Source organism: Myripristis murdjan, chromosome 12 (genome assembly GCF_902150065.1).
Source record: "Myripristis murdjan chromosome 12, fMyrMur1.1, whole genome shotgun sequence".
Classification (NCBI taxonomy): domain Eukaryota; kingdom Metazoa; phylum Chordata; class Actinopteri; order Holocentriformes; family Holocentridae; genus Myripristis; species Myripristis murdjan.
In genome coordinates this window covers 25363439-25499400 of record NC_043991.1, presented here as the reverse complement: position 1 = coordinate 25499400, position 135962 = coordinate 25363439, and the positions used below count along the sequence as shown (strand labels likewise).

At 42.7% G+C, this 135962-nt stretch overlaps 5 protein-coding genes across 10 annotated transcripts; 1 reads left to right on the top strand and 4 right to left on the bottom strand.

Moving 5' to 3' along the window:
* The first annotated feature begins 54539 nt into the window (after positions 1-54539).
* On the top strand, positions 54540-81633 carry pcsk5a (proprotein convertase subtilisin/kexin type 5a). Its single transcript, XM_030065867.1, has 38 exons — positions 54540-54770; positions 56068-56175; positions 58105-58209; positions 59307-59480; positions 59620-59763; positions 60060-60133; positions 60396-60484; positions 60595-60767; positions 61059-61271; positions 63592-63692; positions 63804-63907; positions 64311-64431; positions 64720-64908; positions 65457-65593; positions 65726-65848; positions 66058-66160; positions 66966-67156; positions 67441-67525; positions 67948-68051; positions 68233-68371; positions 68579-68694; positions 69115-69217; positions 69494-69630; positions 69780-69980; positions 70172-70240; positions 70790-70832; positions 70992-71134; positions 71370-71570; positions 73527-73610; positions 74159-74357; positions 74714-74928; positions 75827-76069; positions 77317-77553; positions 77675-77852; positions 78570-78787; positions 79465-79565; positions 79894-80098; positions 80592-81633. Exons 1-38 carry the CDS (start codon positions 54540-54542, stop codon positions 81080-81082), a joined length of 5892 nt encoding a protein of 1963 aa, XP_029921727.1. The 3' UTR covers positions 81083-81633.
* Positions 81634-81771: 138 nt separating this feature from the next.
* Positions 81772-90883, bottom strand: prune2 (prune homolog 2 with BCH domain). 2 transcript variants are annotated; one of them, XM_030065598.1, is made up of 11 exons: positions 90737-90883; positions 88923-88997; positions 88541-88741; positions 88010-88186; positions 86497-86599; positions 84478-84609; positions 84155-84241; positions 83819-83917; positions 83631-83669; positions 83103-83150; positions 81772-82982 (listed from the first exon to the last, which is right to left on the bottom strand). In XM_030065598.1, exons 2-11 carry the CDS (start codon positions 88975-88977, stop codon positions 82949-82951), a joined length of 975 nt encoding a protein of 324 aa, XP_029921458.1. In that variant the 5' UTR covers positions 88978-88997; positions 90737-90883; the 3' UTR covers positions 81772-82948. The 2 variants fall into 2 exon arrangements, with proteins under 2 accessions (XP_029921458.1, XP_029921459.1); XM_030065599.1 differs by having other exon boundaries at positions 81772-82979.
* A 1077-nt stretch (positions 90884-91960) lies between these two features.
* LOC115369085 (guanine nucleotide-binding protein subunit alpha-14-like) lies at positions 91961-97412 on the bottom strand. Its single transcript, XM_030065600.1, has 7 exons — positions 97178-97412; positions 94476-94660; positions 94100-94254; positions 93748-93876; positions 93048-93177; positions 92732-92885; positions 91961-92598 (listed from the first exon to the last, which is right to left on the bottom strand). Exons 1-7 carry the CDS (start codon positions 97296-97298, stop codon positions 92405-92407), a joined length of 1068 nt encoding a protein of 355 aa, XP_029921460.1. The 5' UTR covers positions 97299-97412; the 3' UTR covers positions 91961-92404.
* Positions 97413-98504: 1092 nt separating this feature from the next.
* On the bottom strand, positions 98505-111949 carry LOC115369083 (guanine nucleotide-binding protein G(q) subunit alpha-like). Of its 2 annotated transcripts, none has more exons than XM_030065596.1 (8): positions 111538-111949; positions 111241-111425; positions 109854-110038; positions 102680-102834; positions 102244-102372; positions 101152-101281; positions 100380-100533; positions 98505-100091 (listed from the first exon to the last, which is right to left on the bottom strand). In XM_030065596.1, the coding sequence occupies exons 2-8, from the start codon at positions 111374-111376 to the stop codon at positions 99901-99903; spliced, it is 1080 nt and encodes a 359-aa protein (XP_029921456.1). In that variant the 5' UTR covers positions 111377-111425; positions 111538-111949; the 3' UTR covers positions 98505-99900. The 2 variants fall into 2 exon arrangements, with proteins under 2 accessions (XP_029921456.1, XP_029921457.1); XM_030065597.1 differs by having other exon boundaries at positions 111690-111949.
* A 514-nt stretch (positions 111950-112463) lies between these two features.
* hnrpkl (heterogeneous nuclear ribonucleoprotein K, like) lies at positions 112464-128127 on the bottom strand. Of its 4 annotated transcripts, none has more exons than XM_030065592.1 (16): positions 127968-128127; positions 126890-126999; positions 125557-125654; positions 125394-125450; positions 124366-124409; positions 123001-123073; positions 119707-119820; positions 119242-119370; positions 118724-119034; positions 118531-118584; positions 118217-118256; positions 116643-116658; positions 116395-116427; positions 116185-116252; positions 115902-116071; positions 112464-113613 (listed from the first exon to the last, which is right to left on the bottom strand). In XM_030065592.1, the coding sequence occupies exons 2-16, from the start codon at positions 126948-126950 to the stop codon at positions 113583-113585; spliced, it is 1299 nt and encodes a 432-aa protein (XP_029921452.1). In that variant the 5' UTR covers positions 126951-126999; positions 127968-128127; the 3' UTR covers positions 112464-113582. The 4 variants fall into 4 exon arrangements, with proteins under 4 accessions (XP_029921452.1, XP_029921453.1, XP_029921454.1 ...); XM_030065593.1 differs by having other exon boundaries at positions 126890-126996; XM_030065594.1 differs by lacking the exon at positions 127968-128127 and adding an exon at positions 127840-127856.
* Positions 128128-135962: the final 7835 nt, after the last annotated feature.

Genomic DNA, 135962 nt, shown 5'->3' with positions numbered 1-135962 from the left:
TGTGGGCCCTGTAAAAGTGGGATCTGATTGGCTGTATGCACGGAGCCTTTGGATTAGCATGATAAATAATAATTATAGTTCCTGGGCTCACCCTTTGAGGATGGCTATTGACTTGTGGAGAGAAGAGAGAGAGAGAGAGAGAGAGAGAGAGAGAGAGACAGCTGCAACGTGTGTAAACAAATTTACTAAGACATCTTGTCTTGGGATCTCATGCATAAAACGTTGCATGCAATCAGCAATAATATCATTTGAACGCAAAAATGTACATAAAATGTCTTTCTGCTGTTTTCTGAAATGACAAACATGTTTCTGCTGCGATTAACAGAAACAGCGGGTCTTGCCAAAGCCTGCCACTGTTCTCCAACAGTGCCAACGCCATTATTGTATGTCATAAACCATGAAATTAACACACCATAAAAGCAGTGACATCAGTATGTGCAAGCGTGATAAGTCAATTTATTATGATAAAATAGCTCAGCTGTAAGTGTTTTACAAGGTCCAACGAGCAAAAACCATGGGGCAGCACTGTTGGCAGCAGAGTCACGACAACTATATCAGATATCCTCTGAAACTAAAACACATTAAACTTACCTAAGAATCAGGATTGGCAAGAGAATGGCAACAGGCCAAGCACACCATAAAGAGGCCTCCTGATGAACCATAACTCCTTAATAGTTTTATCTTATTTCACACAGTGATGTGCAGACGCCTCTCTGCACCTAAACGCCTCTAAAACTAAAGAACCGACTCTTGGCCCTCCCGAAATGCTTTGTCCACCTCGTCTGTGTCTTTGCCATCATCAGCGGAGAGACAATACAGATGGTGGAGGACCATCAGATATCTCGGAGTCATCTTGGACAATAAACTCGGCTCCGTTGTAAACATACCACTGCATGACACCAATAAATACTGCCAGTAGGGTTTTTCCACTTCCTGGAAACGACTGCTGCTCCTGTACAGAAGCCTCGTCGAGTCAGTCTGTCGTCCTCCACTGGCCCATCTGCTCTTTCAACGTGTTTTCCCATTTCACCGCAGTCACCAACAGGAACAAACTTTTCAAAATTACCCACAGGGCCTCAAGATCATTGGACTTTTTACTCCCAGTTTCACAGATTTCAGCACTATTACTGTCTCACACAAAGCACTCAGTATCTGTCTGTCTCTCTGTCTTGTGCAGATAAATTATGGTCAATTTGTATTATGTGACGGTTATCTAATATTTTGCTGTAAGCAGGCATAAGTATGGTGTAGAGTGTGACGCCTTGTAACATGAGATCTGCAGCGTTTCAGTCATGACAGTGAACAAGTGTTTGAGGATGATCAGCATCCTTTACTTGTGCAGCACACACGCATCCACTGTTTTGAATCAGTATGCAATCTGCCGGCCTTCCTATTCAATTCCCATTAAATTCTATGGGGACATTTGTCACCTAGTCGTTACCTTTATATTCCCTGTGCTGTTTCCATCTACCCAGAACATTCCCGGTCTTTCTGCTCACATTTTCCGATGCTGACGCCCATTACTGGGGTCTAAAAGTGTGAAAGCGGAACAACTGAGAGATGAAAAGATGCAGAGAAATGTTAGTGAATGTCTGAGACAGACAGTAGATAAGACAAGATCAGTGATCAGAGCTGATAAAATGGGATGGGAAGTCTCAGCCCTCAGGGCATTCAGGAGTATACCTTATCTCTCTGTCTCCCCTGTAGCCAGCCATTTGTCCATGGGCCAGTTACTACTAACCAGCCTCAGGTGACAACAGCTGCTACAGTGATGATGGGGCAAGTGCCCAACAACAAGAGAAAGAAAAAGGAAAAAGGAGGGGGGGGGCTGAAATCAATTTGTTGTAGTCAGCATGCCTGAGCAAAACCAGCATGCTCGCTTGGCTCTTTCATGTGAGAAATTCAAACAGAATAACACCCTGAGCATGACTAAATAATAAAACATGCACAATTTATCTAATATGGCTTGGCAACGTGCTGTTTAAATGCATGCACATGTACACGGGCACAGTTGCGAATATTCACACATGCCTGCACATGTACGCATGTTCACGGATACTCTGACACCACGTAAGCTGATTAGAGGGTATAATCAAGGCTACAATAATTTTTGTATTATTACTTAAGTAAAGTGATTGCTGAGCTTTTTTTTTCTAAAAAAAAATATAACATGGAGTTGGTTTGCAGAGGTCTAACAACAGGGAGGCTGCTAAGCTATCGCTGCTGTGTATCTGCATGGCTCGACTTCAGAGGGCCATTGTCCATGTGTCTTTATTATGCTGCTGGTCACGGTTCCCTGGCTCTGCCCCCGCTCATATGGGAGATATCTGTAGAATAATTCTACCTGTCTGTTCCCATCTCCCTCTTCCTCCCTCTTAACTGCGCCCCCCCCTCTCTATGACCTTTCTCCAGCCCTCTCCAGCTGACCTTGGTGTCCTGTCAGCTCTCTTTCCCTTTTCCCACCTCACACCACGGACCCCCTCACCCCGCTACCCCCCCACCTCCCTTCATTTCCACCCCCTGGTGACTGCTTGTTCCTTTCCTGTCCCTTGGCCCCACCCCCTGGATCACTTCACCGCTCCGATCCCCCCCCCCACCCTCTCCTCCACTCTCTCCCTCTTACTCTCTGCAGCTGTACATACTCTGCTTTTTAATTAGACAGAGACACACTAGCTCCACCTCCCCTGCCTCCTACTCTCTCTCTCTCCATCCCACACTCCTCCGCCCCCTTTTCTCCCTCCCTCGGCTTACAAGGGTATTGGAATTGCATGGCGACACAGAGGGAAAGAGAGGAGGTCACAGAGAGAGAGAGAGAGGAAGGGAGAGATGGGGGAGAGAGAGAGAGAGGAAAAAAGAGCAAGACAGTGAGAACTGAGAGGAGCATCTGAAAGGATAACCGCTTGTTTGCTCACTCTCGTCTTGCTCCCCCTCCCGTCCGTTCACTCTCACTCACAGCGCAAACGCACTCTCTCTCTCTCTCTCTCTTTCTCTCTCTCTCTCTCTTCCTCTCATGCACACACACACAGAGAGAAAGGTAGTCACAGCAGAGCTCAGAGCGGTGAGGGATAAAAAGGTTTCCCACGTGAGGAGATGAATCTGCAGAGAGGAGGGTGAGACAGAAGACACAACCCAAGGAAAAGAGGTGACGAGGAGATGTGAGCGAAAGAGAGAGAGAGAGAGAGAGAGAGCGAGAGCGAGAGAGAGAGAGAGAGAGAGAGCGAGAGCGAGCGGGGCAGATGGACTCTGCACAGAGGATAGGAAACAGTGTGAAGCTCGCCAAAGCAGCAGTGACAGAGAGGTGGGAAAGAAAGACATGAACGCCACAGGGACGGAAGAACGGGAAGAGACATCAAGGAATAGCAGAGAGGGGGGACGAGCGTATGTGTGAGAGAGAGACAACACAGGGAAAGAGGAGGAAAACAGAGATGTGGTACGTATGAAGCGGTTCCATGTCCTGAAGGAAGATAGTATAGCAATCTCTCCATCACCCTTCTCTCAATAGTGGGCTATCACCATAGAGATAAAGTGAGGACAGATTCAAAAGCATATGACAGTGGAATACATGATTCTGCTTTGCACAGCGGATGTTGGCATCTTTTATATATACTGGTTTGTTTTGGCTGTTTGCGTGTGCCATCCCCAGGGGCGTGAGTGTATACGCTTGCATTTGTGCACACACACACGTGCATGCGTGAAATTTTTGTTTTAAATGTGTTTTGTGTGCACGTCTTTCCTAGAGTGGAGGTGAGTTCATGTGCCCACTGTGTGCGCATTTGCGTGTTTGTGGCTGCGCGCCGAGTGCGAGTGTCCACGTGAGACTTGGAGTGTATGGGTGTTTTAGGATGTCGGGATTTGCTTTACAGCAGGTGTGGGAGTTATTTTCCAAGATTGGGCAGCTTTGTGAGGAGCTTTAAAGACTGAGGAGCTTAGATTGAGCTGTCAGTGATGTAGCTTTGCAGATGGTAGCAGAATGCTCTCTGTGCATACTTGTCATGAGCAAGACTGTGTGTGTGGGGGTGTACATAGAAAGTTTGAAGAGGAGAGGAGGAGGCACAGTGAGGGAATTCCATTTGTATGGATGTGTGTGTGCCCTTCTGTCTATGCAACGTGCAGCGCCTGCTGTTGTGTCTACATGTGCGCTTAATTTTTCAGTTGATATTCATTATCATGATATTATATATGATATTATAATGGCGGGTGATAGTTTAGTGTTTAGTGTGTAATTGCTATTTCTCATGCCTACAGTAGATGTAGGTATTCCTATTCGTGCATACAGATAGACATGCATGTGAGCTCTCTCTCTCTCTCTCTCTCTCTCACACACATACACACACACGCTTTTGGACAAAAAAACACTTTGCTGTAAATCCTGTCTGCTGTCCAACAATTCTTTTTCTGGTCTCTCTCTCTCTTTTCCCCCCTTATCTCATCTTATCACATCAGTGTGCGTTTTACATGGCCACTTTTGGCTCCCTGCCTGAGACGTAACTTTCCCATTTCTGCTCTATCATCCTGCCATCTATCTCTCCCCACACATAATCGGCTTCTCCCATTACTTTTAATTATTTGTTCTCCTTCTTTCCCCTCCCACTCGCCCTCCTTACTCAACCAGATTAACACATGCTCTCCTCTCCACTTATTCATTCATCCACTCCATGTTTGTGTCTCGGTTTCCCGAGACTCAGAGAATTTGTCTGTCCACCGGCCAGGTGTCTCATCCAGGTGACACGGTATGATGCGCTCTTGGGACATTGGGCCGGACAGGGACATTGCAGCATGACAGGCCGGTGGAAAGCGACCCCCAGGGAGTGGACTGTACTGTATGTGCTTAGCGTACCGATGTGCGCCAGACATGTCAGTCATGCCACCTGTTCTGTTTGTTGCCAGTCATTCAGACAGACAGAGGCTCTTGGAACACGACACAACGCTCCAATCTTCTTCTAAAACTCATGGCAGAGACGTGGAGACGGAAGCACACAGAAGCTGGAGCGTGAAAGAACAAGACACGAAGAGAATGTGGATACAAGATGAAAAACAATGTTTGTTTGTTGTCTCCTCCTTTAACAGACATCCAAATATCCAAAGAAATTTGCTCACAGTTGGCTAACTGCACTTTCCAAAGTCTACTGGCCTACATATAGACATTTCGTATTTTGGAGAGGATTTAGGTCAAGAGAGGACAGATGGAACAAATCATTTCTGACACTCGCACTCTAAAAATTTAAAAGTAATCCGGCCATCCTTCAAGGAAACTGGAACAAGAAGGGTGGCCCCCTCTGTCCTCTCCGTTAATGAGCTGGGCTATGGCTCAGCAAGCTAGTTTGTGTGTGTGTGTGTGTGTGTGTGTGTCTTTGTCCTGCTCCATCTTGTCTGTCACTGGTAACATGTCTTTGTGGCAGAGGAGGTGACACCTGTATGATCACGTGTCTTTAACTGTAGAACCTTGAAATATTTGAATGTTGTGCTGTTAGGTGGTAAGTGGGTTCATATGAAGTTTTAAAAGCATGCATGCGGGCACACACACACACACACACACACACACACACACACACACACACACACACACACACACACACACACAGAGCAGCTCTGGGATACTGAACATCAAAGGTTTGGCAAAAGTGGAATAAAGTGAAATCTGTCTTTGTAACTCAACAAAGCCTGCACTCCCATGGTATTCTGAAAGCAAAATATCAAAATACTGATCAAATACTGGATGATTAAAAATTGCATTTTTTTTGGTAAAGGACCCAATCACAGGTAGAACCCTATAATTCTGTAAGGGCTACTTGGCTGAATTGCATTGAGTCTTAGAATTTGTCAAATGTGGTGGAAGGCATGCATTCATTAAGTAAGCAAACATCCATTTACCCTGAAAGAAATCAGCCAATCATGGCTAAAGGGTGTCCATACCTTGGTGTCAGTCATGTGCACGCAGGTGTGTGTGTGTGCAGGGCTGCCAACCTCAGCTGTGCGTGGTGTGGAGCAACCTTGCTCTGAGCATTGCAGTGGAAAAAAAGGCCGTCAGACAGGAAGAAATTTCCTTTCTTTCATTGCCAAAGACAGCTTAAACACCAACACCTACACAGCGAGCAGGCAGGTTACAAAAAAATTAGACTTACTGCTTAAATTTCTGAAGGACAGGTAAAACTGGCTTTGTTATAGTTCAGCTCATTCTGCACCTCAGAATATCTGCTATCTTGTGTGTGCTTGTTGTGTTGTGGTTGTGAGTATTCTCCTCAGTCCCTAAGCTTGCCCACATCATCTCTAATAAAGCTTCAAATTCTAACTCGCTTTTAATTATTATCATGAAAAAGGGAAGTAATGTAGTCATTAACCAACAAAACATATCAATTTTCTGGCTTGTGTAGCACTGATAGCAGCCTTTTCAACTACAACCGCTACAGCCTCTGAGATTGGAAGGCAAATAGGATCTTCCATTTACTGAGAGTACCAACCGAAATCTAGTTTCTGAGATAATTAAAAAAATAGTTTTTAAATATATAACCTGACTGGGTTCTAAGAAAGGAAGAAAGAAAGAAAGAAAGAAAGAAAGAAAGAGCGCCACGCAAACATTAAGTGACATTCAAAGATTATGAATAGCCTGTAAGGATAACTCAGTCTTGATTAAAAAAAAAAAAAAAAAAAACAGCTGCACAAACTCAGACAGACCTTTATAAGTCTAAGTTCATGATTTATATGTATCAGCATTGTGTATAAATGTATGAATGTATTTCTTTATTTATTTATTCATTCATTTTTTTTTATTCTGCTGCTAGTGTAGGGTGAAATATGGCTTGGTGCGATGACTGGCTCTGCCAAATGGGATGCCAATACACAGCCATTAACAAACAAACCAGCATTTACATCTTGCTGCTGTTACACAAACGTCTCAGGGGACGTACAGTGACTGGGTCCACCATGTTTGCTTGGATATAACAAATTGAGAATGATAATTTCATTTGTGAACTGTTACACATGATCAGCCTAAAGGCTTTCTCATTGAGGTACAGCTACACAACACAATTCTCTGTGTTTCAGCAATAAGCCCTTTGAAAATAAATATTAAAAAAATACATATATTTTAAAAAAAAATTAAAATAAAAATGCACCCAGACTGGTGAGCACAGTGATTTCATTCATATTGTCCAGGCAGTGAATGCAGCTTTACGAGGTTTCCTCTACAAATACAGCTGTGTGAAGGTGTTCTCGTCTGAGTTAGGGCTGATGCTACAGCAGAAATGTCATACAGCCCCAAGATGTTTTGGAGGGAAACATATGAAAATGTTTTTTTTAATTGAAATATTTGCATTCAGTTAAGCAAAATCAGCGGTTTCTATGATAGATTGATAAACGATTAATGATACATTATGATAAATTACGTTATTATTTTCTTCTGGGATGTACATGGCAAAACTGTATGTTATGTTATATATTTGCTGTATATTTCTCTCCTCTGCTTTACGCAATTCTACACGATGGATTATTTTCCTATGCAGACATGCAATTTCTCATTGACTGGTAGGCTTCAAATTGATTGCTTTAAAATAGTGAAACAGCATACCGCCTAAAATATCAATGTGTCAAGTCGAATCATACTGATGTTAGCAAAAAATAATCTGGTCCCCATGGGCTCTCATTTGAGCGGATGCGGCCCACTGTCTAATGTGAGTCGGACACCCCTGTGCTATAGCATCCTATAGTCCTAGAAAACAGCAGGTTGGGTGGCCCTGGCTGGCGTTTGGAGACATAATCTGGCCTGACTGCTCAGCCTACCACATAATCATTTCCACACAGTCAACTTAAGGGGCTGAGAAAGATGTTTACCAGGTCGGGCATTCGTATTGGCACCGCATCTCATTCTTAAAACATGTGAGTCGCGGTGTGTTTGTCTTGTGTATCCATATGTATGCGTATATCTGTTTACCTCCGAGCTTGGGCCTATGTTTCTGCGTGTCTGCAAATTATTTATGGAAAATGCATTTTTACAATGATTGCTTGAGCAGCGGGTTACTGCATTCATTTCATAAAATATAACAAAACATTTCCCTTTGAATAGCTCCTCTAGAGCTTTAATCTATTTGAGACATTGCTGTGCTGCGCTGCACAGAATGCTCACCTAACAAAATATGCAGCCACGGGCAACTCTCAGGGAGTTTATACTGAATTTGAGGTCTCTTTGGATATGAATGGGGGGGGAAAAAAGCAAAGAATATCACAAAGGCGGTGCATTTCCTCTGTGAGCTGTCTGAATTGTAAATTCATTTGGCAGAGTGCAGGTATAACTCTTAGCCTTTCTTGTGCTCACAGGGCCAATAACTGATCATGTACCTTTTCTTAGTTCCTCTCCAGTTCCTCCTTAAATGCCCTGACACGCTGATGCTCCTGATTTACCACTTCACTGAACCCTAACCATGACATTTCCTCTGCTGCCAGGGGTTGTTCCCTCCTGCTTTGCTCCCTCTCCCCTTACCTCTGCCTGTCTGTCTCCCTCCGCCTCTTCCACATCCTACTCACACAGACTCCCACTCCTCTCAGTTTGCTATGTGTCTCATAGCATCTCTAAATATAACCAACCATGTCTACCTTCCTCTTCTATCCTCCTCCTCTCCCTGCCTCCTCTTCTTCTCAGTGCATGTACACAGTCCTGTCCGATAAATTTAAGCACGCCCAGACAATCCAATCTGACATGCTTTTACATAACAATTCAATCTGCAGCACCTTCCACCTCCCTCAGCACAGTGAGACCCAAAGGTGTGTTATTGGCATGGATGGAATTTTCAGCATCCCTGAAAGACTGAGGCGCGGGGTATTATTAGATTGGTGCAAACAGGAGACTTGGCTTCTTGTCTTTTTAAATGTATCAGATGTGTTTCTCAGTGTCAACACGACTTAGCACCGGGAGATCAGATATGGCCTTAGCATCATCACAAACACACACACGCACAGACACACGCAGGCACACAGCCATGAAGCCACACACACACACACACACACACACACACATAGGAAAGAGAAGAGGAGCCTATGCTCACGGTAAAGCCTTCCTAGAGAGGTAGGCAGCCAGCAAGAAGGCTGTAGCAGGGGCTTGTAAATCTTAAATAATAACCGCAAAGAGTTATGACCCCGGCTGACATTATTCCACTGCACACCTTCCTCCTCCCGCTTGGTGATTTATCTCTTGTCTGCCAATAAAGCTCAACATGGAAATGTCACATGTGAGGAAGGACCGGCCTCGGCCACAGCAGTGAGCCCATGCAGCATTAAGGGGGTCTGGATTCATTAAACTGTCAGTGTAAATTTTGATCTGAGGGTAGTTTGCAGACGGAGTGGGAGATGCCGCGGAGAGAGGGGGAAGAGGGACAGACAGAGGCAGCGAGAGAGAGAGAGAGACTTAGCGGGAGCAAGTGGCTGTGAAGGAAGGAGGGGGGAAAAAAGATGGGAGTGATGGGGTGAGGGAAGAGAGAGATGCCAGATGAAGGGAAAGATAGGTAGAGTGAGGAACTGGGTTGACATCCCCCAGAATGAGTTAGGGTAATGGTTGTGCAATGAGTGGATGGAACTTGGGGGGGAAATCTGTCAGGGTGAAGGTTGGTAGTCGAGTGCTCTTCTTTCCAGGGGATGGGGAGAGAGATTGTCGAGTGGCGAGAAATAGGGTGTTACTGAAAAACAGAAGGAGTAGAAACATAGCTCTGGTATGTGTTGGGGGCTGGATGGTTGCTTTCATCCGGGGAAGAACAAGCGAGTAAATTGGCATCAAGGTCAAATGAACGTTGTAGATCAAAGCGGGTCAACATTCAAAAGTATGTTCTGTGGCTACGCCGTTGCTCTTGTTTTTAGCCGCTCGAGTGCAAATTCTCCGTCTCCGTGCCTGTGAGTTTGTGGACCGTTGGCCGGCCCGAGTCGGTGTTCTCCGTGAATCATAGTTAAGCAGCTCATCCGTATACTCTGCACCGATAAGAGAGTAAAATGACTAGGAAACCCGCGGTTTGTTTCTAAATCCACTAATATATCTGAGCGTGTATGGTTGATACCCCCCCCCCCCCCCCTCCAAGCTCCGTCGGCTGTGACTTTAATCATAATTAATCCTAATAATCATGTTTTTAAAAAGGTTGACGGTGGGGGCGCGGTTGTGACAAAGATCCTCCTCCTCAGCGAGAGAGGAAGAGGAAGAGAGAGCAAAAGAGAGAGAGAGAGAGAAAACAGTGGACATAAATAAAAGTGGCAGCCCCTCGGGTATCTCTCTCCCTAAATAACCTGGGAGCTGTGAAGGAGTCACTAATTACCCCTCCCACCACGTAGGGAGAAGAAGAGAGGAGCAGAGGGCACAGTTGCCATGTCCGCTTATTATAAGCAACTTTGGGCTTTTTTTTTTTTTTTTTTTTTTACGAGTCATTTGAAAAAATAGGTAGTCGCATGTTACATTTTTTTTTATGCTTGTTCATGACTGTCCATGCTTTCTGTAGGCTTGTTTGTGCCTAAAGAAACCGGCTAAAGTAACTAATGAGCTAACTTCAACTATGTTTACAGTTACGTGGCGTTGACACGGACTCCAACACACTGGCTAGGTCTACTAGTCTAACAACATATTTTTAGTTAAAAAATGTTGATATGTCAGTGTATTTGGTGGTTGGCATGACCGTAAAATAGCAACATTTTATTCGCGTGACTGGGTTGGCGGCAAACCACCACCTCCCCTGTAACTCCCACTGCATGAGTACCAGCTGAACTTCTAGGCATCTAGCTTTGTCTTGCCCGCTATGAGGATTAAGTCAAGCGGGGTCATCCTGCTTGTTGAAAACTTGTGGGCATGTAAAACCTTTTAAGGCTGATATTGGGCTATAAATAAACCCGAACTTGAACTTGAACTGAAAGGATTTCTGAATGAATAATCTATTTCATACAAAACTACATAAACAAGTCATTTCTTTCAGTCGCCTACAACTGTAATATGTCAAATATTGCTGATAAGGATTTTTTTGGGGATGCCTGTATTTTTTAATAAATAAAATTAGATGAAATATAAATTTCCATGCAGGGAGATCACAAGCAGGTGATTTTCGATGCAATGCAATGTGGCAAGAGATAGCACCGTGCAGATGGAGGGGGGAAAAAAAGAGAGACTTCAGGTTCATGCCGCATTCAACATACCTGCTGGTGCTGCAAAACACTACTTCATCAGTGCATTTGTGGTTTGTATGATCTAATGTTCATTGCTGTTTTTAGGAAGAAAAAAAAGTCATTTGTTTTGCTTCTTTTGACAGCCAAGGTTGCTTGTTTTTCTCACAACATCTGGCAACCCTGACAGAGGGATGGTCAGTCACACTTGCGCACAGAATTAGCCCAGGCCTGTCAGTGGCTATCAGCTGGATGAAACAAGGTCATAGATTTTAGATCCATAGATCATTTAAGGCACACCACACTGGTGCAGACAGGAAGTGGAAGTGATATCAGGGCCGTAGACCGTCAAACACAGACTGCAGAATCAGAGTGACGAGAACGCTCTACAAACTACAGTATGGCGGACAGACTGTCACAACGTGACCAGATGAATCAGAAAGGATGTCACCATGGCAGATCATCAGGGACTGATCAGAGGACCACAGACTGTTAAACATGGAGGAAAGGAGGAATCTATAAGACATACGCATGTAGGCACCATGATAGCAGTCACAATGTGTGTTTCTGGGCAGGATTAACACAGAATGGTAACACTACGACTGCTGCTGCTACTACTACAAATTAGCCTGGCACTGCCAGACCAATTTGCAAATGTTAGTCTGAAAACTCTCAGCTAATTTCTGATCTCCAAGGGTTGTTATCTTAGACAGTCAATGGGTGATATCAACAGTCACAGACAAAAATGCCTCTGGACACAACTGGACAGATCTGCAACCAATCAGAGCAGTGAAATATGTGATGTAGCACTGAGTGACTGCTGAGCCTCAGTGAGGTCATCATATCAAACCTGTGATTGGCCTTTGTCACTGGCCCAATCTGGGCCTGGTTGGCTGTCTGAAAGGGACAGGGGGCAGACCAATCTACTAGAACAAATAACATGAGCTTGTAGATTTTTCTGGTTCCCAGGCTAACTCCAAAATAAAAACTAAAAGAGTGCAGATCTCCACCAGCAGTACCTCCCCTTTCCCAGACTATAGTCTACCCTATGTACTGAGCAAAACTTGGAAGAGACTCCGCAGCCAATTGTATTGTCAAACATTTTTCAAACTACAAATTAAATTACTGTATGATACAAATACAATACAGTACAGTATAGAAAATATACCAGAAAACCCCCAAAGCCTCTTGAGTTTAGCTTTGTCTTGTTCTCCTAGTAGGGGTTTTACTTTATTGCACACATTACACCAGTGCTTTGGAATCTATGGCTTACGAGCCATCTCTGGCTCTTTGCAAGAAGTCATATGGCTTTTGACAGAAACGCAGTTTCAAAAAGAATACATATTACAATTGCAAAATTCAAAATTATAGCTGAAATCTCTCTCTTTCTTTTTCTTTCTCTCTCTCCCTCTATCTCTCTTTCCCTCTCCCTCCCTCTCTCTCTTTCTCACACACACTCTACACACCTGCAAAGATTAGGTCAGCCCACTGACAGCGATGCCTTTTTTACTTGTTATTTTTTACAGTGGCTATGGAACCTATTTTAACTGCTGCTCTGACACTTTTTACAGAGATTTTTTTTTTTTTTTCCAGTGTGTCTACTCTGTGTTCTGTTGATTTTGTCAGTAGTGTGTAAACTCACCCAAAAAACACAACACACATCCTCAGAGTGAACACAGCCACAGTAGGATAAAAAAAAAGAGCAAGCTAGACTGTGAATGAAGTGATGGAGGGATGTACAGCGATCCTGGAAGAAAGAGAGAAAGAGACTGCAGTGGTGGCTGAGCGAGCCAGACAGTGAAGGAAGAGAATCCCCGGCTTTGAGTCCCCGCAACCACGAGAGGCTCTTTGTCATACAGTTTTAACTGTGTGCAAGAAAATAATTTAGGCCAGTGGGCCCAGTAGTTTCTGAGATTAGCTGTGGACACACACACACACACACACACACACACACACACACACACACACACACACACACACACAAACACACATAGACACAGGACCAAACACAATATCTCCTCTAGGCTGCCACATGGACAAGATAGTAAGAATAAGAATAACACATACATACATATGCATATGCAGTATATGCATACGTACATATACACATGCATTCATAACACAAACATTAAAAAGTGTGATCACAGACATTACAATAAAAGTAAGGTATATAGACAATTGGAAAAATATCTAATGAAGCACATGACAGTATCCCCTTCAGCCAGTGTGAATGGGCCTTAATTTCTACTTTGAATTTTCATTTGTTCTCAGTGGGTCTTTCTCTGTTGCTGCTGATATACTCATTTTTTCTCACTACTGTCTTTCTAATTCTCTTCTGCCACCCCTCCCAGCCCTTTTCATTACTTTTCTGAACTGAAAACTGTTCCTCCTCTATGAGTTGACCCTGCTCTCATGCATGTGTTTTTTTTTTTTTTTTTTTTTTTTTTTTTTTTTAAGCCTAGCCCACCTTATTACCTTCTTCATTATTATGAGGAGCAACCACATTATCTTGCACTGGAAATGCAATAATATGGAAACTAATACAGCTTCTTATTCCTCTCTCTCACACATTCCTTCCCTCTCTCTCTCTCTCTCTCTCTCTCTCTCTCTCTCTCTGTCTTTCTGCTATCCTCAGGAGCTCCCTCTGTCTTCAGCCATGAAAGTATGAATTACTGAGAGGAGGACTGGAAAAGAAAGAAGGAAAAAAAAAAGGAAGGAAAGAGAAAGAAGGAAAAAAAATAGATAGACCATTATGGGGAAGCACACAGAGCCATCCCATACCTTGGCCATCCAATCTGCTGAGGACCCAGGGGACAAAGCTGGTGGAGCAGGAGAGGCTGCCAAGTAGACAGGCCAGTGTGATGGAGACAGGAAGGATGGACAAGCTGCATTCACTCTAGCCCTGCCTATTTGCCGGTAACATCTCCGGCCCCATCAAGATTTCATCTCCTTGGATAATATTCGGGAAAAGAGAGTAAAGAGCTGAAGTTCACAAGTATACAGAAGATATGCAGCAGTTTGGACCTTTCTCACAAGATTCCCAGACTCTGTTGTTACCCCAATAGTCGTAAATTGAATGCGTTGATACATTTCTGAGTGTGAGAGCAGAGACTTAATGTTCCTGGCATTTGCACCCACCACTATGTTTTGTTCTGAATATGCTTCAGTTGCTTTACTTAAAAATACTAGACTCTGAACGCGGTGAATATGGTAATTAATATTTACCTGAGGACAGTCTGAGTTGCGAAAGGAAACTCTCAGCGTACAAATGTGACATAACTCAAACAGGATAAGGGACAGCTGCATCTGTAATCTGCTGTGTGATGGAACTAGAACTCAACAAATCAAATAAACGGGTCTCTTACTGTCACAATGAACGTCCGATAAAGCAGAGACCAGCTTCCATTTTGACTCACTAACACATCCGGGCTTTCATAACATCAAACTGCCTGCAGAGCCTGTGGATGTCGGGGGAGGGAGAGGGACAGGAGACATGGTGAGCAAAGAGCCCAACCACTTGCTCACAGGCCACACCAACGGCAAGAGCACCTTGGCGGACAAGCTGCCTGGGACTATGACTGTGCGCTCTGTGCTGCTCAACCGGGACTCCCCAGATATCGAGAGCCGCCTCAAGCGGCGCCGCAACCGCACCCACCAGGTCCGGTTTAAAGACCTTGAGGATGGCAGCAGCAGTAGTGGCAACAGTGGTACAGGAGAAGCCAATAGCCATCAGAGGGCTGCCGCTGACTGTGACAGCCCCCATCCTCTCCGCAAACACAGCAGCAGGGCCACCCATGGATGGGCAGACCAGGATCGGCCGGGGACTGAGGCTCTTCCTGGCCAGACCTCTGTAGTCGGGGCAGTACGTGGGGACATGGCAGGTACCATAGAAGTAGTGGCTGCTTTCTTAGCGAGGGCCCCTCCTCATCCATTGACCCCTGGACCTACACGTCGATGCTGGGCACCCCCTCAGACTAACTCCTTAACCTTACCAATGACACGCAGGCCCAGCACCAGCACCAGCACAGCCATCCAGACCTCCCCATGCCTGAAAAAGCCCCAGACCTTCTCTTCTAGCCACTCACGCAGCCACAGCCTGGGCGACTCGGTTGGTGTGGACGGGGATGACGAGCATGACTCTCAAGATGAGTACCTGACTCACAACCATGTGTCACTGCCAGGTTCCAGGGATGAGAACTGTTCTCCTGCACCTGGGGAGCGAACCGTGGTGGAACGGAGAGCTAAACCCTCCAGGACAGATGATACAGCTGCGGCTGTGGCAAAGAGCTCACGGCATAGCTGCCCCCCCGCCGTCCTTCACCACACCGAGCCCTGTTACTGTTCCTCCGTTTCCTGCCGGGATGGCTCCAAGCGCCAGGGGAGCACCACTCCCTCTCTCGTCAGGAGGAGGAAGCGGCTGAATAGGGCAATAAGTGACCCTGGAAAGGAGGTGTCCTACTGTACCACTCCCACACAGACGGACAGCCCCAGTCCTTCCCCGCCAATCTCAAACAGCCAACTCTGTACGACTCAAGTTCAAACCGAGAGCCCTTGTCGCTCTCCGACTCCAAATGCAAAGCCCTGCGCCACCCAAAGTCAAACTGAGAGACTACCCCCATCTCCGCCCCGCAATGAAAAACACTGCACAACCCAAATTCAAACTGAGAATTCTCACCCGTCCCTACCTCCAAGTGCTCAACATTGCACCACTGAAATACAAACGGAGCCTCCCTGCCTCTCTCCTCCAGCTTCTCAACCTTGCACTACCCAGACACAACCGTGCAGCCCCTGTGCTTCTCCACCTCCGACTCAATATCCCGGCTCATCCCAGATTCAGTGCGAGTCTCCTTGTGCATCCCCAAATCCGACTCAAGACCCTCCCATCGCCCAGATAACTACTGTGCCTTACTGTGCCTCCCCCCAACCTGCAACTTCACCGCCGCTGAGCCCTGAACATTGTGCGAAGCCACTTTGCCCTTCTCCGGTGGAGCCATCTTGCCCCTCTCCATCTCCCTCCACATCACAGTGCGCCGCCATGCCTTCCTCCACTTCTGCTCATTCTGTCACCCAGCAGTCTGTCCCGTATTATACTGTAGTGTCTCCGCCCACGACCCCCAGCGCAGCCACAGTCACCTCTAGCCCTTCCACAACTGCAGCGCCATGCCCGACCCAAAACTGCACCGCCCCCATGTCAAACCTCAGGCCATGCACCCCCCTCCCCTGTCCCATCCCTACTCCAACTACAACCCCCAACGTAACGCCCAGCAACTCCATTCCAGCTCCAGCTCCAGCTCCAGCCACTGCCCCGAATGCAAACGTGACAGAAGCCAGAACCTCAGAGCCAACTAATGCTTCAAACCCTGCACCTCCACCCTGTGCATTTGTAACCCAGACTGCGCTGTCTTGCACCTCCATATCGTACTACACCACTACACACACGATCGGACCCCCCGGCCATCACCCAGACTCTATTTCGCCCCCTTATGCTACACTCATACAAACTGTGTCTCACTGTAACATCCCGTATCAAGCTGTGCAAAATGCCTCTCCTGCCAGCACAGGGTTAGCCCCCTACTCATCCCCGGTCCCGAAACTTAAATCCTGTACCTCCCCACCTCCACTTGTACAGACTTACGCATCCACTCTTCCGAATGTGCAGTCGTGCACCACACCTACTAAAATTGTTCCCCTGTACTCCTCCACCTTTCGCGCCGCACCGCCGTACACACCCCCCTCTCAGGCCCCCTACAGCACTCAGGATAAGAGGGGCATTCGACTTCCACCACCACCCCCGCCACCTCCACCTTACACCCCACGCAAAGAGGGAAGCATCGCACCGGGCCCTGTACACCGACCTCCCATGCTCAGGGCAGACAGCAAGCCAAGTGAGAAGGAAAAAGACAGGGAGAAGGAGAAAAGGGATGATATAAAATGTACAGAGTCACCCCGACTCTGTGAAAGAGCCAGCTCTTTGAAGCACCGAGCTCCAACCCCCCCAGTTTCTGTGATGAAGGGAGAGAGGCAGTCCTCCTCCTCTCCTGCCAAGGCCTGTTCTAAACCCAGCTGTTTCAGCTCAGCCCAAGCTCAGCTCGGGGCACTACACAAAATGCTCTGCGCAGGAGCCAGCGCCAGACCCAACACCCCCAACAGCCAGCACCCTCTCCCCCCAAGCCAACAGAGTTGCTCTGGAGCCTGGGGTTGCTCTGGTTCTGGGGAGCGGTCTGCAGCTGGGCCCCTGACTGCCACCCAGGCTGATACACTGAGACAGGTGCAGGAGATACTAGGAGGGCTGGTGTCAGGGGCCAGGTGCAAACTGGACCCATCCCGGGTGACAGAAAAGCTGCTTTGTGCAAATGGACCCCTGCATGATATCCGTAGCCTGCAGAACCAGCTCCAGAGCCTGGAGGGGGTCCTGGAGACCAGCCAGAACACCATCAAGGTCCTGCTGGATGTCATTCAAGACCTAGAAAAGAAGGAGGCCGAGAGAGATGGGTGAGGAGACATTTCAGTGTGGTGGGACACTTTCATCATAACAATCCTATGAGATATCAACAGCCAACTGCTGACTACCCTGGTAATCTGTAGCCACATTTAGTTTTTAGACTTTTATTTTTATCCTTTGTTAACAAGTTTATATCAAGTAAAAATACATGAATAATGTGACACAGATGACTTACTGCTCTGTCTTTGCAATTACATATTGCTTTAAATATCACATGTGACCAGTACATTAAATTACCTGCATTTAGAGATAACCTCCTGATGAGATAGTAAAACTGACATTGATGTTCACCTTGAGTGCAGTTTGATCAGGGAATTGAGCCCCATACAACTTTTACATTCACCTTGCATAAGGACAAATGCAGTTCCACAGTTTGGTGATATTATTCCTCATGACAGTGGAGTGGCTTTGCCTGTAAGTGTATGCTTTACATACAGATATGGCTAAAATGATAACTGAACTGATAAGTGACCACAAACAGAAGGATATAGGGAACCAATGAGCTGCTCTCATGTGAAAAAAAAAAAAAAAAAAAAAAAAAAAAAAAATCAGGACAACATAAGTTATGAGAACCTGGTATTTAGGAGACCTGCCCTGCAAAAACGCAAAATCTTACCAAGATTATTTGTCTTATTTCAAGTCAAAAATGTCTTATTTCTAGTCAAAATATCTCATTAAACTTAAAATAAGACATGATCACCTCAGAAGTAACTTGTTTTTAGACAATTTTCACTGGTTTCAAGTGAAAATTCACTTGAAACCAGTGAAAATTTGCTTGTTTCATTGGCAAAATTTGCCAGTGGAAAAAGTGAAAATTCACTTGAAATAAGTGAAAATTAGCTAGAAACAAGAAACAAATTTTGCCAATGAAACAAGCAAATTTTCACTTGAAACAAGAGACAGTTGTCTAAAAGCAAGTTACTTCTGAGGTGATCATGTCTTATTTTAAGTGTAATGAGATATTTTGACTAGGAATAAGACATTTTTGACTTGAAATAAGACAAATAAAAAAGATTTTGAGTTTTTGCAGTGGTAGAGTAAATGTCACCATGTCAGCCTAAGAGCCCACCGTTTCACTCTGGGATGGTTATTTTCTCACATAAAAATCTGCTTCTGTCCAATGCAAAAACAAACGCCGGCCAGACAAAACAATGTGATGATAGCTTTGCACGAGAAGATTGTCTCCTCTCCCTTGGAACGGAGTAGAAAAGTGGATCGCGGTCGGTAGATTATTCTTCACAAGAAAGGGGAACATCGGCAGCCCAGCGGTAATAACCTTCCTGCATCATGTGTTGTGAATATTACAGATAGATGGTTGTTTTGCCCAGGCTTTGCTGTGATGCAGCTCCTCTATTTATAGCCAATCCGAGCATTGTAAAGCAGTAAATACTTTGGCAACACCGCCGCGTGGACAGAACACAATGCAAATTTGGTAAGAATGAAAAGGCAAGAGAGACGGGGTTGGGCAAAACAGCAGAATGAAATTGATGAAAAGCGCTGAGCAAGAGAGAGAGACAGACAGACAGACACAGAGAGACAGAAAAGACAGGTACGAACTTGAGTTATTTTTATGAAGACTCATGTCAATCACGCAAGTCTCCACTCTTGATATGCTAAAGAATTCCCGTCAAACCAGGGTGCCTTTCGGGACACACGTTGCACCTACTTTGCAACTCTTTCCTCATGCATACAGTGATAGAAGTAGCGATAGATATGAATCACCATTAGGCTTCGATCATGTTGATGCGGTGGGCTCAGAGGCTCCATGCCTTAGTGTAAAAGCCTTCACAATTTTCATCAGCACTTTAATTAATCTACTTCCCACGTTGTAAGCTGCTTAATAATTTCCTCCGCCTTATCACATCAAAATAGCACATGATGTGCAAAGGAGGGTGAGGAGACGGGAGGCCGAGGTATGGATAGATGTGTGTCGGCGAATCTGTGGAGCGGCTTGACGGATATCTGAGCAACATAATCCAAATCGCGCCGTTAACACACTAATGTCAACAATGCAATTTGCAGCCATTTTAACATACTACCCCGTGACCTCCCGTCAGATAAAATATGTCACTCTTATACGGCTGACAGTGCATTCCAGCATGGGGATTCGGTGATGGGTTGAAGTCTAATGCATGCAGACTTGACTTTTACCTCATAAGCATTATTTTATGCCTGGAGTGATATAGTGAGTCATGGTTTACATAACAGCCCGAGTCCGTTGGGAGGGATATCATTCATTAAAAAATGATCAGGGCAGCTCTGGAGAGAATCACGGGGGGGTGTGCCAGCAATTGGGCTCGGGTTATCTCTTCTACAGAACACACACACACACACACACACACACAAACACACACATGCATGCAGAAACATCATCCTCTGACCACTGACATATCATCTCTGTGCCTTTCCAACAGAAGACATTCCTACAGGACGGGACAGGACATAGAGAACTGTGGGACCTGCAGAGACTGCGCCTGCATCATCTACAGGTAAGAGGTTGGAGTTTGTGTGCAAATTGTCTTCGCACATTTATATTTGTGTATGAGCGCATATGAAGAGATTATGTGCAGAAGCAGATAAATGTCATTCCTGCAGGGAAAAAAAAAGAGCAGACTTTTGTATGTAATGCTTCACATAACATGTTTTGGGAGTCCCAAATTTGGTCGAAATAACCAATACATACCGTGCGTTGGCCTGATTTTATGTTTTTTATTGAGATTATCTGTGTTTCTTTGTATGTGTGTGGTGCATGCATTTCCCTATTTTTGTGTCTGGGTTTTACATATTAAACCTGAGAGCACAGTGTGTGTCATAGCGTGGAGTTGAGTGCATCACGTCACATCATCTCAAATCACATCAGTTTGGGGAATTCTTTTTTTTTTTTTTTTGGTCTTGTTTGATTATTGTTCAGCTCTGCACGAGAACAGGGCTGAATTATCGTGCGAGCAACGCCGGCGTTCTCTGGGAAATCTTTAGGTGCAAATACCGCAGAAGATTTGATCCCCGTTTTAGCGAGAATTACCACACACGCGCTCACACTCTTCCACTCAAGTTTGCACAAAGAAAACGAACAACAACACAGAGGACTTAAGTCACGCATCAGCTCTTTTTCGGTCCTCACTCCTCCTTTACTCCGCTCATTTTTCTCACACACACACACACGCGTGCATGGTGCACACACACACACACACACAGTTACTGCTTAATCACTCAGCTTTTAGAGATTTGAATTGAAATCAATCAATTAACAAACAGGATTTCACAGTTTACTGTAATGTGAATAATGGCAAGATGAAAAGCAAGGATGGTTATGAAATTGCTATGAAATCCCCGTCTCTTAGTAGTAAATGTCAGAATCACTAAAATGAGGGCTTGAACAAGAAGCAGCTCCAGCAGAGTAAGAGGAGGCAAAATAAAGCAGCGGAGGGGAGAGAGGAGAGAAGAAAGACAACGGAAGAAGACACCAACAAAGACAATGGAGGGACAGGAGAAGAAAGGTAACGGAGGAAGAGGGAAAATAGAAAAAGAAGAATAAAAAAAGACTAAGGAAGTTGGGGCCTGGCAGGTCCCTGCTGTGATCTGAGAATTAGGGACAGAGCGAGAAAGAGCACAGAGGGAGAGGAGACCCATAAAGAAAAGGATTCATCCAGAAACTGAATACAGCTTCATCCTGAAAAGATTATTACAGAAGAGGGTTGCTGCTCGAGAATGGCAGCACCAAGATGAGAAAGGGGACTGAGAGATATAGAGGACTGAACTGATAAAGAAAATGCTTCAGAGGATAAGATTACAGCAAGGTGTATTATAGGACCATGTGATCTGCTGCTGGGTGGCTGCTCTGTATATTGCCCATTATATTACACCATGCAGTCAACATCCCCTGCCATTGTTCTATGGTCAAAAAGACGGCTTGCCACATTGTTTCCCGTCAATCCTACATGCCTCTTCCACATGTGACATGGGGATTTTCCTGCATTTAAAGGGAAGCAGATCTTCTGTCTTTTACAGGCTCGAGTTGAGCACGAAGTGACAGATAAAACGGCAGTGATGGAGAACGCTGGTGTGAGGAGGGGGAAAAAAGGAGAAAATAAAGTATGAAAAAGAGTGATGGAAAAAAGAAAGAGAGGGAATTCTGAGAAGACAGATTCCTCAAATTAAAAACTGCTTCAGAGAGTCACAAGTTCACTGGAAAAAAGCGCAGGTCAGCACCACACCAAGCTATTTAAAAAGTTCTGACAGGAATTTATTTAAAAAAATATATATGCAAATCATTTCAGATTAGCCCACAAGGAGAAATATTTGCCCTCACCCAGCAAGCCACTAATAAATTCGACTTTAGTTGATTAATGCTATTACAAAGTCAGACAAACTGTGTGAGTAAAATTGCAGTGAAATTTCTGAGGACACTTCCAAAATAAAGAATTTACACGACTATTTCATCTTCACAGGCTGTGTGAATGTAGATATTCGGCATAGGCAGCGTTACATCATTCGATCAAATCAAGTTGTCATTTAATTTAATCAAGTCACCTGCCTGTCGCTGTCCCTGTGCTTGTTTGGGTTTGTTCTCCTCCTCTGTCCGCAGAGCAGACAGAACAGAAGGCGCCTTTTTGCTGCTGCTCGTGTACGTTTACAGACTTTTGCCTGTGATCTGCTCTTCCTGCAGTAATTCAGAGGTTGATGTTGCACAGCTTTGTCATGGTCACTGCCACAGTCAGCCTGCAGGTAGTCAATACTTCACTGCTTGTGAGCACTGCTCTATCCACACACACACACACACAAAGAGAAAGAGAGAGAGAGATACACACATATGCAAGCACACAATTTTCACTGCCAATTGCACTAATTAGTTAGAGCAATTAATTAGTGTGTGTGTGTGTGTGTGTGTGTGTGTGTGTGTGTGTGTGTGTGTGTGTGTGTGTGTGTGTGTGATTTCCCTTACCCTTGTAATTTGGTAATCTAGACCCTATTTCCAGATTATCTGGCTTCATCCTCAGATGTTGAGAGCATCATTTTACCAATCACTTCAGTGTTGATCCTGCATATTGCTATACGTATCCTTTCTACCCTATACGTCCTATATTTGGACATAGGATACAAGGATACAAGGATACAAGGATACAAGGAAGTTTATTCGTCATTATACAACAGGTTGTATAAAGAAATGAATTCCGCTCAGCTACAATAGCAGTCAGTGGGGTAATCGGGAATGGGTTTAAAAAAACTCAGGTAACGTTCATTTTTCGGAAAAAAATGGGAAGCTTCGTGCACATTTTCATGTATTTTCATATTTTCAATGCTCTCCTGAAAAGGGTTCGCAAACTGATCATTAAACCAACAGAACTGCTGTGTTTGGAAAAGAACAACTTTATTTCACAAACCATGCCCTGCCTTTCAACCTGTAAGCTTGTGCGCTGTAGCTAGACATCTGCCCAGCCAGCGGAGCCAGCCTACCTGGAAGCAGCCAAAACAAGTCCCAGAGGGATACAACTGTCCCGGGCCTTAACTCTGGACAAAATGCTCAGTTTGCAAGGGAACATTTTGCAGGAGCAACATTCACCAAGCTTCCCGTTTCAGAAAAGCAACATTCATTTTCTCAGTTTTTCACACCCATTTGCGATCGCCCCATTGACCGCTGGAGCCGAGCGGAAGCCTACAGCACATCGATATCAGGATCAATACTGAAATGATGGTCTCTTCCAATAATAATTTGTAAATAGGGCCTAGGTTCCAAAATAGCCAACTTGTACCTTTAACCCGTTGTCCTTAGCAAAAATGTCTTCAGTCTGAAGTGTCTAAAACAAATTGGTTGATGTACAAGAACATCAGTGTGTGTGTGTGTGTGTGTGTGTGTGTGTGTGTGTTTGGAGACAGGACGTTGCACTGTCAGCTGAAAGCCTTGTATGTCCAAAATTACAACTTTTCAGGAACCAGAGAGCGTACCACGGGGTTTCGGTTTGAGGCCAGTTGTGTAATGTGGCCATGAAAATAACCAAAAGGGGTCCCACAGTTTCACGAACCCACAGAAAAATCATGTAATGCTCAAGTTACTTAAAAATTAAAACGTGTAAATCATTAAAAAGGAGTGATGAGGTTTTCATATAACAACAAGATACATGTGTACAAATAGAATACATGTGTGATTATTATAATATTAAAAGATCAGATACTTGGAGATCATTTGTAGTTGTTTAGCCTTTAACAATAAATAAATAAATATCTATGGATTTATTCAGATATATATAAATGAAATTCAAATGTAAGTGCAACTATACTGGAATTGCACCCATAACTGAACAAAACAAAATAAAACACACATATCTGTTCTATTTATATATAATATATGCACATACTATATAATTTGGGGCAAAATATTGAAAGATAAACTGAAAATATGCTTGAATAAACTACGACATCTTTGAAAAAAAAAATGGAAGCATGGAAATCAAATCAAAATAATAATATGATAATAATAAGATGTTAAGTACAGAGCTATTATGATGGTGTGTGTGTGTGTGTGTGTGTGTATGCGTGGGTGTGTGTGTGTGCGCACATGTGTGTCACAGAGCTTTGTTCTCCACTTCCTCAGAACATCTTTTAGGGCAACGCTTATGTAAAAATGCTAATGAAACTTTAAGCATGCAAATGTAGATAGTAGTGGCTACAGAATGTAACATTTTGAACATTTTGTACCCAACCAAGACTCATAAATTGAGTGCTTCGTTTGTTTTGCTTTCCAGGGGTCTCGTATTACGGAGACAAAAACGTATCTGATGTTATTTATCCAGCACCAGTGGCACATTAACTGCATATTAATATGTGAATTCGATTGTGTAGCCGCGCAGGAGTGTTAATTAGGGGGAGCGGAGTTGTGAATCTGAGATTTTTCTCCATTATGCATTTTGCTAATGGCGTATGTGCTGTATGGAACAAAGCAGAGAAGCTCTAACAACTAAGTCTTGTGCTTAATCTCCGTGCAGCGTACGGAGACAGCGGCCTAATCAGATCTGGGCTCAGGTGCTTTATCTCTGGTGCGGCTCTGGCTATTGTTTGATCGCACACTTCACTGGAGGAGCTCGACCGGCCGCTAGTCGAGGACAGATTGATGCGATGTGGATTTCGGGCCAAAATCACTCGCTGGACCGTACATTTTAAGTTACTCTGCCCTTAAGAACCCTGTGTTTTTTTTTTTTTTAAGCCAATCCTTCATATTGCCTTCACCGAACAGCCGATAATTGAAAAAAGGTTTGCTGAAGAGGCGTTTTTCCCGCTTGCTGGCTGTTATCTGCGGCAATGCCACTCTGTGCTGTTTGATATCTATACTGTGGCCTCATTTAACACTGTCACACTGTCCTCTGTCTACCTCTCTTTTTTTGTGTCGGCGCTGACTCTTTGAACCCTCATCTGTCAGTGTCGATGAATGCCCCTTCACATCACTGAAATGCATATGTGTGTGTGCGTGCGTGTGTGTGTGTCTGGAAAGCTGAACAATACTGGGCACGGTGGCAGACGGATGGAGGATTCCTCCACTGAGTCTCTAAGACTCTTTGGAAGGATAGACTTGAAATGATCCATTGGAAAGGCTTGAGATGAACATTTTGTGACAGTGCCTAGAGTACCAACTCATCACTCCCCATTTTGTCCGCACACCCATCATGAATCAACGCTGTCTGACACACAACTCCCCTGACACAACATTGTGTGACAGGACTGGATCCTCCCACACTGTCCTTCGACTACCAGCGTACGAGGGAGTGAGAGTTGGTGGAGACCGGCGAGAAGGGAGGAGGACTGCGTCTGCATGACAATGTCTCCACCTTCCTCAGGCCGACGACGCACAGTCCAGCTTCCATGCAGCTTAATGCATGTGCTAAATTAAATGTTTTAGCGTTGCATGTCACCAAACCTGTATGGAAGATTTCAAGCGATGATGCAAACCCAGTTCATGATTTTCATCGGAGGGAACCCTGAACAAGTCAGTTGCATGCAACCAAATTGCATGAAATATGTAACCTTGGCCCGACTCTCCGTTTAGCTGCTCTATCGCTCATCCATTCACTCTCTGAATCTCCTGTCTCTCTCTCTTTTTTCCCTTTTTTTTTTCTCACAAATGCCCAACTCTGGTGTGCTGTGAAATATTCATCCGTGTTAAATATTAATCACAGCTCCTTTAAAAGATTTTAAAAGTAATAATAGTGTTAAAGGGGACCAGGTTCCATCTCTCTGGGCCCGGTGAAGCTTGGCTGACAGATAAGTTAGTCATGGTCTCTCCTGGTGGTGGAGCAGGCCTGCACGCCCTGCATGGTTAAAATGACAGTATAATGTCCTCTGATACATTACACAGAGGATGCACTGATTGCATTAAAGATGGATATTTCAAATACACATGTTACCTTGTGCAAATATAAGACAGCTTCAAGGTAAGGTTTATTTTTTCAATCCATAGAGTTCAAGCCTTTATGCTAAGCTAACACAAAATGCTACCCATACACTGCAAAAACACAAAATCTTACCAAGATTATTTGTCTTATTTCAAGTCAAAAATGTCTTATTTCTAGTCAAAATATCTCATTACACTTAAAATGAGACATGATCACCTCAGAAGTAACTTGTTTTTAGACAATTGTCTCTTGTTTCAAGTGAAAATTCACTTGAAACAAGTGAAAATTTGCTTGTTTCATTGGCAAAATTTGCCAGTGGAAAAAGGGAAAATTCACTTGAAATAAGTGAAAATTAGCTAGAAACAAGCAACAACTTTTGCCAATGAAACAAGCAAATTTTTACTTGAAACAAGAGACAATTGTCTAAAAACAAGTTACTTCTGAGGTGATCATGTCTTATTTTAAGTGCAATGAGATATTTTGACTCGGAATAAGACATTTTTTGACTTGAAATAAGACAAATAATCTTGGTAAGATTTTGAGTTTTTGCAGTGTAGGAACTGACCAAGTGGATACACAGAGGAGAAAATGGAATCAAACATCTTGTTGGAAAAGGGGTATTTTGGCCAAAATGCTGGAGTATTCCTTTAACACATTTGAATCAGCATGGAAAGACATATCATCCCCAGTTATGTTGTGCAGCAGGCTCTTCCAGTTCAAATAGTAAAGAGTTAGGGAGAGGAACAAGGAAATGTTCACTGGAAAGGGGGATGCAGCGAGGGGAGTGGGAGCGCTGCAAAGTGGAGAATCTGGTAAGAACAAAAGTATAGTGTCTTTGCTGTCACTCAAGGGTGTGTTAAGAGCTGTGGGCTTTGGTGCGTGGAGCCCTCATTCACACTACTCCTGGCCTCTATAATGTGCCTCTGCCGAGTTTCTGGTCTCTGGAGTGCCAGTCCTCAGTTTGGGCTCACGTCTCCTTTCATTGGCTTCAATTCACTCCCCTTACGTGGCTCAGAGGGGCACGGCAGCCAAACTCAAATACTCTCCACATGGCACCGAGACTCGCCCATTCCAACTGACAGCTTCACATTGTCATGGATTTATCCAGAAAAATATGCTATTTTCCAGACATCAGAGATGGCTGCCTATTCCAGTAGATTGCTTGTGTCACTTCCTCCACTTTTTTTTCCCCCCTCGGTCTTTCTGCGCTTAGAATATAAATACATTTCACACCTAAAGAGGGATGAGAAGAAGTGGTGCAAACTCGGAGCTGTGGACTGGATAGAGGAGGAGCGGGGAGGGAGGGGTGAGAAGGGCGTCGGAGAGGAGGTGAGCAGGAAAGATTGCCCAGGCAGCTTCTTACAGCTTTGCCTCCTCCCTTCAGAAACCAAATGAACCAGAAAGCGAAGTGTTTCTCTCTCTACGGTTTATTCGGGCAAACCAACACTGGCATTACACATGGAGTAAATGCAAATGAACAGCAAATTGTCCCAAATAAATCTGCGTGGTGGTACGTGCGCATTTAGCCGCTCCACAGACACACACACACACACACACACACACACACACACAGTGATGTGTGAGCGAAGTGTAGATGCACGTAATGAGAATATTTCTCAACCTGTACCCAGCCTACAGTGATTCATTAAACATTAACAATTCCATGCCATGATCATTACATGGAGTGAAAAGACCTGACTGAGGAGAATATTAAATGAATTCCTGACAAACAACTGATATAGTGTATAAGGAAAAAAAAAAAAAAAAAAAGGGAAAGTCCATAGGCATTTGGGGGGATAAAAAAGCAAAAGAAAAGAAGAAAAAGAGAACAGAGAGCATATTAAGGAGACAGAGAAACATGTATAAACGAGAGAGAGAGAAAGAGAAAGAGAGAGGATTTGAATTTTAAAAGCACATTTATATAACATGTTTCAATTACAAATACAAATCAAGATGAAAAAAAAAAAAAAAAACAAGCGAGAGAGACTTTTGATGTTCTTTAATGAAGCGTCTCACAACAAAAGAGAGGACATAAATAAAATCAACTCACCTCCCACCCCGGTACACACACACACTCACACTCACACACACACATACGCGCTACAATGCCTCGCAGCTCACACAGCAACAACAATATTTACAGTACTCCCAGCCCCTACAGGTACAATCATTTAAATACAGAGTCAGAGCCTCTCACCGCACATGTTGGATTGTGCAGCTCCCAAATATTCATGAGAGAGGAAGAGAGGAAGAGAGAGAGGGAGAGAGAGAGAGAGAGAGAGAGAGAGAGAGAAATGAGGGCTGGTCTACTTTCAGTATAACTGGATATGTTCGCTTTTGGTTTTTCTAAAGAAAGATTTGTCAGATTCTTCACTCTGACCTTTTGCTAACAACCCTGTCAGAGCTTTGAGACCTCTCTGTGTGTGTGTGTGTGTGTGTGTGTGTGCGAGAACGCTTGCGCCCACATGCACGCCCCTGCCCCCATGGATGAAGCTGATAATGGAGAAGTGGTGTGTGTGAAGTGTGTAAAGGGCAGGGCAGGCAGCTCCTCTGCAGTAATCCATCTTTACTTCAGGGCTGAGCGAGGGAGCAACAGGCGTCCCGCGGAGGAGACGAGGAAAAACGCTCCGGAGGTATCACTCTCGCTCACACGACACAGAACAGGGGACACGTTCGGCTGGCATGAGCACGCGGTTTGGCAAACAGGAGAGCACAAAATAGAGACGAAGAGCATTATTTACACGCTGAACTCTCAGTCCACATCCCCCCTCGCTCTTTTCCATTTTCTCTCTCTCACACACACATCACTGATAACAGCACATGCGACACACACACATGCAGACCGACCACATAGCATGAGACATCGTGACATACAAACCAAGGATCCATCTAGAACGTGGATTATTCCTTTGAGATGTAAAATTCAAAAGTTACGTTCCAAAATGAAATATTCATCACTTACCAAAAAAAAAAAAAAAAAAAAAAAAAAAAAAATAGAGGAGACACCCACTCTCCCATATTGACTGCTGGCAGTAAAGTTAGGCACATTATGGGCTCGTATTAAATTTAGAATTCATCTAATGACATTTGTGTATAAATAGCTTGTTTTTTTTTTTTTTTTTTTTTTTTTTTTTTTGGAGGACAGAATTCTTTATGTTTTTCAAATATGGCCTGGATTTATAGCGTTTTAGAATTAAATCTTTCATTTGCATGCGCTCATGATAGTGTGTGTGTGTGTGTGTGTGTGTGTAAAAAGCACGACAGATACAGGGCTGGGTGTGAGACAGAGAGAGAGAGACCAGACCAAGAGAAGGAGAGAGAGAGAGAGAGAGAGAGAGAGAGAGAGAGAGAGAGAGAGAAGCCTTGTTCATGCTGTTTGGCAATAATCACAGATTCTAACTCATGCCAATAGTGAGCGCCAGATGGTACCCATCACCGTTCTGCCATGTCTTTGAAACAGGGAAGAGAGAGGAAGATCAAGAGTGGCATGCGGAACAGGGAAGCACTGCCTAATGTGGATGATGTGTCACATAAATACTAATCACACTGGTATCACACCCACAGCTAAATTAGACCCCTAAAGCTCTTACATTAGCGCCGACCCTCGCTCCTCTTCCTGCTTTAGCGCCGCACTGAATATCTTCATGAGAGCTCATCCACAGAGAAACACATGAATGGAATATTGATTTGGTCAAATGCGTCGTGACAAATATTTGTGTCACTTACTACCGGTTTGTATTAGTTTTAATAAGATACACACACACAAAAAAAATACATTTACTACATGCTACATGTTTCTATTGCATTTCTTGTGCAGGGATACTTACAGATCTATGGGATAATCACGCTCGCCCCAAAGTCTAAAGAACCTTTCATTACTGATTCATTAACTGCCTCTGTTTTTTTTTTTTTTTCTTTCACACTACCAATTCATTATTAATAATCTATAAAGCCTTTATGTAGTTTACCACCATGTAAGCAGCAGCGGCATTAAGAAAAGCTATTATCTCCTCCTCCCAGTGTTACTCTGGAATTATTACTTGAATAAAAATGGGATCATTTCATCGCACTGCTCCATGATCTGTGGCTCTGCTAAGGCTGAACACGCACCTCACGAGCTGCACAGCTGAAGCAACGCAAAACAAAGAATAAACAATAAAATATCAAATACGCTACATATATATTTGATCATTCGAAACAAAGCAAACAACCTCCCCAGCAACAAAGGAAAATGGTGATGAAAGCCTCGGTACCCCGGCGATGCGTCCGGGTGAATGAAGATAGGTGGATCCTAATTGGTAGTTACTTTTTTTTTTTTTGAAGGTGCCAAAGTGCCACCCTTGATGATGTCACACCTCTCTCGCTGAGCTCTCCTCCGTAGCTGCTCGTCCGTCAGAGCCTTCCGCTCCAGCAGCTATCACTCAATACCTCAGCGGTGCTGTTAGGCCGAGGACAAACAGGCTCTGCCTCCAGCCGTCAGCCCGCGTCGGCTTTTTCATCTGATTTACAGTGAGAGACTCAGACGGATTATCTGCAACAATCATACAAGGCCTTCATCAAGAAAATACCCTGCATTGTTGTTGATTGCACACACTGAAGGCATATTGTGCAATTAAAATAGCGAAACTTTATTTTCCCTGAATAGAAATTTGACATCGGCAGCATCTACATTACAGGCCAAAACACACAAAGATGGATCTCAAGGGCTCCTGGACGAACCACAAGATTTTAAGGTCAATAAATCAAATAGATATAGAGGGAAGCCAACCATCAGATAAAATCATAAAATCAGTATCTAATCATACAAGTGAAAGTTCTGTTTTTATTAGTTAGGGGAACAAATTTCATTTGGTTCAGAGGACTTTATGTAAAGATGTTGTTTGTGATTCTTGTCCTGGGATGGGAGCTGGCATTTATCCTTTACAGTTACAGCCTTTCTCATGTGTTGGCTGACAGATGGATTTGTTTTCTGCCTGCATTTTTTTTTTTTTTTTTTTTTGGCCTTGTTAACCACTTGTACAGTGCGATTGGCAGTATATCTGTACAGTTTACGTTACCGAGCCCAACGCTAATAACGTAACAATAAGACACATGCAAGTCATCTCAACAATACTTTGATTCACCTCGACCGCAGTTTCCTTCCTTTTTTTTTTTTTGAAATACAAAAATAAAATCTGATAAGGAAGGGATCAGTACAAAACTCTTATATTTACCAACTCTCATGCGTGGAACGACCGTTTTCTTGTACTAACTGTGGATTACTTCTCAACTGTAAAGGTTACGTTCCTTCCAGTAACTCCAAGGAACACTGTCGCTGTCATCTTATGAATTAAAAGCCTCTATTTTACGTGGCAAAGCGTTAAAAATGACAAACATGTTGCAACATGGTAGTCTTCATCAGTAAATAATGACTGTGCTTCAGGAAGAAACCTGGCTTGAGTGTCAGAGGGTGGACCCCCGCTGTTACAGATGTGACTTTTAAAATCCCCAAACTCCTTTCCTCTGTACCAGCAGATTGATAATCTGTCGAATGGACAGCTGATCCGTCTGGGCTGAGGCTTGACCACGCCGGCTCAGAATTCCCTGCTCAGCGGTTCAGAAACAACATTGTACTGGCAAACTACAGACCTAAATGCATAAAAGGATTACACTAAGAGCTGTGGACAGTTTTCATGACTACCTGCCTGCTGTTCTGCCTCAGATATGAGAGGGCTTTCCCTGTTGGGCTCCATCTTGCGTATTTTCTTTCGAGCCAAAGTCACTACATGCCAGCAGCAATGTAAAGGACAATTCCAGTTTACATTCCTTTTTTTAGCCCATGTACCACGCTGCACGCACGCTTTACAGTATCACCAACCATTTACCAAAAGCACACTATGCTGTTTTAGATGTTTCATCGCTTTTTTTCTCCCTAACTCCCAGGCCTCCATCCGTTTCCACTGATTGCAGAGACTTTTAAATTTGCATGAGATTAGGTAATCTATCACAGAGAAAATCCTGCACTGATTTACATTTCTCCAGGTTACTTTATTGTCTTACACACACTGATCAGAGTCTGCGTGGTGTGTTCACATGCTGGAGGGAAGCTCCAACATTCAGGAATTAATGTCACATGTGTGAGTACATGTACATGTGCTAAAACATGACTACAAACTGGAATTAATGAACAAAGCCAGTCGCTGAATGTTTTTTTTTTTTTTTTTTTTTTTTTCAGACACCAGAAAAATATTGGGTTATGGTGACCATGGTTATACTTTCCTCTCATTAGCTGGCACAGAAAAAGTTGGCTGCAGCTGAATTTTCAGGGATATCCATCAACAGCCAATGGCTCTTTAGTATTGCCATACATCCCACCTATCACTGAAACCTCCAGTCGCTCAATTCAGTTTCAAAGCCACTGGCAGAGGCGGCGCTGATGATGGCAGCGTGAATGCACTCCCTCAGTGAGCTAATAATGAATGTGGCTAGATAGCAGCTTCCATCCAAAGGGAGAACCCTGTATTGCCAGGACTGCCAGTTTTGGATGCTGGTTCAGAGTGTGTAAGCTTGTCTCTTTTATATGCATTGTGTAGTGCATCTTCCTGTGGTACAGTGAGTCAACAAAGTAAACAAAGTTGGCCACAGTACCAGGGAAAGGCATTATGGTTCTGTGGATTTCTGATAGGACCGAAAGTTTCTGGCCAATATCTCTTTGTACCTCTCAGCCCATAGCTGTCCTAACTTGTGCTTGTTCACACAATGATAAATTTGGCATGACTTGTTCTTTTTTTTTTTCCAAAGCAATTTAAAGCATAGGATGTTTTCCTAATGGGTAAAGAACAGTTTTCTCTTTGTTCACTCTCAGTTGCTGCCAAGCACTTAAATACTTCTGCAGCCAAATGTAGTGACCTTGACAAAAGCCTAACTTCGCACCCTGGGAATATACATCTGAGTATCGTTCTATCTTATGATATATCAGGGGTGTCAGACTCATATTAGGTAGTGGGCCACATTCATTCAAGTAAGACCTTATGGGAGCCAGGTTATTTCTTGCTTTTTGAGTCAACACATCAGTATTTTAGGCCACTTTCTGCTTCATTATTTGAAATCAATCAATATGTAGCCGACCACACGATGACAAGGTACATGTCAGAATTACAAAAAGCAGAAGAGAGAAATGCAATAAATATATGCCATACACCTCCCAGAAGAAAATACTGCTATTTCCATCTTTCTTGAAAAATTCTACGTTCCCTGTGTGTTTGCTGAACTAACATAACACAGCAATGTTCAGCACAGCAACTCGCCTGCTGTTTTTTTTTTTACTCTACTTTACCGACCAATCCCACTTCTAATGGTTAGTTTGTTTTGCTAGGTCTAATTAATTTATCATAATTTATTGTTAATCTTTCATTTATCAATTTATCATAGCCTCCTGAGACCCGAGTAAAAAAAATGTCTTCCAATTTAACTTTTTTTGTGATTTCTTGTCTATTTAGAGTTAAAACAACAACTCACAATTTAGAATTTCACAAAAATATTTTTATTTTAGATTTTACAGTACGTCCACTGTAGTGGATTTTACTGTAAAAAAAACAGATAATTTTAAATTTAAATAAAAAAGCAATCAAATAACCACAGATAATCAATTACAGACAATCAATGCCATTAACAAGAAAATATATCATTTTCATAAGTAAAAAACAATAGCTAAACAATGTTTGACTTCCTGTTTCTTTTTTCACGACGTGCGTTTTTTTGCAGCTGCCATTTTGGCTCAATAGAAAGTAGGTGTCATCCCACCTTATCACATGAGATATCATTGGATATCATTGGATATCATTGGAAAGGCCTGGATGTCCTCTGTACAGTAAACCTTGATAGGGTAGTTCAAATGAGTAAAAGGAAATAGACGATCAATTGATGTCCACTACAGAGGACATAATTGAATAGGCTGGGTCTCAGGAGGATAGAAACCTCTTATTTTGCTCACTGCACATAGTTGACGAAAACTGGATGCACGTATTTCAATTTAAAAAGAATAATATTTTGATTTGTTTTTTTCCCCCTTCCCCTCCAAAACAATCCATATCTCTGACGTCTCTGTCACAGGTGATATGGATTTTTCAGCCCGTCAGTCATTGGCCAGGACAGCAGTGTATCACAGGTTGCTCTAATAATGATATAATCTTCATCCCCCACATTAGACTTTACAGCGAAGCTTCCTCCTCCCTGCTCTCTCCTACTTCATCCATGGCCGCTGTTCAGTTTGCCCAACTGCTTTGTCAAGTCTTGTGATTTCACTTTGGTGATGCAATTGCCCTACAAACAAACAGCAAGACCTCCACAATTCTGCTGCGCTTGCAGTACAGCATTCCTGTGTCTAGCTGAAGATCACAGAGGTGCCGTGGGTGTGCTGCCTCTCATAGATGTCATCCGACTGAGCTGACTGACTACAAGTATTGATCAGTGCTCTGGTGTTCTGCACTCCCTGTATCAAGCAGCTCTCTTTTTTTCCTTTCATGTATTTTAAGTCATCCTGGTACTTTATGCCAGCTCCATGAGCAGCAACAAGTGAGGCCTACACCGTGCTTCCACCTGCAGGTCATTAACACAGATCGGTTTACACATACGCTGCATGATAATACCCAGAATTACATGCGGACACAATCCAAATTGAAGCGTGTGCACGAGTCTAGTTGAGAATACTCATTATGAAAAAGCTTTCAATAACATAAAGCTGCAGATAAAGGGTGAGCTGATACAAAATCGCATGCAGCTGGACAAAATTACAGTGCCGCCGGAGAAACAGATGTCTTACATTAGATCTAAACAATGCTAGCCGGGCCTGAGTGGCACTCTGTTTACAGGACACGAGTCTGTTCGCAGCACACCGCAGAATCGGTGCGATCTGAGCGCGCGTGCAGGTATCAAAGAAGGATCTTCAAAGCCAGGCCACAGTTTGGGACACCCTCTGACAGTCAAGGAGCTGGTGGGACTGCCTCAGAATGTAAATAGGCCAAGGTACACGTAATACCTTGGGGTACATCCTGTTCTGTTCTCCTAAGTATTAATAGGAAGATGGCTGTGTATATTTGTGTGTGTGAGTGTGTGTGTGTGTGTGCATGTGTGTGTGTGTTGAGAGGAGGTGGGGGTTAGACAGTGGAGTGTTTGCATGTGTGTGCATGCATCCATGGTTATGCATCGGGATGCACATGCATTTGTGTGTGAACGAGAGTGCTACTTGTGGTAGCACAGGCACAACACCGTTCTCTACAGAGATTGACTGCTCGTAGGATTCCCACCGAAACAAAATGTTCTCTCTTCCAGCATATTCAACCTGAGATCCTTAGAGAGAAATGGAAAGGATGCTTGGGGCTGATTGCCTTTGCACTGCTACATTTCAGCTGAAAAGTCTCTCCTCCACCACGCAGCAATTTCCTGCTGCTCGCACTGTTGTATAAATCTTCAAAAGCTGAAAGGACGATAAACAGATATAGCACCACTCAACCATAATATTTAGAACAAAAATCGTATTTTTTTCAGTTCGCTGCCTTTTAAGTACTATACATTTCACTGTATTTGTGTTGTTGGGTAAAACCCCATATCTTGAACATGACTCTTCAGGAATTAAGAAAAAAAAAAAAAAAGCCTTGCTGTTGTAGCTTTGGGATCATGCATTTTAACTTTAAGGCATCTCTTTTTACTTATCTTCCAACAACCTGTTCTTGCTTCTAATTACACCTCAGATATGGAAATAACTTTCTCTCCAGTGTGTATGCTCATTCCGTTGTATGAATGTGGCTTTGCACTGGTATGTGTACACATGAATTTTGACTTCTTATGGGAATTTGTGGGCGTGGGAGTGGTTAGGCCTGGGAGAGCTTTTGTTGCGTTCTGCTTCATGTATTTTCTGTATATTTGTGTTAAGGACTCCCTTGAAAACGAGATGATTCATCTCAAGGGGTTTGTGTGTGTGTGTGTGTGTGTGTGTGTTTGAATTTCTCCACTTGGTTTTGAAAAGGTTTCATCAGCCCAGAGTTGCGGAACCCACAGAGGAGCATATGATCCCTCAAGTAACACTAAAACCTCAAAAATCAGCAAAATTGGAGTTAACAAAATTTTCAGCCAACAGCAACAATATCCAATATGTTACAAATTCATTTGCATTTACAGTAGGCATGCAACGCAGTGCAGTTAGCTGAGTCATGTCTTAACTACCTTGACAGAGAACCAGACTAATGTTAGATAATTCCTCTTACTGCTGTAGAACGTGTTAGATAAACAGCCATAGGAGATATAACCTATGAAAAAAAAAAATCTTGTTGTTACTGTTGTTGTTGTTGTTGTTGTTTTATCTAATTGCTCCAGGCAGCCGTTGTGAATAACCTTGAATTCAGGGCAAATGGTGTGATAACTGAAAATTTGCTGATTCAATTCTCTGATGGGATGCACCGGGGTAGTGCTCTTGGGCAAGGTCGCTCCCTCCAAAAACCCACACCTGAACTGCTTCAGCTTTTGCCCCGCCGTAGACGGCTGTGAGCAAAAAGATTTAAAAAGTAAATCTCTAAAGATGGAATAAAGTTTGCAAAGTAAGGTCACACAGTGGGAATGGATAGCATACTGGCAGCTTTTACAGTAGCGATATTAACATTTCCATTTGATCTGTAGTTGACTTCGGAGTCACTTTGATCCTCTGAGTCTCTGAGGTAATAGTTTCAGCCTACCACCAAGACGTAGTGGCAGCAGACAATTAGACACTTATGTGTTCGGGCGGGAGCACTTACACACAGTATTAAAATATATCAAAAGTTAGCATTAGGCCATATGACGTGGATTAGAATCAGAGTCACTGGGGCAAATTCTTGCTCCTCATGTTCCCAGGGATGAGTGTCAAAAACACATTTTTTTAAAACACCATAATGCGTGTTACAGTGTTAGCATTTGAGTTTGCCAGACTTTACCTTCCTGCACTGCCACCGCTGCAAAGATCCCCCTGTAAGCTGCAGAGTCAGGACATCTTGCCAGCATGATGGCTCTCTTCCATTCATTTCCACAGGAAAAAAAAAAGTCAATTCCCGCAAACACTTTTTCACCTCCGCATCGATTTATCTCAGGGAGTCGGTGACGTTTCGGTTACAAGAAGCTTTCTCAAGACATACCGGCGACTAAGTGACACGGTGTACAAGCCTTAAGTACAATCCATAATTGCATGCCATGTCACTGCTGTGTTGGAGGTGTGTCCATGATTACAAACAAATTAGTCAATCAAGACTCCCTCAAGTGGAAAAAGAAACCCATCTACAGCGTTAACCATTAAGTCCTTGTTAGTGATATATATATATAAGATATGGGCCAAGTCTATAGTATACAAATGCCCCATGGAGTCCTATAACGTCCATGTGCAAATACAAAAAAGAAAATATAAACCACAGCACATTTTGGGGAGAATGAGTCCACCTCCCCAAAACAGAGAGAAAGGAAAACAGAAGACAAAGGAGAAAAAAACCTCAATCAATCAGTCAAGGTGAAATCAAACAAGATGAATAAATAGAGAACAAGACCACTAAACAACAAGACGTGAAAAAGGCCTTATCTTTGTAAAATGGTTTACGCAATAATAGAAAAAAAACTTTTAAACATGCTGATTAATCATAAAAAAAATCTATGTCAGGAATAGGGCAGAAGGCTGAATCTATTTATTTATATTATGTATTTACACATTTGACAGTAAAGCCCTGTGGTCCAGGTCCTTGTTCGTTCCTAACGGTGAAGAGGTCTCTAATTCTGCCAGTCACTGCCAGAGCCTCTGTTTATCTCTACGTGAAATCATATTTTTGCATCTCAGCTGCAGCTATGACAGAAGATGTGCCAGGCAGCTTAAAGTTATGTTCAAGTTGATCAGATACTCCCATGGCACAAGACAGCTCAAAATATAAAAAAAAAAAAAAAAAAAAAAAAAAAAAGTGACAAAAATGAGTGCAGACCTTATTTATTATTAGACGTTGGTATACACTTCAATGCACCCCAAACATCTAGAAGAAACTTAAAACACTGCAAAAACGCAAAATCTTACCAAGATTATGTGTCTTATTTCAAGTCAAAAATGTCTTATTTCTAGTCAAAATATCTCATTATGCTTAAAATAAGACATGATCACCTCAGAAGTAACTTGTTTTTAGACAATGTTCACGTTATTTTTACGTTTCAAGTTAGTTCTGAGGTGATCATGTCTTATTTTAAGTGTAATGAGATATTTTGACGAGTAATAAGACATTTTTGACTTGAAATAAGACAAATAATCTTGGTAAGATTTTGAGTTTTTGCAGTGAAAGCACACAGGGTTTTCTCTCGTCTTCTAGAGTGGACTTTCATAAGATGACAGAGGGCACTAATAAATAAACAAACAGTAAAAGACAATGGCACAGTTCAATAAAGGAAAAAAAAAAAAAAACACACAACACTTCATAAAAAATGATGAGGTAGGACGGAGAGGCAGGCTATTGCAGCTCCTTGTGTAATAATCTCGTATAATTTCGGATGGGGGAGTCCATGTATCTTGCAGCCTTGCAGAAAGCGCACACCTTATTGGCTCCCAGGGAGGACATGTGGGAGGGGTAGAGGCCAGCCGAAAGGAGCAGAGAGGTGAGCGGAGGATGCAGGAGAGGAGCAGCGGGTTTGAACTGCAACCGGGTTCACAGCTTCCTGCCTGCCACAGTTTGTGGGCTCAGTGTGCAGATAATTAGGGTTGAGGGTGGACAGCTCCCTACAGCGCCTATGTGCCTTTATCACGCAGCGCTATAGACTGGGGCTATTCATTTCCACAAAGAGGGAACACAGCAGACACAAGGCGAGAGTCTCGCTGGGGAGATCTGTAGGGAGCTGAGCCGGATGGTGGCACGGACGGGGGAAGACCGCAAAGACCGAGCTCTTTATTTGCCTTATTCATTTCAGAGCGGCAGAACTGCACAGACAGACTCCATCACTTGCTTTCCCACTGACTCGTACCTCTTTTTTACGCAGCTGTGGAGGTTTGTTTCAAGCTGTGAAGCAGCCCCAGCTGCCACAAAGAGGTTTAGTTGAAGTGGCTTTTTTTTTTCCCCTACCTGCTGTAAATATTGCGGAGGGAAGAAATCCTCTCCACTGCTCTTTGTGCCCACTCACTTTTTACTGTTTACTCTGTCCATATCAGTGGCTTTCACTGTGTTCCCGTCTGGGGTCTGATTTTTCATTTGTTGTTTTTTTTTTTTTTTTTTTTTTTTTTTCGTGCATTAGAATAACAGTGAGAGGTAGGCATGCAGACTGAAGTGCTTGGACAGGGTGAGTGACTGAGGGAGTGGGAGTTATGGAAGCCAGATGGATGTGAATCCGAAGCTCCCTCTTTTCTCTTCACACATCTCATTGTACTCCAGGCCCTACTGCTGAGTTCACTCCTCCTGACTCCCTATGCAGCACTTCTCTCCTCCTATCTTCAAACCAAGGGAGTCCTCTTTATTTCCAGCATCTGTGCTCTGATGAGAAACACCACATAACTAGGCCACTGCATAATAAGCAAGAATAGCAGCAAAGTAAAACAAAAAAAAAAAAGCGGGGGGGAAAAAAGAACCGGTTCACAAGGGAAAGCGTGCCCAACATATAACTGCTGACAAAAGTAATTCAGAGTGTAAATATTGTCCTTATAGGTTATTTCTTCGGTGAAGGTGTTATTTATTAATGCTTACCTGAAGAGCTTTGTCAGGGGTGCATCAGAGTTCACATCTCATCTCAGTAGTGAGGGCCCGGAGCGTGACTGACAATGCACCTCTTTTGCTTTAGTGTATGTCAGCTGCATCCTGGGATCCCTCCTGGTGCTGCAACCTCCCTCTGTAACTGCACTTAAGCACTTAATTCACTTTGTCAACAGCTTCATTATGGTGGATGTGGCAACTGTGGGTGTCTTTCAGGCTTGTTTTTTTTTTTTCGATGTTTTTCACACTTTGCTCTGACTTGCAATTGTGGACTCCCCCTTGTAATTCTGCAACATTTCCTGTGATGTTCAAACAGACCACTTCTGAGTCTTTTCCCTTTTCTTTTTTTTTTTCCCTCTGTGTCTCGCTCTCTCTTCTCTCAGCGTGGAGCACGACTTTCGTCTGCAGGAGGGGCAGGTGGTACGCACATGGAAGGTGGGCGATCCTCCGGAGGGCTCGCCGCAGCCCGCCACTCCGCAGCCCGCGACGCCCCACCGCCAAGACTCCCCTCAGCCGGTGCGGCCCCCCGCCACCGCCAAGAAGACCAGGAAGAAATGCTTCTGGTTCCTCTGAGCGCTGGGGGCGGAGAGGACAGAGCGAGAGACATTTTGATACTGTGAAGCACTGCATATCCTCCCGGAAAGGAAAAAAAAACAACAAGCAAACAAAAAGAAACAATTGACTAGCTGAGAAATAAGTGTTAAAAGAAGTGGAATACTGACAAACGTGCATAACACCGGGAGGTTCAAGGAGCCCCAGAGGTTATGAATATGGCCGTTGCTGCTGGACTTGATGAGAGCGATGTGACTGGGGCACACGTGTCGTTACAGCTCCTAAAATGCCTCTTCAGCACTTGACAGGTTTGATTCTGGCGCAGGGAGGTAAAAGTGCTGAAGCCGAATAAAAGCAGAAGTTTAGTCCACAATATGACTCACAGTTCGAAAGCAATTAGAGGAGATAAAGTGAATATATGCCGGGGTGGGATGGGGCAAGGGGCACGGAACACGAGGCTATAGAGAGGAAATGGCATAGATATAAAAGATGAAACAAACGAGTGTATAGGGAGCAAGATGAAAAGAGAGTCGGAAGAAAGAGAGAAGAGCAACAGCAGGATTCATCCTCACTAATGGACTAATGAGGGTCAGAACACCAGCTTTTATATCCAGAGACAATTAAAAAAAAAAAAAAAAACAATTATTATGACCTGTATTTAAAACTTTTAATATAATTGATGACAAAATGCTACACATACGTCAACATGCACATACACCACACACACACACACACACACACACATAAACACAAAGAAACAAACAAGCTGAGACATTTACACAAAAAGCATAAAAAAAAAAAATGAATATGAGAACAAGAGCGAATTGAGTTCTGCACATATCAGAACTATTCTGCTTGGATGCTATATTTCAGATATGGATTACTGCTCTATAAAAGTATTTTAACACAACTGGCTGGTGTGTTGTCATTTTGGGTTCAAGGATTTTTAAAGGGATATTCCAACCCTTTCTCTGACCACTGGACGCACAGAGGTGAAAATAAGCATCAAACATCGTGTCTCAGTCTGGGTTTGTGGGAAAACGGCTGTTTTGCCCAAAATGTGGTAATGTTCCTTTAAAGTAGGAAGAGGAAGCGTGATTATAAAGTGACTGATCAGCTGTTTGCACAAAATGCGATTGTGGCCTTTAATTGGCAGAGGACTCGGCCAAACAGATGCTTGTTGACCTCTGGCAGCACAAGCCAAACATGTTATGCTTTTCTGAGATAAGTCGAACCAAAGCGAGGAGGGAAAGCAGTGCATCAAAGTCCTCAGATGGCGGCTCAGACAGCCCACTTTCCTGGACACTCCAGGGCAAGTCTCAGGAAATTAAGCCTCAGCTGTCTGATGGCTGCGAGAAGCCCCAAATATTACTACTTAGTAATTCATGACACACATAAGCTGCTTCTACGAGGATCCGAGGTCGTATGAGATTCTGGCCTAATTTGTTCCAAAGTTTGGAAAGTGTCGGCTTTTACTTTGTTTGCCGGCTTGTTTGCTTTTGTACAGCCAGTGCCAGCTTCCACTTGCCACAAACAAAGCAGTCGGAAGGAAGCACAATCTGTTTTGCTTTGTTTGGAGCGGTTATTGGAGCTGTTGCAGGGAATTGATGTTTCAGGCAGCCTCATCGGGCTGAAGCCCACACTCCCGGATGTTGCAGGGTCTGCACCTTGAACACGTTTCAAGCCTCCTAAGTGTCAATAAGTGCACTTGGCTGAACATTTAGGGGAGGCTAGAACTGCCCGGCTTTCTTGTTAGGCACTAAACACACGGGTATACAATCACACACGCACACAGTAACAGTTACCATCACTAATAGATAATAAATAGATGATAACTTGATGGTTAATTAAAATTTAGTTAATAGCTATTTTCCTGTTAACAAACAATGACATTCTTATCTTAATGTTTGTTTATTATACAAGAGTATTGATTAACAGTTTATTGTTATAACATTTGATATACATATTAAGAATTTGTTAATGATTACCTAATGATTTGTAAACCTTTAAGAAATCGTTTGTTAAACAGCTACAAACATAATTGGACCAGATATTTTATAACACTGTGTTAATGGGTAATAGTTGGTTTTTAATGTTTAGGTAATGAATATACCTGCAACTTTATAAAGGTCATCCAAATAATGTTTAAAAATGCACTACACAGTATTTATTAACTATTTACCAAGTACATAAAGTGTTAAAAAAAATAAAATAAATAAAATATCTGGTCCATCTGTCTATGTTTTACAAACAAATTCTTAAAGGTTTACATCTCATTTGGCAATCATTAACAAATACTTCATATTGTATATAAAATATTATTATATGGGCAACAATATACTGTTAATAAGTAGTTTACTATGCAATAAGTAAACATTATTAATAATCATGTCATTGTTTGTTAACTGCAAAACAACTATTAACTAATGTGTAATTATCTATTGATTATCCATTTCCTATTGATGGTTTTTATAAACACATCGTGCATCAGCCTGTCTAATTCAGTTCAACAGAGTCCCCGTGTTCACCAGATGAACTCTGCATCCTACTGTGCTCCACTGAGGTGTGTAAGTTGAAAAGCTTTTGCTGGAAGTACCACTGCTTCAAAACAAGCACACACACACACACACACACACACACACACACACACATGCACAAACACCGTCGCGTTCACGTTCGCACGAGCGCACACAGACTCACAAATGGAGCCACACATTTACACTTCACACACACAGTCACACAGCTAACATATTGTTCTCAGACCAATACAATGCATTATCTCCCCCGCAGTTGTTCCTCTCCCACACAACCAGGCACATATTCCCTCCTAGCTCTGTGTGTGCCGTGCTATGCTGAGAGGAGTGTAGAGATGTCAGTCATTAATCTGCTACAGCACAGCCTGTAATCCTGATGACAGAGCGGAGCGGGCTTACAGAGAGCAGAGAGGATCTGAGCCCAGCCTGGAGTGAGGAACAAAGGAGCCAGAGAAGACTGGCTTTGAATCCATAAAGAAAGGGTGTGTGTGTGTGTGTGTGTGTGTGTGATGGGGGCTTGGGGGAGTGGGGAGGGTGTTGAGGTAGGTAACTATTTTGTCAGCAGCACTGCAGCACTATTCAAGAATGCTGGCACACACAAAAGAGAGAAAAGCTTTACGTGGAAAGCAAACCCAGCCTTGCCAATATGACACAATAAGACACATCAGGTAGAGCGGGCCGTGGTCCGGCCTGGCCATTACAGGGCTGCTGAGTGGCAAGAGAACATGGGCTGCGGGGGGAATCCGATCCTATTTTCCAGCTTCTTCAAAGAAACATCAAGGGTCAAAGTTGCCTCACGCAATGCAATGCAACACCACTAACCGGCTCCACTGAAAATGAAGGAGAAAAAATAACTATGTCTCGAGGCATCAACAAGCATGCATAATGGGCATGTGAAAACAACTACAACTGCCCCTGCATGCTGTGAGGAAACAGCACAGCTAATACTGCATGAGTCATTGAGCGTATGCTGCTATATAGATATTATGTTTCACTGTGCCACATTACAACAAAAGAGGTCATTTCACAGTCAATCAGACAGAAAAGTCAGAGGTGCCACAGACGAATCCTGTGCTGTCGTGTGTGCGTACAGACGCCAGGCCTGAAAACCTGTGGTGAAAAGTTATTATTTTGAGGGCTAACGCAATAAATGATGCAAGATAAGCGGTGTCTTTCCTCAATGGCTTAATAATGATACTGATAAACAAACCCCAACTTTGCAATGATACTTGAAAGAATTTTCGTCTTTGAACAGAGATAGGAGCCTCATTAGTGACCAAATGAGAGAAAAATATGGATTGAATGTGGACCTGGGGATTCGGATTAACGCACCCACGCGCGCACGGACACACACACACACGCAGAGTAAGTTAGTTAACTTCCCCTCAGAGTGGAGACTAATACAATTACACATCTTCTGGCTCAGCTGTCTTGGCTAAGAGAGATTTCAAAGGCAAAGGCGTCACGCATATCCCAGTCACATCTACATGTGTAGCGCTGCGGCAATGTGTGTGTCACTGGGAAATGGTAAATAATGAATTTAAAAAAAAAAAAAAAAAAAAAAAAAAAAAAAAAAGCAGCAATTTCAAGACGACCTACCGAGGCTCTGAGTCAAGGCAGCCACAGATTGGTTTAATAAAATATGAGCTAAATTTTCCCCTGCCACCACTGTCACAAATGCAAAAAAAGGGCTGTGGCAACAATCAGGCAATGTAAACACATCCTACAGGGCAGAGAGGGATGTACTGTGACACCACTGTTCTGCAGCTCAGGAGGGGAATATGCTTATATATTCATAGCACAAGGTGAAAAGCAATAACACTCCCCATTCTAATGGAGTTGATGACATGGTTAGCTACTAGTTTACATGCCAAGATGAGCTGGATTTGTCAATAGGCTGCAATATTGCACTGTTAAAGACTGTGTTTAGATTCATTAGGATTTCCCAACTGTACGTCATTAGGTGGTTGGAAGGTGCACCTTTAAAAAGCCAGGCTCTGTGCATTTGTTTGTTAATTTGATCATTTGTATCGACACGGTATTCTGTGTTGGTGCCGCACTGCTGTGCGAGCATAAGTAAAATGCAGCGTGCGTTCACACACCAGACAGTGTGATAGGAATCAAACAAGCAGCTTGAGACCGGTTCTGCTGTGCATCCAGATACCAGGAAGGAGCTTGGTGATTTCACTGTGGTGGCAAATACACCGTGGTGGAATGAGTACCGCAGATTTCCTGTCAAGTAAAAGTTCTAACACTTTTCTGATGTTTTACTTCAGCAGAAGTCAAAGTGCTGCTGTAAAAACACTGCAGTAAAAGTGAAAAGTGTCTAATTTCAAATGTACTGGGAGTAAAGTTAATTACATTTCCCAAAACAGTAACTGTGTTAAGTGTTTCCATGCAGTTATAAAAGGATGAGAGCACATGGTTCACACAGATTCTTTTAAAGGGGCATTCCGCAAAATTGCCAAGGTTTGATTGAAGCGAGGACCGTGTAGACTCAACTGACAAATGTCCAAAGCTAATCTCGATTATTTGAAATTTGGAAATGGCAAAAGTAGATTCCTCCTCTTATCTTTGCTGATTAAGCTTTTATTGAGAAAACTCCAGTTCACCATCATCATCATCAGTTACATGTTACATTCTAAAAATAACCCGCAATAGGCGAAATCCGCGAAGTAGTCAGCTTTATTTTTTACAATTATTCTAGATGTTTTAAGGCTGTAAAACCCCTCACTACACACTTTGTACACTTTTCTCAGACAGGCATTAACATTTTCTCACTTTTCTCTCTTGTTTAAACACTCAAAGTTCAAACCTTAAATAAGTCCAGTAAAAAAAAAAAAAAAAAAAAAAAAAACATGCAAAATTGCGCTAAAAAAAATCTGCGAAACTGCGAGGCTGCGAAAGGTGAACCGCGTTATAGCGAGGGACAACTGTAATGGATACAGTATGATTTAAAATGTAGTGAAGTACAATACTCAAGAAAAAAATAAGCACACAAGTACACAAAAAAGCTACTCAATTACAGTAACATGAGTAAATGTAATTAGTTACTTCCACCTCTGCAAATACATGCTTTTCATTTTTTACAGTAAAAGAGTACCAGCTCTGGCTGATTGTAGCACTTTGAATTACAAATAAACAATGTATTCACTTGAAAATGCAAGTTTCTGTCATCACACCCTGGGAATGCACGTGACTGCAACAGCATACAATGAGAGCTCCTAAAACAACAACAACAAAAAAAAGCTATGAAGAAAACAGAAGATGAGGGTGCGTGCCAGTGTTACCTGCAGGGCAGTCAAGGTGCTCAGGAACACAGTTTCACAATTACGTTCCGGGGGAGTTTGTCGCAGTTTGAGAGGAAATTTTTTTTTAACATCAAAGTCAATCTCTCTGAGGACATGTTAGATAACTTCAAAGTCCTGTGACTGCTTTGCCGAGAGGTGCTTTTGCTTTGTTGCTCAGCATTCAGCCAGTTTGTTTTTACACTCCATGCTAAAGCAGACGATAAAGAGTATGCACATTGCATCATGAACCTTTCCTTTATAATTTACAACCCAAAGAACACAGTGGACTTTGAGCATGCCATTAATAAGCGCCAAAATGTTTTGACATGTTATGAGAAACCAAAACACTTGTAGCATTCCAGTGGTGCAGTACTGAGTCTCGTTTGTTTTTGTGCAGGTTTATTAATGGAGGTCCAAGTCATTCAAGCCAAAACTGCTTTGTTTTCGTGTTGGTTTCTTCCTCTGCTGCTGTTTCACAAATTGCTGTGAGAGAGTACATGACAGAGACATGAAATTTGGCAGAATGATAAATAGAGCTGCGCAAATGCTTCCCGGGAAATATGACCCCTGTCAGCCTGATGGGGTATTAATAATTACATCCCCGAAACGACAGGTCAGGGATATTATGGATTTGCCCTGACCACCGCCGCATCCTGGCTGTGAATGTGATTGCCTGAATATCTTCATCTGAATGTTTTTAAATTTGCTGTGCACATTCATGACTGCTGGGGGAAGACCCCTACCGAAACTGGTGACCCCGTGACCTTTCGTCCAGCACCACCATCACGGCAGACTTTCAATTTGTGAACACAATAACTAGTTTAGATTGTGCATTTTCCTCCTCTGTTTTTATTTATTTATTTAGTTCACGTGTAGGGACACAGTCACAAGGTGTCATTGCGGATCCAGGTTGTATTCAGTGGTACACCATGCTGTCGTTTGGATATGTTTTTTTTAATACATTGAATTCTATTTCGTGTTTGATATAAAAAAAAAAAAAAAATGCTGTGTGAAACTCAGAAATGTGAAGGCATGCGATGATGTGCCTGTCAGTTTTCATGCCACTTCACACAGGGGACTGTGCCTTACATTTCATAGTGAGTCATGCTAAGTGGCTTGTGCACGGTCCATGTCTGTGTGTTGTCACCGTCAAATTCAAACCTACTAGCAGACGCCGATTACCCTTGCCCTTACCAAGGAGTGTGTAGTCTATTTCACAGGTTCTGAAACCGTTTCCATCGGCAACGACACAGTTCCAGGTTAAGTTCATGGAACCTGAATTAGTCCCTGTTTGGGAAGCCTTTTTTTGTGTATTTTTTTGTCTTATTGGTTAAGGTTAAGGTTAAGATTAGACATGAGTTGGTTATTGCTTAGCCATCGAAAAAAGCCACAACTGATGCAAAACTATCATGAAAAATTTTCATTGTTACTGTTTGTGTGCCTATACAATATGCTATAATTAGTAATTCACTTGGAAATATGAAGCAAAACTAATAATGCTACAGTTTCCATATTAATACAATCATCCCTTGCATGGTGTGCAATGCTGATATATGCTGCTCTTTATGATAAACTGAGAAAGTCGTGCTAAACTTCATTCAAAATCTGGTAATTTAATGTAGTCTGGCTTATATAAAAGTGCATAGCTAGAAGTTCCTTTGCTACATCTGTAGGAGCCACATTTCCATTCGGTAGTCATCTGGTCCACCAAGAAGCTCTTATCTCAATGGAATAGCAGCTTTGAGAAGTGCCTCTCCCTGTTTGCTGCCTGTGGTGTGTTTTGGTGGCAGACTGTGGGCATAACAGGCAAACCAACTCTTAACTTGCTTACTGAAATAAGCTCTGCTTATGTGTATGACAAATTGAAGAGTGGCTCCTAAAGATTCAGTAAAAGGCTTGTTTCATATTTTATGAGGCGTGTCACTTTGCAAGGTTAAAAATCGATTGTATAGGAAAATGTTTCCCACTCTGAGCTTTATAAGTTTAATTATTTTACATAACACATTAAGGATCCCGTATACTGCTATAAGCATTGCATTGTGTTCTGTATCCTAGTTGGTTCTGTTTCAGCAAACTGGATTACGCTATTGCTTGGAATGTATAAATCATGTGGGCATGAAGTTTGCCAAAGCACACACTTTGTGTGCACGAGCACACTCTACAAAAACACGTAAGCTGCTTTGATGGGAGCTGGGTGAAGTGGCATGAAAACAGAAAGTCTCAGGCTAAGATTTATTTACTCTTTTTCAGAGGGCATTTTCCCCCTAGACCTGATTTTTGAGGCCATGTTGGTTCTTTTCAGGCATAATTATATTGCATCATGAAATAATACTGTATAATAATTTGTGTTACATTGTTTTTTGTAATTTGCATATAAGCGAATAAACACCCAGTGTTTTATTTCAAATCATAACATCACATAAACAATCAATCAATTTCCACTCCATCAGGCTGCAATTTTTTTTTTCTTTGTCTGATCGTAATTATTCCATGGTTATAAGCCAGAATCGACTGGAAAAAATTACTCATGAATCATGTATGGTGGCCTACGGGGGTAGAGTAGTCACATCCACGTGAATAAATGACAACTCAATGAATATAATGTAACAGGGTGGAGGGCAAGACGTTGCTCCTAATGATGAGGGGCATTTTTGCTGTGCCATTTTTCAACTTTAAGGTCATTTTTGTAAACTTTCAGGTGCATTTTTGCTTTGAGCTGCTGCAGCTTTCAGTTTTTAGCACCCAGGTTTCAAAATAGCCGATTGTGGTTCCATTCATTCAGTTGATCAAAGAATTTGCAGTGCGAATAAAAGTAATGGATAACTAAACTGTTCTATCTTGAAATTTAGGGAAAATGAAGAAAGAATCACCACAAGTCAGTGGCCATACAGTAACTGCCTTCTTTCAGTCCACCTCTTAAAGATGTGATATTTTGACCATCACTGTGTGTGTATATTTAGCATTTGGATGAACAGTTTGCATGATGTATCTCTTTATTTTGATACCAAGTTTAATTTCTTCCATGTCTTAGGGGTGCTTTCTTTCAAGAACAGGCGCTCCCTTACCCTCGAAATGATCAACTGTTGAGCTGATTTTAATGTATTTTACTTTCCCACTGCGTTAAATCAGAGGCTCACAGAGGCCGAGTGAGAAAAAAGATTGATACCTCTAATTCCAGTTAATTAATAGTGGATTCTATAACATCATGCAATATGCATCGTATTATTATGAACCTTATGTAACTGCCATACTCATAGTAGGTCTCAAGTGACATAATTATATCACTACTGCTGTAGCATTAACTGGAGTTACTGTGCCTCAAGAGCAATGTCAGCGTTATATATTATTACAGAAGTTGCTCCTTCACTGCGTGTTAAAATAATGAAAGGATGGCATGTGCTTGGTTTCATGTATGAAAGTAAAATCTGTCACACTTCATTAAAAAATTACAGAAGGATGGTATAATTAATTACAATGCCAAGCCATTAATTTTGAGTATTAGCCTTGTAATGAAAAAAATAGGCAGCTTTTCTACTCACATAAGATGCAGAGTTTCTGTGGGACATGGTGGGACTTGTGGCCCCATTGATCATGTATTTTGTTTTTGCTTCTTTCTCCTCCTTCCTATAACCTTATCTTCAGCCGCTGGCATGTTTCCAATACAACTTTGTTGCTCACGCATGCAACAGTAAGCTAATTTGGTACAGTGCGAGTGAGAGGTTAAGTCCTGCTTTCTGTGGAGCACGCAACCCAAGATGAAATTACTGCTCTCTAGCTTTGTAAATCACACAGAAGGAGTCATTTGATTAATCTCCTCCTCCATTTTTTGCACTTCACAACTGTTCTTTACTAAGAAATTTATGCAAATCAAGTTGTGGCATAAACATGCCCCCAAGCAAATAGTACTGTGCACCCAAATAGCTCCACTTTATCACCAGTTGAAAGTACACTGTGCAATTGCTCATAAGACTAATCCACTAAGCCTTGGTGTGTCAAACTCAAATTTTGATCAGACCTGCGTATGAATGTGGGATGACAATTCATTCTGACCCAGTTGCCACACAGAGTGTGCTATTGTGCACTACATGCTAAACAGACACAGCCCTCACTCCTTCCAAAATACCTTCAAACGCAGCCTAAGTGCGCTCTCACTGGCACCCAGCGAGCAAGCTAGGAAAATAGCTAAAAAGGGAAAGTTGATGCCAAAGGCAGACAATTTCAAGAGAGGTAGGAGACTGAGCACTTCTCCACCGAATGCAAAGAAAGCCTGTGTGTCTCACTTACCATGAAACCTATTTGTATTTAAAGATCTGCCATTTCAGATGGGAGTACGCTGCCTAGGCCAAAGGAAAACATCAGCTGTACAAGATGTATGAAAAAATAGCCAGTTTCGTGGCCAGCAAGGAAGAAGCTGATGCCGTGCTTGAGGATGAAAGATATTTCAGTGACACGACTCTTCTGTGTGATGAAACATAACATCTAAATGCCCTGAATGTGAAACTGCAGGGACGCAAACAGGTGATGATGAATATGCATGCTGGACTGAAAACATTTGAAACAAAACCAAATCGGAAATTATTTTCCCTTTCTGACCTGCCAGTCACCGGAAAATACATCCGTAACATCACCATTTGGACCTCCTGAGTGCAGAAGGTGTGCACAAACTGAAAACCAAACGTGGGGGGGACTCTGACCTCGAGCTTCACATATTCAGATTTTTTTTTCCCTTGGGTTATTTTCCATGAGAGTGGAGAGAAACAGAGATGGGAATGACGTGCAACATTGTCCTGTAACCGCAGCATCGAGGTTCACACTTGTCATAGATGTATGGTGCTCGCCTGTGTGCTCTCTGTAATGACGATCACACATCATCGCACAGGTCCCACTTGACAAACACTCCCCCTCCATTCAAAAAGTGGCCACATCTCAGCAGTGATTTCAATTCGATGACTCAGTGACAGAAAATGTGTCAAATGTCCAATTAGAGCAAGTTAGAGTATAGATACCATCTCCAAGCCTATGGCGAAACACCATGTGGACCAAAATGTATGTGTGTCTGTGCATCTCTATGTGTGTGTAGAGCAATGATTTCAGCAGTTTTTTCCATAGGTGTAGCCATGAATGTCTATTTCTTGGCCTTTGGGTGGAACGTAGCTGGCGCTCCAATGAGTTCACCGCTGTGCTCTCCAAACTGTGTAACCCATCACTTCTTGCACTGCATCAGTGACACTGGGGAATAACCTCATGAGTTCGCTCTGTTTGTCTGTTTTTTTCTGCCTGCCTTTTTGTTCTCCTTCATATACACAAAATGTATTGTTGGGTGTCTACGTCTTCTCTTGATTAGGCAGCCAGGGCCCGTCACAGCAGCATCGAGTGGTTCTGCAGCGCGTCTTTCCCCCATGCATTCAGATGCACTTTTCACAAGTGTCAAGTAAATTGGTCCTTTATGGTCCAAGTGCTGAAATGTCCTGGGTTCATGTCCTGGTTACTGTCCTTTCTGTGTGCAGTTGCATGTTCGTCTCATGTTTGCATGGGTTAGCTCAATCACTTCAAAGAAATGCAGATTAGTTGAATTGAGGACTCTAAATTGCCCATAGGCATGAATGTGAATGTGTCGGATGTGTGGTATGTATATGGTGCAGCATGGTATGAGTAATGTATTATATTTATATTGTGTTGAATATTACATGTCTATAATATTGTAGGAAATGAAAGATAGGCCTGAAACATGCTTGTGACAAAAAGCTGTTTAAATAAACTTGATAGGCTGTAGCACAGGCAGCGCTAACGTTAATACTAACAGAGGTAGGCTGCTTCTCATTGCCTGCACCATCGACGTGGTGGACTGCCAGCTGGGCAGCAGCCATCCCAAAAACGCCCTCTTTGGCTCGGCAATCTGATGTAGTGGTCGGCAGTTTTAGCCATTTGCAAATAAGCATCCTGCAACTAAGCTCACCGCTGGGATTTGTCTGCTTGGAAGAGCGCTAATAGCAAATCATGCTTAGCTAACTCGCTCACTTAGGGTGTACAGAAGTCAACATCTCTTAACCAGCTGACACTCAACTAGATGTGTCAGATTTTCCTCCTGAAGATGGCAGCAGTGAGGAGTGCAGTTTGACTAACATCACTATATGGCTTCTAGCATGTCTTAACTAGCGCATTTATGTTCTACTCAGGAGTATTTCTGCAGTTGCTGAGAAAAAAAAAAAGTCATTTAATTTTGTGATTGGCTGAAAATCCCAGCCTTTGATTTCAGAATGGTGACCTAATCTCTGATTGGCGTTTGCTCTTGTATGTCCTTGGTAAACAAAGACACGGGATCAAGTGGCCACTCAGTGACACTTCCATTTTAGCTGTTGATAATTGGAGATATCTACACAAATAATTTGGGGGAAAAAAAGACACAAACCGTTTGATTCTGAACTAAAGATTGCACTGTGGCTCAGATTGTCTTTTGGCTGTTACGTCTTGGATCCTGACACCAAAACTGCAGCAAGAAGACACCGATCTCTGCAATGTTAGCTCATGTATAGGTAACATTAGGTTATTATTAAATTAACTAGAGTCATTATGTCAAAGAATCCAAATTATCTGCGGTATTATTAACCAGTTTGTTAAATAACGTTGGGCAAAGCCACCAACCTACCAGATAAAGCTCAGCTCCTTCAAAAAGGAACATTGTGTTATTGTAGTAAAAAAAAAAAAAAGAAAATACAGGAGCGACAAGATTATTTTCAGAAATCAATCATTCAGTTCCTTCAAGGACTGCGACAACAGAGCAATGTTTTCTATTTTCCAGGCTAGCTCAATTTCACCAACATGAACAAACTGTTCTGCATACAACTGCTGCCCTGAGAGGAACCACCCGGAAATCCACCGTCTTGACATGAACCAAAGACCCATGCCAGTTCTACTTAGTTCTGTTTCTATGTCGCTAAATTAGTCGCTCATCTAAAAACGATCTGTGCCAATCAAAAGTATTCCATTCTTAATAAACCGTTGCTGTCATTCTTTTATGTTGTCGTGACGGAACAAAATAAGCTTTTTCCCCCGGGTTAAATTAATATTTCGTGATGCAAATAACCTGATGTTTTCCCCCTAATTGGTCAACATTTTAACTGAGCAGGCCTGGCCCCTTTAGGCCCTATGCATGGATACACCGAGATGGCAAGCAACGTACATCTCCCAGATTAAAAATTAATGTTGACCATTCTTTATGAGTTGGCAACATTTGAGGAGCCTAACAAGTTTTACAAGATGGCAAGTTTTAACTTCCTCCAGAGCGAGCGGACATTATGTTTGGTTGAATTTGTACATTTTCTCTGTTTGAATGAATCGCAGTCCTTTTTTGTTGGTGTATGGAGGAGCTAAATAAATGGCTGACAGCTTAATATAGCCGTAGTAGCTTACTCGCTTTATGAAGAGAGGCTCATCTAAAAGGCTCGGTCCATTATGTGTGACTCTCTTCACCCTCTGCATGCTGAGCTCCAGCTGCTGCCTTCAGGGTGAGGCTTCAGGCTTCCTAAACACAGCACCAAGAGGTATAGATTATCCTTTGTCCCATCTGATTTTGCTCTTAATATTTATTTATTGTATGATCTACCAGTGAGTGGCGTTGTGTGTACTGTATATTGTACACTGTTATCTTTATGTGAATGTTGTATTTTACTACTGGCTGTAACCCAAATTGCCCCAAGGGGACATTTAAGTTTTACCTTACCTTATTTTACCTTACCTTACCTTACCTTACCTTACATAATTAGACAGTAGGCACATGACAGGTGAGATTATAGTGTTAGCAGCAGTTGCTTTCATTTCCATGTGCGTCACATGACATAAAGAATCACCCTTCTCAAGTACATGCAGGCTCCAGAAAGAAATAGAAAAAAAAAAAAAAGGCAGACAGAGAGCTCAGTCCAGGCAGTGAGAGAGGAGAGGGGTGCAGAGTGAAGAAGTTGCACTGTGAACCGTGGCGTTGCTCTTGCAGCGCCGCTCTCTCCTCTAATTTATGCCACGCGTAAGGACAAAATCCAACCAAACAGAAGCTGTCGCGTCGTGGCTGTCAATACAGGCAGGAGAGAGACAGAGGGAGGCAGAGACCTGTGTGAGTCTGGAGCCAAACCTTTGCTCCAACTATTGCAGAAGTGACAGGCAAGCAGTTTGCGCTCAAGCTGCCGTCATGCACGTACGCCAATGTTTTCCTAAAAGCTAACAGAACAATGCAACGTGGGCTCAACCGATTCCTAGCACAAATAACGTCTTTTTGAAAGTTGTCATAAAATCAGAAGTGTGTAGCGGTACAGTCGGGGTGGCTGTTCAGCTCGTCTGATTAGCTGCTATTGTTGCTGCCAGACACAGGCATCATTACCAGCTACACACTACATAGCTGTTGTGCAAAGGAGGCAGGAGGTGGGGAGGAGGCGTTGTCAACAAAAAACAAACACAGTGGGTTAGACATGATACTGTACAGCTCCGAGTTACTTTCCATTGGAGGAGGGCAGGGTTGTCATTTACCACTCTCTCGCAGGAGGAAACACAGACAACAGCAGTACCAGCGTATGCAAACTACGCAGCTGCCGCGCTGTTGCCGTGACTCCTTCAGTCTGCGGAAGGAGGGGAAGGAAGGCAAGTGGGAGTGGATGGTGCTGGAGTCCTTCAGGGAAGCTGAGTGTATGGCAAAGCTCAGAGTGAGTCATGATGTTTTTTCCCTGTGGGTGTTAGAAATGCAATCACACTCTACAGATTGCATTTACAACTGGTCGACTCTGGCTGTGATCCGATTGCAATGCGCGCCGGGCCCACCTCGGCCCCGGTCACATTCCAAGTGCACCGCATGTTTGTTGATTGTTCATTACCTGGGGAATTCATATGTGGATGCAGATTTATTTTAATAACAAAAATGTGAATGGGGTCCAAATTATGCAGCGAGGAAGAGGTCACAGCCTCCTCTACAGCTGACATGCATCCACACCGAGATCAGAGTTTTCCTCCATCCATTAGAAGATGTTTACACTGATCTTTATTTATTTATTTTCACTATCCTCACAATCTGATTGCCCGAGACTAGAGTAGAGGCTTAAGGAGGGCCTAGACTGACATCGTTCACCCAGAAAATCCCTCACTTGGACAAATGCTGTTCATGATGGTCAGCAAATTGCATTTTTCTCCTTCTTATTGCCGCTGTAGGATCTGTGTTGTTCTGTTGTGGGCTGTGCAGCACACACCTTGCTAACCATCTGGCTAGCAGGTCTTCATCATCCCCTGTCAATGTGCCATATGCTGGGCTCTTACCTTGTCAGTTTGAAAGATGCCAAATAATTAATGAAAATGAAAATCAAATTAATATAGATGGCTGTAATTTCCACGAGGTACCCTGCTCAATAGAGGGCTTTTTAAATGGCATTTTTGTCAAATAATTCGGGATATCCTATGTATAGATTTCTAAAGCTGTTATGGGATGATTTATTTATATAAACAAATATAAACAAATTTTCGAAAAATAAAGAAAAAGGTCTTCTCTAGGCAACCACAACTGGTCTTTTCTGAAGCCCAGCATAAGTTGCAATATGTAGGCCTTCCGCAGATTAGCCTATTACTTGAGGCAAAACAATTAACAGGGAATTTTTGCCTGCAGCACCACAGGTCGGATCCTTATAAAGGATACTATAGCTGAGCCCTGGGATCCATATTGAAGTAGTAATTTGAGAGCTACTCGCTCCCAATGAAGGCGAGACTACTTCACAGCTTCAGCTGGCAAACACTGTCTCTGGCCTGCATTGGCGATGAGCATTTACTTCCAGCCCTCGTCTTTGTAAGAGTGGATTTCAGTTTTCTCTCTTCCGCTATGAGAAATAACTTTCAAAGAGGAGCAGACACCAAGGGAACCGTATGAGACACCTGGGCAGGTTCAGAGTAAGAGGAAACCTCTCCAACTCAGCAGTGATGGTGTGCTTTTTCGCGTTGTGGATGGGTATGCTCTTCCAGCTTTGTCATGCATCGATATACACCAACGACTGGGCTGTGAGAATAAACGGGGACCGTGACTCTGCAAACAGGATAGCGGAGAAATATGGATTTACAAACATGGGCCAGGTGAGTCTGATAATTCACAATAAAGAAGCCCCAAACAAAGCATTTGCACTCCTGATCTCCTGACTTTTTTTGTCAGAAATGTATCATCTTTCAGTCTGAAGAGGTTGAACTTTAGCAAAACTACCCTCAGGATTAATATATAGACTAGTGAATGTTCAAAATATTAAGGAGATCTTCCTGATATTGAACTGCAGCCCCTTTTTTCCCCAATTCACTTCTGAGTTTTCTCCACGCTGCAGAAATCCTTCTCTGACTCAGCTGCTTTTTCTTTATCTATATCTCTCTCCATATATCTATTTCTATATCTGTCCTTTGAGAGTAATATAGATTTAATATGGGTAATCAATATTGATTTCTGTCTGGGTTCACCTCAGCAGTGCAAAAGATTAGGTGTTCTGACATTTTTTTTTTTTTTTTTTTAAAGTTTAAGAAAGTTCAGGCTACTTTGTAAAAAAAAAAAAAAAAAAAAAAAAGATCATTTGTGAGCAATGTGAAATGTCATGCATGGATAGATGGACGGATGAATGGAAAAATAAGACTGATTTGGATGGTTTCGGAAATACTTTTAGCTGAATGTAAGTGCAAGGCTTGCTCACTGCTAGCCTCTTGCCAGAAAAACAAACTAAATACCTCTAATACTGCCAAATACAAACTCACAGTGCAAGGAGAAGAAACAACACTGTGGAACTACAAATAAATACAAGGGTCCCAGCAATATCTAACTTACTAATATTTAACTGTAGCAATATTTATGGGAAAAAAATGGAAAAAGGACAATAAGTTACTAAAAAGCTATACATATTTGAGATTGGCTGAACTGCCACTGTACCACTACTAAACCTGTTGTTTACTTAAAGGTTGTGAAGCTCCTCCTCACCGCTGATCTTGTCAAATCTTATTTCTTGGGTGGCCTCCTTCAGCATTTTCAGATCACAAGTCGGGAGCTGGCCATCTGCATTACAAGCATGGCCGGATGTTAGTCAGGATGATTCAAGGCTGCCTTCCCAGGCCAAATATCACATTTGTTCTGCCACCTCTCACCCCCCCCCCCCCCCCCCCCCCCCCCCCCACAACTAGCCTGATCATATAACATTTTGTAGATTACCTTGACCTTGTAAAATCAAGACTCTCTCTCTATATCTCTCTTCCTCATACAAATAAATAAATAAATAAATAGTGTGTGTGTGTGTATGTATTTATATACCAAATTACTGGTGACACAACATAATAGTGTAAAGCTAGATATATCTAGATTAGTGACTGTAGAAGTATGGGTCAAAATAAAAAGAATAAGTGAATCAGAGAGACTAATAAAATAAAAAGGGTTAGTGATTTGCAGAGCCCAGAGCTCATCAAATTAAATACTCCTGGTTCCACTGACACTGACGTAGAGCAAACAGACGCTTGGAAAGCTGCTGTGCTTCAGCGCTGAGCTCAAATATCAGGGACCAACTTTAAATTAAACGCAAGCCCATCTGGGGATAAATTAGGGTGTGGCTGTGATGTATCACTGGCACTCACTGCAAAACCATCAGCCTTTGACCCTTTTTGTTACTGATCGTGAACAAGCTCGTGCTGTTCTGAAATTTCATATTTAATCTTGCTAATGTCTCACTCATGCCATGGGATTTTAGGCATTATTTGAACACATGAACACATGCAGACTTATGGGCCCACACACACACACACACACACACACACACACACACACACACACACACACAGACCCAAAGTACAAGCAGTCTGGAGTCTTGTGGCTCAGGTTGCCCTTACCTGAAAAACTATCACCGGTGTAAGGTAGCCTCTTTAATGAATGACGCCAACACAAGCTTCATAATTTAACAGCTGTTTAGTACAGTGACACAGTGGGACGAGCAGCACACCCCCACCTGAGCACAATTTTTGATGATTTGATATTTGCTTTGCCAGATTGGAGACCTGAAAAACTATTATAGTTTTCGCCACAGCGGGACAGCGCAACAGTCCACTGTGTCCAACAAAGAGGTTACTGACCGCATCACCAAGGAGACCAAGGTACGGTAATGGGATACAACTGGAGGTGCACTGGGTGACTCTGCTAGATTATTAATCAGCTGCATGACAGCCAGCACAACCCCCCCACTTACTCCAAATACCAACATGTAAGCACACCTATATACATTTTTTGACCCCTCACACACACCACACCCGCATACCCTCACCCCGACTGGTGTATCTCAAATCGCGCACTTCTGCACTTACACTTAGTATTTTGAGTGCATAAGTGCGTTCACACTGAAAATACTAACAAATGCAGTGCACTGCAAATACCCGGATGTACACTCAAAACGGTCAAAAAGTTGAGAGTGGAACGATGGACACTTCTCACCCTAACGGCACCACTGACCGGAAGTAGCTACCTAAAAAAGCTGACTTGACTTTTCGTTTTACGACTGTTAATATGTCACTTTATTAAGGTTTAATTTTTTTTCAGGCGAGAAAGTAACTACGTAGATTCGAAATATGTGGTCAGTTTGTCCAAATAGCGTCTGTTTTGAAAATTGCTTCGACGTTTTCGGATAACTCTCAAGCTAGCGATCGTACAAAGTACAGTCACTTCCGGTTGTTTACAAAAATAAAACTCTAATACCTTAGAAGCAGTGGTGATGCTTTTATTTTGAAGATAGGATGTGTACACGTCTACTTCTGGATAACTTTACCACCGAAAACCAAAGCCGGCCGCGGCTCCGGTCGGCATCACGCGGGCCGGGCGCAGCACCGGCCGGTACCGCGCCCACCCGGTCAGCTCTGCCGGACAGGTGACAGGTGAGCGGCCGGTGCCGCAGTCGGCTCGCCTGTTGCCGACTGTGCCGATCGTCATATCCGGTAAGTGCACAAGGAAGTGCGCCAATTGAGACACCCTTCACTGTCGAAATTCGCGCACTGTGCCGGTAAATGTACTGTCAGCTAAGTGCACTTACAGACTGTGCACTAACGGAAGTGCGCGATTTGAGACACACTTTTCATTGTAGAGCACAATTATTATCCACCTGCTGCATTTAAGACAGCAAACATATAAACACAACTATGTATGCCGCGCACCATACAAATGTCTGTGCATCAGCATTAGTGACTTTTGATTTTCTCTTAAGGTGGAATGGCTCCAGCAGCAGGTCGTCCTGAGAAGAGCAAAGAGGAACCCCAGAGCCAGTCACATATACTCCATCGACATCAAGACCAAACGCACTCCCACCGCCCATCTTCAATCCAACCACACCCAGACATTGTACTTCAACGACCCACAGTGGAACAGCCTGTGGTACATTGTGAGTCAGATATTTTTTCTTTGTCAGATGCAATTCAAAAACACAGAAACATAAACCCAGACAGACAGAGCCCAAAATAGAGCCTGATTTATTCTTTATTCCCAAGGGGTAAATTGATGTTCCACTGTTTGCTCCGCAGCACTGCAGTGATGACTCCAAAGGCTGCCAGTCTCACATGAACATCGAGGGGGCTTGGAGGAGAGGGTACACTGGGAAGGGTGTGGTGGTGTCAGTCCTAGATGATGGAATTGAGAGGGAGCATCCGGATCTCAAGCCAAATTATGTAAGTGCCCTGGGATGGGACGCTCTCCTCGGGAGGGGGACATTAATCATAAGCAATTTGGCAGAGCTCTCAGTCTAAGAGTGCATAGCGGAGACAGATATTGCAGGCAGAGCTTTTGGGCCAGAGGTTTGGAAAGGTCGACTAAGAGTATTGGAATGGACATTAAAAATGTCTGATCCACTTTACTGTCTAGTTGACTGGTGAATAATGCTCTCTGCGATTTGGTTGATGAAATTGAAATTGATGGCCGCTGGCTTTGTCTTTGTGTCCTTTTACTGACTATCCATCTGTTTCAGGACCCTCTCGCCAGCTATGATGTGATTGGAAAAGACCCAGACCCGTCTCCATATGATTCCAATAATGCTAACTAGTCAGTACTTCTGATCTCTAGAGCGCTGATTGCTCTTTGCACCTGTTTTGCAGTGTCCTTTCCCCTGATATGATTTTATATAGTAACTCTAATTAATGCATCCTTTTCCTTTCCATTTTGGGCAATTGCATGCATATATGAATATGCATCGCACCCGTCTCAATTCTGTCTTCTCACTGGTTTGATGTAACGTAAATAGCCTGTCTTCTGCTCATGCATATGTATCTAACCTCATGTTCTTTTTCTCTACTCTGCTCGGAAGCCATGGGACTGAGTGTGCAGGGATGGTTGCTGCAGCTGCAAATAACTCTCAGTGCACAGTTGGAGTCTCTTTCCATGCCAGGATAGGCGGTGAGTCCATGTGACGGCATGAGGCTGTCAGACTGAAGGGCGCCTGGAGGTCAGAGCTGGTGTGTAACATATATAGGTTTTTAGATTTCCACTTCCTACTGCATCTGTAGGCATCCGTATGCTGGATGGAGACGTCACAGACATGGTAGAGGCCCAGTCGCTGAGCTTCAGACCGCAGCATATTGACATCTACGTAGCAAGCTGGGGCCCCGAGGATGATGGGACCACTCTGGAGGGACCTGGGCTTCTAGCTCGTCTTGCTTTACAGAACGGCATTCAAACAGTGAGTGAAAGAGTGAAGTGAGAAAGCAATGCAGGTAGAATTTGTATGCATTTGTGGAAGCAAGAAAAGGAGAGAGGGGCTTTACTGTGTCAGGTTTTGTTTGTATATTTCAGAAGGATTGGAAGTTGGGTGTGTGCGTGCTGGAGTGTGTGTGTTTAATAGTTGTTTCAAACTGTGTCTCTCACCTGCGGCTGTATGTTTACTTCAAGGGCTTATCTTTATCTCCTTACCGATATGTAAACATCATTAATAAATGAATCCCTTCTGTCTGCTTCCTCTATTAAATCTCAGGGCAGGCGCGGGAGGGGCTCTGTTTTTGTCTGGGCATCGGGGAACGGAGGGCGCAGAGGCGACCACTGCTCCTGTGATGGCTACACAAACAGCATCTACACTATCTCAATTAGCAGCAGCACCCGGGGTGGAAGCAAGCCAGATTACCTGGAGCAGTGCTCCTCCACCCTGGCGACAGCTTACACTGGCGGGGGGGTGGAGAGCTCCAGGATGGTGAGTAAATGCTGGTGGATACAAATGCTGTGAGTGTAACATTAGAAACAGCACTGTTACAGACATGAACTGACACTGACACTGACATCAAAAAGCAGGGGGCAGGAAACACCGGTGTCACTGATGACATTAATTAAGGTTCTATTCCATTTAACTTCAGCCTTTCCAGTAAACCAGAATATAAATAGCACCACTCAATCAACAATTGTAAGCACATTTTTTAAAGGAATACTCCAATTTTTAGGGTAAAATACCTTTTTTCCAATTTAGCCAGACTGAAACAAGATGTTTGATGCCATTTTCACCTCTGTTCGTCCAGTGGTTCAATTCCTGTGGGTAGCATTTTGTAAATGGTATCACACATCTTGCCTCAGTCTGGGGAAAGTCAGACAAAGGGTGTTCTGCCCAAACATTTGAGTATTCCTTTAAGATTAATACATTAAGATACGGCAGTCCGGTTTCTGATGTATTGTTGTTAAACAACTGCAAGGGTCGACCGACTTATCAGAGAAAACTATCGTGACATCCCAAAATAGTGAAAGTATTGGTCCACCAAATGTTTTCCCTAATTTCATGAAGGAGATGAGCCATCTGGATGCAGTGACAACACACCTAAAAATAACGCTCTTTGAACTAAAACTGAGGATGGAAAATAAAGATATTGTGAGTCAGGCATATCCATTCTACAGTATTATCCGAGGCCTAGGCTAGAGTACATTGGCAAAGCTCCCTGCGCCTGTTTGTCCTGATCACTCTATGTCTCAGGCTGTTGTCTGCAGTAGCAAAACGGAGATAATGCAATAAATGACTAAAGTGTTATGATAATTATTCTGGAACAGCTTGTTGTCACCGTCTGTACAATACTTTGCAGGCAGCAAGGCGTAAGCCAAATTTTCTAACAACACTTTCACCCATTTGTGAGCCAAACTCAGGGTATTGCTGGTGAGCCAGAGCGTTCCAGGAGGTGGTAGTCCCTAGGTGCCTCGTGGTTAATTAATGTTTGCTAAATGGCTAAAACAACTTCCAAACAGTTCTGTCACAGGGACATTTTGTGAGCTGGCTTTGACCAGTCTCATTGCGTTTATTTCCAACAGAGTGTGCACTGTCATTTTGCTTTTCAAGGTAAGCTGCGTGAGCTGAATAATAGATTGCAGAAAACTATATTTACATACTCTATCCAAATGCAAGATATGTTTGGTGCTTATATTAACAAGTGAGAGAGAGAACCAAAACTGAGGAGGCAGATTTTTCTTTAAGTTGAGTTTGCCTGGTACACTGGGTTACTACGTTATACTACGTAAACACATGCAAAGTGCAATGCGACAACAGTATTTAGTAATATTTATTTGAATAGTTGGACTTTCTAGTGGCACGCTTTAGTCACTTTACATGAAGTTGCCACGGTGTCACTCATTGTTTGCTAGGTTATTTTTAGCAGCTGCTAGGGTTTTACACCTTGGTTGGTCAGTGATGAGTAGAGGTAGAAGTAGGAGGACCTGGAGTAGTCCTATTACTATTGGTAATAGTAAGGAATTTTATTAGTACACAGTATAATAATGTTATTTCTTGTTTGTTTGTTTTTTTTCTTTGTGCCATAATCCAAGATCTTCATGTAGAGGCCCAAATTTAGTACTTCCATATTAATGAGTACCATAGAAAACATCAGGCCATGCTGTCAAATATACCATAACACAGGCACCAGCTGTCGTGGTGAAAGTAGCTAAGTCACCAGGGTTATCAAGTGGTTACCTCACTTTACTGATGTTTTATTGAATTAGACTGACAACATACTCATGAATGCTCAAAAGCATCCAAGTGTCCCAGAAACACCCCACTTTAGGCTCAACCGAAACCCTACTGTCATGTGCCCCTTTGATACCTATAATGCTACTTTACGGCCCCATTCTTGAGCCTGTACTTCCACATTAAAGGCCACATTACATTTGAGCCCTATATAACTCTGCACTCTGTAAGATTTTTTTAATTTACCTAACGGAGCGAAGGTCAGCCTGATCTGCCAGTAAATGCATGGCCGTTCACCTCCACAGGGCACATTCTGGTTTTCCAAATTGCTCGACAAAAAAAAACAGTCTGCTGTGACTCTGACCACAGCGCCACGAGTCTAGTCTTACATCTGAGCTCACTATTTTCAGCTCACTAGCTTGCTCAAGCAAGAATACTAATAAAAAAAAGTTGTCCTGCTGACTACACAAAGGTGAATGCACAGCAGAGATAGCACAAAAAATATATAATATTAGCATAACAATACAATTACGCACTCAAAAGATAGAAAGAACATCTGCTGTCCTTGCATTCACAGGCTACCTTGTCCCTGAAGCAGGGCTGTAGCAGGGATCATTCAGGGACCTCAGTCTCGTCCCCTATGGCTGCAGGGGTCATCGCTCTCACCTTGGATGCCAAGTAACCAGCTCTTCCACACCACAAAATCCATACATAGACACAATTGCAATCAATACATATGTTCATTCAGTTTTTTTTTTTTTTTTTTGTCTCTGTTTGACCTTTCCTTAGCCCCATGCTAACTTGGAGGGATGTACAGCACATTATTGTCCGAACATCAAAAGCACATCATCTCAGCGCTCCCGACTGGCACTTAAACGGGGCTGGATTCAAGGGTATTCTTTTTGTTTTTTATGCCTCCTCCATTTAAGTGTTTGTTTTTTCTCCCTCAGTATTTATCGCTGTCAAAAGTTTAAAGAATATGAGCAATTCAACCGTAGCCTTTGGATATAATGTGATCTTATGATAGACTAGAGGATCCGAGATAAAATGGGCTATACAAGCATATTTGTTAAATGTTCTCTCAGCACCTTTTTGGAAAACCATAAAACAGCGAGCATGCAAAGTAATGAGATATTCGAGAGAACAACAGTAATAAACGCCTACAAAGTCCCAGGAGTATGTGAAGTCTTTTATAAGCTACAGTGACTTTTATGTCCTATCTAATGTGTTTGTGGTGTGTGTGTCTGCGAATTTGTGTATATGTGTGTTTACTTTTGGGGGGTGGGCTGCTCTTAGTGAGCCACCTGTACGGCTTTGGCCTTCTGGATGCGGAGAGCATGGTGAAGGAGGCTGAGCAGTGGAGACCGGTCCCTACCCAGCGTGTGTGTGAGGAGGAAGCTCCCATCCAGCTGAGCAGGTTTTCCGCTAACTGTACTGTCTGCTGCCTGGCAGTTCTGAAGACATCTCCCCTTTGAATCAGGATTTCCCTTGATCCCTCTCCTTTTATCATACCTCCTCTGTTCCTCTCTTTGTTTCTCGTGTGGCTTTCTCTCGTGCTCGTGCTCACCCACTCAAATGGGAGCCATTTTTTATTGCTTTGTTCCTCTGTTCACTTTCTTTTGTGCTTCTGTCTTCAGGCTCCTCTCTTCTCTCTGCCACTCACCGGGCCTCCCCGTTCTTTCCCTCTCTCTCCGCTCTGTGACAGACCTATTCATCCAGGCTCTGCGCTGAGGTCTGTGCACGAGAGCGCCGGCTGCTCCGGTGAGCCCCTGCAGCACGTTGTTTATGTGGAGCACGTCGTCGTCCGTGTCACCATCGTGCACGGTCGTCGCGGCGACCTCTCCATCACACTCACATCACCTTCAGGCACCGTGTCTCAGCTGCTGGCCAACAGGTAACAGAAAACACTGCGATGTGTGGACACTCAGCTACGTAAGCAGTGCTACACTCCCTTGAAGCTTCTCAACATAATTTACCACCTAATCCAGACGTATTATTTCTGGTTATTTGTGGAAACCAGCCCGTGCTCCAGATAACACCATAGTTATAATTTTTTTTTTTTCCAGAAAAAAAAAAAAAATCTGGCAAACACTGCCGGTAATTTGCAGCAATGGTGCTCAAATTTGCAGAAACAAATATTTATATGCTAATTCATGGGAAGTAGTATTGGGACGCGCTTCTGGCAGTCTTTCCATCCCTGTCAATTTGCCATGACTGACAAACATTGGCTAAGTTGGGGGGCGCAAACTCTGCCATGCTAAAACATTCAACAAATTAACATGAGATAGGCCAACATTTTTCTTTTTTTTTTTTTTTTTGTTGAGCAGCGTGATACAAAACAAAAGTGGTATTATATAATAAACAGTTATTGTAAAAACAGAAGAAGTATACAGTCATTGAACCCCGGTCGTATGATGACTGAGCAGCTGTGTTTGTGTTCAGGCCTTTAGACCACTCCACTGATGGATTTCAAAACTGGGAGTTTATGACAACCCACTGCTGGGGAGAGGAGGCAGCAGGGGAATGGAGTTTGGAAATCCAGGATACTCCGTCTCAGAAGAGGAACGACACCGAACTAGGTCTGCCGTGTGTCTCTTTGCATCATCACAGTCGTATGAAAAATGCATCAAACCTCAAGTGGAGCAGCAGCTAAAATACAGGCCTCCTGGGACAAGCCTCGCTCACTTTCTACTTCTCTGTTATTTCTACAGGGACACTGGAGCGGTGGTCCCTGGTGGTTCACGGCACCTCAGAGCAGCCGTATCCCATGCATCGTGAGCAAGCCCGGTCGGCTGAGATGCCAGTGGATAGTGACCTCAATGAGGAGTACAGTGGTGAGTCACCTACCCAGAACGGCAGCAGTGCTAAACGGCTCCTTGTTCCATTTCAGACCCCAAAGACAGCAGCTAATTGCACTCCTCTGGAAGCGTTTAGTCAGTTTAGGTGGTTTTACATCTGAATAGGGAATTAAACAGGGAAGCTGCCTTCCTTCCTTTTCGTTGCCATGACGATGCGTTGACTTTGAGTGTGTTTGCCCTTGCAGGTCCCTGCGACCCAGAATGCAGCGACGATGGTTGTGAGGGACCCGGCCCCCAGCATTGTGTCACGTGTTTACATTTTTTTCTCAAGTTCAAGAACAACACAAGGTTAGAGCGATCACATACAGTTAGAGCGCTCGTTCTGCATCTGCAATCCAGATACTAGATAGATGGCTCATGCAGATGTCCAACGGAAAATAACAATTGCTTATATAGGCATTGCACTGGCTTGCATTAATAAACAGTTTAAGAAAAAGAAAGTATAGCTTTTGTATCATTGTTCAATCCTTTTTACTTGAACTTTTATTGTTTTTCAGCAAAAAGATAATATGAGATATCATACATGAATGATATACCAAAACATATCTATTTGAAATAACAGCAGAAAATTAAATAAATAATAATAAAAATAACTAACTAAATAAATAAAGTAAAGTAAAATAAAATAAAATAAAATAAAGTATGATAAATAATATTAATAATAATAATAAATAAATAACACCATTAAACAAAATATCCATATATGTAAATTAGTGAGGTGAGGGTCTAGGGAATAGACTAAATAAACATTCAACAATGCAGCAAACAAAATCAAGCATGAGCCATTTATGTTGCCATAAGATTATGTCTCAAGATTCTGGGAAAGGTAGGTATTTTCCGAATGAAGTCCATTATATTTTTCCATAATTGTTGTTCGTCATTATAAACATCAGAAAAGTTTGAAGCCACAGCCCCTCTTTTAACTGTTCTGCCTCCTTCCAGTTCATTGCTATCAGTCTTTCAGCTGCCATGCATCCAGTTGTTACAATTTGTTGTATCATTGTTCAGTCCATGTTTCCTCCACTCCCACATCATTCAAGATAAAGTCCTGCCTCTTATAACATATATTCTCTGGTCTCTGTTTATCCAATAGGATGTGTGTATCAGAATGTCCAGAGGGTTTCTGGGGGGACCGACGACGTTGTAAAAGGTGCTATTCTTCCTGTGAGAGCTGCACCGGTAGTCGAAGCAACCAGTGCACTTCCTGTCAGCCTGGTTATCACCTGACTGAGGGGGCCAACACCTGCACAACCAGCTGCGGGGAGAACTACTTCCTCGACTACGGTTGGATTTCTGGCCTTGGGATTACCGTTATGCATTTCTATATTACATCACTCTCCCATAAGCCGTCAAAATCTTTTTTGCGATCACACTTAATTAATTAGATTCAGAAGCACTTTTCTCAGGTCAGCCTTCAAGGATCCATGCCTGTGCTTAGAGAAATGCTGCCTGAATATGGCCCCGCTAATGAATAGTCTGTTTATGTAACTGCAGCTGAAGTGCGCGTGAGTGAGATTGATTAATCGCTCTGATGTGTATGCTGTGTGTATTGTTTGATTTCCCCACAGATGCAAATGCGTGCAGAAAGTGCAGTGAAAACTGCTTGAAGTGCACCTCGTACAGCATCTGCACAGAATGCAGACCGGGCACAAGGTGAACCGAATTCTTGAATTAACTGCTTGGTAAACGCTGCTCCTTCGCATTCCAGCCACTGATGATACTGATAGCTGCTCTGCAATCAGAAAAAGCTGCAATAATTATCCATATCACAATAATAGCGTGGTAATTTCTTACTTCCTGTCCCACACAGTGCAGCAAAGAGAAAAATGTACTGATTCCCACTCTGCATTTGCCATCACAGAAAAGAGAAAACCTGTCTGACAGAGTTGATTATAATGTTGTGTTGGAAGTTTCCGGAATACAATGTTCACTGAGTCAGTTCACCAAGTGCGTGTGGTGGTGTGCTGTGGGTTGGAAAGCTGAGCCTGGAGTCTAATGACAATGAGTAATCACCATGGTGTCACATGATTGGCTCTGTGTGTCACGGCGCCACATGCTCTCTCCGCCCTCTTCAGTCTGCAGGGGAATCGGTGCCAGCGGAGCTGTGCACCAGGATTCTACCACGACAAGCAGGAGGGCACCTGCAAACCCTGCCATAAGGCCTGTGCTACCTGTGCAGGTGAGGTCAGAGGTCAAAGGTCAGGAGTCAGTGGTCATGAACTGTTATGAAACCTCTTGGCTGGTTTTAAAGTGCCATCGGAAAACATGACTAGAGACTGGTGTTTGATAGCAGATTCGTGTCACACAACACTGTAAATGTGTCCATCTCTGTGAAAAATGTGTATGTTCTGTGGCATCAGGTGCAGGTGTGGAAGCATGTAACCATTGTGCAGAAGGCTACTTGATGGAGGAGTGGAGGTGTGTGTCCTCCTGCAGCGCTGGCTTCTATGCCACGGAGCCAAACCCAGAGATAGCTGATGGGCACAGGATATGTAGGAGGTGAGCTCACTGGTGTGTGATCAGGTGTGGGTGGTTTGTTTATCTGCTGATGGCAGGCCTTATTCTGGTGGTTGGCTTCTGTTTCTGTTTGTGTGCCTGTATGAGCGTACTTTTTGTATGTGTGTATTTTTTTTGGAAGCGAATGTGTGTGTGTGTGTGTGTATGTGTGTGTGTGCATGCGTTCAGTCTCTGTGCTTTCCTCCTCAGGTGTGACGCCAGCTGTCTCACCTGTGTGGGGCCGAGCTGGGGAAACTGCAGCAGCTGTTCCAGTGGTCACAGCCTCCAGGAGGGAGTGTGTGTGGTTAGCACTGTGTGTGTCGACGGTCAGTCAACCAAATTCTTTCTCTATTACATGTTAACTCACTGTTGCAGTGTAGCCAACCATATAAATGTAATGCTACTTTGATCCTTTGGCTTATTTTTCTACCTGCTCGCCATTGTGGCAGAAAATCAGTACAACTGAATTGATGTCAAACATTCACATCAGTGATGCTTGAGAAGAGCAGCAAGTCTGTTTATGTAAATTTATATTATTAATTTGTAATTTGGCCTTTATCGTGTGTATTCATTCAGAGTTTCATGAGCAGTCAGCTGTGAGTGTTTGTTTGTAAAAGTAAAATGTGCGGCTATTTGGTCCATATCCGCCGTCCATTCACTGGCATCTAATTTTAAAGTCTATTTCCATGCCTCAGATAGTGATTCAGTTCTGAGTCAGTGCCGTTCCTTTGGTGTGTGTCTATCAGGAGAGTACCAGGACGGTAACGGGATGTGCCACGCGTGTGATGCAACGTGTCTGAAGTGCACAGGACCGCACACTGAGGACTGCATCAGCTGTGTTTTTTCACGGTGAGTTGGGCTTGGCATCGTAGCACCAGAGGTCAGCGGGAACATACAGAGACCCGGTGTTCCTCTGAGTAAAAAAAAATACGGCATGCTGTGATGATATAGATTGTGCAGGGGTTTCATAGCTGCTGTAATCTGCCCTCCCTCTCCTCCTCTTCCACCGTCAGCTTTATCTGTGTGTGAGCACGTAGATTCCATACAAGGTCAACTTATTCACACTGATAAAATTCATAATGTGGTTGCGAGAACTAGTCGCTGTTTTGATGTTGTCTGCTCCAGGGCTTTAGATGAGGGTCGCTGTGTGCTGCAGTGTGCCAAGGGGAAGTACCAATCCGGTGGACAGTGCCACCTGTGTGACCACACCTGTGCCACCTGTGTAGAGGGAAGGGCTGCCAACTGTACCAGCTGTGAAACTGGTGAGGAGAAAATGTGTGTGTGTGTGTGACAGAGAGATATGTAGACTAAGAGATGGAAACAGGAAAAAAAAGTGATAGGGAATGGTTGGGTAGATGAAAAATAGGACATTTGCATTAATACATTTCCTGACACACTCTTTCTCGCCCAGATAAGTTTGGAGTGGAACGTTACCTGTACAAAGGCCAGTGTGTCGAGGCCTGTCCCGACTCCTTCTACCACACCAAGGAGAAAAGTTGCGATCCGTGTTCGGACCACTGCGTCCTCTGCACCAGCTTGGCCCACTGCCTCAAGTGCAACTCCTCCTACTACGTCTCTAACGGAGCGTGTGCTAAGCTGGAGTGCGGGGAAGGTGAGCGAGGCCTTGCTGTTTTTTTCGTGGGCGAGATCTTATTTCCATTATGCCACCGAGCGACGCGTCGTCAGAGGTGACCTTGGAAAGCATTGTCTCACACCTGTCCGCCCCTCTCCCGTTCTCGGTCTCATTGTTTTTCTTAACTGTGTCTTTCTCTCTCTCCGTCTCTCTCCCTCCCCGTCTCCCAGGGGAAGTGGAGGATCCAGATTATGATGACTGCATGACCTGCGAGGAGGGCTGCAGAAAGTGTGTCTTGTGTAGGTCGCAGCTCGGCACACATGCTAAAGATTTTTCGGAGTGTGTTGCCGCTCATGTTCAAGCATTGTTGCACTGTTATGTTCACATTTTTGAACATCTTTTATGTTTGTGGTCAATTTGACCCCTGCAGTTTAAACTTCCACAGAATTATTATAACTAAAATTGTTATCAAAGTTTATGTGTCAAGTACTTTATGTTTCTTTGTTGTCTTTGTTGATTACCTAAATCTCACTGATTGATCTAAAATTGGAAAGAAATTTTAATTTTTGGTGTTTTAAGGGCTTTATATTATTTCTAAGTACAGATTTTTGTTATTTATAACCAATACGTTACAAAGTGTGTACAGGACATTGAAAACATCATCCTGTGAATTTCATCTTTACCCGGTAGTGCCCATTACATTAAGAACACTCATTAAATATGAAGCAAAAAAAATGATGTTAATCATTCATTTAGAGAAGTTAAACATTGGCTGGGCTCAAATTGACCCCAAACATAATAGGAGAGTTAAAGGGCTGTTTTTTTTTTTGTTTTTTTTTTTTCAACAGATAACCCTAAGCATTGCCTGTCCTGCACTGAGGGCTTTTACAGGTAAGGCTCTGTGCCCTCACTCTCCCCAAGTGTGAACTTGGATCTCTCACTAACCCCGCCTTTAGCTTCACTGCCATACTAGACTGAATAGGCCAGTGTTGTTTTTCATGTATGTGAAGGAGCATTTTAGGTGATGATCCACTGTTGTGTTTTTCTAAGTTTTGAGGATGGCTGTTACAAGAACTGCCCGGTTAAGACATACAGCGTGGAAGAGGACATGTCCTGTGTGCCATGTGACGAGCACTGTGTGAGCTGTGACGAGCAGGAGTGCTACTGGTGTGAGACTGACTTCTTCCTATCAGGTGAAACTGTCCCACTTGGTCATGACGTGAAGTCTTCAAGCATCATTTATCAGATGGTGTGTGTGTGTCTGTGCATGTGGTGTGTGTGCAGATGTGCTTATCTAAGTTCACACATCTAAGATTGCACAGTTTTTTTTTTTTTGTTTGTTTTTTTTTTGGCAAGGTGTTGCTCTCAGTGCGCTCCCACCACAGGTACATACAGTACTGGGAAAGGAATCTTCTCTTTTTGTTACAGAGGGGAAGTGTGTTACAGTTTGTCCCGACGGTTTCTATGGTGATGAGGACTCGCACGATTGTGTAGAATGCCACTCACACTGCATGACGTGTGATGGCCCAGAGGATGACGACTGCGTGTCATGTGAGGAGGGGAAGAGGCTCGAAAACGGAGAGTGTGTGTCTGACTATGAGGTCTGCCCCATTAAGACCTTTCTCACTGGTGAGACTAATACTTCTGTATTCCACTAATCCAACTGTCTGGCTATAATGAATCAGGGATTTGGTTACTTTCAAAGGGGAAGAAATGAAATCTTCAAGGGTAATTGCTCTGTGTGCCACCTTCCCTGAACCCTGTACCAACTGGGGTACTCAAAACTAGGGAGACTCTTCAGCATCAATCAGATATAGACTTTGAAGTAACTTTGAAATAACATTTAGTTTCTTCGCTTTTTCTCCCAGGAGAGCAGTGAAGTAGTTGGAGAGACCTTTAAACAGCATATGGTAGTCAGTTGGGGGCGAGACTTCTGATATGAACCAGAATAACACGGAGGAAAGCACAAAGGTTAACAGCGAGGTTTAAGATAGAGACTCAGCAGACTGTGGCACGCTTTGAGTCTCAACTCATACACCAGACCTCATCATGTCATCTCTGGATCATGTTTCTGGTGCTCATTTACCATCAGTTTTGTCCTTTAAATATGTGAAAGTATAACACTATTATTATTATTATTACTACTACCACCACTATTATTATTGATGTTGTTGTTGTTGTTCTTCTTCTTCTTCTTCTTCTTCTTCTTCCTCCTCCTCTTCTTCTTCTTCTTCTTCATAGTATAATTATTATAGCCTATTTGATATGCGTAATATTTATTATATCAACTTATTCTTTAAAAAAAATGCCAAACTAAAATTCTACTACTACTACTACTACCACAACAACAACTACTACTACTACCAATACTACTACTACTACTACTACTACTACTGCCACAACAACAACTACTACTACTACTACTACCACAACAACTACTACTAGTACTACCAATACTACTACTACTACTACTACTACTACTACCACAACAACAACTACTACTACAACCAATACTACGACTACTACTACTACTACTACTGCCACAACAACAACAACTACTACTACTACTACTACCACAACAACTACTACTACTACTGCCAATACTACTACTACTACTACTACTACTACTACTACTACCACAGCAACAACAACTACTACTACCAATACTACTACTACTACTACTACTACTACTACTACCACAACAACAACAACTACTACTACTACTACCAATACTACTACTACTACTACTACTACTACCACAACAACTACTACTACTACCAATACTACTACTACTACTACTACTACTACTACCACAACAACTACTACTGCTACTACCAATACTACTACTACTACTTAAAACTACTACTACTACTAATGATAATGATAATGATAATGATAATGAAGATGTAGTGCCATGGGAGCCGTTCCTTTATGCTGGAAAGCCAAATGCTGAAATGCTAAGCTAGTTAATGCGACTCATTTATTATTCATTATTTTATTGCAGCTTCAAAATTGCTCCACGCCCACCTTATCAAATACATTAAAACATTACATTAAATCCAAAGATCTCAAGCATAATAATCCGTGTTGGCGCTGGGTGTACAGCAGTTAGAGGCAATCATTCGATGTATATCCCTGTTTTCTCATTAGTCTGACGAGGAGATGAGAGTGGAATTTATTTGGGCAGAAATGCGTTGGTGGTCTGCAGCCACACAGCTTTTGGAAGGAGCTTGTTAGCCAGACAGCGCTGCAGCATCCAGTTGGGCTGTCGCTTCACTGCCAGTTGCCCCACACTGGACATCACTGTTTATCACTTGTGATATTGTATTTGTTTGTTTTTTTAACTTGCTGCATCACTGCTGTACATGACCTAGATGCTCTAGTGAGAACAAGAGAAAACTAAAGGTGCAGCCGAGGGAGGAAACGTAGGCGGAGAAGAAGGCAAAGGTGTAGCAATCGAAATCCATATGTGGTTTATGCTGAGCAGTCTCCCGCTGTTTGTGTGCCTGACGTGCTGCAGCGAGAAAGCCCTTCATCACTGTGACTTTGTTGTGCTTATTCCTGTTGTCATGTTTTCCCCTCCAGATGATGGCGAGTGCGAGGACTGCCACCCCTCCTGTGAGTCGTGTTCTGGAGAGGGGAAGAACGAGTGTAAAACATGTGTCAGAGGTTTGTCTGCTTCTCTCTGTCTGTCAGCTGCTCAGCAAAGGTATTCGCTCTTGTTCCATATATTCTCAAGGTGAAACCATTTGTTTCTGTGTGAGAAAGAGAGAGAGATAGAAGGAGAGATGGGCGTGTTTGCATAACTGTGTATTTGACATATATGTGTGTGTGTGTGTGTGTGTGTGCTCTGTAATTTTTAACCTTTATTTCTTCCGGGCAAGTTGACTAAGCACACATGCTTTTTTTAGCACTGCCCCCTTTCACATTCACACAGTTGCACACAGTCACACGGCACTGAACCGCCGTCTGTCGCTCACTGAGCAGCTCCACTGGAGCAGTTGGGGTTTGAGTGCCTTGCTTAAGGGCACTTCAGCACTATTTCTCTAGGAAAGAGAGAGCTACTGTCGCCAGTACCATTTCTGTTGTTTGTGTGTGTGTGTGTGCGTGTGTGTGTGTGTGTGTGTGTGTGTGTGCATGCATGTACATCTGTCAGATTTTGAACACACATCTGGCTCTTTTGCTTTGGTCATGTTTTCTCTCATTTTCTCCTCTAGGCCGGTTCCTGACCACACAGCAGACGTGTGTGTCAAAGTGTCCGACGGGCTTTTTCGCCAGCCGGCTGAGCGGTGTGTGTGAGGCATGCCCTCAGGGCTGTATGCAGTGTGCGGATGCTCAGCGCTGCACCCGCTGTCAGACGACTCGTAAAGCTCCCTTATTCCTGCAGGATGGACAGTGTGTCCAACAGTGTGTGAGGTCAGGGGTCAATGCTATCACTATTTCAGTGTTTTTATTCTAATGTGAACATATTTAATCAATTTTACATAATGTGACATGTATTATGCTCCAACTATAGCTGGCTAATGAGAATCTTGAGTTTGGAAAAACAGTGAGGGTTTCAGGGATGAATTATACATCTTGAATTGTGTGGCATCAGTTATATTTTTCTTAGCAACTAAATGTTGGATTTAGACTTACCGTGACCTATTTAGAGAGGATGCATGTGCCTGTGGGACAGTCTTGCTTATTCCTCCATGCAGATTATGTCCGTTTATACATGAATATCCGTGTGTTTGTTTATGTGTGTATGTGTGTCTCCATGCCTTCCACAGGGGTTATCCTGTGGGCCAGGTGTGTCGTAGGTGTGTGGCAGGCTGTGCGTCCTGTGGGAGGAATGCTACCCATTGCCTAAGCTGCGAGGAACCTCTCCTCCTACACAAGCACGAGTGTGTGGAGGCCTGTCCTCCTGCACACACGGTCCGGGACAGGGAGTGCCAACGCTGCCCCGCAGCCTGTCAGGAGTGCACCCCGCATGGACAGTGCACAGGTACGAAACATAACGCAAACCAGTAAGAGATGTAAAGGACAACTTCAGTTTTCTTAGCTCACCTGATCCCACTCACCCACCGCTCTTAGCAGTCTTTACTCCTCTCTGGTATTTCTATTAATGGGGAGTTTTTTTTTTTTTTTTTTTTTTTTCAGTATACGGTACTCATCAAATTCATCTAGTCAGAATAACTCTCAGTAGTTTTCCATTCCTGTAAAAGATTCCAGTCCAAATTACCTCATGTTCAGATAAAGAAAGTGATTTTATTTCAGTCTGGTGTGCTGCCTCATCTGTTATTCCAGTGATTTTTTTTTTTTTTTTTTTAAAGAATGAAAAATTCAATATAATACTTTATCATTTTAGTCAAGTGCTGTAGACACACAGTTATATATTCAATATTCAGGGTTCATGGTTTAACCATTTAGATTTTATGGTAACTTAATTAACTGTTAGTTAATGATTATTATGGCATTTACTAATGTTAATAATATCTACAATAACCCTTAAATAACATATAAATTAATATCTTAGCATGACCAGCATGAGTACATGATTCTTAGACACATTAGTTAACGGTTAGTTAACTATTACTTAATGTTTATTACCTGTTACTTAATGTTTATTACGGCATTAACTAATGTTAATTGTTGTACTCTTATTGTAAAGTGTTACCGATTTTATCTCAGGCTTTAAATATTTGCATGTGAGTGTGTTTGTCATTACACACAGCTGCTGACAGACGTGTCATAAGTCAAATCTGTGGACACCTTTTGTTTGATTAAAGTCATTTGCCATGTCAGTTTTCTAATGTTGCCCAAATGACACCTACACCATTAAGAGAGGGCTCACTGTGTCCCTTCATTCTTCCATCTGTGAGTAAAATGTGTTTTCTGTGCAGGCTGTGAGGAGTACCACTTCCTCCATGACGGCCTCTGTGTGCTCAACTGCCCTGAGATGTTCTTTGAGGACAACGAGCAAAGGGTGTGCCTGCGTTGTCACCCCGACTGCGAATTGTGTGACGGGCCGGATAGCAATGACTGTGATGCCTGCTCGGACCCTGAGGCCACGCTGCACAATGGGGCGTGTTTGTCCGACTGCCCCTCACACACTTTCAGGGACGCAGTGACAGGAGAATGTAAAGGTGCCTAATTCTCTTAACCTGGAGGAATGTCACTTTCATTAATTAATCTCTACCTTTCCACATACAGAGAACCACAATGTTAAATGCAGTATAAAAACTACCAGATAGTCATGGTGTGTTCATTATAACAACAAAATAATCAAGAGGATATGAGTGATCAGAATCTTTGGCCTAATAAAGTAGATTTTCAAGAATCTAATCTGGCTTAAAATACTGATATTTCAATATGTAGGGGAGAGTGGGGTAAATAGTGCCAATTTTTACTTAAAGTGCCTTTAAAGCGAGGGGATTACAGTAATGCCTCCAACTAAAATATGCACATATAGTTTAAGATGTTGTGCATCCCTGGGAACAATCACTTTGGATCTTATATAAACTGTTTGAGAAATATAGCTTTCAAAAAAAATTTGGTTTTGTGGCACAACTTGCCCCCGGTGCGGGGTAAATTGTGCCATTAGAGAGAATACACTGGGGTAAATTGTGCCATTGATAATTGAAGTAAAACAGATCATTTAAATCTCACAAATGATAATGCTATATAAAAGCAAAACAAATTCAATACAAAATTATTTATTTAACATTTATTTATTATTTTAACAAGATCACAGGCCACTTTTCTATAACGAGGCCTAGTGCCACATGAACACATACCCAGAACAAAATAAAAATGAGCACCTGCAAATCATCTTCATCTGAATCTGAATAGTTTTAGTGATCAAAGGTAAGAAAACAATGTACAATAACACAACTTACACAACTTACCCCAAGGCCCTTTGGCACAAATTACCCCAAGCCCACCATTTTGAAAAAAAATGCATCCCCCAGCTGTTTTGAGCTAACATCATGCTAACTGTATAGACTCATGGTGTAGTTTACTAAAGTACTAAAGTTTTCTATAATTGTTCAAACACAGCAATCAAAAAACCTTGATCATGGAAATTTTACTTTGGAGGGCAAAAAAATGTTTTTTGAACTTAAATGTGCTTACCTGTCAAGCCATGTGTCTCCCTTCTTTGCAGGATGAGTGAAATGGATGCCTCTTCAAAAATATGTGGTCACATGACCAACTTCTTCTATGGTTTTCTAGATAACAGGGGTGGCACTACTTGCCCCTTGGCACAAATTACCCCACTCTCCCCTACTGCACTGTTGGCATGATACTACCTTTTGTCTGGATGATTTTCATTGCACAAGTCACATTTCTGACACTGTGACCGCCACATAATCCTCTCTACATGTATTTCCAGACTGCGATGTGTCTTGCCTGACCTGCTTTGGGCCGCACGCGAGCTCCTGCACCAGCTGCAGAGAGGGTCAGAGGCTAGACGGCCACGGCCGCTGCGGGCCGCTGGCCAACAAGTGCTCGTCCCACCACTACGCGGACCAGGACGGCCAATGCTATCCCTGTCACAAATACTGTCACCAGTGCTCAGGTCCTGGCAAAACACACTGCCTGAGCTGCACTCAGAAACATCTGCTGCTCAGTGAGTGGAGGAGACAAAGTTTGTTGGAAATGTCTTTGTGCATTTTGCCACGCGAGCATAAACATTTGCGCATGTGTGACTGTTTGTATGGTTGCATCATCGTCTGTGTTTGTTGGTACAGACGGCACCTGTGTGGATGAATGCCCCATTGGCTCCTATCGGGACGAGGCAGGGCAGAAATGTGAATCCTGCCACCCTGCCTGTCTGTCCTGCATGGGGAAACACAGCCACGAGTGTCTCACCTGCAAAGTCCACCTATTTAGAGAGGGCAAAGAGTGTGTGGAGACCTGCCAGCACAGGTAATTTAGTCTACTCCCTATACAGCTGTCCTTAGGCGACCGTCCATCAAATTATGTGCTCTCAGGTAATTCTGTCCTCAATAAAAGATATGCCGCTCTCTCTTGAAAGCACTTGCTCACATGCCCTTATTATGGACACTAAGTCACTGCATTGCATCAGTTGGACGGACGGGGGTTCAGCGTGGAGATACAAGCTAATGTGGCTTGAGATTTAAATAGCCCTTCATGTGCCCTGTAAAATACTAATTAGTCTTGATTTTATTTGTGCTGCAGTGATTGAGAGAGTTAAATTAATGTGCCGTTAAATTGATGTGCAGTTAAATACGCCAGAGAGACCACATAAGGGATACAGATTGACACAAAGGCGATCTATCTGTTGTGACATGCCGTCCTCCATACTTTTAGGACTTCACACAAGAAAAAACACACACACACACACACACAAGCAAACAATGCACACTCTTATAAACAGCACAAAACAACACCTACATCAATTCTGTTCCACACACACTCGACTCTCGATTGCAACTTTGGAAAAGCTTTTGTTTTTATGTGCGTGATTATCTCTGTCATGGTGTGTTGCTACGATAATTGTGGTCAAATATGAAATGTATCTGTTTCTGACTGGCTGCGGGAAATTAATTTTCTCATTGAGGATAAAGCTCTAATTTAATCTAGTGTAACCCAGGACAAGTTTTCCCCTGTCTTACCTGGTAGTCACTATGGAAACATGGCCTCGAGGACGTGCGAGAGGTGTGACCCGAGCTGCGGTGAATGTTTCGGGGGCGGGGAGGACAGCTGTCTGAGCTGCACCACGGGCCTTCTCTTCTTGCGGAAAGAGGGGCGATGCCTCGCCACCTGCCCGCAAGGACACTACCACGACGCCGTTCACAGGACCTGCGAGCCCTGCCACCCCAGCTGCAGAACATGCTCAGGTACAAGTGTCCGCTCAGCAGCGGTTCGGTGGGACGCAGACAGACACACACACATGGGCTCAGTGGTGCACGCTCGCTCAGACAACTTTCACACGATTAGACACGGCTTCTGCTGTTCTGCCCGTGGACTGCAGAGACAGAGGCGGCGCAGCGCTTTTGAAATAGTGTTGTGTGCAAGACCTTGAATGTGGCACGCAGTCCCCAAAACATCCTCGTGGCCTTACAAATGCATGCGGCACCACCGAGCTTTGTTCAAACCCACAGAATGTTTTTTTTTTTTAATTCTAGCAGAGATCCCAAGCTTTCCTAAGACACTAAATATGTCCTGCTGCATTACAAGGAAACGTGTATAAAGCGATACAAAAGACACTGGCATATTTTCCGTTTGATGTAATGCTGAATTCATAAAATATGGCATGTTGGCCTTGCATATCTTTTTTCAATGTAAATGTGATGTAGCCTCACTGAAGTGTTGCACCCAGCAGATACAGAATATGTACAGTATGTGACACTGTCAGACGATATTAAAAAAAAAAAAAAAAAAAAAAAAAAAAGCGTTTCTACTTTTGATGCTACTTAAGGGGGCGTTTAAGGCAAAATCAGAGATCAAGGGGCTAAACTGAAAAGAATAACAGGAGCAATTCAGCTCAGTAACTAATCCTAAGTTATGCCATCAGGAAAAGAGTACCTGGACTGTGACTCATGCCACATGGGATACCTGCTCTCCGATGGCATGTGTGACTCTATGTGCTCCATGGGCCAGTATCCATTGATGGAGGTAACAGCGCTCACTAGCAATGTTTTAGATTTCAAAACGTTAACCATGTAAAGTCTTACACTGTTCTTTCCTCACTAAATTAATAATTAATTTCACCAGGCACCAGATTCAAGCTGACATGTAGATGCAGTCGGTTTGGCTGAGAGGCAGTTGCATCACAGAGTAATCCAATCCCATTAGAAATGTTACTTTTACAATTCATTATGAACAGGAGGATAATTAAGTAAAGAAAATCATGTTTATAATGGAGTCTGTGCTTGGTAGCCCTTTGCCTCAATATGCAGTCTCTCCATTTCCTCTGTCCATCTGCTCCTGTCCCCTTCATCAGGGCTCGGGCCATGCCTGTGAGGACTGCGATGCCTCCTGTCTGGAGTGCAGGGGACCTGGCCCGGCCAACTGCACCATGTGTCCTGCTCAGGCCATCTTGGAAGCTGGAGGGCGCTGTCTGCTGTGCTGCCGCCACCCGGGCCCTGCAGGAGAGGAGGAGGACGCAGCACAGCAACAGGACTGTTGTAATTGCACCGAGACCCGAGGTAAAAGCTGTGAACCCGGTGTTCAACAATGCCTTGCTTGTCGTGCGTCACAGAGACACGGGGAGAGCGGGCGGTGAAGCTCTCGCAAACTGTTCAAGCACGACATCGACATCCCTTTTAATTTTTTCATGAGAAGTGGCGGTACAGAGGGATGGAGTGCAGATTCAGTTCCTCTGCGCTGAGCGCTGTCGTGTCATGGCGGTCCCTGATCAAATAAAAAGTAATATCTGCGGGGCGCCCCGGTGGCTCACCATGTGCCGTGTAATACGGAGGCTAAGCCGCAGCAGCCTGGGTTCGAATCCATCCTGGACCCTCTGCTGCATGTCCTCCCCTCTCTCTGCTCCCTTTCTTGTCTCTCTCTTCATTGTGACTGTCTAATAAAGCAGAAATCTCCTGGAAAAAAAAAAAAAAAAGTAATATCTTTATCTTTTTGCAATACATAATGTAGCCACCACATCTGTGCCTAAACCTGGTGTTTTTGTGGGTTTCCTAGGGGAGTGCGTCCTCAGCACCAACTTTGCTTTCAGGAACGAGGAGGAAGAGGAGGCCACGGGCAACCTGACACTCTTCATCACCGCCTCCATCCTGCTGGTGTTGGGCCTGGGCTTCGTCATATTCCTCATCAGACACTCCCGCTCCAAGCGTCCCGCCTCGGACATTGTCCCTCGTGGTTACGAGAAGCTGGGCTCCGGCGGCGGCGGCGGCTATGGAGGCGGCGGCAGACACGGCGGCTACACCTCCTCTTCCTCCACCTCTTACGGCGGCCGCGGCAGTTCATCCAGCAAGCACTTCCAGGAGGCGCAGCTGGTTGACATTAGTGAAAACCGCTCGGGGAATAAGGATGATGACGACGACGATGAGGACGAGGACATTGTTTACATGGGCCAGGACGGCACCGTGTACAGGAAGTTCCGGTATGGACAGCTGGGAGAGGACAACGAGGATGAGCTGGAGTACGACGACGAGAGCTACGCATTCCGGTGAAGCGTGACAATCCCTTTAATAAAGATTTCTCCGTCTTTTTCTGGAATCCTCTCCCTCCCTCCCTCTCATTCCTTTTCTTCTGTGCTGTTTATCTCTCCTGCCCTCAGGGACAGCCTCATTTATCCTCCACTGAATTTGAGCTGAACCAAATGAAACATGAGAAGCTATTTATAATGAGCGCATTTTACAACTGAGATCCATTCACAAATCTAAATATGCTCCGGAACGATTCCAGTTTGCTTTGCATTCTTAAGGAATGCTCGTTTTTACATAATTGCAATTTATTTTCTAGGCCACATTTGGTGTACATTTTACAACTTACCACATATATATATATATAGATATAACACATTCTCCATGGGCATTTACCTGTTTTGTCAATTTGATTAATCAACGTATTCTTTGCAACTGTTGTGGTGTTGAAGTAGCACTTTAAATTTGATTGACCATGTTATCGCTTGTGCTTTTCTATAATGCATTTCCATGTGTTTGCTGTCGTTGAATTTCAACTTGAACGTGTATTGTGGTCCCATTCAAAATAAAGTCTGCTAAGATTGCACTGGAGGCGGTGGTAATTCTTGACCTTACAAAGTGGAAACTGACAGGCTTGTCATTTCGCGGCGAAGCAATTAAAATCCTTTTAGGAGGCAACCAGCGAAAAGGACAAGATCGAAAACGGCACAACTGTGTTCAGAGTTCAATTGTTTTTTTATTGATTTTACGAGACAGTGATCCATAATTCCTCTGCACATCCTCTATACACTGGACGAGAAGACTCACGGGTTTAGAGGACCGTCATTTATCTAGGAGGGGACATGCACTGATGCACAAACACACAACCCAAGTCGCGCATGTTCGTGTGGACGCACACACACACACACACACAAACACAGAGATGTTCCAAAGATATTGTGCTTTACAGAAACCGTCCCCGTCTTTAGTTCCGGTTGAGGTTGTTTTCCTGGTGATCCAGGGGGACACTGGAGACGAGATCAAATCCCTAAACAGCTGACGTGTCTAACAGCAACACAAACTGGAAGGACATATACACACACACGCACGCACACACACACGCACACACATTCACAGAACATGCATCTAGCAGGACATGCTCTCATACAACTGACAGCTCAATTTCACATTTCACTTATGCCTCTTTTGTTTCAGATTGACTCATTAAAGTGAAAATATCTATTTCATAGGGACTTAATGGAATATCATTTCCAGGTTTAACACAAGCAGTACCAAGGAAGATTGGATTGCTGAAATGCAATAGTCGGACATCATCTTTGCCACAAGGTTGTTGTCTTTTTTTTTTTTCTTTTTTTTTTTTTTCATACCCTGCGCTTTCATTGTAGACTGCTGACACACCACCGGTATCTTCATCTGAAATACTGAGACTGTAGCATATAAAGTGTGATATTATTGCTTCACTGCCTGCCATGCATACAGCGACAGCACTTAGAACTTTTAGAACCTAAGAATGGATGTGTTCAGTGCACTGTCTGGTGTGCGACTGTATGTCCTACCCTATTGTGAGCGAGGACGACGGTACGTCTCGTGTTGTCAAGCGTCATCGCTGTTTCACCTACATGATGTGAGACTGCGGCTGTAAGGTGGCACACATAGGAGATGCTCCGGCAGTCACTTAAGTATGAGATCTAGCTCGGTGTGTTTGGTGCTACGGTGTGTTCTTATATTAAACTCCAGTGTCTAATCGACAAACACTGACACAGACGCTTTTTTTTTTTTTTTTTTTTTTACCATGCCTTTGTCTCCACTTTTCCAACACAGTCATAAAAATCTGGAGCAACATTTAACATTAGGCGATCCATCCGTCTCTGTTGCCGAAGGACTTTTGGGGTTTTAAGAGCTGCTGGCACTGGCTTGGTCTGGTCTGCTGGGAAGACGAGAGAGAGCAAAACAGAGACATTAAAGCCGGGCGTGTTTATATATGGGTGACAGGCGACTGAGACAAGGCCATTTCTCTTCCATGCGTGCGCTTCAACAAGTGTCTTACTCTGTTCTGCCTGCTGTTGGCTCCGGTCCCTGCAGAAAATTACTCATTCTGGAAAAAGAAAAAAAAAATGCACATAAAGGAGGATTGTTAGAGAATAATTCAGTGTTATGGGGTGTAGAAATGTAATAGTATGTTGTGAAATTTAGGGCCACGCTCAGTGTGCAGTTTAGTCAGCCAGAGCGTACCACACAGCAGAAAACTGCGCTCTACTTGTTGGAATTCTACATATTCATTCCTACGGTCATTACCATAGTGTAATATATCACTTTGTATTAATGAGTGGTTCATTTTTATTAATGATAAATGAGATGAGAGGGATGCATTTAGCATCTTTAGCAACTTTTTTTTTCTGTCTTCTTCCTGTAATTATGACCGCAGCTGAATCCAATTGGTCCCCATCCAGCAGAGTCCCTGTGATCTAAAAGTGAGCCATCTGATAAATGAGCGCTCTGGCCAAGGATAAAACTGAGTCAGGGGCCACTGCCTCCACGGAGGGAACTAATGAGAGGCTGGAGAGACGCTGCTTACTTTGAGTTCTCCGCTGCTTCCTTCAGCTCCTCGTCAAGTCTGGGGGAGAGAGAGTTGAAATGACAAGATGAAGATGAAGTAATTTACAAGACAACACAAGCTTGGCAGTGGGGTGTGTGTGTGTGTGGGGGGGGGTAGCGTTGGAGGGCTTAGAGTGGGGGTGCGATGGCGAGGAGGATGTGGCTCACCTAATGATGCACTCTGGGATATGGATGTATTCCATGGGGATGAGTTCTTGCAGCTCGTCCAAGCTGTTCACGTACTTTATTTTACTGCTGAACTTCGCGCTGTGACGAGACACACAAAGCAACATCGGGGACATAAAAAAACAAAGACGTGCACACGTGAGCACACACACACACACACACAAGGAAAGTCACCAGCTTAACATCAGAGAAACACACAGGCATATCACATATCGGCGGAATTTTGCACTTCATTTTTAAATACACATGAAATACAGCAATTCGTTCAATCATAACTGAGCCAATCAGTGAGTGTAAACAGCAAGAAGTGGTTTTTACCTGATGAAGGGCTTGGTAATGGCTAAAATGGTCCTAATGAACCATGATGGATGGAGGATAATGAAGGATTTCAAGTTCTTCCTGAGCCTGAAAACAACATGTTGACCACATATTTGTACCAGCTATATTTATGTCCATACTGAGGCTCGGCATGCAATAAGGCTCTGTTTGTTGTAGGCAAGTTAAAGACAAATGGAAAAAAAAAAATCATTAAAGGAAACTAAGATCGCTTTTAGAGCCATGCTGTGAATTCAGATTTCCAAAACAAGGCTGTGAGACACTAAATCCCCAAATTACAAGCTAATAGATTTCCAAAGACTGACCTTCTGTCAATCATCTGGTAACATTTCTTGAGCCAGCCGAGGCCGGGCATCCTCCTGTGGGGCGTTGCTCCGTTCAGATACACGATCATGTAGTCCTCTGCCACCATCAGCTCCAGTGTGCTGATCACATAGCTGAAGACCAGCATGCACAATCATGCACACACACAAATTATATTCACTTTTGGAAAGACAAGCTCAACAACCTTGATTGTTAACATCATAACAATTTGCAAACAAGAGCATTAATCTATAACAAAATGAGTGTGTGACTAAGCCTGCAAAAGTGACTTTCTACTCAAAAACCTGACTGTATCGACTCTCTGCATACTCATTTCAATAAAAATTCAAATAAGAATATGAGAAAAATAAGTTCCTTTTTTGTTGTTGTTTTCAAATGTTATTTCGCTCTATCAGGCGAAGGATTATGATTCTGAGCAGTACACATCACAGCACACAAACACCATATGCAACACCATTAACCAGGATCTATAATCACTTGGAGAGCTTGCTTAGCAGCTCTTATTATCATTAAAATAAATGATACAAAAATACAAAACTAAAATGTATGCATTTCACGCTACATCAAACTGGAAAAGTCATAATGCATCTCACAAAACACCGTCACTATTAATACATTCAAAACACTAAAAAGCGGTCTTATTAGAATTAAGAGGATGAAATTACAGCCAATCCACACTGTGAAATGTGAGATCCATATGCTTTCATGCAAATGGCAAAAATAATTATAAAGACATAATGGAAAAATGACTCCCTGAATTAAAAAAAAAAAAAATGATAATAAAAGACAGCATATGGAATTGTAGGATATTCTCTCCCGTGTGGTGACTTAGCCGTTTGATAGTAGGAGGTACAAATCTGGCTCCTTGGCTGACCTCTCTTGCTTTGAATTTCTGCTACTCTCCTTTCTCCTTGTCTGCATCCACCTCAGTAGCGAAATAAATCTGCCGCCGCTCTTCAAATCCAATTCTCGGTTTCTAACACCCAGAAACTATTCTCGTTTCTCTCCTCGCCCCCCCCCACCTGCGCCGCTTTCCTCCCTTTCTGTGGGGAAATGTGTCACCTTATGCTGTAGAAGCAGAGGAAGGCTTTCTGGCACAACTTCGCCTCCTTCCAAGGTGCACGGAGACGGGAGAACGTCTAAAGAGGTTTATTAAAGAGGTTTACTGTTGGACCAACAATTCAGTTTTGCTGGAGCTTCTTTAGAATTTGTCACCTTGGCAACATCCAAGCCTCTCTCTCCCTGTTTCCATCTATACTCCATACCCCAATTTCTTTCTTCTCTAACTGCACTGACTGTGTCTTAGCCTCACAGCCATGACCTCCTGACCCAATCCCGCTCTCCTGATTACAGATCCGCTCCGTTCCCCGACTCTCGTGCGCTCACTTCCCTCTGCCATCGGAGCTGCACGCGGCTCACCGGCCACATAGTTACTCCTCCGGTCAAGAAACCAGACCTCGCCCCGTCCGACATCATAAATTGCAGATACTACGGTGCACCTCCTCTCGTTTGTAACTACTGGATGTGCCAACTCACTCAATATCTCTCACAGAATAGCCTGCTGGATCCCTACCAGGCTGTCCGAGCATGACGGATAACTGTGCCAGCCCCAGCTGTAGAAACATCAACATTGTAAGTCTCAGCCAGCAGACGAGACTAATTCGAGATGTTTGCGCGAAAAGGCCATGGTTGATTTAAGAAACAAACATTGCCTTGCTAAATTAAATTTTAGACTGAAATCAATTTTTTGAGTGGCACTTAATTGTTTTTTTTTATTTTATTGTATAAAGTCAAGCAGGATATCATAACATCTTTTGGACCCAAGACATGCCAATAAAAGAAACAAATACTACAAGGACCACGGATCTGTCAAAATGCTTTGGCAGAGCTCTTCAATTCATAAAGAAACTGGCTAATTAAGTGATTGAATATGAGTGTGTGGGTGATTCAGTGACTGACAGATTGAGGGTGTGTATCAGTGAGTGTGGCTTATCACTCACAGGAAGAGGTTCTCCATTACTTCGTGGTAGTCCTCTCTGTCACTGTCAGGCAGGAAACAGGCCGCAAACACTATGATGGCGTTGACTCCATTGCCGTAGTAGCCTTGATGACATAAAAATAAAGGAAATTTTTTTAAAAAATGACCTTAACCCTCCTATTATCCTATTATGTTTGGGGTCAATTTGACCCCAGCTAATGTTTAACGTCTCTAAATAAATGATTAACGTCATTTTTTTTGCTTCATATTTAATGAGTGTTCCTAATGTAATGGGTACTACCGGGTAAATGAAATTGACATGATGATATGTTTTCAATGTCCTGTACACACTTTGTAACGCATTGGTTATAAATAACAAAAATCTGTACTTAGAAATAATATAAAGCCATTAAAACACCAAAAATTAACATTTATTTCCAGTTTTAGGTCAATCAGTGAGATTTATGGTGATTTGAATATTTTTCCATTGTCGCCTATTTGGAATACTGGATGTATAAATGGGGGTGGGAGGGAGTTATGTTTTATTTAAAGGGCTATTTAGGTAATCAACAAAGAAACATAAAGTATTTGACACATAAACTTTGATAACAATTTTAGTTATAATAATTTTGTGGAAGTTTAAACTGCAGGGGTCAAATTGACCCCAAACATAAAAGATGTTCAAAAATGTGAACATAACAGGAGGGTTAAAGGAATATTCCAACAGTTTAGCCATTTTTCAAGATGCTCAATGCCACTTTCACCTCTGTACGTCCAGTGGTTCAGTTCCTATAGTAGCATTTTGTGTTAGCTTAGCATAAAGACTTGAGGTCTATGGGAGTCATTAGCCTTGCTCTGTCAAAGTGAAAAAAGAAACTTTGCAGCAACTCAAAATTTTTGGACAATGTGTCATTCATGTATTGAGACTTCAAGTTTTTATGCTAAGATAGCACAAAATGCAGCCCACAGGAAGTGAACCGCTGGTCGTACGGAGGTGAAAATGGTATCAAACATCTTGTCTCAGTCTGGGGAAGTCAGAAAAAAGGGTATTTTCCCCCAAATCACATTCCTTTGAAACACACTTAGCCTTCATTAACACCGTTTTCACGATTGGATTTCTTGGTAGGCTATTACTTTCCTCTTCCTCCTGGTGTATTCGCCTGCCGGTCTGCTCTAATTCTGTCTCTCTTTTGTCTGCCTGTCTCCCTGTCCCTTTCCCTCTTTCTTCATTTCAGATTAATGTAATTTTCTTTTATTCATCAACACATTCATATCCAGATTCGGTGTCACTCAGACAGAGTGTGTTTTATCTAAATGACAGAGCTCATGATCCCTTTGACAGTTTGGCGACAGATGTCTTTATTTCTCTGTCTGAGCCCACAGTGCAGAGCTCAGTGGGCAGGACGAGGATGTGCTGCTAACAGTGCGAGGGTTAGGGGTCTGACTCCCACCGGGGCCATCTGTAATTTGAATTCACTCCCTTACGGTGAGTGGTTTGGACCCCCCCGAGTGGTGTATGTACGGTCAGCAGTCACCTCCATGGGAGATGACTCTCTGGTAGGGCTCGATGCACTTCATGTTGATGCGATGCTCCTGCTCGCCGATGATGACCGTCCTCCACAGCTTCCCGTCCTGACGCTCCTCCTCGGCACTGTAAGTCGGGATCGGTTCGTGCGGCTCCTTTGGCCCGCTCCTATTAGCCGCTTTGGGGTCTGGTATGACAAAAATGATAAAAAGAAAAACGTAACACTGTGTTATTACATCTTGCAGGAGACTGAAATCGGCACTGGTGCTTTCTCACAGTGAAAGCCAGGTGGTGGGCGGTTTGGAGAAAGATAAGCTATAGAATTTCAGTCTCAGAGGGAAATACTCAATAAAACCAGCTCTTAAGATGTCTCCATGTGATAAAAAAGAAAAAAAAAAGAAAGAAAATCTAGACGAATAAAAAAAAAAAGTCGCTTTTCTCCATGAGCTTTACATTACATAATGAGAGACTACAGCTGTGAAGTCCAAGGCCTCAGTTTTATGGCTCCGACCTGCCGCTGTCTGAATCCACACTGACCCACCTTCCCAGTCCATTTCATGGTCTGTGTAGTCCAGGTAGTCTCCCTCATCCGGAGTATCAAGGTCGTCGACGTTTATGTCAAGGTCGTCAGGCGTCTCCCCGAGGTCATCCTCGCTCTGGTCCAGTGACAGGCTGATACGAGGAGCGGAGAGCTTCTTTCTTTGGGTGGAGCCTCCTTGCAGGGGTAGAGAGGTGGGAGGGGCTACAGAAAGAGCACATTAATTCTGAGTGACCTTTGATAGAAAAAAAAAACAGAATCACAAAAACCTCCTTAATAAAAAAAAGAAAGGTATTTATTTCAACTGCTATGGACTTTTTCCATTTTCTGTGAGACTCTAGGAAGAATAAATAACCGGTCTGTTTGCTTTGAATCAGAGATTCACCTGGTCTGCCTTCGCCCCCCTCCGAGTTCATCTTACTCTCAGACGCCAGGTCCATCCCCTCATCACCCGGGGGGCCTGTGAGAAGAAAGAGAGACACGACTGAGGCCTCACAGACGCAGAGTTCACAGACACAATAACAAAACCGCAGAGCGCCGAGGCTGCAGTGTCATCCGCCCACCGCTGTCCTTCTGGATCCGATGATTTCAACGGAGAGGTCGTCCGACCTTTAAAGGAAGAAAGGGTGTTTTCTCAAAGTGGTGAATGTAAAGTCTAAGTAGTTTCACTTTGACTGGAGTTCCGCTTTGTGCAAAACTGTCGAACCGCTGTATCTCTTGTGATTCTTTACCTGGCAAACACTGACGCTGGACCGTCTGTCCGCCCGGTGCCGTCACCTTAAATCCTCGTGTCGTCCCGTCAGTCTAACCGGATTATTTTCCCATTTGAGCTTTCCGACTGGAGACCGTCTACACGTGGTATTACAACATGTCTGTGACCCATATACTGACTGTGTCTACACTCCTTCTGCGATCTACTAACTGGATCCATACTCGGTTGGAAAGACAGAACAAAACCACCAGTGACCCCTTGGTTTGGCCTCCGAATGAAATAATCCAGTGACCATTAGACAAGATTACATCCTTGTGTTCTGTTTAGCAATTCTTTGAAAGCTGATTCCCCTCCACATTTGAAATCAGAACAAGTACTTAATGTCATTTATGGATGCATACCAAAAACACTAAAATCACCTCTCGTGCCCCATCCTGTCCTGTCTTATTCTGTCTTGCCTGTTCCTATCTAGGTTGCAGCACCTCCTGTGTATTATACCTGAAAGTTTTATCAACCACATTCACTGCTGTTTGTTTCTATTGTTGTGATTTATCGCCGTAATATCTTGTAATACCATATAAAAGCTAAATAATACAAACAAATGAAATATCCACAGAGCTACGCAGACATGCCACTGGCCTAAACAGGAAGGTTATGGTTTTGATTATGATCTGATGATGATTCACTATTTATAAATTCCTGTTTATAAATGAGGCTGCCGAGGTTAAGGGTTATCTGATCTCCTGTTTCTCTCTGTGAATAATCCCTCCGTCCTAACTGGAGGAGGGGGAGGGCACCACGGAAAAGAGAGAGAGAGAGAGAAAAAAAAAAAGAGAAAGTGGGCTTGTTACATCACCAGAAGCCCATTCCCCTCCTCGCTGCCTCTCTCCCGACTGCTGATTCAAATCAAATTGCCGCACGCTTGCCTGAGCACAGATTGGGCAAAGATGCAAATTCACAGCCGGTCACGTGTGCGCACTCACACGCGCAAAAATAAAGATCCCTGCTCCCTTTTTTTTCTCTCCAGAGTGTGACTGGAACAAGGAAAATCTGATTGCATTAGCAGCTGCAAACAGAAAACTGCTGAATGGTTGACTCTGGTACGGCGGAGATGAATGTCATGCTGATGATTCACAGGAACGCATTATGTCCACGGATACACACACACACACACACACACACACACACAGAGACACACACACAGACAGATGCAAAAGGCGCACAGTGACATGTACTTATACATTGTAGAATAACAAGATCAGCATCAGCTGTTACGTGCATTCTCCACGGAGGATGCTGAGCTGCTTCAGATGCACTTCCACAGCGCACGGTGCTGATGACAGCAGCCCCTCCCTCTCTCCCTGTCTCTCTCTCTCTCTCTCTCTCTCTCTCTCTCTTCCTGTCCCCCGGCTGTGGGAAAAAAAAAACATATCTCTCTCTCTCTCTTCCTTCTTTCTACTTCCACAGAATCAAAGCAATCCACTCACCGCTGCTGGGGCACGGGAATCTCTGTCCTCTTGTGTCTCAGAGCATGGATGTACCTCCAACTTCCCTGCCTGCCGCCTGCTTCCAGCCTCTTGGTAGAGATGCTCAGCTTACAAACAGCTCACAGCTTCCACCATTTTGTGGTCACGTGATCTGGGCTATTACCAAATAAGGGCGATCACCTGCTCTCAACAGCAGCTCCCCATGGCAGTGCAACTGGATGAGGATACATGTATATATATATATATATATATATATATATATATGTGTGTGTGTGTGTGTGTGTGTGTGTGTGTGTGGTGAGTCATTATTATCCCAACTGGAGGGGGTAAACTATGTGTCTGTGTGTAGTTGTGCATATTTGCATGTGTGTATGGGTGTGTGTGTGTGTTTTAGTGTGTGTGCTGCTGTGTTATTACTACCCAGGGGGAGTGTGGGACTGCTATTAAAGCCTGGGAGTAGAATTGTGAGCCTGGCCGTGTTGCTATTCAGAGGTTTTTTAGCAGCCCGCGGGGCAGGAAGAGCAATAGAAAACAGAAGAGAACAATGTCAGCTTCATGTGCTGATAATGTGCTCACACACTGAGCCAGAAACTGGTAGAGGAATACAGATGTATACCAAAAACATTCAGATTCTTTCCATGTTTGTGCCCGTAAAACATCTTAGAAATGTGTGCAGGCGTTGAACGCGGAACTTATCCTTTCAGACCTTAAACTACCACGCTACAGCCACACATCAGATAAAACCAATAATACCTAGACAGTATTTCCTTGTGGAAACAGGCATTGTTTTTTTTCTGCAGGAGTAAGTCTACTGTTTGCTTGTTTTAGTTTTCACTTACCACTATTGTGATCTCAGTCCAACCAGCTGGCCCGGAAGATAGAGACCAGCCTGTCAGACTTGGTGCATTGTTGTTTGTTGTTTGGTACAAAGGTTGCTGCCATGCCTGAGTCTCCAGTACAGAATAGACTCAGACAAAAAAAAAAAAAAAAAAAAAAAGCCTGTGGTTAATCAGTGCCCCGCTGCTGTAGTCATAAATCATGAGCTAGATCATAAAAAAATAGCTTTCGAGTTTGTGTTTTAGCCCCAGTTTTGTGTCCAAATGAAACTCCTTTTGAGGTAATGGAACAGGAACAGGATTCAACACAAGGCAGTTTATTGACAAAAACATGATTTCCATGTATACACAACCTCAGACACACACATTTGAGTACATAATCGTTGCATGCACTGTTTAAAACACACATTCACACTCATATAAACAAAGAGATATAAACTAGGGAATGGTGGTTCCCTACAGGCATTACTTTTACTTCCTCGTCCCGTGTGGGGACAGGGCAGCGAGGCAGTGTGGGCTGCATTCTTTCTAGAAGAGTCTGTCGAACCAGTTTGATACGACATGTCAAACAACAACGATTGCATAAAGGGAACCTTCCTCTAACAGTTCAGGCAACAACTATTTGAGGTTTCACTTCTCTCCAGTGGCAATGAAAAACATGCTTATTTAGCGTTTCTGATGTACCGTTAATGCACTGCCTGTTATTTACCTTGCCATGACTTTCATCAAGCCGCAGTGCATCACAGGTAAAATGTCAACAAAGGTGCTACAGTATGAAAGTTCTTCCTGCTGCCTGGCTCTTGAAAGTGAAACCATCGCTTCATCTTACAGATCATGTCAGCAGGTTGAATTTTTCAAGGTTTTCTCTGAACAGCGTGTCTTTGACGGCGCTGAAGACGAAGCGGATGTTCTTGGTGTCGGTGGCACAGGTGTAGTGCGAGTAGAGATGCCTCTGATGACCGGCGTGCTGCTGCACGTACATTTTCAAGATGAACGCTTTTGCAGCGTCAGCGTTTTTCTTCGGCCCTGGTCGGGAGTAAAAGAAGAAATCATGGGGAGGCGGCACCTTTTCGGCAAAGATCACTGAAATCAAACACTGAAAGAAGTGAGGGACGCTGTGTTAACACCGCGCACAGCACAAAGAGACGGCATGCTTTACCGGTGAAGGCCGGGAAGTAGTCCGCCAAGTGGGAATGCTCAATTTTCTCCTCTAGCAGGTCTGTTTTGTTGAGGAAGAGGATGATGGAGGAATCTTGGAACCATTTGGATGTAACAATGGTCTTGAACAAGGCTTTGCTCTCCTCCAGTCGATTCTGTCGAGGGAGAAAAGAGGATGCATCTCAGACAACAGAACCTCATTGGAAAATGTGCGAAAACAGTGCTTGCCTGAGAGCAAATTATGGGAGGAATATTGATCTCATCTATACCCATGGGGGGGGATAAAACACTGTCCACTGAAAAACTTTGGCCCTTACATCGTTCTCACTCTCATAAAGCACTTGGTCGTACTCGCTGAGAGCCACCAGGAATATGATGGAGGTGACGTTCTCAAAACAGTGGATCCACTTCCTCCTCTCTGAGCGCTGACCACCCACATCCACCATCCTGCAGCGTGTAACCACAAAGAAGCAACACACACAGCATCACACACTGTCATTATGGTGCATCAGGTGAAGACATGCTATTTCCCTTGTTATCCCAGATATCATCTCTGCTGCTCTGGTTGATATTTATAAAGAATTTTTTTTGGGCATTTCTGCTTCGTTGGACGGTGACAGAGGAGAGAGACAAGAAAGACAGGGCACAGAGAGAGAGGCGATGACATGCAGCAAAAGGCCAAGGACTAACTTTTCAGAATGTGGTACGCGCTCTGCCCATTTTATATTTATACAAAAACAGAATTCTTTGTTGGTTGCCCCGGTGGCTGACCATGTAGAGCGAGTGCCGTCTAAAACTAAGGCTAAGCCCCGGCGGCTTGGGTTCAGATCTGGCCCAGACCCTTTGCTGCATGTCATCCCCTCTCTCTGCCCCGTCTTTTCTGTCTTCTTCCACTGTATAATGAAGCAGAAATGCCCCGAAAAAGTTTTAAAAAAAACATTCTTTTCCACTTTTCTACTGCGTTTTCAAAAAAATCTGATATTTGTGCTTGCAAAGTAACGCGGTGCAGCGTCCTACCTGAAGATAACTTGCGTTAGGTCAAAGACGTACTCTATGATGCCTGTGGTGGGCACCCTGACCCTCAGAATGTCCTGCAGGGTGGGGATGTATGACGGGGCTGCGATTCTGTCCAAATCACTCAGGTAACTGAAACGTTAACAGCAAAGCTTTCATTTTTCAGTTTAATATCTGGCACGTATCAAGAGTTTAGATTTATTAAATGCACATTAGTATGCGGCGTACTGAATATGGCCGCTGAAATACAGAATCAAACAACACAAATGTTTTGTAAGAAGAGCTGTGTTCCTTTTGCAAGAGAAACCTTAGGTTTATGCAAATTATTTCTTATGAGATATATGAAGAGTCTCACTATTTGGCTGAGTCAGATAACTGGAACTCCCTCCTGCGGTCGTAACACCTTTGAACACCCTGGTCACTCCACACCCCTTTGATCGCTTCCACCTGCCACGCTTCTAAAGCGGACGTCCGGTCTGCCTCCACTTGGCTCAGCCTCTCTGCATAGCTCTGACACACACACACACACACACACACACACACACAAAAAATCCATCTTTCAGCCATTCATTGACCTATAAATAAAGTTATTTTCTGAACCCAAACAGCGAATCTCAGCCGCGGCAGCAGTGATTTGCAGGGCGGCACACACACTCATATGACGCAAACTTGATCAAAATGCCACCTGATGACATCGATGCGGACGTGTTATGAGGCGCACAGTCTCTTACAATGTTCTTGACGTTTGCGTAGTCGATTTTCAGAGTCTTCATGGCATTAATCAGTGCCTGGATGGCTGTGACGATGTTATGAAACACCAGCACTGTGAAACCTCTCCTGTCAACTTCACTGTATCCAGCACCATGGATGATCCTCATCTGTTTGATGAAAGTGCTCTTCCCACTTTCACCAGTCCCTGGGCAAATGAGATGAATGAGGACGAGGGATGAAAAATGGAATAAGATCAAAGCAATGCCAGAAATAGGACATCTGTGACATGCACAAAAAAAAAAAAAAAAAAAAAAAAAAAAACATCTGAACATCAATCAGTTGCAGCTAAACAGGCTTTCAGCACAACAAAAAAAGGCTGCAGTCTTAAGAGAGCAAGGATATAATCAGTTTTGCTGTCAAGTGTTTTTACGAGCCATGGGTATGGGTACATTTGTGTGTGTGTGTGTGTGTGTTTGCGTGTGTGTCTGTGTGTGCACGTACACATGCATATGAACACAAGTTTTGTTCATGTGTATAGAACCAGGCATGTGTCTGTGTAGAAATCAGGTCAATTATGAAATAATGCCTACATAATCACTAATTTATAACAGTACATAACGCACAGCCTATACACATATGGGCTTATATGCAGTTAATAGTTCATATTTAATTATGCATTGGTCCACATGCTTATGAAAATAACAGAAATGCATTGTTTAAGGGCGCACAGGGTGACCAAGTGTTTAGAGAACCTGGCTCAGATTGTAGGTTTAATCCCTGCAAGTCAGCGTGTCCACTGACAGTCATGTGCGCCGTCGAGATGTCCTTGAGGAAAATCCTGAACTCCTACCTGCTCGCTAGTGGGAATTTTCTCTGGCGTAAGAGTGTCAGCTCAGTGCCTAAAATGCCTAAAAATGTTAACCATTAGACTGACCTTTGCAGGAGGATACTGCTCTCCAAACAGGCTGCTAACCCAAGCTGAAGTTTAAAGTAGCGCTGACCTTTAAGCAAAGTCCTGCATGTCTGATGTGTTGTTTCCAACATAACCAGCAATCAACCTTTTATAGTAAGTGGTCAAATGGACTGTTAGGATAGCACAGTGGAAGAAACCAGACCACGCCTGGGGCTATCGAAACTTATTATAGTTGTCAAAATGCTGCAGCACAGCACTGTATTCCATGCTGGCACTGTGAAATGTTATTTTTGGTTTTCTTTCCTTTCTCTGTGTGTTCTTCTGTTAGCGTAGCCATCACATGTTTTATGTATCTATGCTGATTTCTAGGAGTACTGTGCTGACCTAATGTGACCCTGGCACTGAATGGCAGCATCAGGTTTGTGAACTGTGTCAGTGAATACTTGTTCAGTGCTTACAGACAGAAAGTGAAAGAAAGCCCTTTAACATCTTGTATTCAATCTTACCAGAACCTTTAGAGGCAATGACTGCAAAGACAAAGGACAAAAACAAAAAAACGAGTCCGGTCTGTATACCCGGTATTCCTTTTAACAGATAATGCAGCAGCCTTAGGTGGAGTGAGTCCTGGGAAATAAACCTAATGCTGTAATCTATCAAGCAACTGGTTAAACAGGTTGTTGACAACCATCTGAAGAATGCAGATGGTGACTGTTAAGTTAATTATTCCACCAATGAAATTCTTCAGGAAAGACGACCAAGAAACTGCTGAGAGAGATCACAGGCTGAGTATTATTTAAGGACAGGTATATCTACCACTAAAAACATCATCAAAGATATAATCACTTCAGAGTTTTGTGTGTATGAGCTATACACATACAGCCGGTCCTGCTGTTCAGTTACCACCACTGATTTGTCTGACATATTCTGTGGCTACAGTCACACAGCGACTCAAAGTGACTCAATTCAGATTTTTCATTCTGATTTTTTTTTCCGTATCTGACATCAGTGTGAACAGATCTCTACTATGAACACGCATTTACAACAGGAACGCTGCTCAACAACAAAAAATCTCATCTGCATGGCTGTCCATCATGACAATTAATAAAACTGTGGCATTCAGCTCTTAAAGAGTTTGCTGTGGTGACAGAGGTGTGGCGGCGGTCCGTCAGCTGTCAGGGAGGTGGGAAAGAAGCCAGGAGAAGGCGTGGACTGAAGTATCTTCCCGTGTAATGATTAAATTTGTCACTATGACCGTCCATGTGTTGTTTTGTCCACCACGAATGATAATCAGGGAATAAAGACACCCTGATCGTAACGTGAAGGTGCCCAGTGGGAGGAAAAACTATGTGAATCCCGATCTGAGCGTTCACACAGCGGTCACATCAACAGGAATCAAATCCATACCGGATTTAGGATTACATATGAAAATGGTGCAAATCAGGATTGATTTTTTTTATTATTATTCATTCATTCATTTTTTCCTGTTATCACTGACATAAAAAAATCAAATCTGAGGAACAAATCTAAAATCTGAGCCACTTTCTCCAGGCTGAGTGTTGCCAGTGTTACATGTGGATCTGCTTACGGGACGCCCCCGCCCTCCCCATTGAAATGCGCTATTTTGATCAGTTTGACTTACTCTGCCAATTCTTATGGTATTTCCCAATTTGTCAAACTAAATTGATTTTTACCTCCACTTTTCAAAGGAAGATTGAAGTGACACTTATTACAGTTCCAGTCATTCACCCTATAGAAGTTAATTATTGTGAAGGCTGGACTGGAAGTCCCCGCGTCGAGAGGCGCACTCACCTAAAAGCAGCAGCTTCAGCTCCCGGTGCGAGTCTCTTTTATCACGGCGGAGCTGCCTCTCTATTTCCAGGTGTATTCTGTATCTGTCGGCTTCCTCGGAAGACATGCAGCACTCCGCCATGGTTAGGCTGTAACTTACAAGTTTTTTACAGGCTAACTTGATGGAAAACGACGGCACAGCTGGTAGAGGCTGGTGAAAAATGTAAGGATAATGAGTTGTGGCGAACCTTGCAGGGAAACTGCTCTCCCGGAACAGGTGGCAACTTTGAGCAGTCATTCTTCCTCATATAGGAGCCAGTTCAGCTGCATTTCACATTCCTCCTGTGCAAGGGAGGTGAGCAGGAGGCTGCAAGTGAAAGGCAATGTGAAGTGTGTGGGGATCTCAATCACAGAGCTGGATCTGCTTACAGGTCCCCACTGCCCTGGGCTACTGAATTTGTAACTCTTTAACAGCACAGACTGCAGGCACAAGGGTTTAAAGAGGTAGTAAAAAATAATGGACAAAACACGACGACTAAGTCCTGTGCAAACATATTTGTCATCTCAGATAGATTTGTAGGCTTCACAGTTACTACCTGTGTGAAGATATATTGCCCTAAGGGACCACAAGCTGCAGGGTGAAGGATCAAGAGTCAAGCAGATGCAATCAGTCAGAGCAGTGGTGCCACATTTTCTTCCGTCTCTGTGCAATAAATGCAATGGTGGAGAGAGTACTACACGTCGCTTCTCAAGTAGAAGTAGTTACTTTGCTTACTTTTACTTCAGTAGAACTTCTGCTGTAAAAGTCTACTGCAGTAAAAGTAAAAAGCATCTCATTAAAGAGGCAACAAAGTAGAACCTGATTGCTTTTTGGTGACTGTGCGTTCATTGCAAAAGGTGCCACAGTCTGTTGCATGTGCTCTCTGTAATGGATGTGATGCGAAATGTGGTGAAAATACTCAAAGAAGTACAAGGACACAGAAAAACCTCTCAATCACAGTAACGTGAGTAAATGTAAGAAGTTACTTCCACCTCTGAGTAAATGTCACTTGCTGTTGTCTCACTGTGTGTTCCTGGGTGCAACACTGACAATATGGTCTTTCAAGAAGGTGCTGCCTGTTGTCATGCAGCCTCCAGCCAGATGGACATACCACAGGAGGATTTCTGGACTAACTATTCCAGATGAGCTGAAGGAACTGCCAAGACAAGCACTCGAGACAAACAATTGACTGGCAAAGAAATCCCACTATGTAGGAGTGAGGCTGATTTGTATGCAAGCGCAAACAAATAAAAACATGAATGGCAAGTTAATAAATGATGATTTATTCATTCAATCATGCTAAAAAAAAACAACAACAAACATTTGATGATTGCATGAAGATGTTACAATACCAGAAATGTCAAACATCAAAATTAGACTGCAATTACTTTTACATAAAAGTCAAAGGTCTTGTAACCATTAGTGCCAGGGACATTCTGATTAGCCCCTATTCATTCACTTTACCCATGAACAACAATTTAATGTGAATCAGGATCAAGAGTGCAACGACTTAATGCCTCAGAAGTCCTTAGTCATAACAGTTCTCTCCTCAGCAGCTCGCCTTTCAACACTCATTTTACAGGACCTTGATGCAAACGAAGAAAAAAAAAAAAAAGCATAGGAAATCGCTGTACCATTTGACATTTACAAAGTGCAAGGAGGTATATAAAGGGCGATATTTACAGCCATTTTCACAAATGATTTCAAGAAGAGAAAATGACCTCACAATCCAATTTAAAATCATCCCTGAATCGAGTGTATGCAATTATTTAACAATACAGTCCTGCCAAGAAAACAAAGACTTCAGCAAAAGTGACGACACTTAAGCAAAATCTAAAATTCCCTTACACTGAATTGGATGACACATTACATGAAATGATAGTACAATTTATGCTACGCTCACAAACAGTTGTTTTAACACTGGACAACGCCGTCTCAGATGAATGCAAAGTGTACAAAGTCAAGTAAAATTTGGAATGTGGTTGTGTGAACTGATCAGTATCTGTCTGAAGGAGGTACACATATACAGAGCAATACAAATATCAATGGTAAAAAAAACAAAAAAAAACAAAAGTGTGAAATGTGCAAATCAATATCTGTATGCAAGTGAATGTGTCCTAAGTGATAATTAAAACTCTTTCCCCATCAATTCAAGATACAAACTACTCATTTAAATAAGCCCAAAGAGTATTTAAACTATTGTTTCAAACATAAAAAAATAAACTATGACCAACTTAGGTTAGTGACGTGAGGTGCTGCATAGCAGTTATCTACATTTACTTCCACAGGTTCCCTTTGGGAGAGGCCAACAGTCCTCAGAGACGTGTGACGGCATTAAAATACTTTTTCCCTCGTGTTCATTTACACAGTGTTACTGCTCTAAATTGTTCACAAAGAGCTCAATAAAACTGACAGTGCATATGGTAATTGACTCTCCTCAACAAGGCACTATTTTAATAATTAGGGTACACTTTCTTCATTACAGCCAACGACACCCATTTTCAAACAGCCTAAAGAGAAAATTTGACATACATTGAAAGTGCAGTCATTTGGCAAAAGGCTCTGCAGTTTCTCAACTTCCTGTTGTGGATTATCGTGTTCTACAGCAGTGTGAGGCATACTGAAGTGCTGTAGGATTACCCTCCCGGCTCCCTGACAGCCAGCTGTGTATAGTAGAATGCATAATGGTGGCACCTGCACAGTTTTACACCAGGTTGTACTCCTTCAGGTTGAGCTGCAGGATGTAGTCTTTGACGGCATGGAAGACAAACCGAATGTTCTCCGTGTCCGTGGCGCAGGTGAAGTGAGAGTAGATGATTTTCTCTGTGTCTGGATTCAGATCCACAAACATCTTCAGGATGAATTCTCTTCCTGCCTTGACATCCCGCTGGGGACCTGGCACGCCGTGGCAGAGGGCAAAGTAACGGATTAAAGTCACTGTATGTTCAGTAGCTGTGTAAAACTCCATGTCAGGCTTGTGTTTTAATACGCAAGGACTGCAGAACATGCAAGGACACAGTACAAATCTACATATGCTGGCGTGTGGATGCAGATGCTCCATAGAGCAGTAAAACTAAATCACAAATAAACAAATGACCTTGTGCTCAGTTACATTGTCATTTTTTTGTAAAGCACTTATTTGGCTAACATTGTACAGCATAAGGGAGAAAAGTTCTCTCTCACCATCATATTCAGGAAAGTAGTCGACCAAATGCGAAAACATTATTTTCTCCTCCAGTAAGTCTATCTTATTCAGGAACAAGATGACTGCAGAGTCTTTGAACCACCGGTAGGTTATTATTGTCCGGAACAAGGCCTTGCTTTCCTCCATTCGATTCTTTGAAAAAAAATACATGCCATAAAAGCCTCAGTGAGTGGGGATATGAAATCAAACATGGCATAACACAGCAGTACTTCAGCAGTGATTGTGTGTATATGCAAATTCAGTGGGCAGCAATCTCATCAAAATGAACAACCTTTTCTCAGAGTGTATGTTATTGCTGAAAATAGCAACTTAAGAGCTCCCCCTGCAGATGAACAATGCACACTGCCACCAAAAGGTTCAAGCCTATCATTGTGACGGAGTGGAGATCAGCTCATAGATAGATAGCTGGGTCGAGAGAGGCATGCAGAGCTAGGAGAGAGGTAGTCAGAGAGGGAGAGGGAGAAAGGAGCCAGGCTCAGTGCTGGGCTCCATAGAAATCTAGGTCATCATCCCTACATAACAGATTTGGACTTATTCAACAAGAGCAGCACTGGAACAATGTCCCATTGTGTCCCACTAAATGACTATTTGAATATCCCTCACTTGAACCCCTCTTTCCCCCGTCTCTTCTGCTGTGCAGAGAGGAACTGAGGTGAGTCACTGAAACAGGCAGATGATTCTGGGTTGAATTTGGTGAAAGGGTGGTAAATGTTGTGAATGGAATATTTAGTGGAGAGGGCCCCGACTCACCTCGTTGACAGACTCAACGAGGACTTGGTCGTACTCGCTGAGAGCCACCAGGAACATGATGGATGTGACCTTCTCAAAACAGTGGATCCACTTCCTCCTCTCTGAGCGCTGACCACCCACATCCACCATCCTAGGAGCAAAGATTTAAGACTTTTTAGTGAATACTCTTTAGGAAACTCATTATCAAGCTGATTAGGGGAGTTGATACTTCTCCGATGTGAGGATCTAAGGGCAGAGGATGTTATGTTGCTGTAAGGCCCCTTGAGGCAAATTTGTAGTGAGTGATGTTGGGGCTATACAACTAAAATACAACTCGCTTGAATTGATTTCTTACATTGTTATGACAACTGTAATTCACTGAAGACTGTATTCACCAGCAAGTAGTTTTGTCTTTAGGACTTAACTTTTCTAATCTCTTATTCTGGTGAGCTATTTCTTTAACATCCCTGGGTATCTATGGGTTTAAGAAAGACAAATTTGAGACTTTCAAGACCTTTTCAATTATACCAAGAGTTGCAATTAAGATGGAAAAAAAAAAAACTTGCATAACAAGCCTATTTCTGATTAAGCATAGGCTGGAAAGGACCGTGTTAAACTACAAATGAGCAGAATTAGAAACTATAAGAAGCAGATATGGTACATACTGCACTATTAACCATGGATATTCAGCACAAAAAAAACATGTCACTACACGGCTAAGAAAATAAAACATGTAGTGATGAAGTTAAAGGCATTTTAACACTTAAGATGTAAAATTTCATTAATTTCTTTGAAGCATTTCCTTGACTTTTCAGGGACCCTTGGACACAATGCTTCCTAGATGCACCGACTGAAATCGGTGAAGAACAAAAAAGCTGCCACACACATACACAAAAATGCTTTTGTCGGAAAGAAGGCAGCCGAGAGAATAACAAACTCAAAAGACAGAGGAATACAGCACAGCAGACGCTGGAAACAATGCAGGTATGATGAATGGCTTGATTTCTTTGAGTACATTTTCACTGGATACGGCCCCAGTTTCAATCAAAGCACTCGCTTCATACGCAGTTATTCTAACCAGGGTTCAACATGGGACAGTCTGAATGAGCTCACCTGAAGACCACATTCTGCAGGTCAAAGGGGTACTCTATTATACCTGTAGTGGGAACCCTGACCCTCAGGACATCCTGCTGGGTTGGCACATAAGAAGCATCAGCGATACGGTCCAAATCATTCAGATAGCTGTAAGTGTAGGAACAGGGAATAGGAGAAAGGAAATAATAATTATTATTATGAAGGTATAGGATGTAGACTGTACAATCAAAGCTGTTTCCATCATAGCTGCATTAGTATAATTAATGCTGTGGCCAGAATTTCAACACTACTTCTCTGGTGTTGTTATTCTACTTCTGTGTCAACAATCACAAATGGAAGAAACGCCGTCTCCTCACCTGATCCTCCTGGCTGGATTAAACAGACAACTGGCATTCGATACAGTGGAAACTATTTGGCAAAGTCCGATGAGCTATTAGTCTCTGTTTACACTCACTATTTGGCTGAGTCAGAGAGCTGGTATTCCCTCTTCCGATTGTAACATTCCTGAATCCCCGGGTCATTCCACAGACTCTTGATGGCATCCACGTAGGGATTTGTGAATTTTGAGACCTTCTCCACATCAACTTCGCTGACAGTTCTGGCGTGGGCCTGAGGAACAAGAGGGAGACACACGGAGATGAGGGACATGCCCACATGGCTTCCAGGAACACACAAAGATTCATAAGAATGTGATCTCATTTATTTATTAGCATATATTCCTTTAAAAAAATCAGAAACCTAGCCTGATGTTGAAAGGGGATGGGGGAAATTGTCAGGCACATCACAGATGTTTAATTGGAATAACAGGGTGACAGTCCAGCAATAAAGTTGAGCCAGAACCAACCCCGTCTACATCTGCTTTCAACAGTGAGGGACCTATATGCATCTGCATCTACATCACACACACACACACACACACACACACACACACACACACACACACACACACACACACACCACCTTGAAACAGCCTGCTCAGCTATTCAGAAACAGATTCCTATCAACAATCACAGGTTAACAGAACAGTTGGCGCACTGGTTTGAAAGGGGCCTGCACAAGTACTCTTCAGAAACCAGACTTCAACAGGGGTGTAATTTGTGATGCAGTGCAATTTTTTGGCTTTGTTCTTGCCTCTGACCTTTTAGCTTTTTGTCCTTGGTTCTTGATGAGGGCAGACACTTTTGCGCTCTCTGCTTCACCCCTCTGTTTTCCCAGTTTTTTCTGCTTTTCCCACAGCACTGTTTAAACCGTGAAGAGTGGCTCCTGCTACAGACTGAATCATCAGAATTAGGCTACGATTTAGGGAAGCAACCACATCATGGTCGCCTGCTTTTAAACGGCTCATTTAAGCTCAGATTTCAGTTCAGTAACATGTTCACATGACCTTCTAGTGCAGTGGACAGTTGGGAGTCCAGACTGCCATAAACACTTGTGGGAAACACTTTTGAAACAAGGAGGTTGACAATAGAGAAGGACAGAGAGCTTAATGATACACTTCCAGGGTCCCGTCGGTGAGTCAGCGCAGCCTGGCACAACTCACCAGGTTCAGAACGAAATGCTCGCCATGAATGATTCAATACCTTCTCTGAAATTTAACAAACAAACAGCCATCTGAGCTGACTTAACGGTATAAGCTAGGTGCAAAACCCAAATACAAATACAAAATTGTGCCCCCACATGGGACAAAACCAGCAAAAGCCAGCTCATTCAACACCCGACACCTTTACCGACAGATGGCCAGCCAAAGGCGTAAATAAGCTGTGAGTAAACTCACCGCCACCATTACAACTGGACAGCAGGTTTGGACCATTATTGAATCCGTTTGTATCACAAAGAAAGACTACTGTTGACCATTTGCACAGCACAAAACAAAGGCAGACAGACCGAGGGCTGAAGGTTAAAAAAGACCAGAGGGTTAAAGCACGAGGCCCCTTCAGAGCAAACCGTCAAACGGGTCAATCTAATGGGGAGAGACTCTGCAATCAAAACATAAGTGGTACAATGATTAAAACATTTCCCTGGTGAACCGGTCCATGGCATCAGAGAAAAATCCCTCATCTCCTATTTGACCACCCAATAATTAATCAAATCATTCTGGAAATGGGGACCAATGATATCTGCAGAGAGCAATCAGAACGATTATAGTGGGATAAAATTTATTTGCAAAAAAGAGCGACTGTAGCAGGATTTCATTGAGCTAATTAATCAACTCAGAAAACAAGAAATTCAGTTGTTTACCAGTGGACCATTACCAACTGTTGACGGATGAATTAAAAAGTTAAGTAGCCCGCTTGGATCAAATACACGGCTTTCCACAATGTGTGATCTAATAAGACTGCACTACACTGATAACTGTAATCTCGTTTGGGTACACAGACACGTTTTCGGAGCGGGTGGCCTCCATCCAAACAATTGTGGTGTTTAAGCTTCTAACAGGCAACTTTGTCTTCATCAACCATCTGCCCCATGCCCACTGTCCCAATCGCAGTGATGGTCTAAGCCCCGGGGTGACAATTAAGACCCACCACAGCCTAAGTGGCGGCCCTTGGATGCCCGTTCACAGCCCCAACCTCAGTCCCAGGTCACCCTCCATTCTTTCCTGCCCACTGCTTCTCCATCATTCGGGTTCACAGACGAGATGAACTGGTGAATGTTGGCATCAAACTCAACTCCTGATCCTTTCTCCACTGCATCCAAGCCAACCTCTAGGGCTCTGCCATTCCAAGCCTACTAACTCACCTCCAACACCCGCGCACATCCTCGACGCCTGCCTAGTACCGAAAACTAGCTTTAACAAGTCGTGTTTAATTAATGATCTCATTATGAATTATAAACTCCATTTAATAATTTCAACTGTAACTTTGTTAGATACAGTACTGCAGCAGTCCTCACAGATTCAGCCCCTCTGAACTTTAACTTCATAAAAGTGTCAGTGCTGATAGGAGGAAAGATGAAGGAGCTACATTATTAAGTGATGTATTCCAGCGCATGAAGATGTGATGTGGAGATTTCATATCTTTTGAATACTCTTCTGGAACACCGAAATGTTCCCCTCAAGGTCCATTTTTTATACTCTCTACAAGCCATCAAAACACTCGGTTGACTTTACTGATGGCTTTGCTGAACTATTGTCCCTCATTTCCTCTGAGTTTTATTCTTATGATGAATGTTGATATTTGTAGTTCCAATGACAGTACCGCTGCAGAACATTTTTGACACCATCTTTGGACTGACTCATCATGCGAAATGGCCCGCCCATAATCAAGGACATACCCTGGTTTTGATTATTACTAATAGTCCCAATTGATTGTTGTGATTGATCTTTCCTTACCATACCGTTTCGATGATTTTGTGATATACACATTATTCCAGTCACCCAGATCAGATGAGATACTAGAGAAAAAACAGTGGATTAACAAAATTACGAATGTGTTCTTTGCGAAGACTAACCTCTGCAACCTCTGAAATCCTACATCAGTAAAGGTCCAGAAAATGGAATGCTGGGAAGTTGCATGCAAATGGAAAAATCAAAATTCAGTATTCAGTATGAGATCTATAAAAAAGGGACTTTTTAAAGGGACCACCAATAAGCGCAGTGGGTTTTCCTCTTAAAGTGATACAACTCAAAGCATGTGAGTCACCATCAATACCTCACTATCAAACAAAAACATTTTGTCACCACTACATTCATACAGGAGTAACTTGGTAAACTTCACATTTTAGTGCCTATGACTGCAAAACTCTGCTGCTCCATATGCGCTGTAAGGCTTTCTGAAATTTTTTGGACCATCAGACGAGTAATTGGGTGACATATGCCAGGGGTTTCCAAAATTTTTCATATCAAGGACCACCATCCCCATATTGATCCACTTTAGACTACAGACCCCAGTAGACCAGGAGCTGAGGGTAAGCGCTATATGTCGCTGTGTGATGTTGTCTTAGTCATCAGACAGATTTCATAATTAAGACTTGATCTTGTCTTTCTCTTCAACTAGAGCCACTGGCTGCTCCTTTCAGATGCCTCAGGCGCAGAGCTGGCCTGCTGTAATCCCTGACCACACATCTCAAACTCCCTCAGTAAGCCGGTAGCTGGATGTGGCCACAATCCACAGCACTCAGCTTCCACAGAGACTAGCCTTGCTTTCCAGGCTCGCTGCTCAGCCTCACTTGTTAATTAAATGTATCTAGGCTTTTTCCTTTCATATGCCATCCCATGGCACATTGAGCTCTACAAAGTAAACAGACCTCTGAGTGTTCAAATACAATGCAAGGCACAGTCTTTGACTGGTTCTGATGAACTGAGATGGTGAATTGCTGGACTACGTCTGCATGGGATTCCCGATCCTTTGCGTGACCTAACTGTCCTAATTTGTACCTGCTTGATGATATTTTTTTTTCTGACTTGCTCGGTTTCAAATTGTACAAAGCCAGACTGATGCATGTGTTTTTCTCCTACTCCTGATCACATATTTGTATGTTATGCAGAGCAAGATTAAGCCACCTCTGTCTACTATATGTCCTGCAGTGTAGCACTGCACTAAATCTGACTTCCTGTTGTCAAGGTATTTTTTTTTCTCTTTCTTTCACATTTTTTTAATTATTGGTATGACACATACAAATTGTGTATACTGCATTGCTGAAATTATTTCCAGTAATAACCTGCCTGGAGAATGCCACTTTTCAACGCCTTGAGGGTTTTTAGGCATTTTCCCTGCTACGTTTTTGTGTCTTTTATAGTTTGTATGTGTCAATAAACAAATAAAACCAAATCAACCCAGAGCCAGTTTTACTTCAATCATGTGAACACAGGGTTCACCTTCAACCCCAATATCACCATGACAAATTCCTCTACATGCATTACACTTGGCAAATGATGTGAAAATTTGAGAGTAAGATGATTAAGTCTAATTAGCCTTTGCTTGTTACTTCAGTGCCTTGTTTATTGCCACATGTTGTCTGATGGAAAACATCAGTGAAGTTAATGAAATCTCTCTGCACCAGGCGCTGCTTTGGATATAACTGTGTTGAAAAGACATCGAGATCCTGGCATATTACCATTTTCAAAAAAGCTCAAATTCTATTGTAAATGCCAGCATTCTGAAGCTATTTGGGGCAAACTGACAAAGTCAGACATAATTAGGTCACTGTGTGTCGGTAGTGGCATACCTTGACATGACCCAATTATTTATGGTACTTTTTATCCCCTGTGGAATCACTGCTTTGACCATACATAGCTGCATGACATGTAAAAGTTTAGGGTTTTTTCTGTAATATTTGCATGCTATCCCAATCAAATGTGACATTGTATTACAACTGAAGGTTTGGTTGAAAAGTAATTGGTTTGTGTATAGTTTTCACATCCAACTAAATGAAAGTGAATTATTAATAACCTACGGGCCTAGAAAGTCATTTTACTGTTACTTAAATGGCAATGAGTGAATTTAATGTGTATAATGCTATCTCACTGTGCTTGAGTATTTCTACTGCAAAAGTTTCCTCTCCATATACCAAGCAAGAGCACCTTCAATTCTAAAATGCGTATATCTTGGAAATGTACTTTAGCCAGTTTCTTACAACCCTTGGCGCTCCAAAGAGACTGAATTCCACCCACACACTGTTGGGATGGCGCTGAGCCATACCTATGTTTGAATCTAAAAATATAAAACGGATCTCTCCTCTGTTGTTTGGCTGGCTGAATTTGGTGCCAAATCATGGGAAGCTTATAGTATTTCTGCTTTTTGCATTTCTGCAGGAAGTTCTACATCCTTATGCCTTTCCCCATCTGCGTGTCTTTTTGATTTTATGTCCCCTGCTATGCTGCCTGTGTACTCTGGTTCTTCCTTTTGGTGAAATGACTGAACAAACTGAAAGGGATCCTTGTAAAATCTGGTGCCGTCTCTCTTTTTTTTTCTCTTCCCTCTTGAAGATGATCTGCCCTCCTCACTGCAGTCAGATTATTTTTTACATTTACTTGCAGACGGCTGATACCTTCTTCTTCATCTTGCGGCATGGTGCCTTTAGTAGTTGCTTTTTGAACTGCCTTCCTTTCTGCACGGATTCAGTCAATCCATCCAATTTCTTGCTGCTACCTGAACTCTGCTGGTTCTGAGACCGCCTGCTCTTTTTCAGTTCCCTCTTTCGGTAGCCTTGGGTTAATTCACTTCCAGCTTTCTATTCACTGATTCACCATCTTTTTTTTTTTTTTTTTAACTTTTTTTTTTTGGCTGTTTGGTCTCTTTGCCCTCTAGAGTGTGTGCTTCAGTGCAAACACCTGCCTCCTCAGTGGCACGGGTGCTGATATCTTATGATGTGGCACTGGATTGCGCCCTCAGTTGTGATTGAAGAGGTTTTCTTTGTCTATGCCCTTTCATAGCTTTTGGGAGTCTAACCAACATGCTGAGTCAGCCTTGGCTACCGCTGCCAAACGTTCCCAGCCCATGATGGCCCCAGTGGGATCCATCCCCTCCCGTCAGCTGTGTGTCCCTGTTGTCACAGACCACAGGAGACGGACTGTTTATTCACCAGGGCCGAGAAATGCTACCTAGCATTTCAATCGGCGTCAGCACATTTGTATGAGCCAGCGCATTTCTCTGATTAATATGCTCCTGCTGTTGGTATGAAGGGGATACATTTCTGGATGATTAGTGAGTGATTTTCCTTCTCCTTCACTCTTCTCCTCTTCCTCTCTCTTGCGTGTGCTTGGCCCAGAGTTCCTGACTTTACGTGCCGGCAGTGTAACAATCATGCATACTTTTCACGAGACCGCCTGCCCACACCTCTCAGTGAGAAGAGGAAACTCTGACAACACAGCAGCGATGCAAACCTAAACACTGCTGCAAATTATCACAAGGACTTCGCTCCAAATACACACAGCGATCTGCAGTTGGAGCCAGAGACAGTAATGTCCCAAAAGCATACCACATACTCACTCTAACCAGGTTTTGAGACTGCAGTGCGTCCAAACTGTAAAAGCATGAAAACATCAACATACATACTCAGCTGGCTCAGTATTATGAGTGTCCAATTACTGCACATTATTGTCCCACAATGCAGTGCATTGCAGAAACGAAGAAGCGCCCCGAGGGGCAGCAGCAAAAAAAAGCTCCAAAAAATGAAATATAAACCGAAATATCTGTTGAGATACATGTTTTGTTTTGGGGTTTTTTTTGTATTTGCGCACCAACTATGTTTTAAATTTGAAGTTGCAGTAGACGTAGGGTCGCAAAACACCACCGTGCATCATTTGCAGTTGGTAAAAAACCCTGCGTAGTGCGCTGAATTTCGATGCTCGATGCTGAATCTCCTCACGCTCAGATGAAGGCTTTTAGCTGACAGTCGAAACATGTCAGTGTCTGCGTGGCAAAGAATACATTTTAAAATATATTGTACTAATAAAGGCCTGTGGCACTACTCGTTGTTGGAGCCCCACCTTTCTTTACCTATAAAAACCATGTAGTATGTTGCATTTATCATGCTGACAGCCACCCCGGCATACTATGAAGACAAATGCACAGTGGGCAGTGTTTAGTATTAGTATGTGGGACGGTTTTGGGGCACAGGGCTGTATGCATGGGCATTCCCCCTGTGTAAGGCAGGTGGACAAGGAAAGTGAAAGCAGCCTGGATTACCTTGTTGTGTTCGTACTTGTAGGGGATCTGCAGCGTGCTCATGGCGTGGATCATGGCCTGCATGGCTGTGACGATGTTCTGGTAGACGAGCCTGGTGAAGCCTTTCTTGTCCTCCTCAGAGTAGCCAGACCCATGGATGATCCTCATCTGCTTGATGAAAGTGCTCTTCCCGCTCTCACCCGTCCCTGCCATGTGACACATACATCAGTTCAACACACATCTGCTTAGGAAAGTAATAAATATTGTACTTGTGTGTGTGTGTGTGTGTGAGTGGCACTTTGGTGTCAAAACTCAAAACTTGCGTTCTCAGTCTTGCCCAATCTTGGATTTAATTTGTCTAGGTCTTATCTTGGTCTTGAGCACATGTGTGAAATGTCTCAGACTTCTTTTCTTTGATTCAGGTTTTATTTTTTATATATATATTTTTTTGTCATTATCTGTCTCTCACCAGTGTCAGCCTGCATCTTGCCTGCAAAACATGAAGTGACAGGAGCTGGAACAGTTTCCTGTGGAGCCGCTTGCAGCTAAAACAACCCCAGTCAACTGGCAGCAATAAGCTACCTGTGTTGACAGAGTGAAGTGAAACTAAAAGTATATTTTAGGGTGTCAAACAGCAGTTTGAAATGACTTGTGCACTATTCTCATCTCCATCTCATAAGCTTCAAGTATTCGTCTTGGCTAGGGTAATGACAGCCACAACCCTAGTGAGTGGGTGTGTGAATTATAAAGAGTTCACAAACTGCATGAGTACTGGATATGCAGGCGCTCTAATCATTTCCTGCATCGTCCCCATTCACGTTATTGTTCACGCTGTTAGGTGGACACTGAAACTCGACATCTGACTTTTGAACCTGAAAGGGTGGTGATTAGTTTAGAATAAGTCAATCATTTCTGAAAAGCGCCCATGTCCACAGATAAATGCTGAGCTTGTTTCGCTTGTAACACTGCTGATGCCTCCATGGTCACCTAACAGGAAACGTATAGGTCCATTTTTAACTTTTGAAAATCTAATATTTCAATAACTTAGCTGTTGGTATCACTGTGCGGATGGTGATCGTTACATGGCTGATGGTTTGTTTTTTTTTTTCCAGCCATGTGCTATTATTTTTTGATTTTCTGTAGAGTAATTTGATCAAACATGGCTTCAGTATAAACTTTTAGTATCCTTGTGATTTTTTTCTTTTGGTTTGAAATAACAAAACCTCATTGGCCTTCATAACCTATTGCTCTCACATCCAATGAAATTACATGAACATGAACAATTTCCCAAATTACTCTTTCCTAAATTGCAGCCCTGTGAATGAACTCCAGTGTGTAATTGTGGCTGGATATTTTTTTTGATATTGCAGATGTCCATATGGGTGTGTTTTTTTTTCTTGTCTTTTACCAAGCAAGAGGAGCTTGAATTCCCGTCGGGAGTCCTTCTTGTCCCGGCGCAGCTGCCTCTCAATCTCATCGTTGATCCTGCGAGCCTCCTTGGCCTCCTCGCTGAGGCAGCAGGCCCCCACGGAGCCCAGAGTCATTACTCCTGGAGAAAACACTGACGCTTTTTGGGGGGGCGATGTGGCAGGCCTAGATCGCAAAGCACAGACATAAATGCGGTAGGAAATATTAGCAGGGAGACAGGCGTATCTACCGGATGGTGTGTGTGTGTTGATTTATATCCCCACAGACATGCACTTACGCTGAGCAATAAAGTCGCTGATGTGTTGGGAAATAAGGTTTGGCTGCCCCAAAGTCAAGACAGTGAAATCTACATCCTCAGTTGGGCCAGATAAGACTGGAAACACACTTTTGTGCAACAAGTTAAGAGACTGAGAAGCAGCGAGTCTTTACCCCTGGTGGCTGAGTCCCGGGCGTGGTGGGCTGAATATGGCGGAGTTTTTTTCTTACTTCATAGCGCTACAAAACAATAAATACAAAAAGCGAAAGTTTTTTTTTTCCTTCAAGGAAATGAAGATTCCCATGTCAGGTATTTGGCGTTTCTGCTGTCGGTGTATCCCGGCTCAGTGTGTTCGCCTTCCCTGCGTCCCGTTTGGCTTGTCCCGTCTGTGAGTAACACCCTATCCCACTCCCTGCCTCTGTCCTGCCTGGGTAAAAACCTGGACCATGTGACGGAGGGCTGTGCTCTGGTGGGAAACGGCTCTTGTGGGCTTGTCCATCCAGTATTACATTACATGGGAACAAATTTCCGGTGCTAAATAGGAACGACTGGTACGTGTGAACACTGGAGGATCACAAGCCTGTAAGACTGCTCTGCTCACGGATAGACAGCAGTATATTTAACCAACCAAGGAATTGAAAATAATAATAATAATAATAATAATTATGTAAAACATCAGGATGCAAGAACACAATTGCCATCAACTGTTTTACAGTATTACAATACTAGGAATGCCATAAAAAACAACATCCTCCCATTACACTTACATTAAAATGCCATTAAATGTCTGGTGGAGTCTGAGGCAAACAGGGAAAAAAGTCAGAGCATTATACAATAAATAATTAAGACTACTGAGAAACAAAACAACATAATAAAAATAATTCTTATAATAAAATGCAAAACTTTGGAGCCCCATTCCCTTGTTGAAATGAAGTGCAGCACACCGCTTAGTGAAATGTGGCACAGACTTTATTTGACTCAATGCTTGCAGCAGGTACTACAGACATCAGAGATAGATATAGATATGACCAGGCAGGACACACCACTCATGGACTCTCAAAATCTGTATGCTCCTCACATTGAACAGCATGTAAAGAGATTCCACCTAAAATGTTAAAACAAACGTGTACAAACTGACAAAATTAAAAACACTTATTATGCAAGAATAAATGAATCCAACAGGTCAGTTATTAAGGATGCATTACAGCAAGTCCATCAATCCCAGTGAGTGGCAGAGAGGAAATCAGAAACAGAGAGAGAAACTAGATCACCAGACCTCTCTTTTGGCCCCATTTTCTTCCTACAAAGAACAATCAATTTGGGCCAATCTAAGCATTCTTGAAATAACGGTGTACATATATAAATATACATACACGTACACACACACACACACACACACACACACACACACACACACACACACACACACACACACACACACACACACCACGCACTCATTTACACAGCTCGTCTTTCAATGAAAAACAAAATTATTAAAATTTCTTTCTTTTTTTCCACATCACACTGGCACATTTCTCCAAACTTAAGCCCATGCTTTCTAAAAAGCACTTCATCTTACAATGAAACTGGGATATTATGCAAAACTAAAAATTTGTTTTAAATGGCTTCTTCGACCATTCTCAGACCATGCATCTTCATCTGGAGAATGTGCTAAAGCATTTGAGAGAAAAAAAAAAAAACAACTAAAAATCATATAATGTTCTTTACAAAACAAGATTACATTCTGCATGCTGTACTGAAAAAGGGGGGAGAAATGGGTCGGGGCGGCTCACAAGACCGAGAGTTATCACACAAATGAGTTTACTCCAATTACAGTACAAGAATCCCCCCGAAAATAATAATCACCAGCACAGAAAAAAAAAGGTATCGACTCCTTGTATGACAGCTTTATTTTTTTAAAACTCTAAATAAAATATGTACGGTATAGATGATGATGGTTTGTGGGGTAGTGGAGGGTGGGGGTGCATCTACCCAAAGCAGAGGAATGTAGGCTCTGAATAGAAGGAGCACATTGGGCACGGCAGCATGGCTTCACTCTTCTTTCTCTAGAAGAACCGACCAGAGTACTGCTTCACACTGGGGAAGAAAAAAGAAATTAATTAATTAAAAAAAAAAAAAAAAAAAAAAAATCAGGAGGAGGAGTGCATTTAGGACTCGTTTTGAGAATACATCCAAGACCTGCTCATTCCAGTGTCCAAAGCCTAATTTTTACTGTCAAACCTAGAAATTATTTTTATTTAAAAAAAAAAAAAAAATCTAACTCGCTTTGTGAGCCATCTTTTCACTACACTCCAGAGACTGTGCTACTGTGGCAGCTGCTAACAATCGAAGTAATTAAGTGTGTTTTGGGCTAAGGATCTGTTAAATTTCACAAACATTAATAAAGTGTCAGAATAAATGAACGGACATGTAGTTTTGATGCATCTTTCATTATGCCTTGTAGTTTACATATGTCCTGGTAACGACAGCACTTTTTTGCATCTCTGTTTTATTCAGTAGTGACAGCAGTGAGAGAAAAGGCAGAGAGAGAGAGGGGCTGACATGCTGCAGTGTTACTATAGTTATGTATTTTTCTTTATTATTATTATTACTACTACTATTCTATTCTTTTTTAAATTTTGTTTTCAATTCATTTTAGTTTCAGTTAGTTTCCAGGGTGGGTTTCTTTGTTTCCGTTTAGTTTTTATTGTTTAAAAATGTTTAGTTTTTGTTTTTTATTATAATACGGAGGTGTTTTTTTCCCCATCAGGAGCAAGATTTATGAAGTTCAGAGTTGGTATTAAAATAAAAACACAACACTTGTGAAGGCAGCTCAAGAAACATCAGCACCAACGCCTCCTCATGTTTGTTGTGTTGACAAATTTGACCAAACTGACAAAGAATAAAACTGAAGACATTTTGTGCATTTTTTATTTTATTTTAGTTAGTTTTGTAGATAGAAACATCAATATCATTAGTTTCTGTTTTTTTCTCAAGTCTAGTTTTGATTTTTATTTCAGTTAACTACAAGGTTTTTTGCACCTAATTTTAATTTCTAATTTAGTTTTTGTTAACTATAATAACGTTGACATGCAGCAAAGGGCTCCGCTCAGAATCAAACTCGGGCTGCTGCAGTAAAGACAGGTGAGCCACTGAGGCTCCTCAGGTAACAACGGCACTTGTGAACGAACTGCATTACCATACAACTGCAGAGACTCTATAAGGGAAGCAGGGACTAATGAAACTGTATGACGCAGTCCATGTAGAGCTACAGACAGAAATGGCATTTCTTTTTTAGGTGGACTTTATGGTGCTGGCTGCTAGTGCATGTTAGTCTTGTTGGTGGCTTCCACCTTTATAGAGAATCAGGGATGGGAAAATTTAGTACTACAAATGAAGCATAGCATAAAATCATGTAAGAGCTGGGCCTATAGCCAGCATGAAATATTAACACCAGCCACACTTGAAACTTCCAGCTGCAGGTGACAGATTTGTCTCCTCTATCAGCAACTGTGGCCAACCCTGATTTGAGCATCCTTAAGTCAGTTTGCTGGTGAAACAGTAAAGTGCCTACTGTCACTTTTATTAGTAAAAGGGTTTGCTATCTCTTCTGCCAATAAATCCTAGAGGCTGCTCCTACAGTTTTGCTGATGTCCATATTTTCTTGTGAATGGAAGCACCAGTGCTACCACTAAAAACACTCCTTGGCTACATATGCAAATAGTTCATGTAGTCTATATAACTTTCAGTCTATTGCTCCCAAATTAAATATTTATTTTCTGAGGACACAGAGGGGTTCCAAGCCCTCTCTGACCATCAGAGGGCTTGTTGTATCTTCTTAGTCTCAGTACCTTACATGGCCACACTTGTAAGTTAACTAAATGGAGGAATGTTTCGACGTGCTTTTACAGAGGAGGTAATTTAGAATTTCCAATTATTACACATAAGACTTACTGGAAAAAAGAAAACAATACACATGTATATAGTTTACAATAGCTGTTCTGAAGGCGGTAACACGACACCAACATCCGCCTAAGGCTTGTATATTAACAGATCATGGAGTCTGTCATGACGATATGGATGAATGCAATCTGAAATTTATCAGCAATATCTGATCTATTGTTCCCATAATTGTTTAATGATATAGATATCTGTGGGAAAAAAAAGTCCTAGGAGTCTCATTTTTTCAAAGTCACTAATCCACCAAATAGACATCGCACATCTTACTCTCTACATGGACTATCTGTCATCTCAGCGACAACGAAACCGATGTGCGTGTGTCTACTTCACCTATTGCTGGATGTGAAAAATAAAGCCAGCAGAGCAGACAAAAACTGCTCCAATACAAAGATGAACAGCTTTTGGAGGATCAGGAGTGCACATGCCTGTTCTGTAGCAGGTACTGAGCGTTCTGGATCTGGTCCTGTGTTCCTATGATGGTGATGATGCGGTCCTCAGAGCCCTCTAGTGGCTCATCAATCTTGATGGATGCACCAGACTCATGGCGGATCTGCTTGATCCTTTGGCCACCCTTACCGATGATGGAGCCAGCCAGCTTCAAAATAACCAGACGGACGAATATATTTAAGTAAACAATAATGTTTCTTTTTCTGTCACTTTTTGCTGCTCATGTAATGTATTCTGAGGGTAAACTGGTGCCGTACTAACATCTTTAGGTATGGTGACTTGCGTTGTGATAACTGGGCCTCCTATATCACTGTATGAGCCTCTGCCACCTAAGACAGAATAAAGATAAAAGAGGTATCTTTAACACAAATGATTTACCTTTCACAAAAGAATTAAAACTCCCAGAAAATGAATCAGTCTCTGAGATACAGAAACAAGACATTTTGACAATCATGATCCATCCAAACTTACCGGACTGAAAGTGGTCCCAGGAGGAATTGTTGTCTTTTAAAACAATGGAGGGCAAAATAAAAAAGTGAAGAATAAAGAAACACCAGAGTGAGACTGACAAGAGATACTGTGGAAATGATCAGGCAAGAAACACACAGCCAGAATCTCCTAGACAAAGAAAAGTTACCGTGCTCTGAAATATTCAGGAAACAAACATGTTTATAGAATAACTGTAGATCCATGCAGAAACAGCAAATATTGACACTCACCATATCCTCCTCCACTCTGCATTTCAAGAGAAAAAAAAGATCAGATATAAAAAAAAATGCACTGTGTAAAAAAAAACAGTCACTGTTGAAATGACAAAATAAGATTATAATAATTTATTTTATTTGCGCTTTACTAGATACACCAAGCATCTAGAAGAACCTGAAATCTTTGAGGCACCGATTCAATGAGGGGCTTCAAATCTTGGAAAAGGGATCTTGGTGACCTGACAGTGTCAGACAGTTCCAGCTGATTTTTCATTGGCATATTCCTGCTGCAAACATCCCAGTCCACCTCACCCAAAAAGTGCACTACTGAGATCAGTGGACTCCGAAGGCCATTGGACTAAACACTCTGCCATTTTCCATTAAACCGTCTTGAGACAATGCAGGCTTTGTAAAATGCTGCATTATCCTGCTGGAAGTAACCATCTGAAAAGGGACAGACTGGCTGGGAAGGGACGGTGCTGGTCAGAAACGATGTTTGGGCACATTGTGGTGCTTCAACAATGCTCAACTGGTACTGAGTGGCCTTTTATATGTCAAGGTAAAGATTCATGGATTAAAGCTGTTTATTAGGGGTGGGACATAAAAAAAAAAAAAAAAAAAAAAATCAACAATGCAATATATCACAATACATTCTCTTGTGATTCGTTATTGATACACTTGCGCCAAGTATCGATATTTAAGTTTTCAACTTAATTTGCAAAGATGCACATTTGAGTTTCCATGAGGCATATTTGCTCCCTGCCTTTAGGTATTTATTTTGCCTTTTCCAGGGCATTTTTTTTTGTTCTTCAGTGACAGATATTGTGATGTATCATAGCTGGTTATCTGGTAAATCACACTTGTAAATCAAACTATAAAATATGTGTCTGATGGAGCAAAATGTTTGCCCATCATGACACACAAACTACAACAGACTAAGGTGTATTGTTAGAGAACTCACACTGCTTCAAATGACGTAAACATTGTATTGTAATTTAATTAAGTCAATCAATTCCAAAAATCAGAGTTTTAGTGTGAACAGAAATCTGCTATGATCATGACCTACAAAAACATGTGAGGGTATATGCATGTCCACAGTTAACTTTATGGTTAGGTCCATGATTTAGGCGTGACAAAGTTATTTAGCTTTCCTCAAGCACAGTGTGCTAGTCACTGAATCTCTGGATTTTAAAATACTTTTTTTCCATTTATTTACTCAAATAAATCTTAGCATTCTTACTTACTTGCAGGTAAGACCTGTGCAAGAATTGCTTTGGCTTCAACTTAAGTTCATTTGCTAGCCCAATGCATCTCAGGACTACGTACTCAGTGGCTCGGTGGTAACCAAGGAGACAACTGTTGCCAGGCAACAACAGGCCTAGGCCAGTGTGTGCATACCCGGTGGAAGGTGCCACAGTGTCCAAGCCACTGAGCTTTTACTTCACAAGAAAAACAATATCCACTCTTCCACTTTAAAAAACAATTTCACTTTAAAAAAGATAAACACAGTTCACAAACAGCTACAAGTCACAGCTACAAAACTACACACATGGCTCATAGCAGCTCCTGTGAATACAGATGGCACTCACCATGCTATCGTAACGGTCTCCTGGTCTGCCTCTTCTGTCGCTGTAGACAGATAAAGAGGAAAGTAAGCATTAAGTTACTTTGACAACTCAAACTGAAACTACCTGCCCTTCAAGCACGTTAGGCTGTCATTTACGGAGCTGAGAGTGTGAAAGGACAAGGAGAGTCAACTCACGACCAGCAAGCAGACTCTGAATCAGGGTTTGTGGGTGCAAAACTATAGCTACTGTGGTATAAGTCACTGGTGTGTGTCATTCTGCTTTAGAGAGAAACAGAATTACAACAGACGATCCCACTGGTAAAGATCTGAACTCACTTTTGTCTGTCGTCCATGCTGCCATGATAGCTGCCATGTGAGAACCTGTCTCCCCTGTGAACAATGGAAGAAAGTGAAAACAATGCTGGGGGAAAAGGGTACTGGCTAATGTAAACATGGCACAGAAATATGTGAAAATCACAAAAGATGGAATGCCTAAGAGAGTGAGGCTTATAAATAAGCGCCTTCTCACCCTCCTCTTGGTGGTGGTGGGGGAGGCAGAGGCAAGTTGCGTGCTCTACTGCCTCCTCGGCCCCCTCTGCTCAGCGGAGGTGGTGGAGGGCCACGACGGGGGCTCATGTCATCGTAATCCCTCCTGGAGGGAGGCATGGGTCTGCTGCCACGACCGGGGGGCATGCGCTCAAAGCCTCCACGGCCACGCATGGGGAAGCCACCAATGGGCCGCCTGCCTCTCTCCTCAAACATCATGGTGAAACCACCGTAGTCGTACGTCTCATCGTAAAAATTAGGGTCATATGGCTGGGCACGGCCTTTGATTGGGGCCTGCAGGTATACAAGACAGCAAGGTGAAGGGAACGTTTCTGAGTTAGATTGTAAAAGAGCTAACTGCTGACTCAAGCCAAATGACATAAAAATGTTAATCCTCTTAACATGAAGTGCCGTAACCATCGTCACATCTGCATGACACAAAACAGAGCACCGTCTCTGGTACAGGGAGGCTTTCAACAGATCTGAGCGCCATAATCTTACCTCTGACACGAGCTCCAGGATAACTTTTATGCACTCGATGACACGCTCTGGCTTGCCTCCTACCAAGACCACTCTGTCAGTGGAGTGGGGACAGCACTCCTGAAATAACTTAATGGTGGTCTGGGTGTTCTAGTGCACAGAAAGACAAATTCATTGCCAGAATCTGGAACAGTATGTAATCTCCCAACCCCATTTTTAAAAAGCATGGCACAAAAATAGATATAAAATATTCGGAATCGCAGACCCAATTATGGAATATTTAGGTGCACAGAATAACGTGGCGAAAAAGTACCAGTGTCTAAAAGCTATTTGGTAATGTTTCCCATCATATTTATCCTCAGTTCAAATAAAACTGATATTTCTGGAAAACGTTTTAAGAGATAACGTCCTAATCATTCATCTACAAGCCACCTAAGAGTGCAGAGCATCATGGTGAGGCACCTGCTAAAAGCGCCCTTGTCTTACCTCTCTCAGCTCCTTTATCTTGGCACCTTTCACCCCAATGATGCCCCCTGCCAAGCTCTGATGGATCAGCAGGCGCAGCTCACAGTCAAAATCAATCCCATTGTAATGCTGGTACTAAAGGAAAAGAAAGATAGAGATCAGTAAGGTCAACAGAGCCTTTAAGTTTTTCCTTCAGTAACATAAACAGCTATACACACAAGTTTGAGTTTGTGTTTGTAGCTGAGGCTGTTGATACAGAGTTGGGCAATGTATCTATTTGATATCAGTATTGTGATATAAGACTAGATATCTGGGATTTTGGATTTCGTAATATCATAATATAGAGCAGGGGTGTCAAACTGGTGCCATGGAGGGCCGAGAGGCTGCAGGTTTTCATTCCAACCGAGAACTCCACCAGGTGATTTCACTGATTAGTTCATTCTCTCTGCTTGGAGGTGGGGTAATCAGTGAAATCACCTGGTGGAGTTTTGCGCTGGAATGAAAACCTGCAGCCTCTCGGCCCTCCATGGCACCAGTTTGACACCCCTGACATACAGTGTTCTCTTTTCCTGGTTTTCAAGGCCGCATTACTGAACTTAATAGACTGTTATTTGCCTTTACCTGTTTGGTCACTATATCCACATTGCTAATGATTGTTTATCAAAAATCTCATTAGGTAAACAATTTGTGAAAGCATCTATGGTCATCCCAAAAATATCACCACAATATTGACAGAGGTATTTGGTGAAAAATATTGTGGTATCTGATTTTTTCTATATCACCCTACTCTAATGCAGATTTTTATTTAGATCATGACACTTTAAAAAGGACTTCAACCACAAAACAAAATCAGTTTTACAAAGGGTAGGTGAGTCTCATTAAGCTGAATGCAAATTAGCAGTATGTGTCAGCTTTAAAAGAGGTCTGACAATCACTTATCTGTTTCAAAGAAACATGAGACAACTAAATAGCCTTTCACACATGCACTGAACTGCGCAACTTATGACATTAGCCAAAGGAGCTGTATTTGTGAACACAACTGTCCTGCACTTTCACCTCCCAGCTCCCTAGCACTAAGAGTGCAAAACATGCGGCTGAGTCCATGTGTGAACAGGTCTAGGTATAGGTAGGCATAGGTGCAGAGCAGGCACAGTGATCAAGTGGACATGTTGGTGACGTTTCCATCATGTTACTGGTGCAAAACAAGGAGGAATACAAAGATCCGACAGTGATCAGTATTTGGGGATAATAAAGTACCTACCTTGACTGCCTCCTGCACACATTTTAACAAGCAACCTATTGCTAACTCAGCCATAGTGCTGCAACTGTCCCAGAGTAGCAAGCAGGACATGACAGGGAAATGGTCTCCTCACAGCAGCTATATTAATGCAGCAGGGGCCAGGGGAGGCAGCTTTTCTCCTGCAGGCAGGACGGGGGAGAGCCGCCTGCTGCTCGCAGGAGAAAAATGCTATAAAATGTGTCCGTGACTGATATAATCTGTCAACAGCTCAGATTAAAATAGGCTAGTTAAATAGTCTGATGCCTAACTGATCTGATATGACTGACTCAAGGCATTCAAGTCAATCCTGTCAAGCAGCACCAAAAAAAGGAAAAATGGATAATCCAAAGTTCCTGTTTATTATTGCCCGAAGGTTTGATATTGTTGCAGAGGAAAAAGGCCCATAGTTCCTGAACATCAAATGGAAGGAAGTAGATGCTACATGCCATATGCCGAGACAATAAAAAAACAAGGACTGAGGTTGAGGTCCATGTAACATATAAATCAACTAAATAAGAATGACAATACTTTCTCGCAAAAAAATCTTCACACAAATTATCATTTTAATTTGCGGTAATCATCATGTTTTGATATGTGAGACAAGCACTGCTGCCATCACCTTGCTTGCTGGTCAAGGATTATACTGGCGCAACCCAATCACAGCTCATGCCCTTGCCCCTGTGCTGACATCAGGAAAAACCCTATACAGACAGTCCACCAGACCTATGACACACAAAAACTGCAGTGTGTGTGTGCGTGTAAACTGTAATGATGCATTTTAACCATGTGTAAATTAGTGGCAATGTTATGCTTTCTCCCACTCTGCACCCAGTGACCAGGTCAGTACCACAGTCTGAGGTGCAGTGTCTCCTCTTTTCTCATTATCATCTGCCTTCTATCAGCAAATATACAGTAAACTGCAATAAACCCAACCATGAAGTTTGACATAATGAATAGCCTGTAGATTGCAAAATGCAGATAGATAAATTAATTCAGTGTCTACTTAATGGCTATCAACCTGGTGTTCATGTGCTTACCGTCCAAAAAATAGACTTGAGGTGTACATAAGCGTAACCAAATGTCATGGTAATGCTAAAAATAGTTCCAGACATTAGTGTGCAAGAGCAAAAATTTAACTCGATATTGGGGCAAAAGCAAACTGACAGACTTCGATCTCTAAGCAACATTTATGTTGTCACTAAATTTCAAGGTGACCACCAAACAGATTTGCAAATATGGCGCACTGGACCCTGGTTTTGAAGTGAGCGGCAAAAACTGCATACCTAATGACCTTTTTCAGTTTTGGTTAGGGTAAGATAACGTACAGCATAGAATGGACCGGTATGAAATTTGGACGGTATGATAACCTAGGCACCTCTAAAATGTATTATTGTAAATTCTCCAGTTAAAATACTACAACTCTTACTGCATTAAAATTTAAACAATTTAAATAATGTAACTGATTTTATGTAAAAACACATAACAGTCATATAAAATGGTAGTGATATAGTAGTAGTAATAATAATAATAATAATATCAAATAAATGCTTCTGTTTATAAAATCTAAGTCAAATGGGGTGGGCATATTATTGATTTCATTTGAATGATGACAGGCATGTAGCCACATCCACACTGACGGGGAAAGGTGTGGGGGGCTCACCTCCTTCTGCCATGATATTGCTACCTGAAGCTGACAGCACCACATGGATTAGGTCAGGTTTTTTTTTTTTTTTTGCTTTCCCCCAGCTGATCAGTCTATGGTTACTAGACATGTTAAATAATGGAGTCGGAAAATAACACTGCAAATTAGACAGATATAAGGGGGAAGAATAGCTCATATGGCTGTAATGGTATGACAGGGAATTTAAGTGGTTTTGAAACCAACTGTGGCATATGTACCTTTAAACCGGAAGCCAACCCACACCTATAGACAACAGGTTAAACCCTGTGTGTCAGGCAGGACAAGTCCCTGGACAAGTTATCCTGCACTGAACCCTGTTCATGTACATACAAACTGAATGAAAACACTCCCTCACCTCCTCTAGAGTAGGGATGATCTTCAGCAGAATCTCTCCAATGGTGTCGATGTTGGCATTCACACTCAGGATCCTGTCAGGAATCATTTTGGCCAAAAGGAATTGAGGCGTGGCAAGGAGGAGGACAAAAGTAGGACACAAAACAAAACTTGATATAAAATCAGCAAGAAAGGAGTCCAGCAAACAGTTACAGAGACAAGAAGTTTTCCAAAATAAAATCAAGGGAAAATTAGACGGCGGCATACTATGCACATCTTTGACTTCCCCAAAACTAGTCTGAATAAATGAGCAGTCAGCATGCACTCAACCTAATCTGATTTTCAAGAAAGAAAGAGAAGCCTGCGGAGAATGGGCAGCTTTATAAGGGCTCAAATTAATGTGGGACTGGCCACACAGAGTTGGGGGAGGCGGGGAGGGGGTGAGTGAGAGAGAGATCTTCTATTACCATCCCACCACCCGCAAGTTGGGGAAAAGGAACGAAACAAACTGAAACAATAATTTGCCATGACAATTGCGCCACCAGCACACCTTCTCATCGTGACAAGGGGTGGGGTAGGGGGGTGAAGGGGGGAGGAGGGGGCTTAGGGTGAACAAGAGGGGAGGTGGGCAGTAGAAAAGAGTACAAGAGCAAAGGGTTGAGGACGGGAAAAAGGGGGAGGGAAATGCGAGTGGTAACCAACTACTCTGTGGCGCAGGACAGGAGCAGGAGTGGGGAGTTATGAGAGGTTTGGCAGGCAGCTCTGATCTGATGTGGCCTGAGAGAAATTGAACAGAAGAGATGCAGCACAATGAAATAAAGAGACGACAGTAATGAGTGACAGAGAGGGGGCGGAGCCTCCAGACGTGAGCCAGTGCTCTCTCAGAGATCATGGACAGTGATGCTGAAAACAGTGGGGTGGGGTTTGGGAGGGGTGGGGGTGGACGCAGGTAGGGGGCCAGATGGGCCACAAAGGACAGAGCGAGAAAAAGATATCTGCTTTCCACAGGTTTCATATTAAAATAAATATCACAGCAAGGGAAAAACAACATCCAACAGCTGTGTTCCTACCCATACAAAAAGAAAGGAAAAAAAATCAGCTACTTGGTAGTGGGTTTTATATTATTCTCTGTATGGGATAATCGACTTGACTTGTACTGAAATGACAAAAGTCCAAATTAATGTTAATGCTTAAAATGGACGTGGGGTAAAGAAGACAGAAAAATCAAAAGGAACAATACACGTCTCTTAGGAGTGGGGGAGAGGGTTGGGGGGGTAGTATACTATCATGTATATAAAAATGTTACAATGAAACAGAAGGCAGGTTATCAAAGACATGTGTTTCACTGTTCTAATCAGGCAGTGAGGCAATAACTGGTGGGACATACCGCTCTGGGCCACTGCTGTCTGGGACTGATACACTGGCATTGTACTGCATGGGCCGAGGTGGTGGTGGTGGTGGTGGTTGTGGTGGTTGTGGTGGAGGAGGTTGGCATTGGGCAGGGGCATTCAATCACAAGATGTCAAGTTAGGTGCCCGTTTAAGGAGGGGCACAGTTTATGGGCAGGGCCAACCGGGAGTGTCAGGTGGGCGGGCGTTCAGGGGCGGGCGGAGGTTGGGCCAACGTCAAGGTGGGCAACGCAGGAGGGGCATGTCGATCCAGTACATGGGCAACGGAGGAAGGTGGCCAAAAATAATAAAAAAAAGTAAAGGAGAAGGGAAGAGGGGGAGAAGGAATACATTTTTAATTTAATACACGCTATTCTCCAACACTACACTTCGTCTCAAAAGAGAAATGAGAGACTTGAAAGTGTGGTGAGAGCATAAGAGCAGGACGTCTGAACTGGTCAAAGTTAAGTGTGTAACATCAGTGTAAAGCTTAACAGACTATAGGTCCGCTCAGGCTTTAAGACACCTGTTGAGGGGGGCTGGTTGTCACATCTGCACGGCCAACTATAGCTCCAACGGTATGGAGGGTATTGGAATAGATTAGAAAACCACGGGAGCACTACCTGAAAAAAATATCCAGGATCTGGACAACAAGCGATCCCCTCCTTTCCCTATTCCTGTCTAAAGGAAACTAAACCATGTCTGTCCACATGAGCCAACCTATAGATACATCATTATGAAGAAAAGATCTGAGATTGACAGTGGATGTCAATTCTTCATGTCAACTCATAAATATAATTACTGGCGGCGATTCTGGACCAGTTTCCGTGAGAATCCAATGAAGGGGTGGGGGGTCAAAGATTATCAACCACATTGCAATATTATGCAATTCACTGCAAATTAGATTTAGATCAGTTCAATTTAAAAAACTCTGTTTTGCAATGAAGTGTCTGCAACAGAGGCATTAGCCGGCTCAGTTTCTTGACTGAGCTGCACAAGGATCAGTAGGACTTAACCATTTACTCACATCTGTGCGTAGGGCTTTTATGTTCTTGCCACCTTTTCCAATAACGGCACCTGCATTCTGTGGAGAAACAGATGGTTTTCCATGAAACAAAATAACTTGGACCTATGGTAAAGAATAAGAAAACTGCAGGCTGCCGTGGCCTACTGTGTGAGCGGGGCTTTACTTTGCTTTGAAGCAGCACACGCAGCTCCACCATCTCGTCTGTGTTACGTGAACGTTTGAATGCCTGCTCCTCATCCATGTCCTCGGCTGGGCGTTTACCTGAAGGAGCCAAAAGTTTGATTACGTCTAAAAATAACAATAGTTCCACATGTATGACATGATGCTTACATTTGGTCCTATAAACAGCCAATACTTCCTTAGATGTCTTGATAAAAAAGGTGAAAAAATTCTAGTCTTTGTCTCTAACCTCATTAGGAATGGACAAACAGAGAGACAATACACTGAGGTTGGAAAAGGAACCAACAGAGCTCTCTGAAATGGATCACAATAGCCATGGCCACTGAAGGGGTAGCAAGTAACCCTTTCCCACGGACACAGTGCTGGTGCTCAGCTCGACCCTCTTAATCCCCTGCCTGCGCTCCGCTAGCATGAATAACAACACCATGATTACAGATGTGGGCATTGCACCGTCCAGCGTATCTTTTGTTGAATTCTCTCTTGCTCTCCCTGTATTTTTTGTGTGCGTTTTGAATTCCAAGTTTGAATAACTTACTTTCTGTCCACCTGTGATTTCCTTTGTGAACACTCCAATTTGTCCTGGACTTCTCTATTGCACAATATTGCCAGTAAAGAGTTGGTGTTTTTTGTTCTTTGCACTTTTTTCTTGTAATAAGCTACTGTTATTACTGCTGCTGGCTGTTAAAAAGACACTAGATCAACTGGAGCAGCTAAACATTTCCCCCATCATCCAGCCCTTTGCATCATGGGTTCCTTGGTTCCTGACCACAAAGTTTTCAGTGGCAGTAAAACTGGTCCTGTAGCCGATTTCCCTGGCTGAGCACCAGCATTTTTACTGAAGAATGATTTGTTATTTGGCACCTGCTCTGTCCCAGTGGAAAAGGGGTAAAAATGTTCAGCTTACAGTACGCTCTACAGCCAGAGTGGGTTTCATTCAGAAGCCAACTGTACCCTGGCAGATGTCCAGCCCCTACCATGTACCCTTCCTGGATTAAAGCAAAGGGAGATCTGCTCAGGGCCCCCAAAGCAGCAGTGTCTTGGACAGGAGAAACCCACAACCATCTGACATGCCCACATGTCAGGTGATGCCAGCCAGAAATATCCTGATAGCTCTTTTCTTCTAGAGTGAACTAACAAGCCAGCACAGCCACATGCAGTACCTCAGTCTGCAGGTGACGACATATGATAGGCTTAATTCATTTTCTGGAGATGAATGGGTTGCATTTCCTTTTACGAGTACTACCGGTTGGTACACCTTTCTCAAAAAGAGTGCCATTTTTTGTGCTTTTCTCAAAACACACTGTGCATAATCCTACCATTCGTGTCAGTATTGCTGAATGAGGTCTCTTCTTCCTGCTGCTCGATTTCCGCCTCCATTGTTTTGCACCAGCGGTGGAATGCAAACAGGCTCCTCTCCCTGGATCTGCTAAAAGACGGGGCAATATTAGGAATCAGGGTAGCCACAGAGAAGTGAAGGGAAAAAAAAAAAAAAAACACACATCTCCTGACAAAAAAGGCTAACAGAAAAATCTAACAGTTTAATGCAAATAAAAAGTAGAACTTTTTGGATGAAAATTTGCATTTGTAATGCATTACTGCAAGCTTTACGCCTAATCTCGTGTGTCCTAAGTACATGTACTCTACATGCACTACCCACTGTAGTTGTTCACTCCAAAAAAAAAAAAAAAAAAAATCCTTGTGCCTCCCTCAGTCTTAAAAACAGGCCTGGCTAAGGTAGCGTGGGATGCTGGTCGATGCCTACGTTGCTTACGAAACTACTTGTCCAACAGCACCCACAAGTACCCCATTTTGGAAAACGTTCACCATAAACACAAAATAAGGCTTTTACGAGCTCTATGCGGGAAATTATACAGGTGGGAATAATTTGTGGGAATATGGTGGTTATGCAGCTCATCACGCACTGCATATCCCTTTTCCACACTAGCTCCAGCTCACTTAGCTCGTGCTAAATCCAAAAGAAAAAAAAAAAAAAAACAGAGGGCACAGCTTGTGCAAGTAAAACTGCTCGATTTGTAGGGCGAACACAATGCAGTCTTCACACACAATAAGGAAACCTGCTTGTCACCTAACGTGCCCGGCAGTACACTGAGTCTATCCTTCAGCTTTCACTAAGTTAACACGACTTAGCTCCGCTGCTAGATATGCTAAGCTAGCCAGCAGCTCTATTCTTCCAGGCTGCTTCACGAGGCGTGTCTGCTGTGTGTACACGTTGCGACGGTCTGGCTAACGCGCGCTCAGCTCTCACAGATTCAGCTCTTCCACGTCTGTCAGGCGCTCAACCCCGTTTTCAACTAAATCACGGCTAAAAGCAGATGCTCCTGGACGCCACGTCGCGCTCGTTTCACGTCTAAATGGACACTTGTAAACACAAACCTGCAGCAAAACCACGCTCACTGCCGTCCACCACGTCTCCCTCGCCCTGAAATGTTAGCAAGCATTGAGTAGAGATGGTACAGGGTGTGCTCGATTCGCCAACGCGGTGGGCTGTGTGTGACGGCCCCCTCGCGTTAGCACGGGCAGTCGGGGCAATAGAGACCAATCAAAACCGCCGAACCAAGTCAGTTCATCTGCGTGTGGACGAGAACAACTTATCCAACTCACCCGTATACAGCGCCCCTCAGCCTTCTCTAATTGGAGAGGACGCGCCGAGGCGGTGGTTGTTATTGGATAGACTGCCTGTGAACTAAAATCAAAACACCGCACGATAGCGGAGCAGTGACCCCCCGGACTGACCAGCGCTAGTCTACCGACCCTCAGCTGCTCTTATGTCAAGGAACTGCGCCCACCTTACAGGGTTTTTGTAGTTAGAATTATATAACTGACCATGGTGGGGCGGGAACTGTGGGAACAGTGAGAGCTATGACCAAAATAATGGTCTGGATCAATAATTGTACCAATGCAAAAAATAATCGGGTGCGCTCAGCTGTGTTTACAAGCGCAGGTGGGACAGATACAATTTGTTCCTCTGCCTCTTTTCATGTATCTGAATGAATATTAAGCGCATCAGAACCCCATGAGAAAAAAAAAAAAAAAAAAAAAAAAAACGAAAAAACAAATATGCTATAGGAAATGAGAATATGCCCGATCATGGCAGTATCTGTATAACCTGTCATATGATTCTACTTGAGTTACCGTGACTAACATGCATGAGATGCAGCCTGGAAGGGAATTTCTACTGAAGTAGCTAAATTACCAAAAAAAGCCTAGTCCTCCAGTGATAACCTACATTTCCCAGAGTGCTGTCTGGTAACCCCCAGATAACTGTCTGAACTTGGGAAATTAAAGTGGAGCGAGCAATAGCCATGGTGAAAACTATTTGCTGTAGGCAATAGTTCAGCAACCATGGGTTCTCCATCACTAGTTCCCTGCTGACTTGGTGCATGTCAAGGGAATGCAAGAGAGTGCCGATTGTACATTTTGGCCTGAGGGTGGTGCTAGAGAAAAGGTCATGAGGTCACCAAAGTTGTCATCCTCTGGGTAACATGGTTGTGCTTTCCAAATGTCATGGCAATTAACCCAACAGAAACTGAGATATTGAATTTGGCATTATGGCCTCAGGGTGCCTCTATAAGACAGGTAATGGCGTCATCAAAATCAAGAGGACTCTTCCTTTGCGTGTGTGAATGCACTCGCCAAATATCATGGCAAACCGCTGATCAGATTGCGTGTTGCTACGGATGACAGACTCAACAGGCTATTCAGCAGCACTATTTACTGTGACTGTTTTAGGCTACATTTGGCCATCTTGAGCTATTGTTTATTCTTAGGCCTATTTGTACTTGGGCTATCTAGTTAGCTAGAGTGCATTGACGGCAAAGCCAAGCCAAGCAAAAATAAATGAATAAATAAATTAATTAATTAAATAAAAACAACAACATTACTACAGTTCTAAGCAAAAAGCTCATAAGAAACTCCAATCCTTTACCAGAATTGTTGGATGATAATTGTTGTTGCGATAAAACATAATCTTTTTAATGTACCGATCCACAGCTCTTTGAACATGAAAATCTATTTATGTTTGGAAACAATCAGCCACATGAACACAAACATATTTATCCTAACATGGAGGAGCAAATTCCCCAAACTAATTTTGCTTGGTGCTCTAAAATTATTGGAGTTTCTCTCACCTTATTAAGTAGGTAAGTAGGCCTAAGTAAATATGTAAATAAATGCATGTATGTCTGTCCATGCTTCCTCTTTTCAAGATGTCTGCTTTTGTGAATGTGAATAATAAAACAATCGGTAAAAAATATCAGTGTTGTTGATGAGAAACATGTCAACCATCATAATTATGCGCTTATACCCTACATTTTTCAGTTGAGTCTATAGGGTTCTCACTTCAATCAACTCTTGACTATTTTACACAATGCCCCTTTAAAAGAATGTAGCTTGACGTCTCCTTTTACAACTACTTGGGAAAGATCTCACCTAACACAGTTACCGTTTGAAAAAAGGAGCTCAGAAAATTTTAAATGAGCTACTTTTTACTTTTACTGCAGTAGATTTTTACAGCAGTACTTCTACTTCTACTGTAGTGAAATATCAGTTAAGTAACAGTACTTCTACTTGAGTAGCAATTTGTAGTACTCTTTCCACCATTGCAAACAAGCTGCTGATAGCTTCACAGTGTGGCATAGTATCACAGTTGCTCTTATTAGTTTGGTTATCTATTGAATTCTGTGGTAAGTCAGTTAGGATTTTTTTTTTTTTTTTTTTTTTGTCTGATTTGTTTCATTGCCTGTACTTGTAATACGACTGCATTTATGGCTGTATTCGTATATGAACTCAGTAAGCTTTTCATTTTTCATTCATTACCAACCAATACATTTTTTGTCATTAGTATTCAAGTGAAAGCAGCGATTCTCTGGTTTAGAGAATATGCTCCCAATGCTTCCCTATGCAAAAGAAGCTTGCCCCTGTCTCTACCTCCAAGGCAATGTATCCCACCATCACTATCTCACTCCCTAGCACCTCACCCCACAACATCCAGAGCCAGCACAACACCTCCCACCTACCACCTCACGGCAACACCTCCCACTTATACTTCCAGGTCCACACCTTCCATCTCCAGCTGCACACCTTCCAGCACTACACCATCCACCTCCGGCTCCAGTGCCACGCAGCCCAACTCCAGTGCCTCCAGCACCTCACAGCTCCAAGTCAGCATGGAGTCATAAAAAGGTGTCCGTTTGGAGGTGGAGGCCAGGATTCTGCCCTGAAAGAAATATGGTGTCCATCTGGATCCTCTAGTGGTGTAGGCTATACCCTACAGGAACTAATTTTTTTGCTGTTCCACAGTGAGGATTTGATGAAGACCCTTTGCTGCAATACAAATGCAAACATGGTTATGCTGGTCAGCAGATGGGTGTCCCAGATTGGCTCAGGAAAGCAAAGCCAGATTCAAAGGTTTTTGTGTTGAGTTTTTCAACGGATGCCAAAAATGCAAAATCAATGGAAAGATATGGAAACACATATATTCAACATTTTGTAATATATAATCAGGGAAGGAAGCTGAGTCGGTGAATTTATTAGAGAAACATTTGAATAGATTTGGACATCTTGAATACCTTTTGAGCGCCAACAGCGGCGTTCAAATTTTTTCTAAAAAGTTTGCATAATTACATTGGCTGTAAATCCGGTCAGGCCCACGCACAGCAAATTTTGCGGTGTTAATAAGTGTTGATTTTTCAGCGACAATCATTCAGAGTTCACGAGTGTTGATTGGAGTTGTGTGTTCACTCACAGAGTTTGTGTGACTTTGGGGCAACTGTTTTGAATTTTCCAAAAATGATGAACTTTCCCTGCCGAGTCAACCCTATAAAGCCTGAACTATGAAAGAATTGGCAGAAAATTATTTGGTCCTATAACAATATATATATATATATATAAAGGTATTCAAGATACATTATATATATATATATATATATATATATATATATATACACACACACATATATATATATATATATATATATATATATATATACACACATATACATATATATATATATATATACACATAAAAAATTCAAAAAATATGTTATTACACGACCTTTCTGGTGTGTGATATATGATATGTACTGAAGTGCCAATGGTATGGTCCAGGGTGAACAGGGGAAGTGGTATACAACAGTATTTTGGTCAAGTATTGATAAAACTGAAAACGTAAAAATGGAATTGAAAACATGTATCATATATGATACAAATGGCTTTATAGGGTTAAACACTGATGATTTTCCTGGGTGCTGTTTACCACTGGTGGACAGTATTTTGTAGCATCTGGCATTCAAAGGCATTGAATGTCAGATGCACATGATACAATAAATAAATAAATAAATAGGTAAGTAAGTAAGTAGGTAAGTAAGTGAGTAAGTAAGTAAGTAAGTAAGTAAATAAGTAAATAAATAAATAAAAGCAACAGAAATGCCATTTTGGTGTCATTATATGTGATGACAAGGCTTTACAGGGATAGAAAACTAAAATATGTAATTTTTCATTAATACTGTTTTTACTATCATCGTTGTAAGAGTAGTGGTGATCCAGTCAGTATAAAGCCTCCGTTTTCTCCCACCAATTTTATTTAAGATGACAAACTTAACAGGAGCATCCGCAAAAATTTAGAAGCACCCACCAAAATAGAAGTAGCACCAACTTTTTTTTCTAGAGCATGATTGATGGAATTTGTCTCTGGAAAAAAAAAAAAAAACTTTTTAGGACTGTCACCAAGATTCAGTCAATTTTTTAGGAGCTGTGAACATGAACAGACATCAACAAATATGACTCAGCAGAATTTTATTGATGCCAGTTTCAAGTTAAATATCTGTTAGCTTTCCGATTTATTTCAAGAATGTAAGGTCAGATAACACAGTGAAGAGAGAATAAAGGTGAGAGAGTTAAAGGCCAGTTACTACTGTCTACATCTAGTTTACACATGTAGGAAAATACATTATCTTAAAAAAATGTTATCGGTATTTATTTATTTATTTATTTACTTTTAAAATACTAGGCCTACTTCAGAGTTTCAAAAAATCATCTGGAAATTAACCGCAGACAACAGTGGGAATGATGTAAAGGAGAGAAGCATCGTAGACAGTAGATGACATGTACTCATGTCATTGCGCCTAAATTAATTTTCTAGCCCCTTAGGGAAATGAAGGAACATGGTACAAGTGTGCCCTTTAGTTTAAGTTGGAAACAAACGTATGTTTCTGTGAAATATATTGTGTGAACAGCAAAAGCTAATCTAGTAAGAAGCGAGAAAAACTTGCTATGCATGCAGTGAAGATGATGCAAGGGCCTGAACTGATATGCTACCCAGTGATTTTTCAACCAGCCAGTTAACCATTTCAAAAGACAGGAAGCCCATCTGAAGTCGTTAAATATTTGCAAAAAAGGAATCCACATAAACAAAAATAACCACAGAACTGTGATTTGTATCACTGCAACCCTAGTAAAACCCTGAGTTGTGCTCTTAATCAAATTCAAAATAGAGACTAGATAAACCACAACATTGTTGAAATATTATAGGAAATAGTGTGTGTGTTTGCGTTTGCATGCATGCGTGCTTCTGTTTGTGTGCATGCTTGCCTGTACATCGACAGAATCCACCCCGGTTTGCTGTGCCTTTGAGTAAATTCAGAGTGTCAGCCTCATTGTCTCATCAATTATTACACAAACTTTTGAACAGAAACAGGTGGGGAAAAGGTGTCAGGGAGGGATTTACCTCCAGCCCATCAGGGTGCATATGACAGCTATGATTACAACAACAAACACACAAAAGCTGCTTGCCAAATTTAAGTGTTATCTAAAACAGACAACAATTCAAATCAAGATGGATCTCTATTGCATTGAGGAAAAGTCTGACTAAAGTATATAAGTTTTAGACATTCAGCATTTGCAGGCATGTTGAACGGGCTCACATCACAAAAAGTAGAAAATTTACAGGGAAGGATTAGTTTGTATGTTTGGAAAAGTCCCAAGCTATCTTTGCAATATATCACTGTAGGGGGAAATAGATATTTTAGTTATGTTTGAATAGCCTATGAGAATTATTGAAACAGGTAACAATAAGCAGCTGAACAAATCTATAGGATTCATATGTTCATGAATAAAAAATATAATGGCTTCTTTAGCAAATGAGAAGAAATGTTTGTGTTCTACTTGGTTCCTTGTTAGCCTTTTTAGTTTATTTATTTATTTATTTATTTTCCTAAGACTGTACAGAGTCCACTTTGACTACATAAAGGCCAGTCAAAATATATCTGTGGTGTCCATCTCCAAATCCTTACTTGTATGTCAAAATCATCAGTCTAGGAAATTGGAACATAGCCAGAAGAACAGTTACAGCTGGCAGTGTTGATTAAATTGGTGCTTTAGTGCTTCCAGGAGAGTTCAAGGCTGGGATCTTGCGGTGATCTCTGAAGTTCACTGTTCAGGGCTTTGGGAAGGTGCCACTACACTCCACAGGTGGAAGTAACTATTTACATTTCTTCATGTTACTGTAATTAAGTGGCTTTTGTGTCCTTGTACTTTTTGAGGAGTTTTGCTTTTACTTCACTTCATTTTTGCTTGAGTGTTGTGCTTCCCTGCAATTAAAATCATATCCATAACACAGAGCAAAAGATCAACAACAGATTGTGGGACCTTTCACAATAAAAGCTCACTCAGCAAAAATGAGAAGAGGAATCTGGTTCTGCTTTGTTGGTTCTACTTTTTATCATTTCCAAATTTCCAATAAAAGGTGCACGATGAACGATGACAGTAAATTATGTGCATTTTCCACATTTGTCAGTTTGTCAGGCCTCGAGGGTCCTCACCTCAGTCAACCCTCAGAAATCTTGCACAGTGCACCTCTAAATGAGTCTAGTTTGAACTGTGCACTCACACCTAACACAGTTACTGTTTGGAAAAAGTAACTCAGTGCCTTTTACTCTATGTACATTTTAAATGAGCTACTTTTCATTTTTACTTCAGTAGATTTTTACTGCAGAACTTCTGCTGAAGTAAATAAGTAAAGTAACAGTACGTCTACCTGGGTAGCAATTTTTAGTACTCTTTCCACCACTGCTACCCTCACATGAGGCCCGATTAACTAGTATGTCATCACCAGTGCAAGAGTGATAAAATCTAGGAAATGCAGGGCTGCTAAAATCTGGCTGGCTGGCAAAGAAACTGTAATGAGAGAGAAAGTACAGGATCTAGACCAGTAGGCTGGGTCACAGCTGCATCACGGCATATAAGGTTCAAGACAAGTCTGCCACCAACTGGTTCAAACAGAGTGTAGGAGTAGAGGTGGGTGAGTTGCATGCCAGTCGGATGACAGAGATGCCTCTCCAAAGTACATTGACAAGATGAGAGCAAAAAATAGAATGTAAGTATCCTGGTCTGAGCTCTGGCAAGCTGAGTCTCAGTGTACTAAATTTGTAATTTATTGTACAATGTCTTCCCCAGCTGGTCTTACCTCTTCTGCTGAGGCAAGGCTGTGTCAATATCATGCATGCCAAAAAAAGGAAAGCAGGAGCACATCCACAGCAGCTGTTGCCCAATAGATCAGGGATGCTATAGCTGGATCCACAAGTGGGTGATGAAGTCTGTAACAAACTGCAGTCGCATCAGTGAAGGCAAGTCCCGCTGGCCAGCTGCGCGGGTTACCTCTGTCCCCAAAGCAGGAAGCAGCTCAGCCTCCCACTGACAAGTCAGCTGGGCTTCACAGGAAGAGCCAAATAAAAAAGTCAACTATTATTTTGACTTGTTCAGAGGAAATAGCACAATTTATAGCTGCAAGTTGAGTTTATAATGTTTACTGTTGCATTTGACTTAGTTTAGTTAACCAAGGCCCAATCTAGCCCATCTCATCCTGTTTATTTACATTTGCAGACAAACACAAAGTGCATGCACATCCACGTGCACATACAAACACAGACATTTTCCTCTCTTTCTGTGCAGCCAGGTTCCCTTTAGTTTGTGCAGTGATAAAATCATAGGGCTATGAGATCAGACTTATTAATCCTGCCTTGCACAACCCTCACTAATCCAGCAATAGCCCATAATGGCCACCACCTCACTCCCCACTTATTCAAAATCAGGCGCTTGAATGATGTTCATACTTGATCTATTTTAAACATCCCTTTGTCTCCTAGTGTTGTCATGCTCCTTCAGATATAGGCAAGGATCTATTGCAAAATAAAGAGCTCTCTTCCCTCTCCTATAGTCTGAGGTTACCATGGAGACAGATATAATTCAGTTCTTGATGTTTCTCATAGAAAAGCCTGCGTACATATTTTCATCTGCATCCATGGCGACACTTGACATTGTCCGCGCTATTTGTAAAAAACAAGTCACCATAGCGACACTAACCATCCAGGCTGT

Coding starts and splice junctions, on each gene's coding strand:
- pcsk5a (XM_030065867.1), top strand. CDS start 54,540: ATGATACTGTACAGCTCCGAGTTACTTTCCATTGGAGGAGGGCAGGGT. Junction 70,833..70,991: donor TGCACTGAGGGCTTTTACAG/GTAAGGCTCTGT, acceptor TGTTTTTCTAAG/TTTTGAGGATGGCTGTTACA. Junction 77,554..77,674: donor TCAGAAACATCTGCTGCTCA/GTGAGTGGAGGA, acceptor TTGTTGGTACAG/ACGGCACCTGTGTGGATGAA.
- prune2 (XM_030065598.1), bottom strand. CDS start 88,977: ATGGACCTGGCGTCTGAGAGTAAGATGAACTCGGAGGGGGGCGAAGGC. Junction 88,187..88,540: donor CCATGAAATGGACTGGGAAG/GTGGGTCAGTGT, acceptor TTGTCATACCAG/ACCCCAAAGCGGCTAATAGG. Junction 83,151..83,630: donor GAAGCAGCGGAGAACTCAAA/GTAAGCAGCGTC, acceptor TTCTTTTTCCAG/AATGAGTAATTTTCTGCAGG.
- LOC115369085 (XM_030065600.1), bottom strand. CDS start 97,298: ATGGCGGAGTGCTGCATGTCTTCCGAGGAAGCCGACAGATACAGAATA. Junction 94,255..94,475: donor ACGCAAACGTCAAGAACATT/GTAAGAGACTGT, acceptor TGTGTGTGTCAG/AGCTATGCAGAGAGGCTGAG. Junction 92,599..92,731: donor CTACTTCCCGGCCTTCACCG/GTAAAGCATGCC, acceptor ACTCCCGACCAG/GGCCGAAGAAAAACGCTGAC.
- LOC115369083 (XM_030065596.1), bottom strand. CDS start 111,376: ATGACTCTGGGCTCCGTGGGGGCCTGCTGCCTCAGCGAGGAGGCCAAG. Junction 102,835..109,853: donor ACAAGTACGAACACAACAAG/GTAATCCAGGCT, acceptor CTTGTTCCTCAG/GCCCACGCCAGAACTGTCAG. Junction 102,373..102,679: donor CTCTCTGACTCAGCCAAATA/GTGAGTGTAAAC, acceptor CTACACTTACAG/CTATCTGAATGATTTGGACC.
- hnrpkl (XM_030065592.1), bottom strand. CDS start 126,950: ATGGAGGCGGAAATCGAGCAGCAGGAAGAAGAGACCTCATTCAGCAAT. Junction 124,410..125,393: donor TAAAAGCCCTACGCACAGAT/GTGAGTAAATGG, acceptor CGGCCCATGCAG/TACAATGCCAGTGTATCAGT. Junction 116,072..116,184: donor AAGTCACCATACCTAAAGAT/GTTAGTACGGCA, acceptor GTTATTTTGAAG/CTGGCTGGCTCCATCATCGG.